This window comes from Schistocerca serialis, chromosome 5 (genome assembly GCF_023864345.2).
Source record: "Schistocerca serialis cubense isolate TAMUIC-IGC-003099 chromosome 5, iqSchSeri2.2, whole genome shotgun sequence".
Lineage (NCBI taxonomy): Eukaryota > Metazoa > Arthropoda > Insecta > Orthoptera > Acrididae > Schistocerca > Schistocerca serialis.
In genome coordinates this window covers 136,332,536-136,476,714 of record NC_064642.1, presented here as the reverse complement: position 1 = coordinate 136,476,714, position 144,179 = coordinate 136,332,536, and the positions used below count along the sequence as shown (strand labels likewise).

The 144,179-nt window shown below is 39.1% G+C and overlaps 1 protein-coding gene and 2 non-coding genes across 3 annotated transcripts; all 3 read left to right on the top strand.

Annotated features, from left to right (window-relative positions):
- The first annotated feature begins 2,473 nt into the window (after positions 1 to 2,473).
- Trnas-cga (transfer RNA serine (anticodon CGA)) lies at positions 2,474 to 2,548 on the top strand. The gene has a single exon. It is a non-coding gene; the product is annotated as a tRNA-Ser (tRNA).
- Positions 2,549 to 2,774: 226 nt separating this feature from the next.
- Trnas-cga (transfer RNA serine (anticodon CGA)) lies at positions 2,775 to 2,849 on the top strand. Its single transcript has one exon. It is a non-coding gene; the product is annotated as a tRNA-Ser (tRNA).
- Positions 2,850 to 81,221: 78,372 nt separating this feature from the next.
- On the top strand, positions 81,222 to 143,670 carry LOC126481517 (hydrocephalus-inducing protein-like). The gene is made up of 5 exons (XM_050105315.1): positions 81,222 to 81,240; positions 93,481 to 93,705; positions 128,108 to 128,253; positions 133,837 to 134,017; positions 143,468 to 143,670. The coding sequence occupies exons 2-5, from the start codon at positions 93,502 to 93,504 to the stop codon at positions 143,612 to 143,614; spliced, it is 678 nt and encodes a 225-aa protein (XP_049961272.1). The 5' UTR covers positions 81,222 to 81,240; positions 93,481 to 93,501; the 3' UTR covers positions 143,615 to 143,670.
- The last annotated feature ends 509 nt before the right edge of the window (positions 143,671 to 144,179 follow it).

Below are 144,179 nucleotides of genomic sequence, written 5' to 3'. Positions count from 1 at the left end.
TGACACATATTTACTGACTCACTCATTTAGCCACAATGTTCATCTTACATTGATTACTAATGCAATCTTAATTATGTTACATTGTGAACTTTTACCCTAATGGCATCAAGTTAACTCTCACCAAACTGGAAAAAGTGCAGCACCATTGCATTGGAATCTGTTACATGTAAACTCTCTAGCTTGTAAACTTGCTGTGAGTATACAGATCCTTATTGAATCTTTATTATATCTCACTCATGAAGATTACTTTCTGCAAGAGAAAAAGTAAGTTGAAGCACAAATTTCCCACTGGTATCAGTGCTACACTCACATAAAAAATGCAGTTTTTTTCAATATCGTCATGGACTTTTTAAGAGATTGTAAGCTCCACCTATTATAGTTTGCCCCTATAGAGACTTTCTGCAATATCCCATGAAATGCCTGTCAGGTGACAGTCCTACACACAAGTATTGTTTATGATGCACTTATGAAAAGTACCATATGAACAGGCTGTGTGAGAATTTCATTTCAGACCAAATGAGAGTATTTGTAAAACTGATTATCATTTTACTCTCAACATTCCAAAAGATTTGTATTTTCAGCCAGTTACCATGATTTGTTATTATGATATGTTATCATTCAATTATAGCTATGTATAACACTTTTTTAAGTAATCAGATCATTAGAAAAAGAGGAAGAGACAAGAGTCATGAAGATTGTTCTGCAGCAAACATGTGTAAAACAACTTTGGAAACTTTTTTATACATTGACACTGTAAGAAAGTAGATAGAAAAAAATCAATGATCATGCTGCATGCATTCAGATGAGTATAAAAAAATTGTACTTTGCATAAGACAGTCTCGTTTTCATAGCTCTGTGGTACTGATGCTACAAGGAAGAACCCACACTTAAGTTTCTCACTGTAGGTTCAAATTTCATAACTAGAGAGAAACCCCTGTCACAGGGAACTGTATGTTACCAGTTTAAAGAAAGGAAGATCAAGTTTAATGACCTATTAACAAGAATGTCATCGCAGACAGATCATGAAACCCTCTGTGTGTGACTGTCCATCCTTAACGACAGCTGAACAATGATCACAAATAAACTGGTTTTATCCCACTGCTGGCCCTCACTCTGTGTTGAAACATACTTTATCACTCTTGTGATCTTTGAGTATGTAATGGTATGAGAGCACATGAAACCGTGGGTGATGGCATGTGACCCCAATGGTGAAAATGGTTTGAGAATGGACAAAGAATCCAACCAGGATGTTTTGAAGATTACAATAAAATATAATTCTGTTCTGATTTGATATAAGTAAAATAGTGGGTACAGAGTGCTTTCTATCATGGTAATACTTAAAGATTTACCACATTCAGGAAATAGATGTAGTTTAAACCAGGATGATTCCCAAATCAGTTGTGTATTGTGTAATTACAATTAAATTATTTTTCCTCACATCTTGAAGTGTCAAAGATGTGCTCAACAACATTATGGGTAATGAACATAGATTGCTCATCATGCTAGTATCATGTCATCTGTTCAGCAGAATGAGATTTTCACTCTGCAGCGGAGTGTGCGCTGATATGAAACTTCCTGGCAGATTAAAACTGTGTGCCCGACCGAGACTCGAACTCGGGACCTTTGCCTTTCGCGGGCAAGTGCTCTACCAACTGAGCTACCAAAGCACGACTCACGCCCGGTACTCACAGCTTTACTTCTGCCAGTACCTCGTCTCCTACCTTCCAAACTTTACAGAAGCTCTCCTGCGAAACTTGCAGAACTAGCACTCCTGAAAGAAAGGATATTGCGGAGACATGGCTTAGCCACAGCCTAGGGGATGTTTCCAGAATGAGATTTTCACTCTGCAGCGGAGTGTGCACTGATATGAAACTTCCTGGCAGATTAAAACTGTGTGCCCGACCGAGACTCGAACTCGGGACCTTTGCCTTTCGCGGGCAAGTGCTCAGTTTTAATCTGCCAGGAAGTTTCATATCAGCGCACACTCCGCTGCAGAGTGAAAATCTCATTCTGGAAACATCCCCTAGGCTGTGGCTAAGCCATGTCTCCGCAATATCCTTTCTTTCAGGAGTGCTAGTTCTGCAAGTTTCGCAGGAGAGCTTCTGTAAAGTTTGGAAGGTAGGAGACGAGGTACTGGCAGAAGTAAAGCTGTGAGTACCGGGCGTGAGTCGTGCTTCGGTAGCTCAGTTGGTAGAGCACTTGCCCGCGAAAGGCAAAGGTCCCGAGTTCGAGTCTCGGTCGGGCACACAGTTTTAATCTGCCAGGAAGTTTCATATCTGCGCACACTCCGCTGCAGAGTGAAAATCTCATTCTGGAAACATCCCCTAGGCTGTGGCTAAGCCATGTCTCCGCAATATCCTTTCTTTCAGGAGTGCTAGTTCTGCAAGTTTCGCAGGAGAGCTTCTGTAAAGTTTGGAAGGTAGGAGACGAGGTACTGGCAGAAGTAAAGCTGTGAGTACCGGGCGTGAGTCGTGCTTCGGTAGCTCAGTTGGTAGAGCACTTGCCCGCGAAAGGCAAAGGTCCCGAGTTCGAGTCTCGGTCGGGCGCACAGTTTTAATCTGCCAGGAAGTTTCATATCAGCGCACACTCCGCTGCAGAGTGAAAATCTCATTCTGGAAACATCCCCTAGGCTGTGGCTAAGCCATGTCTCCGCAATATCCTTTCTTTCAGGAGTGCTAGTTCTGCAAGTTTCGCAGGAGAGCTTCTGTAAAGTTTGGAAGGTAGGAGACGAGGTACTGGCAGAAGTAAAGCTGTGAGTACCGGGCGTGAGTCGTGCTTCGGTAGCTCAGTTGGTAGAGCACTTGCCCGCGAAAGGCAAAGGTCCCGAGTTCGAGTCTCGGTCGGGCGCACAGTTTTAATCTGCCAGGAAGTTTCATATCAGCGCACACTCCGCTGCAGAGTGAAAATCTCATTCTGGAAACATCCCCTAGGCTGTGGCTAAGCCATGTCTCCGCAATATCCTTTCTTTCAGGAGTGCTAGTTCTGCAAGTTTCGCAGGAGAGCTTCTGTAAAGTTTGGAAGGTAGGAGACGAGGTACTGGCAGAAGTAAAGCTGTGAGTACCGGGCGTGAGTCGTGCTTCGGTAGCTCAGTTGGTAGAGCACTTGCCCGCGAAAGGCAAAGGTCCCGAGTTCGAGTCTCGGTCGGGCACACAGTTTTAATCTGCCAGGAAGTTTCATCTGTTCAGCAGGTTGCTGTGATACTCCAGGAGAAATTCAGTGTGGACAAACATGACTTCTAGCTGAAATACAAATGTAAATTAATATTTTTCAGTATTATTGTGGAACACAGCAATCATACTATTTACTATTAGTAAAAAGCAATTCAAATCACAACTACTTATTCATTTATATTGGAATCCATAAGATCCCATTGTGCAGTGACTTGTATTTTAAGGTAGAAAGAACAGCAATCAGTTATGAACAACCTAAATAACTATAGAATAGTCGTCATAAGAGAATAAAACACCTGATGTGGTCACATTGACATGAAGTTCATGTTAATGTGAACCACTATTTGAATACAGAAACACATATAGCAATCATTACAAAAGATACAATCAATGGAACAAAGGTGAGTGAAGTGTATAAAAATAATAATTGCAATACATAAAATTAAATAAAAGAAATGTATTAGACTTTGACCACTTTTGTTCCTCTGGCTGTATCTTTCGTAATGATTCCTATATGTTTCTCCGTATTCAAATTGTGGTCTACACGTACATGAACTACATGTCAATGTGACCACACCAAGTGTTTTATGCACCGATGATTATTATTATATAGCTAAAACAGATGCAATGAAATTCAAATTGTTCATGACTGATTACTGTTCTTCTTTACCGATAATGTATTCACTTTTGATTCAAACAACAGTTATTGATATACAACACCATATTCGGACCAGAGGCTCCAGATGACATGAGAAGCTGTATCATCTATCCATTGAGTAGTACCTACTAATATGCAAGCACCTGATACATCTTGCGAAGTGCACTAGTAGATGCTACTCAGCAGCTCTGTGAACTCTCTCTGGATGTCATCTGGATCCTTTAGTGTGGAGACAGTTACAAAGCAAAAGAGTTTACAAACTTTCTTGACAAAAGAAGAATCGTCACCAAGATATAACATTATTTTATAAATTAATCCAGAAATATATTTAATAATTAGTGTTAGACTATGCAAGTAATAATATGAATTTTAAGTATACCAAAAATTTTGTTATATCAAATATTTTTAAAAGAAGAGTAATTTTAACTGTGCGAACAGAGTACTAACAAATTAATTTCTTTTTATACATTTAAGCCTGAAATATAATACATCATATACAAAATCAAATGAGATTCTTTCAGTGAAACAGCCAAGAATGTTCACCTATATCAGATTCGGGATTAATCCTGGTATCGGCTACTTCTACATAAAAAAAAGGTTATGTGAGAAAAGGGAGCCCCATTACAATATCCCCATCACAAAATTTGGAAACAGGGTGTTTACAATATTTTGTGACAGACTACAAGATTTGCCAAATGGTGTATGTAATGATACCCAGGATAGCAGATAGATATAATAGAAGTACTGATACACAATATATTATAAAGGGCATAAGAAAAATATCTGCTATACAAAACATAATCTATACATAAGGATATGGCATTCAGATTTTCAGATCTGTGGAACATACTGTCATGAGACAAATAATACAAATCAGAACTATAACATTACACCACTAAACTATAGAAATGAATACAGAGACAATGTAAATTACTAGAATAGTAAATTGTAAGTTAACATCCATACAATCAAACTTTCAAAATCTTCTAAAGAGAAGAGAAAAAATTTTAGAGCCTAAGTGTACAATGAGTGAGTATACTCGAAAAACTCACAACGACAGGTACAGACTAGAAAAATATACTCAATCATCAGCAGGAATCAATCAGGCAGATAAACCAGAGTATTCAATTATATTTTGACTCATGAGAGAACAAAATAATGGAAAAATATTAGGGTTTAAGTTTACAATGTGACGATTGGCCCATGAATCCAAACCACACCGAGTATAAACCAGCTAAAACGTTCAGACACAACAAAATGAATAGAATTGATAGTCATATCAATAAATTCAATTATATGCAAAGAGTAACTACATTGCAATACTTAGGATAAATACAGGTAAACAGTCATAAGTTAGCTTTGAATGATGAAACAATGTAGTAGCTTGAGGACCAAAATCAGAGTATGAAAGCAAACATGTATACATCTTGTTATATTGTCTACACTAGTAAATGCCTTCGAAATTATTTGCTGATTGTCCATACAACTAACCTGCATATGCAAAGACCTAGAAGATTCCTTTACAATTGATAAAAAAATAATACTGATTTAAAGTTGCATAATGTATTGAAAAGTCAATCCCTCTACTTAAAAAAAATGCATTTATACTGAATAATGCTGACTTTAGCAGTCTTGGCTAACAATCCACAAATATCAGTCACAACACAGACCCAGTCAACAGATGCTTGAGTACGTTACCCAGCACCCACGATCTCTTGTAAGTTGACTGGTCCAGCAGGATACAACAATACAGCAGTGTGGGGAGTGGTTCTGCCCACATCTTTTAGCTTCCTCCCTAGAGTTCTCATCACACACTTCAGTGGATAGGTAACTTCCTGTCTAGCACTCACATCAAATCCTGAAACATTGTTTTGTATACTAAATATGCTGCTCAGTACCTCCTTCGCATCACACAAGATATGTTCTCCTTAGTAACTTTTCAAAGTCAATTATATGGGATTTAACTTAGATGAAATTAAAAAGTGTTCACATATGAAACATCAATAAACAGAGTTAAATGCAATGAAAGGAATGGACTAATAAAGTAATACCCACAGGTTTGCTAAGATTTTATTCTTAATTTTTTTTCAGTACAAATTATGAATATTGTCCCATTTCAAAACTGTAAAAAGATCTACTCATTTAGTCTCATTCATATATGTATCTAAAGTATGCATCTATTACAGAACACAACTATATAGTGGATCACAGATTTTTACTCAGTCAATAGGGAAAAGAACAAACAAACAAACAAAAATTAGATAATTATGGATCATGCCTATATGCTTTCAGTTCAGTGATATTGCATAATCCAAACAACTTCTTAGATTTAGGATACACTAGTCTGTATGCATTAGGATGTGGATTTTCAAGAATTTCAAATGGTCCAATACAAATATCAAAAAATTTCTTTATCTCAGATGTCAGCACTTTAGATTTCTCTTTGGCTTTCACCACCACAAGATCTACTTCAAACTTAGAAAATCTATCTTTACCATCATGTCTCTACTTTCTCTATCCCCCTCTTTTTTCATCGTCACCCTAACACACTCTTCCCTCTCTTGTGGAGACAGAATTTTACATGGTGGAAACACAACATTTTCAGGAATAAAGTTAGCTGGTCTGCAATTAAAGAATGTTGTAAGCAGTTCATAATATCCTCAAAATCACTGACATAATCTATCCAAGTTTTATGATTCTTATTACAATATGTTCTAAACAGTCTTCCAATCTCTCTCATATATCTTTCTATAGGGTTACTCAAAGGATGGTACACTGATCAGCAAAATCTTTCCAAGCTTGTGATGCAAACTGAGAACCATTATCAGATAAAATTGTCTTAGGACCCATCTGATGAAAATATGTGTTTCAAACTTAGAGATGGTTTCCTTATAGCAGCTTTCTTAAGAGGAAACGGCTTTAGGAACTTGAAAAATACATCAACCACCACAAAAACATAACAAAATCCATTCTTAGACTTAGGTACAGGTCCAAAGACATCCACAGACATGAGATCAAGGTTACTATTAGGAGGTATGTTTTGCATCTGGCCACTACTTCTTTGGTTACTTACCTTCACTCTTCGACATCTGTCAAAGCTGGCAATCTCCTTCTTTATTCTCCTTCCTATGTAATAAAAATAAATGTTTCCCTGAATCTTTTGTGTGCATTTGGTTGACCCACAGTGACCAAAACTCTCATGTGTATATGTAATTAAAGTATCAATACACTTTTCTGGCCAACATAATTTCCAGTCCTCTGAGATAGTCTTATGTCTCCTGAATAAAATACCCTTGCATACCTTTTAATACTGTTGTGTCATTTGTCCCTCTTTCTTACCCAAAATACTCTTAACCAATTTCCAATTTTGATCAAGATTTTGATACCCACAGATGTCTTTGTAAATTTTCAAGATCTCTGTTTCCTCTTTCACACCTCTCAAGTACATAATTTTAAACTCTTTTTTGGCTTCTACAAAGTTGTTAGATGATTCACTTCCTAAAGGTAGTCTAGACAAAGCATCAGCATCTCCATTATCTGTGCCCTTAATGTATTTGATTTCATAACTGAACTACTGTACAAACAAGGCCCAATGAGTAATTCTGTTATTGGACAACTTACACACCTGAAGATAACATAATGCTTTTTGATTAGTATAGATGATGAGTTTGTGATCTAGTAAATAATTTATAAATTTGTTGAATGTCCAATGTACAGCCAAAAGTTCTTCTCAGTTATAGTGTAAGTCTTTTCATGTTTCTGCACTCAACCACCAAATGCAAGAGGTCTATGTTCAATAACACCATTGACTTCAACCTCCTGAAATAAATGAGCACGCAATACAACATCACTATTGTCTATTGTAATACAAAAAGGAAGAGACAAATCTGGCCTGAACAATATCTGACTTTGACACAAGTGTAGTTTGATCTCATCAAAAGAATCCTTACAATCCTGATTACAATGCCAAACAGTGTTCTTCTTCAAAAGTTCACACTATCATGGAGCATTTAAAGCTTGGCTGCTACAAAATTTTCTATAAAACCCAGTTAAAAATGATCTAAGCTGTTTCTTGTTGCAAGGAGTAGGAAAATTAGAAATAGCATCATTTTCTCTTTATGAGGTGCAATTTCTGTTTCAGATATAATGTCTACCAAAAATTTAACTTCCTCCACACCAAACTTACACTTACCTGTTTTCAAAGTCACACCTCCTGATTCTAATTTTGAAAACACATTTAACTGATTCAAATGTTGTTCTTAAGTCTTTTCAGTGACCTGAATGTCATAAACATACACAATTAATTTTGAATTCACTTCACTTCCCAATATAGAATCCAGAGCTCATATGAATTCAGCTGGAGATACATTTAGCCCAAATGGCACCACACTATATTCAAAACACTTTCCTCCATACAAAAATGCTGTATACTTTCTAGAATTAATTTCAGTTGGGATCTGCTGAAATCCAGAAGTCACATCCAAACTTCTCATGTATTTTATATGATCAAATTAGTGTAACAGCTCCTCCATGTTCTCAGAATAGTCATTCTCTCCTATAAGAAATTTAATAAGATGTCTAGAGTCCAAAACAAATCTCCCGTCACCTTTTCTCTTACTTACCACACCTAAAGGATTATTGTAAACACTCCTACTTCTCCCAATTACTCCCCATGTTTCCATTTTCTGGATTTCTTTCTCTAAATCTTTCCTTTTTGAAAATCACATATTATACAGCTTGAGAAACAAAGGTTGATGATCTCTAAAGTAAAGTATGCACTGATAGCCTTTCAGCTTTCCCTGGTTTTTCACTAAACACATGTCTAAACTCAAATAACAAATTCCTAAGTTGTTCCTTTTGTATGTTCTTAAGAGTCATAGCTTCCCTTACTTTATAATCTACTACACTTTCAAAATCTTGATCCACAATCTCATCAAAATCTATATCATCATCAAAGAACTGGTACTCCATCTTGGTTCACAATGTTTTGCAACAGTTATAACTTTTCCCACAGTAAAATACCGAAATTATTTTTCACATAAGTATTACTTTTAGGATCCAAAATAAACAATTCCTTAGCATTTCATCCAAAACAAGCCTCAACTTTCAGTATTCAATCCATACTGAGAATTATATTTTCTTCCGGACTAGGGATTGCTAAGCATCCATGTTCCAAGGTTTTGCCGTCTTCACAAAATGTTAAAAGTACCAGAAATTTTACCAATTTGCTTTGCTCACCTGTAGCTCCTCTTATCTCATACCTACAATGGGCATTTCCACAAAATTCTTATTATACTGGATTTTGTCTCAAAATTGTTCAGATATACCACAAATCGGACCATGTGTATCAATCAATTAGTTCCCTTCCCACTCATCAATCTTAAACTTAATGTTTACCTGTAGCTCCTTATCTTTACACCTACAATGGGCATTTCCATAAAATTCTAACTATACTGGATTTTGTCTCGGAATTGTTCAGATATACCACAAATCAGACTACCTTTTCAATCTAACAGTTCCCTTCCCTCTGATCAGTCTTAATCTTAATGTAAGGACATCAAAAATCTGAATCATCATCTTTGTTATTGGGCACTTCATGTAAGAGACCACTTTCATATTCATCAAATGCTACAGCCACACCATTTTTCCAAAGTTTTATCAACTTTACTGGTACCATTGCATTACTTTGGTTACACATGTTGTCAGGTAAAAGTTGAATACACTGAATGGGTTCCATAGCACAATTAACATAACTTTGTGGTGCCAATGAGGTCGACACCAGCATCGATATACGTTTGTCTCTTGACTCCGAGCACCATCTTTGGACACTAAGCTAAGATTATCTTTGTTCTCTTCCGCCATGTCCAGTTCTTTGTAAGCCTTTGATGTGTTTAGGTGCATAAACGAACGACTGCAAAATCGGAGTGTTGTTTGGTGTAACCGAACCGAACTTCCACCTCACTGGTGACCCCGAGGTGTAATGTCTTCCATTTTTGCCATTTTACTGTGTCCGCGACCTCCGCATCGGTTATTTTGACGTGTATTACATGGACACAGCTTTCGAACAATGACTTCGGCCCAATGCCTAACGCCGGATATTGTGATCGACATGCATCATGTTGCGGGTGATGTACACCCACCAGGACTGCAACACGATGCCTCTCACTTGACGATTATGCCGATTTTGCAGGACATTTTCGAGCCTGCAACAATAAGTGAGGTTAGGAGTGTGCATGACTCCGGCTATCAAATGCCTTTGTTCCCACAACATGTGCCCTCCCTCACTGACAGTGCAGTTACCTCTTACGGATCTCCATGCAGTACGGGACAAATGCCGATTTTTGCAGATGCTTTCTTAGACAACCTCCCACCGCCACGACAACGATTTGCCACGCGGATACCTGCAATGTGCCCGGAACTGCTTCATTCACTGGTCAACCTACTCAGCATATGACCATGCCCGCACCTGCCATAATGCAGCATCAGCACTTGCCTTCCCACTTTGATATCTCGGCCTGCAACAGGAACAATAACTTGTTATCTGTGCCTGACCTCTACCTCCATCCCACTGCTACACCGCAGTGTTTTGTGCCACGACATTTACCTTATCCGCACACCATTTTGAGTGGAGTGATTATGAACAGTGAACTTTCACACATTCTGTCCAACATTCGACATCATTTCCCACACTGTGCTTCTGGACAGCCCGCACCTCCACAGCCTTCCTGCAACACAGGTGGTCCCGGCTCTGATCACACATCGAGCTTTCCGTGGACTAACATGCATTCTCAAACTTTGAACTTTTTCTCACCTGTCACCCAGTCACTCCAGTCGAGCTCCTGCTACCATTCTCGGCACATCTCAGTGCCTCATCCACATCAGTCTTCCACGACATGTCAATTCGAACATACCCACAACGTGTTGAGCTTCCGCAACCACAATTGACACATTACGGTGTCTCACCAGCGCCGGCCTTCCACGTGGCGACGGATCGCACTCAACCACAACGTGTCACCTTTACACTGCCTCCCGCACAGCCGTCGTTGCCACATCCCCTGGAGGCATACTCTCCTGGAATACTACAGCAACAACAGCTCGTCTCAGGCAGTGCCCCAACGAACTCAAATCAACCTGTTCTTCCAAACATTCTACATCGCTTACCGATGCTGCTGTCGTTTAATCTCGACAGAGCTACAACCTGGTTCAAAGACAAAGTGTTTGACCATTACAAACTCATCGAGTCAACCAGATTTCTGTGCCTCATCACCCACCTGCATGACCAGGAGGACTTGATTGCTGACCTGGTCAACGCCCCAGACTCATCTACCCGGTACAATCTAGCCAAAGAGACAGTTCTACGTTGGCTTGCTAGCTCAACTGAGGCAGCAATACAGGAAGTGCTCCATGTTGAGCAACTAGGCAATGACAAACCTTCCCAGCTCTGGAGATGGCTACGTGCCCTGGTCAGCGCCGATCTATTCTCTGACAAAGCTCTCCTTGCCATCTGGTCAGATAAATCCCTCACATCTGCTTTGCTCTGGCTCAAAGGCCTCCTGAACCTGTCGAGCAAAGAATGACGATTGCTGACAAGCTACACGATGCATCACTGTTCCACTTCGCCAGCCACTGCCCACCTGACAAGTGTCAGGCTCAGGCTCATCGCCCTGCGGCCGGACGCTGCCGGGACCGTACTGTGCCGACCATTCCACTCACTCCGGGAAGCAGTAAACAAGCAACTGGGATGTCACCGGCTCTTCCTGTGGTCATGGCCCCTCCTGCAACCAAACCTCCTGCGGCCACCGAACCTCAGCCACCGCCACTGGCAAGGAACTTTCCACAGGAAATGCAACCGCTCACAACATGACAGCCACCCCTGAGTGCTCCATTCTGTCTGGGAACGACCGGATAATTGTGGACGATTTTACATTAAAGATATTTTGTCAGGATACCTTTTCCTAGTGGACAGAGGCGCCGATGTTTCACTGCTGCCCACGTCCTTAGCACTGTCAAACATCTGCCCTCATCATACTTCACTGCAAGCTGTGAATTCAACTAAACTACAATGCTCGGGTTCAACTTCACACATCGTCTCACTCTCCACAAACTGCAAACTCGAGTGGACTTTTTTAGTGTGTGAAATTGACGAGCCTATACTAGGCATTGACTTCTTGTGACACCACAAACTTGCACTGGACCTAGTGCAAAACACCGTGTTTCACCATCCATCTGAGACTCACTTCCCCTGTGCTCCATCGAGCAACCCCTACGCATCAGTCTGGGCTCATCTCATCCGTACATGCTTGTCTCTGTCGACAACGTTACAAGAAACCACGTATAAGTGCCTACACAAGGAAAACTTTGAGCTCTCCCTCCGGCTCCACAAAACACAGCTCCAGCTCCGATGCAGCAAAGGAATTACAGACACTACAGCTAGGACAAAGCAAGGTCAGTAAGTGCGCCAAATCTGCTTGCAACCCCAGGAATCGAGCCTCCATGTGTTTACCTCCCACTACACCTCACAACTGTGCTATCAAGCCTGCCATAACATGTACTGACTGCTCCGCAGGGCCACACCCTCCTAACACGGTAGCGTTTGACACTCGGCCAGACACAAGTGCGCGTGTGCGACGAGCATCACCTGTCCCTGAACTGACGGCTTCTATCCCACCCCTCGCGGACAGCACCTCAAACTATGCAACTTTGGCTCCTGCGCACCACCGTGTGACTGCCACTGACAACACACACAGTGCACCCGCACCTAGCGCTTCGCCCCGATTGTGCTGCCACAGGCTGCATCCTCGGACAATGGACTCACTAACAGCTCACGAGCTCTACCGAGCTCACCTGACCTTGGTGCCACTGCTTCAGGCTGGCGGCCATCTTGTCGCATTGACTCCTGGGACACTTTGCCACCTCGGCTCCTGTGGGATCCGCCGAGTGGCTCCGAACACCACGACCAAGCCTCGCCCACCCCGCCCGCCACGCATTGTAAATAAACTGCCTCCTGCGCCGCCGACAACGTTTGCATCATCACCATCAGCACAGTTCACAAACTTCGCCTCATGCCAGGTCCCCTGATCTCCAGTAAACCACTTCGACTCTGTCCCGAGTGCCTCTCCGACCTTCAAAAGCAGATTTCTGAACTACTAAGCTCCGGTGTCATTGAACCCTCTGCCAGTAGCTGATCTACACCCATACATATGACACCCAAGAAAGATGGGTCCTGGCCCATGTGCAGAGACTACTGTCAACTAAATGCACAAACAATTATGGACACCTTCCCCATACCCAACATTGCCAACTTTACCAGTTCCCTCACAGGTGCGACCATGTTCTCTGTCACTGATTGCAAACGGGCCTACCACCAGATCCCCATGGCACCTGAAGACATCGAGAAGACAGAAATCACAACCCCGATCAGGTTATTTCAGTTTTGATTCATGCCCTTTGATCTGAAAAACCCAGTCCTGGCAATGCTTCATCAACGAAGTGCTATTCGACCTAAAATTCTGCTTTGCATATCTTGATGACATTCTTGTGTTCAGCTCCTCCGTCGAGGACAACATTCGACATGTGCAAACTGTTATGAACACTCATGGCAGCAGGCATCGAGACCAACCAGGACAAATTGCAGCTACATCAACCCGCTGTCACTTTTCTTGGTTTTCGGGTCTCTGCCGACGGCATTTCACTTCCTCCTGAGAAAGTACAAACAATACTAAACTTACCCAGACCTGCGTCATTCAAAGAGCTCCGGCACTTTCTGGGGACGGTTAATTATTATTGCCGACATCTATCTCGGGCTGCCGAGTTTCAGGCTCCACTGATGGACGCCTTGGCAGGCACCAACACTTCTGGATCTCAGCCCATTTCATGGACCCCTGCTATGACTGACTCTTTCACTGCCCTCAAAAATCTTCTTGCTGAGGCCTGCACCATCGCACATCCTCGTCCCAATGCACAGCTTTTCATCACCACAGATGTGAGCGATACTGCCATCAGCACTGTCCTTAGCCAGGCAATCGACGGCCAGACTTCACCTCTGCAGTTCTTCTCGTGCAAGTTCACCAATGCACAATGGAAATATTCCGCATTTGACAGGGAGTTGCTCGTGGTCTACGAAGTGATCAAGCATTTTAAGACTGACCTTGAGGGACGCCCTTTCTATGTTTTCATGGATCACAATCCCCTGGCTGTGGGCATTACAAACCCGCCAGCTGACCCGCCTCCTTGCCGCTTCAGATACATGGAGATCATATCTCAGTTCACCACCGTGTCAGACACATGAAGGGTGCTGACAATGTAGTTGCTGATTTCCTTTCACGAGTTGGCGCTGTTCATTCGCTGTTAGACCTCTCTGAACTGCCTAACCTCTAACCTGCCAACGAGGACACACAAAACCTGATTTCAGACTCTACCTCTTCATCACATTTTGTCTGCACCACCTTCCCTGGCATCATTTTGGTGAGATCTGGTGCGATGACAGTACGGGCACGTTACGCCCCCTCATCCCAACCATGCTCCATCAAGCTGTCTTCAACGCATTGCATAATTTAGCCCACCTCTGTGTTTGTGCATCCGCCCACCTCGTTGCGGAGGTACTCTCAAGAGTACTCCATACTGAGGGGGGGGGGGGGGGGGGGGGGGGGGGGGGGGACATTTGTGTCTAGACTCCGAGCACCATCTTTGGATGCTAAGCTAAGATCATCTTTGCTTTCTTCCGCCATGTCCAGCTCTTTGTAAGCCTTTGATGTGTTTAGGTGAATAAATGAACTACTGCAAAATGTTGTTTGGTGTAACCAACCCGAACTTCCTCCTCAACTTGTTACAGAAGAAACACAAAATATATTACCGTCAAAATTGCATTTCTTACTTAGATCTTCTTTCCCTTCATCACCACTAACCTCATCTCTATTCATTTTCCTAGCAAAACAAAGTTACCTTCACAAATAGTTTGTACTTATGTTTTTTTTTTTTTTTTTTTTTTTTTTTTTTTTATGTCAATCGTCATTGTAAAGTGCTTATATTATCTCATCACTGTTGATTGGGCTTTGTCTTATATATATATATATATATATATATAGTTGTCAGTCAAAAGCACATCACTGTTAAAATCCTTCTTAGTCTCTTCATTATTTTCTGTAGCTTCAAGAGGCGTAAGATATAAAACAGAAAAACTTTTTACTTATCTTTATTTTCTCTTGTTGTTGGTCCAAGTCTTGGATTTAGGAGCACATTCGTGTGGCTGAAATTTTGATTTAACATTGTGGGTTCCTGATGACTAAATAACTGATGAAGATTTGCCTGCATATTTCTTGAATTTTATTCTTTATCCCATTATTAAATATCACACTGTTTTTATGATTTCCACATAATATTCCAAATTACATTGTTAGTGTTGATCATATACATACATCTGTCTCCATCAGAGGCATGCCCACTACTAACTTACATTCTGCAGTACTCACAATATTTCAAAGAGTTTACAAAGCAGAAGAGTTTACAAACTTTCTTGACAAGAGAAGAATTATCACCAAGATATAAGATTATTTTATAAATGAATCCAGAAATAAATTTAATAATTAGCATTAGATAGTGCAATTAATAATATGAATTTAAAGTGTACCATAAATTTCATAATTTCAAATATTTTTAAAAGAAGAGTAATTTTAACTGTACGTACAGAGTACTAACAAATTAATTTCTTTTTATAAATTTAATCCTGAAAGATAATACATTGTCTACAAAATCAAATGAAATTCTTTCAGTGAGACAGCCGAGAATTTTCACCTATACCAGATTTGGGATTAGTCCTGGTATTGGCTACTTCTATAAGAAAAAGGATATGTTAGGAAAGACCGCCCCATTAATCTTTTATTTTAAAATAAGATTTCTTCTACATATCTGCAAATATCTACAATATTTCTAATTAAATCTGCTATTTCTGATCTTGTTGAATGTATCTACAAAATATATATTCCTTGCATTTTATATAAGCTCCTTCATACAATTGTAGACATAACAACCAATCTCTTTTGACATTATAGTCTTCTCTCTATAATAGACACTTGACACTAAATATTTTTTTCCTCTTACTTTTCTATGCCACTCAAGCGCTAGTGACTTTGTGGCAGATTTATGCATCAAGTAACATGAAACATCTCTACTAAGATCTTTGGCTTATAAAAAGGATTCAGGCAGTCCCTTGTTTACTGTTTAACAGTGTCGTTGACTTATGTAAATGTGTTACTTATAATAAAGCATTATTCATTTAATGTGCTGCACTCACTTCAAGGACACCCGTTACTACAGAACATGTTGTGCAGCCAAATCCCTCAGCTACATTCATGGCCATTGCTGAGAAGGTTCACATTGAAATGGCATCTGGCTCACATTGTGAACAACCTTCTTCCTCCACAACAGAGAGCTTCAGTGACATCCACCACGAAGGCAGACAATGCCCCCTCCACAACAACCAAGCCAGCGAGGTACACAGCTACCTCTACTGCTCCCACTGAACCTGTACAAGCCTGTACCTCCACACCCACAGCTGACATGGACCAAGCTCCCCTTGCCAAGTCACTGTGCCCCACAGCAGCCAATCTGGTGTCCGCATCCACATCTGACACTGACCTCACCCATACCACACTCAACAGAAGGCAGCCTTTGCAGCCTTCACTGCCTATATTTTGGGTCAGTCCTTCTCTGTTTAACAGTGCTGCATGTGACTTTGTCTCCTGCCCAGTAGTGCCTACTGCTTGTGTTACTTTAAATCTGTTCAGGGCATTCATAGTACAAATGTTACTTGTCATAGGCTACATACCATCAAAGGACCTCCCGTCCATGTGAAAGCATGCTGTCTCTCAGCTAAGAAACTTCGCACTGCCAAAGAGTGCATTCAGGAATTGTTAAGCTTAGGTATTGTATATCCTTCCAACAGCAATTGGTCATTACCTATTCATCTCATCCCCAGAAAAGGCATAATTTTAAGACTTTGCAGGGATTATGATGGCTCAATGGTTGCACCAATTTAGACAGTTATCCCATCCCTCACATTCAAGATTTTACATTGCAATTTCATGGCGCTCAGCATTTCAGTGTCATTGTTGTAAGGCAGATAACTAGATTACAATGTATAAAGATGACATTCCTAAAACTGCCATTATAACTCCCTTTGGCTTGTTCAAATATTGGTTTATGCCTTACATAGTCAAAAATGCAACTCAGGTGTAGCAACATTTTGTTGACTCCTTATGTCTCCAGTTTCCATTTTATTATGCTTATTTTGATGAAATTTAAAGTTCTCTTCCTCTGCTGGAGAATAAGAGCAGCACCTTTCCCAGGTACCCCATGTACTCTCAGATAACAGCATAGAGACAAACGACGAAACATTGCCGTGTCTGACAGAAGTTACTTTCCTAGGACACCCCATGAAATCTAAAGCATCTAAAGCAAACATCTGAAAGCATCACTCAAACTACAAGCTTACCACTGCCCGTCACTTTTCATGATCTGTGACTTTTCTTGGGCATGATCAGTTTTTTCAGCTGCCACATCCCTCATACCACCTCTCTTCAGGTGACCCTAACTGACACCTTACGAGGCAAGCATACCGAGGGCAATCCCAAAGTCACATGGTCCCAATACATGACTCAAGCCTTTAGCAACCTGAAAATGGCTCTAGCTAATGCAGTAATGCTAGCTCATTTCACTGCCAACAACCCAATTTCAATCACTACTGACACTAGTGATACCACAATCAGCACTGTGCTGCAACAACCTGTAGGCAAAGCCCCTCATTCACTGCATTTCTTTTCCAAAGAAGTATTTGCTTCTTGGCAGAAGTGATCCACCTTTGATAGGTAACTTCTTGCTATCTATGAAGCCATACACTATTTTTGAGAGGATATCGAAGCGCGTGGCATCACTCTTTACATAGACCACTGTCCCCTCAGCAACACACTATGTTATCCTACCAGTGATCTCCCTCCATGCCGCTTTTGGCACATGGACTTTGTAGGGAAGCAGCCTACTCACGCCGTAGTAAATTCACAGCAGTTTTTCCATTGTGTGCCAGCCAGTCCACTGTAACTAGCTCTGACGTCACAAATGTTGCGCAATACTTTAAAAATCAAATAAATAATCTAAAATGTTTCTAGCATGTCAGGAGTAATACTAAATTAATATGTGCTGAATATCAGTTCGATAACTTTAACCATTTTCGAAATTTGGATGTTTTTCTGTAAAAATCATTGGCGCAACAGAAAAGAGCTAGAGACTTCAAAAGTTATAATTAGATTCCTCTTTCATAATAATTTAATAAAAACAGTACTCTGGATCTCACAATTTAAGATTTTAGTTGAAATTCAATATTTTCTGGTTTTTGTCTTAAAACTTAAGGAAGCAAGATAGATTAACTAGGCTAATAAATAAGGCTAGGATGTTTATATTTAAGTACGTTGGAGATCCACTATAACTATGAAGATGTGAGAAGTTTCATTTGAATACCTATAAAACTATAGCGATAGCGTATCTCCAAAGGGCCAGTTCAGAGCTCGTCTACTGCGTGCAGTGTAATTAAATTAATTCTCTCGCCCAAAATATTTAACTTAGCCACGTCAAAATTTTATTATCAATACTTACGTGTGTGTTGAATGCACATTTAAATTAAGAGCTTCATCAGCCATCAGCAAGAGAAGCTATGACTTATTAGGTAACTTAAAGTGGTGCATTACTAGCCCAGCAGCTAGTCGGGAGAGCCGATTTGATCAGGCGTTCCCTTAGCTGTCCGCACCGCAGCTTTATATATAAGAACGCTGCGTGAGGAAGCAAGGCCCCAGTTCTCTCCAGATGCTGAATAGCACGTCATCTGTGTTGGGAGTCGTGTCGCGTCGGTATCATTGCTACAATCAGCCTCAGATGCCGTATTAAGTTACTCGAGATACGCGTAACCATGAAATCATTTGCGAGTGAAGTGTTAATTCTGGGTTGACTTTAATTATCGATCTTCAGTTTGCGTATTGTCGTATTTTCACGCGCCGTTGCGGGACAAACATTCTACCATTATTTAGCGTGGCGTTTGATGAACCTAATCATCAAATTATGGCGAGCATTCATTTAAACATTTAATTTGGACATTTATAGTTGCATCAGCGCATTAGACTCTGAACTGCTCTGTTAGTTAGGTTGTGTGGATTCTTTTGTTTTTCATCTGTGACTTTCAGAATATACTCGACTATTTTAGAAAATCGTTTTTGATTATAAATCCCGGACAATCTCCTAATTCCTCAGAGCTATGAGCTGTAACTATAAGTGTATTCTCAGATGAAGTGGGCACTAGGAATTCTAATTACAGGCTTCACGTTTTGCTAATTACTTTCTGGTTGCCAATATTGTAGTTAGAGAGCCAGTGTTGAGAATGGCGAAAGACAGCATAAATAACATTCTAAATAACGGGAAATGCAGTGCTTCTCCATTCAAACAAACATTTATGCAACAGTTAAACAATTAATTCTATCTGCCGCCCCACAACTTCATTAGCCAATATATGATGGACATCCATTTTATCAAAGGCTCGGATAACACTGTAGCAGACTACATGTTCCACTTTCATACTACTACAAGCCTCTTCAGCTCGGCAAAACTCATGAAATTACAAACTATAGATAATGGGGTGCAGTCACTAACTACAAACAACTCCACCTCCCTGCGCATCCAACCATGTTCTTTTCCTGTCACCACGCAACTGATCTTTTGTGATACATTGACAAACACACTGCGACCACTTATACCTTTTCACCAGACCATCTTTTCTTCACTACATGGACTAGCTCACCTGAACATTATGTGTCGATGGGAAGAGGAGTGGCTGGCAGTCGGTGAAAATAAGCTGTGTCTGGTCAAGGCCACCACGCAGCCATGGCGTACGTCCTACCAGTCATGCAGGTGGGATGAGGTTCTCCTCACTCGCCTCCGCATCGGGCACAGTCCCTTAAGGCATGGTTTTTTACTCCGGCGGGAGGACCCCCCAATCTGCAGCGCTTGTGGTGTCCAGATTACTGTCCGCCACATTTTACTTGACTGTCCTTTATTCTCTGACCAGAGGGCAGTGGTTTCCTTGCCACTGGATTTGCCCTCTATTTTGCAAGATGACACAACGACTGTAGTTAAGGTCTTTTGGTTTTGTGTCCTGTCCAATTTGTTGCCTCGGATTTTAGAGAGAGGATTTTAATGTGCTGCTGGGTGACTGGGTCACCCAGGTTTTAGGTAAGATTACCTATTTGTTTCACTTCAATTTCTGTTCTCTTTTTGTTGTGCTTCCTTTCCTTTTTTAGGGCATTTCTTCTCCTCTTGTTTTGCCTCTGTATGTGAGAATTTGGAACTGCGTCAGGTCTGTGTCTTTTAGCCGTTCTCCTTGTTCGCTGCCTGTCTACATCCCTTCACCACATGTGTTCCTGTTTCTATGCGTTTGGGCACTGATGACCAAGCTGTTTAGTGCCCAAAAACCTCAAACCACACACACACACACACACACACACACACACACCTGAACATTAGAGTGACATTTCACTGAAGTGAATGTTTCATCTGGCTGAACATTAAGAAAGACTACCATGAGGGGGCTGAGCACAAGTAGCATGCCAAAGTTGGTTGCCATGCTCAGCCACATCTTAGACATTTTGAGATTCTGAAGGGACATCGTAAACATGTACATACTGACTTCATTGGTCCCCTAACATCATCTAATGGTCACCCTTCATTCTATCAGACACTGGCCGCATAACAAGGAAGGTAGAGGTGGTCCCTCTGAATGACAACTTAGTAAATACTGCTGAGCATTCATTACCTGCTGGCTCTCCCATTTCAGCTGCCCTTCATCCATCACCATGGGTCAGGGTAAACAGTTTGAATCTTCGCTCTTTGACCACTTGTGCATTCCATGTGGTGCCAAGCAATTTCATATGACAGCTTATCGCCCACAAAGTAACAGATTGGTCGAATGCTAGCACCAAATGCTGAAAGCAGCTTTCATGTGTGACTCAGTCTCTTTTCCAACACACTCCTATGGGCTCTATTGGGCATAGGCACAGCCTATAAAGATGATTTGAAAGCCTTGGTGGTAGAAATCCTTCACAGCAAGCCCCACGTACTACCTGCTGAATTTGTTGAGGGTTCAAATACTACCAATGAATATGTACTGCCTTCTCTAGTGAAGCAAGTTCTCTCTCTTACCATGCACATGTGCATACTGCAACTCCAGGCACACATACATGAAGACCTTGCAGGTCATTACTTTATTAAGTTACAAGATGACTCCATTCATCTAGCCCCAACTCTGCCATATTCAGGGCCTCATCGGGTTCTCATTCAATCAGAAAATACAATGACAATCATTCTAATGACAAACCACAAACAATCTCCCCACAACAGGTTAAATTGGATACACATGTAAGGATAAATAGTGATTTCAGAGAACGTTTTACAATGCATGGTCTTCACAGTAACATGAAAGGAAAAGAAGCCATCAATGCTGAAATATGAATGCTATCAATGACTCTAAAGTCTGTCTGATAAAGAAGTTACTACAGTATCAGCATGACAGGAATGAGAAAGAGCCTATGTCCCTCAATCATTGGTAACAATAAATGAATCTTCTACAGTAAATGAAGTAAAACAATCTGTGTTTGCATCTGAAGTGTCTCCCAGTACAGCAGTCACAACAGACAACTCAACAGTAGTGTCAGAACCATCAATAACAGCTGTAGACTTATCAATCTCTCCAGAAGCTTCAACAGAAAGACTAGCATCAGTTACTAGACCAGCAGTCAGAAAAACAGACCCAAGTCCAGTGCTACAAACTGCCACACAGACATAAACCACAGCAGTAGCCAAATCAATATCATCAGAGCATCAATTATCAACTTCAACTGCAGCACAACCATCCTTTGAAACTCCAGTGGCATCTACAATCCAAGCTTTCAATGAAACTACAGAGTCAACAAAAGTTCCAACATCCACCAAATCACTAGCTGCAATAACAGATTCAGCACTAAAACTGGCAGCTTCCCCAGCATTGACTGAAACATCAGATTCAGAAGCAATTTCATCATCCACTGAAACATTAGCTACATCTTTAGACGCAACATCAAGAATGGCAGCACCTCCAGAGATAAGAGATACAAGGAGCAGGATACATGTAATTATTAAGGGTTTTTGGTACTCAGCCTCAACAAGGAACAGCCGGTAACATCAGAGTACAAACTCCTCTCAAGCTATTTTTAATCATTTAAAAGTAATGATCCTGAATGTAGCAATGCCAAAGAAGGAAAGTTGCTACTCACCATATAGCGGAGATGCTGAGTCATGACAGGCACAATAAAAAGATTCACACACCCACAGCTTTTGGCCATTGAGGCCTTTGTCAGCAGTAGACACACATACACACACACACACACACACACACACACACACACACACACACACACAAATGCAACTTGTACACATGTCTGCAGTCTCAGAGAGCTGAAACTACACTTTCTTAAAAATTTACAGTTGTTAGATCCAAAATATTATAATTCTGAAGAAGTATCAGATGATGATAATAAATATGGTAACATTTGAGAAGTTGATTCAAAATGTCCAAATAAATTAGATGATATGCACATGGATTTAACATAGGCCATAGAAAGATGAAATAAATTGTTAACAACAGTAAATAGTTAAGAAAAGCATGTCTTACATTACAGAAATCTTAAAAAATGTTTAAATTTTGGTTTAAAATTAACAAAAAAATTCACAGATTCCAATCGTTTGAACAATCAGATTGGTTGAAAAAAAAAATCTATATTAAAAAAGACAAAGTAATTTTGAACAATGTATGTATAAACTGATGAATAATTTGGTATTTGGCAAAAGAATGAAAAACATTAGAAATAGACAAAACATTACAATAATAGCATCCAGGAAAATATATAAAATAGATTTCAAAACCAGGTTATTAGCGTACTATTGTACTTTCAGAAAATCTAATTGCAGTTCATGCGGTTCAACAGTAGTAAAATTCAGTCAACCAATTTATATTGGAAAGAGTATTGTAGATTTTCAAAAATAAAAATGTGTGATTATCATTCTAATTTAATGAAACGAAAATATGTCAAAAATTTTGATGTATGTTATATGGATAAAGATTCTTTTATTTATGATATTAGAACCGAAAACTTTTATAAAGATATGAAATTGATGATAAACGAATTTGACACAAGCAATTATCCATAATATAATATATATAAAATTTCACAAATAAACAAAAAGTTTTAAGAAATATGGTTGGTTAACATTGTGGAAAAGTTGTGTTAGAGCATCTTACTTCATGAGCAAAAATGTATGCTGATAAAGTGGAACATAAGAATTTAAAAATGTAAAGGAGTTAAAAAATCAGTTGCAAAAATGAAATTACTTTTGATGATCACAGAAACTGTTTAGTTGACAAAATAAAACAACATTGAAAAATGAATTTAATTAGATCATTTAAACACGAATTATATACAGTTGAATGAAATAATATTGTTTCTAGTACTAGTATTATATTACAAGTTGGAATTAATACCTTATCACATGGACATTATAAAATAAAAGAAAGAAATTCACAACACACAAAAAGTGTAAAATATAAAATTTAATTCGATGTCTAATAAGTTTTTCAAATTGTTCATATTTTTTATGTGTTTTCGGGTATACCTTATGAACAAATTTTCCACAAAGACATTCAAATTTTTGATAAAATCTTTCTTTAGGTTTTTGATAATCAACAAGGATTTTTCTTTTTTTTTAGTTACAACTATGAACATATTTATAAAAATTTGTAGTTTCTCTTTTACAATTATCACAAGTAAATGTTTTTTTTATTCCAGTTATTAATAAGTTATTTTATATGTTCTGACTTATTATCTCAATATTCTTCTACACTGTATTCTAAAGTGTACCTATTTTATGTAAACCAATTTACATCGATACAGTAGTTTATGTAGAAATATATGTTCTTGACTTTGTGTATTGTTGTAACAGCAGAATGACAATATTATTACTATTATTATTATTATTATTTCTTTCCTTTCTCAGACGTTATGTCTGGTTAAAAATGGAAAGTGACGTGGACCTTGATCAAGCGTGACTTCCTTTTAACTGTACGGTATATGTTACATTGCATTTAGGAACTTTCGGGTAATTGAACATGTATCAATAATTACAGATTTCTGTAGTTGTATGTATATGTTTGGATGTAGCTGTATTGCGTTGATGTACTGGTGGATATTGTGTGGTATGACTCCTGTAGTTGACAGTATAATTGGTATAATGTCAACTTTATCCTGATGCCACATGTCCTTGACTTCCTCAGCTAGTTGGATGTATTTTTCAAGTTTTCCTCCTGTTTTCTTCTGCATATTTGTTGTATTGAGTATGGATATTTCGATTAGTTGTGTTAATTTCTTCTTTTTATTGGTGAGTATGATGTCAGGTTTGTTACGTGGTGTTGTTTTATCTGTTTAATGGATCTTTTCCAGTATAATTTGTATTCATGATTCTCCAGTACATTTTGTGGTGCATACTTGTATGTGGGAATGTGTTGTTTTATTAGTTTATGTTGTATGGCAAGTTGTTGATGTATTATTTTTGCTACATTGTCATGTCTTCTGGGGTATTCTGTATTTGCTAGTATTGTACATCCGCTTGTGATGTGATCTACTGTTTCTATTTGTTGTTTGCAAAGTCGACATTTATCTGTTGTGGTATTGGGATCTTTAATAATATGCTTGCTGTAATATCTGGTGTTTATTGTTTGATCCTGTATTGCAATCATGAATCCTTCCGTCTCACTGTATACATTGCCTTTTCTTAGCCATGTGTTGGATGCGTCTTGATTGATGTGTGGCTGTGCTAGATGATACGGGTGCTTGCCATATAGTGTTTTCTTTTTCCAATTTACTTTCTTCATATCTGTTGATGTTATGTGATCTAAAGGGTTGTAGAAGTGGTTATGAAATTGCAATGGTGTAGCCAATTAGCCAATGTATTTATATGAGTGATTGCTTTGTGTATTTTGCTAGTTTCTGCTTGTTCTATAAAGAATTTTCTTAAATTGTCTACCTGTCTGTAATGTAGGTTTTTTATGTCAATAAATCCCCTTCCTCCTTCCTTTCTGCTTAATGTGAATCTTTCTGTTGCTGAATGTATGTGATGTATTCTATATTTGTGGCATTGTGATCGTGTAAGTGTATTGAGTGCTTCTAGGTCTGTGTTACTCCATTTCACTACTCCAAATGAGTAAGTCAATATTGGTATAGCATAAGTATTTATAGCTTTTGTCTTGTTTCTTGCTGTCAATTCTGCTTTCAGTATTTTTGTTAGTCTTTGTCTATATTTTTATTTTAGTTCTTTTTTAATATTTGTATCATCTATTCCTATTTTTTTGTCTGTGTCCTAGATATTTATAGGCATCTGTTTTTTCCATCGCTTCTATGCAGTTGGTGTGGTTATCCAATATGTAATCTTCTTGTTTAGTGTGTTTTCCCTTGACTATGCTATTTTTCTTACATTTGTCTGTTCCAAACGCCATAATCATATCATTGCTGAATACTCCTGTTATCTTTAGTAATTGGTTGAGTTGTTGATTTGTTGCTGCCAGTAGTTTTAGATCATCCATGTATAGCAAATGTGTTATCTTGTGTGGGTATGTTCCAGTAATATGATATCCATAATTTGTATTATTTAGCATGTTGGATAGTGGGTTCAGAGCAAGGCAGAACCAGAAAGGACTTAATGAGTCTCCTTGGTATACTCCACACTTAATCTGTATTGGCTGTGATGTGATATTATTTGAATTTGTTTGGATATTAAGTGTGGTTTTTCCAATTTTTCATTACTATGTTTAGGAACTGTATTAATTTAGGATCTACTTTGTATATTTCCAATATCTGTAGTAACCATGAGTGGGGTACACTATCAAAAGCTTTTTGGTAATCAATGTATGCATAGTGCAGCGACCTTTGTTTAGTTTTAGCTTGATATGTCACCTCTGCATCTATTATCAGTTGCTCTTTACATCCTCATGCTCCTTTGCAGCAGCTTTTTTGTTCTTCATTTATAATTTTGTTCTGTGTTGTATGTGTCATTAATTTCTGTATAATGACTGAAGTTAATATTTTGTATATTGTTGGTAGTCACGTTGTGGGGCAATATTTTGCTGTGTTTGCTGTGTTTGCTTGATCTTTAGGTTTCAGATAAGTTATTCCTTGTGTAAGTGTATCAGGGACTGTGTATGGGTCTGCAATGTAATTGTTAAATAATTTAGTTAGATGTGAATGTGTTGACGTGAACTTCTTTAGCCAGAAATTTGCTATTTTATCATTTCCAGGAGATTTCCAATTGTGCGTAGAATTAATTGCTCGGGTGACTTCATGTTGCAAAATTATCACTTCAGGCATTTGTGGTATCATCTTGTATGAGTCTGTTTCTGCTTGTATCCACCGTGCGTGTCTGTTATGTCGTACCGGGTTTGACCATATGTTGCTCCATAAGTGTTCCATGTCTGTTATGTTTGGTGGATTGTCTATTTTAATGTGTGTGTTATCTATTGTCTGGTAACATTTCTTTGGGTTTGTGTTGAATGTTTGGTTTTGTTTCCTTCTATTTTCACTTTTTTTGTATCTTCTAAGTCATTTGGCCAATGCTTGTAATTTCTGTTTCTTTTCATCTAATTGCTCTATCGCTTCTTGTTGTGAGATTTTACCTAACCTTTTTCGTTTTTTGTCAGATATTTCATTTCTTATAAATTGTGTTAGCTGTCCAATGTCTTTTCTCAGTTTTTCTATTCTGACCTGTTGCCTGTGTTGCCATGCTGGTTTTGTGAGTTTCTTCTGTGTGTTGGTTGGTTCTGATCTCTGCCTAGTGTGTATATTTAGTGTAGTGAGTGGTCCTACATAAACCAGTAGTTGTAACTCTTCCGTAGTTGTATTTTCATTTATTTTGTTGTGTATGATTGTGTTGATAGTTGTTATTGTTGTTTCGACTTGTGGGTTATTTGGTGGTCTATGCAAGAATGGTCTAATGTCTGTATTTGTGTCTTTGTATTCTATATATGTCAACTGAAATTTTTCTTCTGTATCTAACATGTGTGTTACTTCATGTTCTATTTGTGCTTGTTCTGGTGGCTGTCTTCAGATTTTGTTTTCCTCTGATTGTTTAATTGATGCATGTTGTTCTTTGTTTGTTTGCTCTGGGATGTTTGTGTCCATTACTGTATTTTCTTCTTCTTCTGATTGCACATTATTTTGTTCCAGTATTTGTTGTACTTGTTGTTTGATGTTTTCTAATTCTGTTATTTTTGATTATTACATGATTCTGATCAGCTAGTCATTGTTCAGTTAAAAATTTTAATTCTGGGTATCTGGTAATAAATGTTGTGTATACTTGTGATCTGAATCCAGTTGTGTTGGTTCCTAAGTTTGTTGCTTGATAATAACAGAAGATGAGGTGTCGGTTAACTTCATCTGACCATCTCATCCTCTGTCTTTGTTTTCCTTCTAGAGTAGTTGCAGGAAGCATGTCCTGCAAAACACCTCTATTTGGATTTAAATCATTTTTCGTGTGGCTAGCAGTGTTGTTACCATTGTGGACGGGCATAGGGTTCAAGCGTCGTCCCCAACCATGACAGCGCTTGTCCAAGGCTTCATTAGTTCTGTCCTGAACCAAATTATTATTATTATTATTATTATTTATGTTTCTCTTTCAAACAATCAGTACAACACTTTTTGGATGGGTATTATTATAAGTAATTTTTATTTCATCATGAATTCCTTTTCCATGTTTTCACAATGGACAAAAGATGTTATTTTCACATTTCATTTGTAAAGAGCAAAATTTATTATAATTTAAAAAATTATTTCTTCATTAACTCTATTTGATTAACTTCATCTCTATAAAATGAAATAACTATGGAAGGACATATTCTTAGAATAATGTGATTTCTTTTTTTAGAATTTTAAAGAAATAGTTTTGGATGGAGATTTGACAGTAATTTTCACTTGGAATTCAAGAAAAGATCAAAAATATTTAACACTTCAGTGGAATTACTAGTAATGATAATACTACACTTCAAGAAGAAGATACAATTGTTGTAAAATGTATGGAAATTCATGTTCCTGTTAAATGTGAACCAGAATATTCTCTTGAACTAGAATAAGAAATATTAATAAATCCAAAAACTCTAATTTCTTTCATTGAATTACACACAATTGAATTTGCTGGATAAAATGGAAAACATAATTATGGACTAGATATTACTAATTATTGTAATCCTGTTGCATTTGTTAGGCCTCACGGTATTTACATTTCTTTCCAAACCAATTGAAGAAATAGTTCAATAATTATTCTTTATATCATCAAGTTAAATTACAAAATATCTAAAAAATGGAAGAAATGAAGTTTTTCCACAAAAATATAGAATCTTGGTCTGCAGAATAATTTTATAAATCTTATGATGCTTTTAGGAACTTCAGTAGAATAATGCAGTTAAATAATGATGTAAATGTAAATCCATTCAATTTTGTTCAAAATTATCCTATCTACTTAATAAATATATCTAGAAGAATGAATGTATTGAATACATAAAAGACAACAATGAAATTATGTGCATTTGTAAATGAAAATATACCATATGATGCAGTTGTATATGTAATTATATATGGTAGAAAGAATTTAACTTATGATTCACAACATACAGTTTCAACTGAAAATATTTAATCAAATATATAAAAAATTAGAAGAAGTTATAGGAGTTTCAACTTCATGCTTACATTGCCTTTTGAAGCATTTCCAGAAAGACAGAGAAAATAAAACTGAAAAATTTAGATATTGAAAGATTAACTTATATTTTGTTTGTTTCTTGCAAAGTATTTAAAAATAATATATAGCCGCAAATGTAATCTTTTAATGGCTTTGTAATTTATGAAAATCATAACTCTCCTCTATATCTGTTATTAATAATAATAATCAGGTATATTTCTTGCAGCAATAGATAAGAGAGTTTTATTTTTGAATTTCTTTCAAAATATTGATATTTTCCATCATAATAATTTGCTATTTTTTCAGTTATGTAAAATGCACAGTTTAATTTTTTAATTTCTTCCAAAATATCTATATCTGTTTTCTCTTATCATAAAATGATCATATATGTCATTCTTCAGAATAAAGTGCTTTTAAACGATCAATAGCTTTATTATATGCTTCATTTCTCAGATGTTCTGTAATTAATGATGGTTTAAATTTGTTAGCAAGCTTTACATTTCATTTTTCCTCTCTTGGTTTATCAAAAATATCTTCACCAAATTTAAATTCATCCCACACATTAGCCATTTTTCCTTTTAACTGATGAAGAACAACATTTTATTAATTTTTTTATGCTTTTAAAATAAAAAATTCTGTCATGGGAATAGATAAAATTTTGACTGTGAGATCTAGAAAAAATAAAATCTTATTTTTAAAATGAGAAATTTTAAGAAAATATGCTCTTTGGTCCAGAATTCTCATGAATATACTACTTGATTTCATACAACAGCAGGAGAACTCACATGGTTATCCCATGCACCTTGACTGCAAAATTGTATGTCAGTCTGGTGACTGAACCTGATGTGCTGCCGTTCATGAACAGCATTCCAGGGGATGTTTCCAACAGGATAACATCCGTTCACAAACAGTTGCTGCAACTCAACATATTCTACATAGTGTCAACACGTTGCCTTGGCCTGCTCAATCACCAGATCTGTCTCCAATCAAACACATATCACACATCATTTGGCGACAACTCCAGCGTCATCTATAAACATCATTAACCATCCCTGTAATGACCAACCAAATATAACAGATTGGGACACCAATGCACAAACTGACATCCATTACCTTTGCAACACAATGCTTGCACATTCTGGCAGTTATTAATGTACCAGCATTTCACATTTGTAATGGCTTATCTCGTTCTTACATTAATCTGTGATCTCACAATGTTAATCACTTGAATATGTTACCTAGACAAAAGTATTCTAGAAATTTCATTAATTTGCATGAATTATTCTTTAGTGTCTTGATTTTTTCCATAAGTGTATTTAGCTATCATGAACTGACGGTCTGTAACATTTTAAGTTAAGAATATGTTACTGTTCATTTGGATAATAACAAAATTGAGTCATGTATTAATGAAGGAGTTACAGTGCAATATTGAAAGAAAATTAAATGGCTGTTATCAAAATTTATGATCCCTTAACTGATGTTAAAAACAAAAGAACATGTTTTACACACACAGCTGCAATCAAAACATATCAGATTAATTAATATTAATAAAATATAAATCAAAGAGTTAAATTCCCCATAATTTTGAAAATATTGCCGTTTTGCAAAATCTAACACCAGTTCTGGAATCAGCACAAAAATTTCTTTAAGGTGATATATTTTCACATAATTTTACAGTAATTTTAAATACTGGGTAAATCTTACATTTATTTTATTTTCCTAAGATGGCAGAACAAGTTTAAGGGGGCATATCTCATACAATATTGTTGGTACCACATAATTAATTATGTTTAATTTAATATATGATTCCTTTTAATCACGACATTATTTAATATAGGATTAAAATACAGAGGACTAATTCTTTTATGTTAAACTCATAAAATTAAAGTGGTACTAGGCCTCAGGTGGCTTAATTTTACCGTGAAGTACATGTTTCTACTCTGTAACCTCACATATCCTAAATTAGTAGTGAGAAACATGTTTATATATAGATTCTGAAGAGATGTCACATGCATTTTAGTGGGAGTTGATGTGAGATAGACCATTCTGATCAACAATGCCTGTATTTTTATGAAAGCCTGTGAAAATTAACTTGACAACAGTCCAAAAATGTGGCCGATCGCCATTATTACTGACAGCAATATTTGCAAGCGGTGGTTACATAAAAAATGTCATACTATAAATAAATGGTTCTGATTCACTTATGTGTGAGTAGTGAGATGAACACTGGGACTGAACTCCTGGAATGGACAGCAGACAGTGTAACTCATCATGGTTTTTCAATGAAATCCATAAAAATATTTTTGTGGCATAATAAAACTGGGACTCAGAATGTAACTGCTTATTGATCGGAAGTTTAGAAAACATCATGAAGAAAAAAACTTGGTTTTTAATCAAGTAAAGAAATGAGATGGCTTTAGAAGTGAATACAGCATAATGGATCATTTTCATGTCATGAGCAAACTTAAAGAAAAGGGGCAAGGAACAAGACTTGCCACTTGGCCCCAAATTCATAAATTTTTTAGAAAGAAACAAAAACCATTATTGACAGTTCCTGAGTTAGAAAAATTGATTAATTACTGTATTAAAGAGGTATATGATTGGAGTTACTTGCAGAAACAGAAAAAAATGGATGAGTGAACATACTGTAGAACAAGAGATAATTATGATTACAATGCTAATTAAACTGATTTGAGAAGTGCATATAGTGAGATAAATTGATGGTAGATGGGTGAAGGATGTACTGCGCTGCGCTGCATTCCAAAGGGCTATAAAAGACATATGCATAACAGAAGCAGGTAGATGACATTGTGACAAGAGAAACATGGGTGCACATGGATGAAGATCGTAAAGCATGGATGTCAAACACTTGATGCTGTTGCTGATAATGGTGATGATTCTGAACACTATAAATACAACTCCTATTTATTTCAAACCACTAGCAGAATGTGATGGTATGCTATGTTTAAACAAGAATTTACATTCAACATATGGCTAGTTTCTTACTTCTGCATAAAAAAATCTCCATTTTGTCATTACCACACACTAGTGCATACCCAGGATTTACTAAATGAATGTGCTTGAAAACTGTAAAATAAAAGCATGCTGTAGGTTTGTGTACAAGGATATTGTGAGATGTTCTGAATTCTTTCATGTAGCTGTTTTGAATTTAGGTAAACAGGGCTTCAGTTAGTTATCATTTCTTATTTATTTTAATTCCAACATTTTCTGTTCAGTGAGTCATCTTACATTGGCAATTAATCTTAACAGTAAGCCTAAGTTGTCTATGATATCATGATATCAATAAAATATACATTTCACAAGCACCACCACTTTACTTGCCATTACCATTCATTTACAGACTGAATGAAGGAAGATATATTAGAATTTGAAATAACCATACTCCTAGAAAAGGTTGGGGTGGGAGGGGGAGGGGGGGGGGGGGGAGGGGCGGGGATAGGTTAAAAAATTCAACACATTTGGCTAAATGTCTTTTGAACCACACAGTGCAAATATCAAGATTCTGTTCACCACCAGTGACATACCAAAAGAGACAAACAGACAGACTGAAAAGTCACTTCTCACTTTTACGGTTGTTGTCTATTATATATGCCATTTTTCTTTTTCTCATAGGGGACAGCTGTGTTTCGATTACCAGAAAGTGGAGTTATTTTATATGAGCTCAGTGGAACATCACAGCCACCACCAGCAACTTCTAACCTAGAAATAGAAGTTCCCTGCAAGACTGACTATACTGGCAGTATTACTGCAAGAAACTGGTTGACTAAAACACAGAGATTTAGTGTATTTAATGAACTGATTAAACCTGACAAGTATGATCCAGTATTCACTATGTCAGGAGCTGAATACATTGATATACCAGCCAACAGCAGTCGGGAATATCAGTTTCATTTCTTTGTGTATAAGGAATGCACACTTACATTCAAGGTAATATATGTATTGATCACCTCACTATTTGTGTTTTCCTTGCTATATTTATAGAACAGAAAGTACATCAACCTTAATATAATTTGTATACAGGCAACAGAACAGAAATCTATAGAATGTACTCAACTTATATAAGTCACAATGGCTTTCTGAAATTTGCTGTACTTTGTAACTTTTTCATTACATTTCAGTGTAAAAATTTGTTGTCCAAAGCTACCAACTACTTCTGGCTGAACAATTGTCTCTCATTGGTGGCACATAATGTCAGTTCATACTCTGTCAACATATGTGCTAGTACAACCATCCAGTAGTAATTGAGATGAACCACATATTTACTCTGCTATGAAATCTTTACAGGTTATCAGCTGAGTGGCATCATCTTCTCGTACCAATGTTTCAATGGACTGTGTATCCACTTTGCCTGAAGATGACTGATTTGCAACCCATCGAAATGTTGCAACTAGAAGACAATGCCACTCAGCTGATAACCCATGAAGATTTCATAGCTGAAATAAGCCAAAAAAGCCTGCAATCACATATAACACATATTTACTGTATATAAAACATTTCTTGAGTAAGTTGTAACAATGTTTTTATAGAGTCATTTCCTTGTCAGCTTCAAACATTTTTATATTTTAAGTGAACAGGCCCATAGGACCACTCACAGCTGCAAGGCTCCTCTTCTAATGAATTCTGTTTGCTGCTTTGTGTTGCCAGACACCCTTTCTACCAATCAGCAGCAAAATCTTGTGGATTCCACCTCTCCAGCTTTTCTTTGGTTTACATAATGTTCTTCTTCACTGGGAATAAAATCCATGAATTTTAAATACCATTGATGACATCACCTGTCCATATCAAAAATTTGTTTTTCATCAGGCCTGCTATATCTGGTCTGTTGTAGATCTTAACTACCTCACAATTATGCCATATCCTCTATTCCCCATTGATCTCATCTTTTACTGGACTGTAGAACTTCCTTAAGGCTTTTGGGTTGAAAATGAGAAGATTATTTGAATATTTTTTCTGAACTCTCAAATATGCAGTGCTGTGGATTAGATCAGTGTTTTGTACTGTTGGAGTCTGAAATGCCTTGAGAGACTGTATGATTTAAAAGGCTGACCTAGACTGATATCTTCACATAATGTGTCTTCCGTACAGGTCACTTCCACAAATCTAAAATTATGAATTCTTTCGTAGGATTGAGTTCTGCTTACCAATGCCTGAGATGGGTCTCTTGAATAGGCATGAGTCCTGCTCAGCATCAAATATTTGCTCTTCAGTTCATTCACAAGGTCACTGATCTTGCTCTCTGCTAACTCTATGCTGTTGCCCACCCACATCAGTTCTTGCTTGGATCTAGACAATAGGGCCACATCATCAGTAAATACAAAATGTGTGAATTTCTCATTGTGGAATGTTATCTTGGTTTTTCCCATGTTAATTTCCATTTTGTTCTCCTGCGCCCACTTCTCAAGTTGGTTGGATGCTCTTTGCAGGTTGAGTCTGGAGTTCGATCTGATGACCATGTCGTTTGCATATATATATATATATTTTGACGTCCTCCATTTCTTGTCTTATCATCTGTACAACATTGTATGTGGCAATATTGAAACGTAAAAGGTTTAGTGGGTCTCCCAGCAATACACCATTGGTTTGTGTTATCGTTTTCAACATGCTTATGTCATCTGTGATCTGAATGAAGTTGGCCGTCAGCATGTTATGGATCAACAATGTAAGTTTATCTTTCCCTGTTATTGATTCTAGTTTTGAGATCAGTATGTGCCTGTTTAGTTTATCAAAGGCCTTGGTATAATCTATGAAGACTGCATGCAATTTTCCTTGGGGATGTCTTAAAGTGTCATCTATTAAGTTGCTAATGGCATGTAGCGTGCTCCTGCCTTTCTGGAATCTGAATTGTTCTTCTGGATCCTCTGGTCTACTTCTTCAGAAACTTGCTTCATGGTAATGCTTGTTATAAGGGACATTCAAAAATAAATGAGCAAGAGCCTGGAATGTGCAAACCAGTGACAGAAGGGTAATATTGTGGTGTGTGTAACGAGGTGTGGTCTGACCAGGGCGTGGAATTCCGCACCCCGTCGCTAGAGAGCACGTGTGCACATCACCTAACTATACAGAGCTAGCAGCAGCATGCAACAATCGTCCAACGCTGACAGTCTAATTTCAAAACGTGACATGGAGGCATCAGCACAAGAGTAAAGAGGTGTTGTTCATTTCCTGACAGTGGAAGGAGTAGGAGGAATGGACATTCATCGAAAAATGTCACAAGTGTATGTCAAACATTGCATGTCCCTTGCAAAGGGTCAAAGCATGGTACAAGCGCTTCAGGGAAGGATTGGTGTTGTTAGCCAATGATGCATGGTCTGGAGCACCACACTGCATTACCCGTGACATCACCCAGCTGGTGGATGCATTAATTACCCAGGACCACCGAGTGACAGTGAAAGCCAAGCTGCCGTGGTGGGATTGAGTGCCAGAAGTGTTCACACCATCATGAAGGAACGACTGCACATGCACAAAGTGTGTGCCCAGTGGGTGCCCCACAGTCTTCAACCACACCAGGAAGCATGTCAGATAGTCCAGCATCTTGCTCATCTGCAGCATTATGCGCAGGAAGGGAATGCATTCCTGGCACGAGTGGTGGCTGGAGATGAGTCATGGTTCATCACATCTAACCAAAATCAGAAAAACAAAGTCTCCAGTGAAGCATCCAGGATCACCACCACCAAAAACGGCAAGGTCATCCACAAGAGTGCAGAAAAGATTATTTTGACATTCTTCTATGACCAAGATGGCCCACTTCTGATTCACTTCCTGCAGCAGGGGACAACTGTGAACGCCCAGCATTACACACAAACCTGGACCACCAGTAGGGTCATTCTGCTCCACAACAATGCAAAGCCTCATATGGCCAAAACAGTCACAGCACTCCTGCAGAAATTCAAATGGGAGGTTCTCAGCCACTACCCATACAGTCCAGATCTCTCTCCCTGTGATTACGCCATTTTTGGTCCCCTTAAAAAGGCTCTGAGGGGGAAACGATTCACCTCGGACCATGATGTCCAGCTGTACATGTGGAACTGGTTAACATCACAGCCCCAGGAATTTTGTGAGACAGTCATTCACTGCCCCGTGTCACCGTGGGACAAATGTCTCAACAGCCAGGGTCAATACTTCTAACATACAGGTATTGATGTCTGTAATTATGCTGCTGGCTCATTTCTTTTTAACGCCCCTTATAGTATCTTTAATGTGCATTTTCCAGGGCAATTCCTCTGTAGGAGTTTGGATCCATTTGGTTGCCTTTCCCATTAAATAGCAACTTAATTGTCGACATCCCCCATATTACAGGTATGTTGCCCTCTTGCAGACATAAGTTTAATATATCTGTTATTGGTTGGAGTAGTAGGCTAGTACAACCTTTTATATGTTCATTATATATCCTGTCAGGGACTGGAGCCTTATTGTGTTTTAGAGACGTTATTATCTTGTGCACCTCTTCTGTCATGAAGGGCTTAGTTTCCGCTAGGTCTGTCTCCACAGTGATCGGTTCATATCTATGTTGAGAATGTTACTGAAATGTTTTTCGCAAACTGTCATATCTATTTGTCCACTGCTTTGAGCTTTTCATGGCCTCGGTGCTAAGTATGGGTCCTTTCTGGCTTCCTCCACCATATTGATTGCTTCCTCTTCCATGTAATCCTTTCGTTTAGTCTTCAGAAGATTTTTGTATTCTTTTCTGATTTGGCTGTAGGATCTTATATCCTCTGGGCTCTGGCTGGATTTTGAAATATGTAGTGTCTGGAGGGTGAGCTTTCTTTTTCCATAACATTCTTCTTTGAACTGTTTCTGTGCTCTCCTTTTGGAATTGTACATTAGGGAGACTGAATCGTTTTTATCATGGTTATGGTGCCCAATTCAATGCCATTTCCCTTTATGTGTTTCTCAGATTCTTTCCATTCTTCTGCCTTCTGACTTAGTACATGGCTATTTAGCTGCTGTGAGGCTTTAATTGTTGTGGCTTATACTCTGCTCTTCATGTTTGGGACGCAAAAGTTGGCCACAACAGCATAGTGTTTCATCTGCTGAGTAACATACTTTATAATTATTTAACGTGATGTTGGATCCCTTGAAGAATATTAAGTCTATGGTGCTACATCCTGAGTGTGCAAAGTATGTCCATTTGTCTGCCTTGTTGACCAGGGTCATTTGTGACTGAGTAAAAAAATTGGTACTTTGAACATGAGTGTCCTTAGGAAACTACTTTCAACTGTCCACTAGTCTTTTTACAATCATCACAGACATTAAAGAGCACAGAATACTACATATACTTCTCTTGTTCTTATTTGCCCATACATGAAACTCTATGGACTATACAGCAAGTACTTGTCTGCAGCCGTTCGGTCACCATGTCCATCTTTTTTTCTCGTGGCTGTTCTTTTTTGACCTGCACATACAAATAAACTATGCACACTTGGCTGGTCCATTTCTCCTATTCATCTCTAAAATATTGGGTGTTCGATATGGAAGGCCGAGTGATTATAGAATTTCCTCCAAAATTCTCGAAGCACTACATATTCCCCCCCTTAAATCGAAAATGCAATATTTTATAAAATCATTGTTGTTGTGGTCTTCAGTCCTGAGACTGGTTTGATGCAGCTATCCATGCTACCCTATCCTGTGCAAGCTTCTTCATCTCCCAGTACTTACTACAACCTACATCCTTCTGAATCTGCTTAGTGTATTCATCTCTTGGTCTCCCTCTACGATTTTTACCCTCCACGCTGCCCTCCAATGCTAAATTGGTGATCCCTTGATGCCTCAGAACATGTCCTACTAACCGGTCCCTTCTTTTTGTCAAGTTGTGCCACATACTCCTCTTCTCCCCAATTCTATTCAATATTTCATCATTAGTTATGTTATCTACCCATCTAATCTTCAGCATTCTTCTGTAGCACCACACTTCGAAAGCTTCTATTCTCTTCTTGTCTAAACTATTTATTGTCCATGTTTCACTTCCATACATGGCTACACTCCATACAAATACTTTCAGAAACTACTTCCTGACACTTAAATCTATACCTGATGTTAACAAATTTCTCTTCTTCAGAAACGCTTTCCTTCCCATTGCCAGTCTGCATTTTATATCCTCTCTATTTCAACCATCATCAGTTATTTTGCTCCCTAAATTGCAAAACTCATTTACTACTTTAAGTGTCTCATTTCCTAATCTAATTCCCTGAGCATCACCCGACTTTAATTCAACTACATTCCATTATCCTTGTTTTGCTTTTGTTGATGTTCATCTTATATCCTCCTTTCAAGATGCTGTCCATTCTGTTCAACTGCTCTTCCAAGTCCTTTGCTGTCACTGATAGAATTACAATGTCATCGGCGAACCTCAAAGTTTTTATTTCTTCTCCATGGATTTTAAGACCTACTCCAAATTTTTCTTTTGTTTCTTTTACTGCTTGCTCAATGTACAGATTGAATAACATCGGGAGAGGCTACAACCCTGTCTCACTCCCTTCCCAACCACTGCTTCCCTTTCATGCCCCTTGACTCTTATAACTGCCGTTTGGTTTCTGTACAAATTGTAAATAGCCTTTCGCTCCCTGTATTTAACCCCTTCCACCTTTGGAATTTGAAATAGAGTATTCCAGTCAACATTGTCAAAAGCTTTCTCTAAGTCTACAAATGCTAGAAACATAGGTTTGCCTTTCCTTAATCTTTCTTCTAACATAAGTAATAAGGTCAGTATTGCCTCACGTGTTCCAACATTTCTACAGAATCCAAACCGATCTTCCCCGAGGTCGGCTTCTACCAGTTTTTTCATTTGACTGTAAAGAATTCGCGTTAGTATTTTGCAGCTGTGACTTATTAAACTGATAGTTCGGTAATTTTCACATCTGTCAACACCTGCTTTCTTTGGGATTGGAATTATTATATTCTTCTTGAAGTCTGAGGGTATTTTGCCTGACTCATACATCTTGCTCACCAGATGGTAGTTTTGTCAGGACTGGCTCTCCCAAGGCCGTCAGTAGTTTTAATGGAATGTTGTCTACTCCCGGGGCTTTGTTTCGACTCAAGTCTTTCAGTGCTCTGTCAAACTCTTCACACAATATCATAGCTCCCATTTCATCTTCATCTACATCCTCTTCCATTTCCATAATATTGTCCTCAAGTACATCGCCCTTGAATAGACCCTTTATATACTCCTTCCACCTTTTTGCTTTCCCTTCTTTGCTTAGAACTGGGTTTCCATCTGAGCTCTTGATACTCATACAAGTGGTTCTCTTTTCTCCAAAGGTCTCTTTAATTTTCCTGTAGGCAGTATCTATCTTACCCCTAGTGAGATAAGCCTCTACATCCTTACATTTGTCCTCTAGCCATCCCTGCTTAGCCATTTTGCACTTCCTGTCAATCTCATTTTTGAGACCTCTGTATTCCTTTTTGCCTGCTTCATTTACTGCATTTTTATATTTTCTCCTTTCATCAATTAAGTTCAATATTTCTTCTGTTACCCAAGGAGTTCTACTAGCCCTCGTCTTTTTACCTACTTGATCCTCTGCTGCCTTCACTACTTCATCCCTCAGAGCTACCCATTCTTCTTCTACTGTACTTCTTTCCTCCATTCCTGTCAATTGTTCCCTTATGCTCTCCCTGAAACTCTGTACAACCTCTGGTTTAGACTGTTTATCCAGGTCCCATCTCCTTAAATTCCCACCTTTCCCACCCTAAAATCATTAGGTAAACTTATACCACATACAATTCTAACATTATACATTGCAACACAGCTCTTTGTACTTATTTATAGTAAATTTTAACTAAGTTTTCCTTCATTTTACTCTTACGCTAAGTTGACATCAAACTCGAATATTTCATGGTTCTCTGATAAGTTTTCCTAATATTTAGGATTCATTAGGACTCTGTCTCCATTTCCAATCATAAACTCCAGGTGTCACTGACCCTTTGTTATGGTTGCTCTTTAACTACGATTCTGTACTGTTTTTCTTTTCCTTTTTTTAGTACTTATCTATTTCATTATCTACAGTTTCTCATAGTCTGGAGGAACTCTGGGCAAATAAAATTATTCTTTCAGACATTCTTAAACATACAACATGACACTGCTAGTAAAATAAAGAATTCAGACTTACCAGAATAATTTCTGCAAAATGTGTGACTTTTGTCTTGATACTGCCCTTTTACTTTTAGGCACAGACTTATATCTTACCTATGCGTTGATTCTATGAATGCTCTTCCTCCTTCTGTTTTGGTAGATATGCCCCTTTTAACTTCCTAATCTATGGTACAGGTCAATCCCCTTGTTGGAGCTCCTGCCTGGACAGTATAGGTCAGCCTCTCTTGGGTCCGTCTATCTGCCCTTTTCATCCAATAAATGCTGGGTCCACCCTCCTCCTCCTTCCTGAGGAGGCATCTTAGTTCATTGCCCCAGTATACATCTTTATGTACACCATAATTAAATATTATCTGGTAAAATCAAAATCTACTTCATACTTTGTACTCGCTCTTTAATACCTCACTTCATATCCTAGATTCCTCCTTTATACAAGAACTTCTACACTTCTAGCCTACATCATGCCTACATCCGTATTCAATACATTTTATGCTTACTTGGGTTATAAGAGTCCCACTATCCTACACATCATCAGACTATTTAATAGACTGATCCTCCTTAATAATTTCTCCTCTGGCTTACATCCCCTTTCCTTATCCCCATATCCTCCTGATGCATACTTGATGTAGAATTATCCTAGCTTTCTATGCTTCTGTACATATGTGATATGGGGTCATTATTAAGACAATGTAGAACCGTCACCAATAAGAACAATAGTCATAACATTTCTTCCACATCTAAACATTTTTTGGTACTTGCGCATATGTGATGTAGAACCATCACCACAAATAGAAATGTGTGTATATTCTTCTATGTGCACATACTTTCCCCCTACAACACTTGACAGTTCTCACAATATTTCAATCTGTACTTCCCCTGTTTGCATCTTTGTGTTATGTTGTGTGTATGCTTAAGTGTGTTTGTGTACCCTGATTCTTCAGCCAACTTATGTGAAATAAGTTCAAGGTTATGATGCACCACGGAAATTGAGAAGTACTTCAGTGATAGAATTATATGCATGTGGAAAGAGGGAATGATAGATAGGTACTCAATAGAGAAGTAAGAAAGGAAAAAATAGAGACGGTTGCTAAGATCAAAGAAGTGAAAGAATATAGCCCCAAATACAGGAAACCCTTCCCACCCCCCTATCCCAGGATCCCTACTTCTTCAGTACTTGAGTGAGACACCAGAGGAGGTATGATGTTAAACGTCTCCTACAGAATGGACATTCTCACCTTAACCTTTGAAGCCCCCAAAGAAAAATCTTAGCAACCCCTACGGAACAGCAGATGTTGAAGAATCAGTCACACTTGTGTGCAAGGGTTGTCTGAAAGGTGTGATGTGTGTGTAGTGTTAGTCATTCTTTTACCTACACTACCCACCCCTTTCAAAATCGATACAAACCCTCTCATTTACACCACATTACATAAAAGGTATAAAATATTGTATAAAAAAGAAAATTATAGACTACAATTAAATATTTGTCTAGTTACTCAATTTATATTATACTTTTATACTCATAAAAAATCCTCTACTCAGTTCATGTCACCTTGACATCACTATGTTTAAATAGTACCATCATATTATACTGTCCACTCTCTTGATATGTGGATGGCAGAAGAAACTGGCTGGTGAACCACATTTATATTAGATCTTACAAAAGGTAAAAAAAATTATCTGTTACGTAATGTTTCATACAAATTTCCATCTTCTATTAATCTAATATTTCTTGGTAACTCTCAAAGAACAGCTTAGGCAAAACTAAGACCTAACTGTATTTTGGTACTGGGAGTCAAGTTGCTCGCTGACTAGAGCAGAGCAATGGGTTACTTAAATACTCAAGAACTTTTTCTAACTTTACCTTGATGATTTAATGCTAACTACAGCAGAATGCATGGGTAACCTAAATACTCAAGAGTGTCTTCTAACTCTACGCTGATGTCGTGATTTAACACAGAACATGCAGTTGACTTACATCTACATCAGGCACTAATTGTTATGGATGTAGCTGTGTATATATTAAATCAGAATCCATCTGCATTTAGAGAGCATATTATGAGACAACTAATAGATTCTTCAGTCTTGACTTGGTATAACAACACAATTTATTCTGATGATTACATAATGTGGACCAGAAGCAAAATCAGCCCCTTTGAGACTACAAGAACCAGTATACCCTTCATATTAGTGATTTGCAGTAGCCATTGCTTGTCAGTTAAGTAAAAATAAGGATGGAGTAGCAATAGGACCATAGGATAGTATAAGAATGGTAGTATAATTTGAGATTTGAAGGGAATTCGGTGCACGAAAAGTAGTTTCAGAAGGAACACCGAAAACAACTTGGGAGCCATCACTAGTCACTCCATCCATTAACACAGAATGTTAACATCCCTGGGGGGACATATGTGACTCTGTGACTCTGCCCAGATCCCACGGATCTGACATTAACCTCACTCGATTGCTTACAGACCAATACTTCTCATTAAATTTTATGTGAAGGACTCCCCACCACAAAACAATTACCATTTTACTACAAAGCATGACATTAAGTAAAGTTATTCTATGTTCTAATCTGTCCTGGACAAGTTTGAATTCTTTCTTTGAGTTGTCTCTAACATTGTTATTATCGTTATGTTTGGAAAAAGCAAGAGTCGAAACGTTTCCGGAGATTATACTCTCAGTAATTTCTCGATCTATAATTATCTCAAAAGGTTCCACCAGACTACTTACATTTATCATGTCAAAGTTGTCCACTTTTTCTCTGACATTCTGTTCTACATTATTTACCCACAAACCAACAGCTCGTGTAGTAATAACTTCTATGCTAACACCTGGAATTTTCGATTGAATAATCGATATTACATCCTTAGGTCGATCTGTTTTCTCTTTCACAATATTCATTACCTGTCTTACAGAATTAAATGTAACATTACATACATTTTCACAAGATTCTAATATTTCACCAAATTCAGACTCTATATTGTTATACTTGGCTTCAATGTCAAATTCTAATTTACGGGTCAACTTCTGAAATTGGTCATCCTGCTTTTGGCTCAGGTCAATAAACATTTGATTCATCTGGACAGTTAAGGAACTGCAAATTTTCCACTTTAACATTTAATACGTCAAACTTAGAATCTAAAGCTTCACCCAGTGCTTATAACTTTCACTTAAAGTAGTATTTATTTCATTCCTCAAAGAGGCAATTTGAGCAGTTGAAGTTGCACTTTGTGCTTCTAATTTAGCATCTAATCTACTTATAGCTTCGCTCTGGGCTTTAATTAAATTTACTAATTCAGACAAGCCAGGCCCTTCATTAACAATTCTCATAGCCATGGCTGGTTCTGACGTCTCTCCAACTGATTGTATACTGTCCATGCTTCTATGGACTTTAGCACTTGTGAGCATATAAGACTAATTTCAATTATACCAATTACACAGTAAAAGTCCCCCTGCACAGTATTTTGTAACACTTCTTACTAGAGTAATAAAGTTTTTTTCCACACTCACCCGGCGTAGAATTCTCACTGCGTAGATGAGTGAATGTGTAACCAGCGACCACGGACAGCACTAGCACCGGTGGCATCGAATGTTGGTTTCAGTGTCGTCATTGGTGAGCGGACGCAAAGTCAACACCAGTGAGCAGCAACTGGTGCAGTCAGCATCGGTGGTTTATTACTGAGTCAGTGTCGGAACGATGTATGTGTGCGAAGACTGCTTACTCTCCACACCCAATCTTCTTAGTCGAAAAATTGAGGTCTTCTCTCCAGTTTTCTTCACTATCACTTTCTCAAGTATTTTACTGCATTATACTCAGAACTTTCTTCCACTGGTTTATTGGACTCAACACAACTATTGGAAACAGTTCTTATGTCTTTTTACAATCATCACAGACTTTATAGAACACAGAATACTACATGAACTTTTCTTGTTCTTCTTTGCCCATACACAAAACTCTGTGGACCATACAGCAAGTACTTGTCTGCAACTGTTTGGCCCCCATGTTTATCTTTTTCCTCATGGTTGTTCTTTTTTGACCTGCACATACAAATAAACTACGCACAGTCAGCTGATTCGTTTCTCCTACTCATATCTAAAATATTGCGTGTTTGAAATGTTGGAAGGCCGAGTGATTCTAGAATTTCCTCCAAAATTCTTGAAGCACTACAGTGTGCTTAGTAATCTTCCCATTTTTGTCTTGAAGAAGCAGGAAATACCTTGTTTCGGCCATCCTCTTGGTCCTTGTGTAGCTGATATATGTTGTGAGTAGAATCTGTTTATTTCTAAGGCTTTAGTTGTCAGAGTTTCTACAAGGATTATTATGTCATATGCATGCAGAAAATTGTTGTTTGTTAGTGCTAGTGTGCTCTTTAGCCCTTTCACATTCCACAGAAGCAGTCTAAGCTGGGAATCTGTCTCCCATCCCCTGGGAGTGAAAAAGACGGTAATGTCTTACGACTCCCTATGGCCATGCTTCTGCTGTGTTGATTTTTATTTGCTCCTGCATTGGAATCACCACTTTGAAGGCCTTCAATGTGCCTCTTGATTGAAGTTCTATTATAATGGTTACATGAATGCTGGTGAGGTGTTTTCTAACTGCTTCTTCAGTTGTGCTGCAGTGTAATTTTCCTATATATAACCAAACTTTGTGCTCTGAGGCTTGTAGTTGCCCTGTTGGTGGTTTGTCATGTCCATTTTCTAGTTTCCTTGTACCCATGATTGTTGTGGTCTTTGTTTGAGCATTGGCCCTGTGATTCAATGTTGAGGGATTGGCAGATATAACTGACCATTGCTTGTTCTCTTCCCTTGAATGTTCTTGGGGTATTGGTTCCTGGGTGATTTGATGCTCTGCCACAGATTTTGGCTTTGTTGTGGTTTTAACTCCCTCTCTTAGCATATTTCTTATATTATTGGAGAAACTTTCCATCATAATTTATAATTTTGTGTTAAATTTTTTGTGATCTTGTCCTCCATTTCGACAGCGGTAAGCCTACATGTGATCTGTATTTGCTTGACAGTTCTGTCATGTGGGGATTCACTGTCAGTCTCCCAGCTGTTGTGGTTCCATTGCTGTCTGCTAGATGCCAGCAGTGGCTGGTTGCCACTAGCAGCTTCCTGTGCCAGGCTGGTAGATGCCGCCACTTGTCCTGTAGATTGACTGCTGTCTCTCTCCATAAACTCTGTTTCCTCTTTTCCAACCTCACTTTCAGATTCCTTTTTTGCCTTAATTGTATCATCCACGGTAAGTTGCAGTTCCTTAAAAAATTTATAATGTCACTTACCATTTTATGAATGCTTTATTTTGCCTGCTTCTTCAGATATCGACCTTCTTGAGCAATATTCACTAAACATTCCAGAGCACATTCGAGACATGTCCTAATCTCGTCTGCCATCTTGCTAAAGTTTTTATCATTTCTGAGCTCAAGTAAAGTGTATCTCTCAGTTGTAGAATGGAATACTTCCTCTCTTCCTACTGTAGCCCTCAATGTGGTTTTACAACTGCTATTCGTAACGGCATCCACTACCACCTCCAATTCTGCATAGAATTGATTCTTTGATTGGGTGTGCTTTCTTCTGTGGGTGCATAACAGTACATCTCCCCAAGTCTATTGTTGATACTGCTATTATAAGGGTCACTGACAAAGACCAAGAGAAGCAGATAGAGCTTTACTCAGGTAAAATCCCATATGTAATTTGTCTCTGGAATCACAATTTTCATAGAAGATTGTATAATTTTCAACATTGAAGGTACCAATAACCTGTCAGCAAACTTCCTGTAAAGTTACTAAATCCATCCTATATCTTTTTATTCCCATGACTAAAATAATTCACACCTGGGTTGTGGTAATCTACAAATATTCCACATTCCTAATCACAAGCATTCATGTATTTTGTATTATAAAATTTGAAGGTTTCCTGGTAGTCTGTTTACCATTACTAAGTTTTCAGTTACAGGGTGGTAACCTATAACTAACCCCCAACCTGGAGGACCAGGTTTTTTGATTCTTAGGTAACTTCCTCATAGATGAATTGTTTTCCCCACAGCTGTCAAGGTTCATCTCCCCTTTCCTTAAACATTAGAAAGGATGAAGGACAGGTAGTGAGAAGATAGAGCACTGTGCGACACACTTCATCTAGTTCATCAACTAAGACCTGGTGGGCATGGGAGATCCCATCAGAAGCTAAGCTATCACTGGCATAACTCTTAGTGTCATATCACAACCCTCTCCACCCTCGTGGGCAGTGCTACTTAAAGACAGTGTCTCTGGGAGAGGCTTCGAACAATATGAACACAGGGTGGGTCAGGAGGAAAGGTACAGGCTTTGAGGGGTGTTAGTATTAGTGATTCTGATCAAAAAATGTCTTATGAACATATCTCCTGTTCTCAACAGTGTCTGAGGAAACTAATGAAAACAATGGGGAACAGTACAAATGCAGGTGATAGTAAATGAAATATTGTGATCTAATGGTCTGTTTAACTGTGTACATTTCCTCACAACAGATATTCAGAAAGTTGACCTTCAACTGCAATGCATTTTGAAGCTCTTGTAGACAGCTACTGTGTCGCTGATCTGAGCTCATTCATACAGCCCCTTACATGAGCACACACATGTAAAATATGAGCATGAAGTTACATATAGTAAGGAAGACTTCACTGTTGTTTCTATTGAAATGAACATAACTGGAATAGCATCAGCCAAGCTGATGTACAGGCTAATTGTCATTAAGACATATTGGAAAGCTACTGCTAGAAGCAGTGGGATAACTAAGTCAATGCATATTATTTGGTCTCTCACTGAGCAGGTTTGTTTAGTATTAATTTGACCACAAGCCTGAATAACATTTGTGAATAACAACTTTCTATTGTCATCTGGTTTTCATAGAACAACAGTGAAATAAGAATTGTAAAACTCAATGTCATCCTGAATATTATCTTTGAAAAGTTACTTAAAATCACTTCTACCTTTTACAGGACCTCACCAGATGAGATCTGGTTGAGATTTGCAAACCTCATTGGGTGCAATCCCAACAATCAATCTTTCCATCTCTTCATGTCCAGAAGTATCCCCTGACCCAGGGTTCTGGGTGAATTTCCTGAACTCTAGCTCTTTTCATAAACCTCACCAGTCCTCTTCCTTCACCCCTCTTCCTTCTCCTTCAACTCATCTGCCAGAAGAAAGAGCTAGTGGCTGTGACAGCTTGCAAACTGTAATATATTATTTTTGTTGATATGACAAATGACATTGTAACATGTTTTGGAAAATGTGACCACACTCTGTGAACAAGATTTAGACAAGTTTTCAATGTTTAATTTGCATTTCTGTTTAGTACATCAGATACTTGCATCATTTTGCCCCAATTCAAACTATGTCATAGTTACAAAAATTTGGATAACACCAGCAGAAAGAGCATCAGAATGGTGTTTCAAAAATTTGGGGCAGGTTCCTTACACCAAAACAAGTAAAAAAATTCAGTAAACTTGGGCTCTAAAATCCATGCCTGAGCTATGAGAACTTTTTCAGTGGATGAGATGTGTTTTGCTGTATCAAAGATGAACAAGTGCCAGTAACACGTAAGGTACTCATTTTAGAGCCCATTTTTACTGGACATTTTTTTCTTGAGGAACCTGTTTCCAAATTTTTAAATTGTTGTTCTGAAACACACTGTATGTATGTATTAAACGTTCAAGGCACAGTTCATAAACATTAAATATAATCCTAATTATATGAAAATTGCTTTCACTTTAATTACAATTGTGAGTGAACTATTCATCCTATGATTTGTTATGACATATCATTTTACTCAGCATTTTGGCACATATCTTTTGGTATTCTCAGTGTTAAACTGGTGAAGAATAATATGAGTTATTTATCACAATTAAGGAGAAACTGGCTGCCAGCTATAAAGCCTCACTGACCTCTGGACAGTGGGACAGTGTGCTACAAGCATCCGAAGAGGCAATATCTGCCTCACTCTGGATGACAGTTTTGGATTTTTGTGTCTTTTGATATGTGTTATCTTTCATGAATGCTGTGAGTCAGTAACTCTGGTAGGACAATGCATTCACTTGGGAATGTGCTTCTTCCTCCCCCCACCCCCCACCCCTCCCCCACCCCCAAGTGGAAGAGCAAATCTGCACTTTGAATTATTTCACAGTTCATGCAATTAGAGCTTTACCACAGCTAAGAACAATTTTGGACCTTGCACTGTAAAATCTGACAGACACACTTCCATTTTTCAAGCATTTTAATTTGGTGATTTCAAGCATGGGTTAGGAGAGCTTTCAATTTTAAAGACCAATTCAGGCAGTTTTATTTCAAATTATAGTAATTTTGAAACACTATATGAGGGCTCAAATCATGTTCCAGTTTGGATTATGACAGAAGTTAGGTCAGTCTTCACCACTCCACTTCTGATTGTGTGAAAGTGATTTAATAAATATGTGCGGTTTTTAACTGTTAATCACATTGTCAGGTGGTATTATTTATTTTTCATACATCCAGCCTGCCAAACTGCTTTTCTGATTATACATATAAGTGATATTTAATTGAAGACTGAGTTTGGTGATTTCAAGCATGGTTTAGGAGAGCTTTCAATTTTAAAGACCAATTCAGGCAGTTTTATTTCAAATTATAGTAATTTTGAAACACTATATGAGGGCTCAAATCATGTTCAAGTTGGGATTATGACAGAAGTTAGGTCAGTCTTCACCACTCCACTTCTGATTGTGTGAAAGTGATTTAATAAATATGTGCGGTTTTTAACTGTTAATCACATTGTCAGGTGGTATTATTTATTTTTCATACATCCAGCCTGCCAAACTGCTTTTCTGATTATACATATAAGTGATATTTAATTGAAGACTGAGTTGGCTGTAAACATTGGTAAGTGACAGTCAGTGGAAAACGGAGTCATTGCATGTAAAACATGGTATGTGACACACTTTATTCACGTTACTTGTTAGTTCCACAATAAATAAAGATGTGGGATCTCTATCTGTAATTTGAGAGTCTTGCTAACGGCAGGTTTGTCAAGGTTTGTGCATGCAAACAATGATAAGTTCCAAACATATGGCTCTCATTAGTAGTAATAACTGTACATGCCAGGAAAATGCGTTTTAGAAACATTTTGTACAAATCTGGGAACTACAACTCAAATAAAGTTCCTAAATAAATTCCTAAAGGCAAATGTGCTTCAAAAGTTGTTCCTAATCAGATTAATGTGAATAATTATACAGAAAAGTAAACAATGTTAAGTTGTGTCTCTTACCACTGTATAGGTCCGCCCCGGTAGCTGAGTGGTCAGCGTGACAGACTGTCAATCCTAAGGGCCCGGGTTCGATTCCCGGCTGGGTCGGAGATTTTCTCCGCTCAGGGACTGGGTGTTGTGTTGTCCTAATCATCATCATTTCATCCCCATCGACGCGCAGGTCGCTGAAGTGGCGTCAAATCGAAAGACCTGCACCAGGCGAACGGTCTACCCGACGGGAGGCCCTAGCCACACGACATTTCCATTTTTTTATACCACTGTATACAGAAATTTATGTGTCAAAACCATGGGAAAAATGTTAAGGGCCACCATTGGCATTGTTTACATGCTGCAGAAAGGTGATGATAAAATTAATTTTATATTGTGCTGAATCACAGATCAATTTTTTGTTCTTATATTTAATTATTGCAAAAAATGGTAATTTCTACTTAACATTATAAAACAAAACAATCTGGACCACTCAGATTTGTATTTTTGAGAGGTTTCGTATTAATGTTTTGTTAACTAACCCAGCAAGTAGGCAGTGATATGTGAATCCCAATCCACGTTAAGTGCACTCAATTTGCAAGTGAACAATCCCAAGCACCCCTTGATATACTTTTAAAAACAAAATCTCGGATAGACTTTATGGTTTTAAAAATATGTTTTTGCTCTAGAAACATTTGAAAAAAAGATTCATCTAAATTAAAAATCACAATGGATGTGATTGAAATATCTTATTTGTGAGATTTTGTTGAAACTTTACTGTGAAACTTCTCAGATCAACCAAATTGTCGCATAGCACTGTACACAGCTGAGGTTTCAATTTAATTTTTATTCATAGGAACAGGTGTTGAGTTACGTGACCATGGCCACTTTGATGTTGATAAGTCAGAGCTTGATTCGTGGGCTGCATTGGTGGGAATATTGCATAAAATTATTCCGAAATTTCACAAGAGAAAAAAATGACTGTAGACCAAAGAATCTATTATGATGATGATTTACAAATGCTTTCTGAAGTTTATTTTTAATAAATCCTTAAATCTTTTGGGAGTATTTCCTCAAGTCATACTTTTGGACAGTAACCAAGATTTACGCTGTTGCACCTATAAAGTATGTCGATTTGGATTAAGGACAGTGCAGTGGCCCTTTGATATAGTTTTTCCTCTATAGGAACTTTAGTGTTTTACACTTATTAGTAAGTATATTTCTGAAAAAAAAATAAAAATAGACAGAAAAGATGTCAATGACAAATAAATATCAAATTGAACTTATCTGCTTCACAAATAAATGTGAACATGTACTTAGTCTGTTTTAATTGCTATCTTGTGGTCTAACATTCCAATGACATAAAGTGTGAAAGTAGACATACAAATTTACACTTCTTTACGAGATGACTTACTTGGGGTTTGCACCCACTCTTCTTTACTGGATATCTGGCTGCTGGAAACTCTCTTGACTTCTTCTCCATAGAATTATGATAGGTACAGGAACTTCAAAGCCTCTTTCTACTCATGAAATAAGTAGCCATACAAACTTTACTTCTCATCAATCAATGATGTATTTGACTTTCAAGCGCATTAACAAATTCTCACTTTCAACAAATTATGTAAGTTCCAGCAAGTCTCTCATACAGTCATATGTTAGAAACAACTTGTTTTACATTCAAAAGAAAGTCTGCTTAGACACCATGACTTCCAGAAAAAGAGTCTGAAAATATGTCTTGCCTCTAATAAGGTTGAGTCAAAAGTTCACACTAGTACTTTTATTTCAACAGTTTTTCTTATAATTAACAATACTCAGTGACACAATAAGCACAGAGTGGCATGTAAACTCCATGGCTCTTTATTACACACTCACTAACACATCTACGGCCGGCCGAAGTGGCCGTGCGGTTAAAGGCGCTGCAGTCTGGAACCGCAAGACCGCTACGGTCGCAGGTTCGAATCCTGCCTCGGGCATGGATGTTTGTGATGTCCTTAGGTTAGTTAGGTTTAACTAGTTCTAAGTTCTAGGGGACTAATGACCTCAGCAGTTGAGTCCCATAGTGCTCAGAGCCATTTTTGAACACATCTACGGATTGCCCAACAGGTACTTGTCGGTGCCGTACGACCGCTGCGTCTACTTTCTTCCCGTGACTGATTTTAAACTGCAAACACAAACATGTGATGTGCAGTAGGTAGGATTTTACCATCCCACACTCATACCTAGAATATCAAGTGTTTGAAATGGTAGAAGGCTGAGAGGTTCTAGAATTTACACAGAAATTCTCAAATCCGAACATGCAATATTTTACACATAATCATTATGCAAGTAATATCACTCATAACAGTAATTTCAAATCGTAATAGCATACATCTCATACACATGTTTATAGACATATCTCTTCTTTCAGTAACAATTCTTTGTTCTTTCTTGAATATCTTATTTGTGAGTTGTTGAAACTTTACTGTGAAACTTCTCAGATCAACCAAATTGTCACATAGCACTGTACACAGCTGAGGTTTTCAATTTAATTTTTATTCATAGGAACAGGTGTTGAGTGACGTGACCATGACCACTTTGATGTTGATAAGTCAGAGCTTGATATGTTGGCTGCATTGGTGGGAATATTGCATAAAATTATTCCGAAAATTCACAAGAGAATAAAATGACCGTAGACCAAAGAATCAATTATGATGATGATTTATAAATGCTTTCTGAAATTTATTTTTAATAAATCCTTAAATCTTTTGGGAGTATTTCCTCAAGTCATACTTTTGGACAGTAACCAAGATTTACACTGTTGCACCTTAGGGAGAAAAAAGGATGGGTATACACTCGCACATGCACACATATCCATCCACACATATACAGACACAAGCAGACATATACAGAGGCAAAGAGTTTGGGCAGAGATGTCAGTCGAGGCGGAAGTGCAGAGGCAAAGATGTTGTTGAATGACAGGTGAGGTATGAGTGGCGGCAACTTGAAATTAGTGGAGATTGAGGGCTGGTGGGTAACAGGAAGCGAGGATATATTGAAGAGCAAGTTTCCATCTCCGGAGTTCGGATAGGTTGTTGTTGGTGGGAAGTATCCAGATAACCCGGACGGTGTAACACTGTGCCAAGATGTGCTGGCCGTGCACCAAGGCATGTTTAGCCACAGGGTGATCCTCATTGCCAACAAACACTGTCTGCCTGTGTCCATTCATATGAATGGACAGTCTGCTGCTGGTCATTCCCACATAGAATGCATCACAGTGTAGGCAGGTCAGTTGGTAAATCACGTGGGTGCTTTCACACGTGGCTCTGCCTTTGATCGTGTACACCTTCCGGGTTACAGGACTGGAGTAGGTGGTGGTGGGAGGGTGCATGGGACAGGTTTTACACTGGGGGCGGTTACAAGGATAGGAGCCAGAGGGTAGGGAAGGTGGTCTGGGGATTTCATAGGGATGAACTAACAGGTTACGAAGGTTAGGCGGACGGTGGAAATACACTCTTGGTGGAGTGGGGAGGATTTCATGAAGGACGGATCTTATTTCAAGGCAGGATTTGAGGAAGTTGTATCCCTGCTGGAGAGCCACATTCAGAGTCTGGTCTAGTCCCGGAAAGTATCCTGTCACAAGTGGGACACTTTAGTGGTTCTTCTGTGGGAGGTTCTGGGTTTGAGGGGATGAGGAAGTGCCTCTGGTTATTTGCTTCTGTACCAGGTCGGGAGTGTATTTACGGGATGCGAAAGCTGTTGTCAGGTTGTTGGTGTAATGGTTCAGGGATTCCGGACTGGAGCAGATTCGTTTGCCATGAAGACCTAGGCTGTAGGGAAGGGACCGTTTAATGTGGAATGGGTGGCAGCTGTCATAATGCAGGTACTGTTGCTTGTTGGTGGGTTTGATGTGGACGGACGTGTGAAGCTGGCCATTGGACAGATGGAGGTCAACGTCAAGGAAAGTGGCGTGGGATTTGGAGTAGGACCAGGTGAATCTGATGGAACCAAAGGAGTTGAGGTTGGAGAGGAAATTCTGGAGTTCTTCTTCACTGTGAGTCCAGATCATGAAGATGTCATCAATAAATCTGTACCAAACTTTGGGTTGACAGGCCTGGGTAACCAAGAAGGCTTCCGCTAGGCAACCCATGAATAGGTTGGCGTACGAGGGGGCCATCCTGGTACCCATGGCTGTTCCCTTTAATTGTTGGTATGTCTGGCCTTCGAAAGTGAAGAAGTTGTGGGTCAGGTAATGAGGAAAGAGTTTTTAGGTAGGGTGGCAGGTGATCGGCGTGAAAGGAAATGCTCCATCGCAGCGAGGCCCTGGATGTGCGGAATATTTGTGTATAAGGAAGTGGCATTGATGGTTACATGGATGGTTTCCGGGTGTAACAGACTGGGTAAAGATTCCAGGCATTCGAGAAAGTGGTTGGTGTCTTTGATGAAGGATGGGAGACTGCATGTAATGGGTTGAAGATGTTGATCTACGTAGGCAGAGATACATTCTGTGGGGGCTTGGTAACCAGCTACAATGGGGCGGCCGGGATGATTGGGTTTGAGAATTTTAGGAAGAAGTTAGAAGGTAAGGGTGCGGGGTGTCGGTGGGGTCAGGAGGTTGATGGAGTCAGGTGAAAGGTTTTGCAGGGGGCCTAAGGCTCTGAGGATTCCTTGAAGCTCCGCCTGGACATCGGGAATGGGATTACCTTGGCAAACTTTGTATGTGGTGTTGTCTGAAAGCTGACGCAGTCCCTCAGCCACATACTCCCGATGATCAAGTACCACGGTCGTCGAACCCTCGTCCGTTGGAAGAATGACCATGGATCGGTCAGCCTTCAGATCACGGATAGCCTGGGCTTCAGCAGTGGTGATATTGGGAGTAGGATTAAGGTTTTTTAAGAAGGATTGAGATGCAAGGCTGGAAGTCAGAAATTCCTGGAAGGTTTGGAGAGGGTGATTTTGAGGAAGAGGAGGTGGGTCCCGCTGTGACAGAGGACGGAAATGTTCCAGGCAGGGTTCAATTTGGATAGTGTCTTGGGGAGTTGGACCATTAGGAGTAGGATTAGGACCATTTTTCTTTGTGGCAAAGTGAGGTTTCCAGCAGAGAGTACGGGTGTAGGACAGTAAATCCTTGACAAGGGCTGTTTGATTGAATCTGGGAGTGGGGCTGAAGGTGAGGCCTTTGGATAGGACAGAGGTTTCGGATTGGGAGAGAGGTTTGGAGGAAAGGTTAACTATTGAATTAGGGTGTTGTGGTTCCAGATTGTGTTGATTGAAATTTTGAGGTTTTGGGGGGGAGTGGAGCTGGAAGTGGGAAATTGAGTAGATGGGAGAGACTGGGTCTGTGTGCAATGAGAGGAGGTTGAGGTTTGCTGGAAAGGTTGTGAAGGATGAGTGAGTTGTCTTTCTGGAGGTGGGAAACCAGGAGATTGGATAGTTTTTTGAGGTGGAGGGTGGCATGCTGTTCTAATTTGCGATTGGCCTGTAGGAGGAAGCTCTGAACAGCCAGTGTGGATGTGGGAGAGGAAAGATTGAGGACTTTTATTAAGGATAGGAGTTGATGGGTGTGTTCATTGGCTGAGTTGATGTGTAGGTGAAGGATTAGGTGGGTGAGGGCAATGTATTGTTCAGTTTGGAACTGGTATAGGAACTGATGGAAAGAAGGATTACAGGCAGAGATGGGAACTTTAAGTGTGAGGCCTTTGGGGGTAATGCCAAATGTCAGACAAGCCTGAGAAAATAAATCATGGGAGTGTAATCTGGCTAGGGCGAAGGCATGTTTGTGGAGGGAATGTAAATAAAACTTAATGGGATTGTTGTGGAGATTTTGTGAGGGTGACATGGTATTAGAAGGTGGAAAGTGTAACATGAGGCTGAAATGAAAATGAAAATAAAAATATATGGCGAGAGATAAGGTGAACTAGAAAGCAAATGGAGATCTGGTGTGAAAAAGGCGAAAAGGTGTTGGTTATAGCTGGGCTATGTTGATCCTGTGGTGAACCTGGGTTGGTAGACAATGATGTGCACAAAGGTTATGTGGTTGTGCGGCCGCCAAAACACGTTAAACGGTGGAGCAATTCGGGAAAATTTCGAAAAAACTGCGTGTAAATGTATTAAAAGGAGTGGTTTTGTGGTGGCAGATTGTGAAAATGAGGCTAACAATTGTCTGACGAAGAAATAATGACATTAAAACCTGTGGGAAACGGCTAAAAAAGATCAGTGATGTGGGAAAAATGGAAATGGAAAAAAAGCGAAAAAAAGCGAAAGTTGTTGGAACTCGCCGAAATGGCTGTTTAATAGCTGAAAGGAACTATTTGTGAACTGGAAACGGTGGGTTTTGTAGCAGCAGTATTGTTGAAAGTGGAAAAAAAATAATTTTTTTGGTTAATGTTTTGGAGGTGGGTTACATATTATTGAGTATATATAGGTGGGATAAAATTGTATGGTAGATTCGGTAAAGAGGAGAAGGTGAATACAAAGTGAAACTACTTGCAAAAACAGAAATAGAAAATAAGATGACAGGAAAGATTTCGAAATGATACGAATATAACAGAGGGAAACATTCCACGTGGGGAAAATATATCTAAAAACACAGATGATGTGACTTACCAAACGAAAGTGCTGGCAGGTCGATATACACACAAACAAACAAACACAAACATACACACGAAATTCAAGCTTTCGCAACAAACTGTTGCCTCATCAGGAAAGAGGGAAAGACGAAAGGATGTGGGTTTTAAGGGAGAGGGTAAGGAGTCATTCCAATCCCGGGAGCAGAAAGACTTACCTTAGGGGGAAAAAAGGACAGGTATACACTCGCACATACACACATATCCCAACACATATATATGATATGTGTGTATGTCGAGTGTATACCTGTCCTTTGTTCCCCCTAATGTAAGTCTTTCATAGTATTGTCATTTGAGATATATATAGAACACAGCATTTTGTCACATATTGTTCTAATGCCTGTTTTTAACCAACCTTTCCTTCCACTACAGTCTGATTTGATGTATTCTGTCTTTGAGGAGAGAAGGCTTCAGTATCTTTGAGAAATAAGTACAAACATGAGTTGAATTTATCATTCACTGTGGCTGCGTGGTATACTTTATCCCACAGTTCCTGATGTAAACTATTTCAGACCAATAGATTCAGCATTTATTGATCTAAAATGTTTAACCATTTACTATTTTCCTCCATACAACTGTTATGGATCTCATTTGACCATTGTGATCAGACAAACCAGTTATTACAGCCTGTGTTTTCATGTCACTGTAATCTGTGGGGTCCAGGATCAGATTGTCAGTCATAGTCTGGCTGTGACCATTTACTCTTGTTGGGTATGGGATTCTAGGAAGTGGGTTGAAAGTGCACAATAATGATTCAGCTGTTTTCTGTTCTTGATTATTATTTGAAAGAAAATTAATATTAAATCACCACATTTTACAATCTTACTATTATTTCTACAGAGTCTGATACTAACTGAGAAAGGAACTTCTGAATATTTCCCACTGGTGCTCTGTAAGCTGTTATTATTATGAGGGAGCATGTTTCCAGTGCTCATTTGACAACAGGGCACTTGAAATGTTGTTCAATACAGTACTGAGTTATATCTGTGACTTATGGCCTGAAAGTATAGAGCACCTAGATTTCCACCCCACTTTGTCTTATGATTGTCCCTCACTAATGACAACCAAATCTGTAAGTGTTCAAAAGTATCTGATTAATTTCTATAGCTTCTAGGTGATGTTCAGTAAAATAGAGAGCAAAAGCAACAGTTTCACTTGTCCAAATATTTGGGAGAAACTAAGGTCTCACACTTGCATCTGTGTCTGCTATTTCTTAAAGAGCTCCAACTTTTTCATTTGAGAGACTTCTTATATTTTGATAAAATATTTCTCAGTAGTACAGATTAGTTTTTGTATTTCTGATCGGTTACTTAATGCTATGTTTGGTGTGATCTAAATCATTGTAAATGATTCAAATGGCTCTAAGCACTATGAGACTTAACATCTGAGGTCATCAGTACCCTAGACTTAGAACTACTTAAACCTAACTAACCTAAAGGCATCACACACATCCATGCCTGAGGCAGGATTCGAACCTGCAACCATAGCAGCAGCGCAGTTCCGGACTGAAGCATCTAGAACTGCTTGGACACAGCAGCCAGCTAAATCATTGTAAAAAGATATATCATTTACTCCATAACTTTCTTTTTTCTTTAAACTAAAGATGGTCTTCAAATGTTAAGTATTTCTAAGATTGGACAGGTGCTGTCCTGTCTGCATGTAGTGTTTTTGGGAATGAGCTTCTCAAGCAATCTATTACCTGATGAATTTCAATGCAAGACACAGCAAGTGGGATGTTTCCAATTTAGTGGCAGTTCATCAGCAAGTTAAATGTGAAAATCATCTGCTTGCTGCAGTGATCGTTGAAGCTCAGTATTCACATGCTGCACTTAGCAGTTCATCTGGGGCTGATAAAAGCATTGCAAGATCAACACAATGTTTATATTGAAGCATGATGCTGTTTTGGCAATATTTACAGTGTAATTGATTGATTGATTTTTATTTGGTCCCATTTGGTAACAGTGGATACAGAGTAAATACTTATAATATAGACAGGCCAACTTAGCCTAATATATTATGATATTTAGCCTACATATTTACAATATAAAACAACATCCCTCAAGTTATTTACACACATCAGACTACAGTATCTTCAACTGTTTACAGTAATGCTTACAACTAATAACAGCACTACTCATTCTTTACACACATACTCCTCTACAAAACACACTTTTCACTAATCAATAGTTGTCACAGAGCCCCCTCCACCCCATCCCCCACTCCGCACCCCAACCCTCACCAGGGAGTGCAGAGCACAGTGGAGAGGTTGTCCAGAGGTTCTGTGGCAGTGCATAGAAGACCGACTGCAGCAAGACATAGTAATCTTCATGCCAGCAGGATGGCTGAATACAGCATCTGGCTCTAGAGACCAGAGGCACATCAGCTTGCATCGATTCAGCAGGAACATTGTTTTTGTCTTTATCCACTGAGGGGAGACCCAAGGGGACATCATCTTGGGACAAAGGGGGAGCCAGTGTCTTGAGGGAGTCTTAGAGGGTCCAAGTGGATTTTACGCACTGCACTGATACTGTTTGAGTTTTGCTGTTGAGCATGATGTGCGTAGTATTGGTGTCACACATGAGCACTTTATGTGACTCCAAGTACTGGGGTTGAAGAATCATCCTGTATCATGATGACGTGGCATGCTTCCAAGTTCTTACAGAGAACACATCTGCAGAGGTGTGAGGCTTAGGTGGTGGTGTCCGAAGAATACAGATGTGTGCACAGACATGCTCAACCAGGGCAGGTAGTGTGTCTTGAGACAGAGGTGGTACATCACTAACTCAGGAGGCAGGATTAGTGGCTCACCATACAGGATTTCTATGAGTTATGCACCCAGATCCTCCTTGTGTGCTGCACATATGTCTAGAATTATCCAGGGATGTGCCTTGGACCAGAGCCCTCCCTGGCACAAGTGTCCTGTCCCAGAATTCTACTAAGCTGTTGCTCTGCAGCTGGTAGGGCATGGTGTGGAACTTCAACACAGCACACAGAGCACACAGCCGGTCAAATAGGTTAGACTCGAACTGGTGGCCCTGGTCCATAGTCAGGGATGAAGGGCAGCCCAGTTGGGAGATCCACATGTTGATAAACACATAGGAAATGATATCAGCCATGATATCCTTCAGGGGAACTGCCTCCTGATACCCCGATCAGTCACAGACAGTATGTATTTGAAACATTGGACAGAGGATTCAGACCCAACTGCCTCAGCCTGCCAGGGAGGGGGTATGGTGAAGGTGCCAATGGGGGCGAGGTGTGCCTGCCAACATTGCTATATTGGCAGGGGGTGCATGTCCTCCTCCACATGCAGCAGTCATGCTTGACTCCCAGCTAGATATAACGTTTGATTACCAGTGTGGTAGTTGCTCTTACACCTGGTGGGCCAAGGTGTGTAAGGCATCAAAGATATCATGTCACAGTTCAGTCAGGATGACTGGTTGGACCATCCCTGTCAATGTGTTGCAGAGCACTGGTCTCATCACTCCAGGAAGGTGGTGCTTTTCAAGTGTGCGTGAACTTGATCAGACAGTGTGTAGCTATTGGTTTGATGTGTTGACAGCCTGCCGGCATGCCAGGTCTTTGGGGGTCGATAGGCATGGCAATGATATTGACCCATGAGAGGTAGTCTGCCACCATATTCTCTGCCCTGTATGTATCTCGCATCTGTGGGATAGTGGTGGAAGAGGTCAAGGTGAAAAACCTGCGGGGAGGGAGATCTTGAGACAGGTTGCAAATGGCATCAGAAAGAGGTTTATGGTCCATACATATAGTGAAAGGATGCCCTTTTAAATCTTATGGAAGTATCTGATCACCTCATAAACCACTAAAAGTTCTCAATCAAAAGCCGATCAATCACACTGAGACACTGTCAGCTTCTTTGAGAAGAAGTGGAGTGGTTCCGTAGTTCATCCATGTGCTGTTGTAGCATGAAGCTGATGGCCGTGTTGCTAGCATCTGCTTTGAGGGGCACATGTACTTCCAGGATAGGGAGGACAAGGGTAACAGTCTTGGAAAGCATGGTCTTCAGATTGTTAAATGCATCAATCATGTCATTTGTCCAAGGGAGACTCCATTTGTCTGATGCGTTCTTCATGGACAATTCATCAGTCAAGGATATTTGTATAGAAGCTCTGTGGGGGCAGTGTTGGTGATAAAAATTGACCATGCCTAGAAGCACCTCAGCTCAGAATAATCTTCTGGAAGAGGCAGGCTGAGAATGAGTTTGACCCAGACCAAAATGGTCGCATGCCATCAGACAAAATAGTATGACCCAGAAAAGTGATAGTGGTGCCACTAAGCTGTGAGTTTTCATGATTCATTTAGATGATGTTTGATTCCATGGCCACTTGAACTTGTTTAAGGTGCTGCTGATGCTCAATGGCAGATGATGAGAACAAGAGAATATAGTCAAGGTACACCTAGGCAAAGGGAAAGTTAGGCAACACTGAGTCGATAAAATGTTGCCATGTTTGGGTGGCATTTTTAAGACTGTAAGGCATGAATTACTACTCAAAGAGTCCAAATGGTGTAATGATATGAGTGTTTGGTATGTCGGTTGAGTGCATGGGAATTTGATGGTGCATCTTATGACAGCTGAGTACTGTAAACACTTGGGCACAATATAGCAACTGTGTGACGTCCTGGATGTGGGGAATAGGTTGGTACCAATGATCGTGCAAGAATTTAAGGTGCTGTAATCACCACACATACAGAATGTACATCTTTCTTTAACACAAGATGTACTGGTGAGGACCAGTTGCTGTCTGAGGGCCATAGGATACCTATATTGAGTGAGTCTTTGACAATGTCTTTAGCACAGCATAGCTTGAATCCTTTAAGGCACCAAGCCTTGTGTCAAACCAGAGCCCCTCTGTGGTATTAATTTCATGACAGGTACCACTACTGATGGTACCTGAGCAGCAGGTGAGGTGGGAGAGTGGTGGTGGGGTCATGTGGGGTGAGCTGTGTGCCACTGGTAGCTGATGAAACATAACATTGACAGGAGACAGATTGTTGGTGTGTGGGAGGTGCAGTTGGTTCCACCTGCAGTATGAGGAGGTCCCAGGTGAGGACCACTGTGATGGTGGGCTGGGTAGTGTGGCAAGCATGCTAACAGCAAGGACAATGTTGCAATCAATATGCACATCACACAGAAGTGTGTGCGGTTGCTGGGCATCATGCAGTGGTGTCCATGTAGTAGCAGTGGATGGAAGGAGCAGGTTGTCAGCCCAGGTTGTAACTGTCAGGTCAAGATCGCACTCAGAAGCCCAGACATTTGTAGAGAGGTAATGGAAATCAGCCGGTACACATGACAGTTTGTGAGACATCACCCTGATGCATGATATCGGATCCGAATTTTGTGCGTGAGGAGCTGCTGTCTGAGAGCCATTGAGCAAGAACTCAGACAGCGTGATCACAGTCTGGGAGGCCAGTGATGCACATTCCATGAGGATTACCAATTGCGGGGCATAGAGTGTGGCACATGGCTGTCATTACAGGAGATCAAAGCATCTAAAGAGTGGCGAAGTGTTGCAACTTGAAGGTCAGGTGAGAGGTCGTAGTGGTGGAGGAAGTCCAACCCTATAACAGGTTCATGGATTTCTGCCACATAAAAAGTTCATAGAAAAAGTGTATCGTGTGAAAGATGGAGTGATAACCTTATAGAGCCCTGAACGGCAATATGTGACCTGTTTGCAGTGAAGAGAGGTAATGAAACTGGAGAGGGATCAACAGGCATCACAGTGGCATGGATGACATTGACATCTGTTTCTGTGTCCATGAGGAAGTGGAGACAGGACACAATGTCATGTTTGTAGGGGCAGTGGGACTGTGCCGGAAGCAGATGCTGCATGACCTGGGCTGGTAAGCACTGTGTAGAATTGAGGCAGGATGTGGTGCCTAAACGCCTAAACGTGCCCGCCATTGGCATTTGGGTGACTGCACAGAGGTCTGCAGTTGCAAGTAGCGGCACTAAATATTGCGTGATACCAACAGTGCGGGTAGGTAGGGATGGGGCGGGGGGGGGGGGGGGGGGGGGGGGGGGGCAGGGGGGGGCGGTGTTGGCAGATGGGCCAGGTCATTGCTGAGTGCTCAAGAGCAGGTCAGGCATGGCTTCAGCTGAAGTCGGTGGGCATCAGGCTATTGATACTGGCAGTGTAGGGTGCAGGCCACCAGGCGGAAACAATGTAGCAATGGCAGACTGTCCCAGGCAGGTGTGGCTGTGGTCGCACGTGGGAGTGAGTAACAGGAAGGGTGCTGCCCCCACCACCACGGTCAGTGACAGTGCTCAAGGCATGCACTGGTGGTGGCAAACAATAGCGAATGCTTGGTCAGCAAAATGGAGGCATGACTCCAGAGGGGCCATGACATGTGAAATCAATTGCAGCTATAGCTCATAAGGAAGTCTGACAAGGGAAAGGGTCCAGAGAGTAATGTAAGGCATATCTTCACTGTCAATTTGTGGGGTGAAGGTGCCACCAGAGCTGTGATACCATGCACTCTCCTAACAGTTTATTGTGAAGAATGTGGCGTAAGGCCCTAGCAGGAGGGAGGTGACAAAGGTAGTAGTTCACTGATGGGGTCGATGTGGTCATGCAGATGACTGATTAAGCTAATAAACCTCGTGCTATTGTCCAAGACGCTATGGAAATTAATGGTATTGTCCACTAGAGCAAACCATGTCTTAGGACTGTCTTTTTGCAGGGCTCGCAGCTTGGGAAGACTTGGAGGAGTAATATCATAAGTGGGCAAGGAAGCAGCTGATGTGCGCTGAGGCTGGGAGCCATACCAGCCTGTGGTGTGGAGTCATGACTGAGTGGCACGTGGGTCATTACCAGAAGCAGCAGAAGCCTGGCCTGTAGTGAGATGCTTGTTAAAGTCTGCTATTGTCCAGAATTGGCATAGTCTAAACAGATGTGCCAGCAACAGGAGCAACGGAGGATTGCAGAGCAGGAGTAGGTGTAGGCAGAGGGGGAAGGGGGGGGGGGGGGTGGCATAGTCAATAACAGCATGAACGACACAGGCGAGAATAAGGAAGGGATGCTGCGGCCCATAGCAGCAGCAGTGATCATGAGTGAGGTGGGCATGAAGCATGCTGCGGTGCTGTGGGCCAGTGCTTTTGAAGTGGGTGCAAGTAGAGTATGTGCATTGCAGAGGCAACAGGAAATGGCGAGGAAGGTGCAAAAATGAAGGCTGCATCATGGCAGAAGCAACTGGCATCACCAAAAATCTGTGCAGTTGGGAGGGGAGATGCACAGGAGGTATGGGAGCAAAGGTGTCTGGTGTGGCAGAAGGAACCAACATCATTGAAAATCTGTGTAGGTGGAAGGCAAGATGTACAGAGGTGTGCCCATCTGATGTGGTGGAGGTGAATGATGTCGCTTCTAAAGCAGGCAGTGGAGCCGACTCAGAAGAGGTGAAATGGGATACCTGGTGGGTATGAAGGCAAACCAATGCAGCAGAGGTGACCGGCATCGCAGAATAACCATATGAAAACAAAATCATGTGAGTGGGGTCTGTTGTGGCAGAGGGGGTGAGTGTTGCTGATGCAAATTATGAGAACACTGCAGAAATAGGTAGCATGCTGCAGACATATTGAATGAGCCACATAGCTACAAGCTTGTCTCTGGGCCAGTGATGTGGTGTGGAATGGTGTGGCGACATTCTTTACAGGGATGGAGTTGGCAAACCTGCTGCTCGGCATGTTGTGCTTGGCATGCAGAGCAACAGGCAAGGTCAGCCATATTGTGCCTGGTGAGGCTGGCTCAGTGGCATCAGAAACCCATGAAACAGTCACACAGTTTCACCTTAGCTGTGAATGCTGAGGTAGATACAACAGCAGATTCACAGTCAAACTTCACTAAAAGCCTGGAGAAGTCCGAATGCAAAGGAATGATAAGGTCCATGTAGGTGGTGAACAGTAGGAACTGAAACACATGAAACAAAGGTGTTAACCACTCACAGTTTTTTAATGTTACTAACAGTTATTGGGGTCATCAATGTGGTTATTAACCCTGTGGCAGATGCATGGCAGCATATAGTATCACCAATTCACTTTTCTTTCCGTAGATAAGTTACTGCACCAAGCACACAGCAGTGGTGCTAGACATGCTTCAATGATATTGTCACATGATGACATTGTCAGGCAACAAGTTTCACTGTTGTCACACTATAAGATCCTTCATAATAGCTGTGACTGACCTGTGAAGTAGACAATGACACTGAAGTGGCACAGTGTACTGCAAGTGCCCAGTGATGTAAGTAAATGTAGCATAATTGCTGCTGAATGATTTGAAGATCAGAAGCTATATTCTACAGAAACACTTCAAGTAAATGATTATTTAGTTACTGAAGATTAGTATTATATTTCTCCTATTGTCTTGAAGTTTCACCCAAAGAAAAGAATTGACATTAGATGAAATTGAATGGCTTCTTCTGGAATCATCTGACAAAGAGGATTATGCTATTATCTTTGACAGTGATGACGAAGCACAAATAATCAAGGCTGCAGATTATTCCAGTGAATCTGAACAATCATACAAAGGAAGCAATGAAGGGAATGAATTATCAAATATGAGAGCCTTTTCCATATTGGTAAGGACCAGGAAACTCTATGGATAAATAACCCATTAGTGGTGCCATATCAAACAACACATAAAAATATAATAAAGTCTTACCTGGCCTAAAACATAATGCAACAGGGACTAAAACTAAAATTGAAAGATTTTTTTAATTATTTTGATCCTGAGATAATTGATTGTGTTTTTGCGAATACCAATAGCAATATATGAATAACAAGAGATCATCTGTGAATTATGTGAGGGATAGAGACGGAAGAAACGCTTCTGCTTCTGAAATAATAGCTCTGTTTCTCAGTGGTGTATAAAAAAGAGGATGAACAAAGGTGTTATAGCCGTGGACATTAAATGGCACAGGAATGATTATTCTGAGGGCAGCATTTAGCTACAAGCGCTTTCTGTTCTTACTCCGGTCACTGAGGTAAGATGATACTTCAACAATAAAAGAGCAACTTGCAATTGACAAAATTGCCATATGTGATCTCCATGATCTCCATTGTGCATTTTTGAACAACTTCAGAAATAACTGCAGCCCAGGGGAGTTCACAACAATAGACAAAATTCTTGTTCATTTTCATGGACACTGCGGTTTTGTACAGCACGTGCCCAATAAGACTGACAAGTATGGTTTGAAGTTGTATGCAGTGTGCGATAGCAAGACATTTTACACTTGTAACTCTGGAGTATACTGTGGCAGAAAGAATCCTGGACCATATCTTGCATCTAACCAGCCTATGGATATTGTGAAGAGATTAGTTGAACCAATTAAGGGCACTTACAGAAATGTAGCTACAGACAACTATTATAGAAGTTATTCCTTACGACAGTATGTTCTAGAAAATGGGATAACCTTCATAGGGGCACTGAAAAGAACAAGAAGGAAATTCCTCCAGAATTCTTACCAAACAGGATTCAAGAAACTGGAAACTGTCTTTTCTGATGACTAGATGACTTCTGTCTTGTTTCATGCCAAATGAAAAGAAACAAGGCTGTGCTTTCTCTGACATGCATGAAACGGATGAAACAGACACTTCTATAGTAAAGTATGTTGTAAATCTGGACTACAATGCAACCAAAGGTGGCGTAGATACTGTTGATTACATGTGTACATCATATTCCACTCAGAGGGCAACAAGAATATGGCTCTTGGTCTTGTTCTTCTGATATCTGGGTATTACTGGAATTAACTCTCAAGTGCTGTTCTTTGCAAATAATCCAGATAAAAGGTTCAGAAGAAGAACATACCTCACAAATCTGGCCTTGGCTGTAATGGAGAGCCAGTTGAAAGAAAGGACTCAACTCTTTACTTTACCAAGGGACATCAAAGGATTTCCGTCACCCTACTGATCAAATCCCCATAGATAACAAAGAGGTTTTTAGAAGGTGTCAAAGGTGCTATCTTTGTGGTGGTAAAAAATAACAAAACTACTGTGACTTGCAACAGTTACAAAAGATTTGATTGCAAGCAACACAGCCACAACACTGTGACTTGCAATGACCACAGAGCTTCTCCAGATGAACAAGTGTGTGATTCTTGATATATATTCACAATTTTTTTTCTTAATGGGATGTCTCTTTCTTTATTATGACTATACAGTATTTCTGTTCCTTTCACTATACATTTTTGTAAGACTTGCTTTAATAAGGGCCTGTAATAGCACTGAAATCTGTGGTTATAACAATCTTACATGAGCTCAAAACCCCTTCTACAAATACTACCAGAAAATTAAAAAAAAGTTAAATGGTATTTGATGTTAGGCAGCACTGAGTGCCGCATTAGCCCATTAGCATAATTATCTTCAGTGTGCCTGCCATAGAGTTAATGCAGTTAAGGTAATGTACATCACTAATAATGCATGTTCCAATGGCAATACCTTTATTAAACAATGAATAACTAGACACCATGCAGCAGAAAACATGAGTATTACAGCATGTGAGAAAGATGGCACTGAACTCCTCCTAAGAAAGTTGTTCACAGATAAAGTAGTAAGTAAAGGAAGAATAAAGGAGGATAATATTAGGCCTAATGAAGAGTTAGAGTTTGAGAGTGGCAATGAGGAAAAGGATCATGCTATCTGTCATTTGTCAATGTCTGATAATTTTTTTGGTAAGCAGGATGATAGTTTTTCCAGGGAAAGGATTAATGAGGATTTGTTGTATGAAGAAGATCACATGGTAAGTTAAAATTGAAGTGTGGTACCCTGTAATAACAGCAAGTGTACAAGGTACACATGTGAAGTGCTTACTGGACAGTGGTAGTGATTTGAATGGCATTTCACAGGCATTTTTTGAATCTATTAAGAACACAGAGGGTATAGCAGTGATGCATGTTTCCAGAATAAAAATTATTGGTGCTACTGGTAAGCTATCAAAGAGTGTGAATCAAGAGGAACTATTAACTGTGGAATTGGCAGGTGATTCAAAACCTCAGCATTGATGTAATATTTGGGACTAATTTCTTGTGCAAAGAGCAGGTAGGGGGTTCAACTTTCTGTGCTGGATTCATTATGTGGTGATAATGCTTACCCCAGCTGTCTGTCTCATTTGTCATGCTTCCTGAGACAGTCAGACTCTTCTCCTATCCTATCTGTAGTTATAAGTGAATCAGAAACAGTCTATCTTTGACTTTGATGTGATTTCGTACAGCAGGATACTTTGGTACAATGATATTTTAGAAAAGGTTTCTCCAGTACTATTTATATATATTATTGTATGTTAGTGATAAGTAATGGAATCATAAAAGGATGGAAGAATGAAATGAAGAAAGTATGTTGGTGTCATGGTTAAAGAATTTCTATCAAACAAAGAGATAAGATAAATAGAAAATGAAAGGTGTCAGTGTAATGTGGAGGATAAGGTGCAGATTATTTGTAAACTATAATTAACATCTGAAGTAATCAGGTCATTGGTGCAGCAGCAGAGGCAATATACAGTAAAAACCATCTTGAATACTGGGTTTTAATATTAACTGTGGTATAACAGAAGTGTTTGTGTTCAGTGCAGTCAGTATATGGAGATAACTATCTACCCATAGAAGTGTCATGATACAGTCTCTTCTAACATTGAGGACATAGAACTTTAACCATAGTTGCCTGGAGTAATGTGTGTGGAAAGAATGAGCAAGATTTGTATGTATCTCACCCTTCTGGCTAGAATCTCAAACAATTTGATGGAATACAACAAAATAATAGTTTTTCTAAGTGATAATTTTGTCTTATTGGTAATGAGAGTTAAGTTTGCTGTAGCATATGGATCTGTTACTGTGGAGTGTTTTTCAGTAGAATCAGTTTTGCATTGGATAAGCAGAGCAGGTGCTAGGGAGCCTGTCTCTGCAGTAGGGATGTTTTTTGAGAATGCACTCCACTAGCTAATGAGGTAAGAAAGGTAAGTAAAATAATGAGCTGACACACATGATTGAGTAATGAAAAAGATAACTGTGTACAAGCAAATGTGGTGTAACTGTATTGAGGATCTAAATTTTGAACTAGGCAACATTGGATACTGTGTATATTGTGAAATTCATGACACTGCAGCTAGAAATGACAGCTTACCATAAAGATCAATATTTTACTGAGGTACAAGTCACATAATGCTGCATTATCAGATCTGTAGGTTATCTGTAAACTTCTGTTTGTGTTCTGAGGAATTATGAGCTTAAAGTGGTAAAACTGGAACCATGAAAAGTAATTTTGCTGATTAACTGGTAACTGTGGTGCTAGAATTATGTGAGTATTTCTGACAGGTCAACTAACTGGTAACTTTTTTTTTTTAATTTTGTAAGGACTTAATTTTCTGGTTGAATGAGAGCAGTGCTCAGAGTTGAGTGGAGAAGTGGGGAAATGATTTGGTACAACTTCCATCCCTTTAATTTTGAGCTGAGTAGTAATTAAGTTATGTGATGGTGACTATCCTTTTTTCATAATGTAATGATTAGTAAAGCTATCCTACTGCACATCTTGAGTTTTTGCTATTTTGCAAATGGAAAAGAGACCCAAATCTTTCAAGTTTAGTTAGTTTCAGACAGTTATGACTTAGAGTAATGCTTTGTAGTGTAATGAGCACTTGATTTTAAAAATTTTACTAATCCCCACCTTTCATACTATAGTCAATTTTAGTGCTAATTATTGTGATGTTATGAGAACTGTGTAATGTAATGACTGTCATTTTTGGTGTGAAACACTTTTCTTTATACTTAAGTTGGAAGTAAAAGTAAATGTACTAAAGTAGAGTATTTTGTCTAATTTTTTCATGTACTGTGCTGGAGGAGAACCACCTCCTAGGGAACTGACAGCAGTGCATTTCCTTGCTAACTGCCACTTGGACCTGCTGAAGAGGTGTGGCCAACTTGATGAGAAAGTGTGTAAAAGCTCATTAAAAGTGTGAAAGGACTTGTGAAAAATACTAAACATTGAGCAAGTGAAATTTTCTCTCTAAAACGTGAACTGCAATGTGCACTGTAATTTAACTTTTTGTAACCCATGAGGATTTATTGTTTTAAGCAAGACAGGACTTGTATAAAGTGATATGTATCTTTGAAAGTAATCCTTGTTTACCCAAAAAAGGGCATCACTTACAATGAAGATGCCTAAATTTTTTTACTAGTATAATGTGTGGATATTTTGTGACATTGTACAATACACTGTACGTAAATATTTTGTATGGGGATTTTCATATGGCCAGTTCATATAAGTATAAATTTGAAAAAGCAAATGTACTGTAGTTTTGACAAGATTTCGTATGTAATATTTTTTTGTGTGTAGATTGTTGAACCCAATTTCTGGGATCACTTAAGGTCACTGACTTGCCCAGTTAGCTATTTCAATATCTATCAGGTCAATCCAATGAGGGGATAATGTGATGAAGAGAGCTGGGATCTTTTCATTTCCTCTCTTGTTTTGCCATCTGCCTCCTTAAATTTGTTTGTTTCATTTTTGACTCATTATCATTAACATGTGTGAGTATAATCGGCATTTTCATAAAAGAGGAAGGTTGGCCCACAGTTTTAAATAATGTACCATGAGATCTAATTTGTGTTTAGTTTTGTGTATGTCATCAATTTCCTAATTTATTTTGACTATTCCTAGTTAATATCTTTCATTATACGGTGAAATCAGTAACTGTTCCATGACTTAAATTCTATTGTTGACTTACAAACAAATATAAATTCTGTTATAATGATAAACATTTGGAAAAAGAATCACTAGGATTCTTAAAGTATTTATTTGGCTCTATTCGAAAACATGTTAGCAAAGCCAGCAGTTAATTAATTCAAAAGTAATTACCAGTCTACTCCAAAGTATTGATTTCATAACTATATCTGTTAATTTTATCATTTAAATAAATAATTTGGCTTAACGCTCATGGTAGAAAAAACTGTTAAAAAGAACCAAGTTTTGATGTCTTCACTTAATTTAATGAGTTATGTTTTAATTGTAAATTCTGTAAATTAAACATCAAACCATGTATAGTTTCAGTACCTATTATTGTGATGATATGTAAAGGTCTGATTTTTGGTCCCAAGACAGTCAGTCCACAGCTGATTTTCAGACGAGAAACCCGTATTGGTTAGGTCAACAACAATGCATCAACTTAACTGTGAAATAAGTGTAAGAGAAATAGGCCATGTGTTAAAACAATGACAGTGCCTGTTCAGTACATACCGTATTATTCTGCAAGAACTATGAGATGTGTGATTGGGTTTTTACTGCTCATAGATATTCCACAGTAAACTATTGTAGCAGTATGCTGATGTTTGCCTGCAACCTATTAATGAGGCTCGTAATTGTTAACCAGACCACTGGACTGGCTATATTAACTGTGTATATTGGGGAGTTGTGAACAGTGAAAGTAAAGAACTGTGAAACACAACTGTGCACCTGTCGGCTACACCATTTACAGTAGTCAATATTGAACTTCCACACTCTCAGTTTTTCAGCCAGTATCATAACACAGTACATCGACACTGAGGACCATCAACAAAGAAATAAAGCAGATGAACGTCACATGCTCTCCTCCATGCTGTCACTCTGCCACACCCAGTACCTGACGCCCTCATCTCCATCACTGTCAATGCAAGCAATACATCAATAGGTGCAGTTTTGTAACAGCACATTGGTGATACTACTGAAACCCTCCAATCTTTCTCCAAAAACTCTTTTTTGCACAGTGCAAGTGATCTACATTTGACTATGTACTCCTTATTTTCTACAAGGTGGTCAGACATTTTCACAATGACATTGATGGGCATGAGTTTACTATCTTTACCAACCATTGCCACTTGCAGATACCATACTCAATTTGGGCAAAGATGTCCCTGCCTGACATGTGCAGGATATGGACCTAATCAGCCAATATTCGACAGACGTACACTATATGCATTGTTCTGACAACATTGTCACCTATAACCTGTCCTGGATGAACTTGTATCATGTCCACCAGTGACATGAGCAAGTTGGCCTGCCTGCAAACCAATGACACTGAGTTAGCAGACATGCTATAGGACACAAAATGTTCTCTGACTCTTGAGTCACGTCAACTGTTTGGCTCCACCACCCCCATTGTGTACAGCACTTCAATGGGTACTCTCCGACCAGTGGTACCCTCCCCACTCTGACAAGTGGTTTTCAACCCCCTACACTCACCAAGGCATCAAGGCCACAACTAATCTGGTTACTGAATGATTAATCTGGCTGGGCTTAAGAACAATTGTGATTGTGTGGGAACCTGTGTACCTTTCCAGAGAAGTAAAGATGCACAACATGCACAGCCTCCTCTAGGACAGTTCAGCATCCCCAAATGGTTCCTCCATCATGTACATATCAATACTGTTGGTTCCCTCCCTCCCTCCCAGTGTTTTCAGTATATACTCTCACTCAACAACCAGGTCATAAGGTGGGTTGAAGCCGTCCCTCTATCTGGTATTACAGCAGACTCAGGTGCTCATGCCTTTGTCAACTCCTGGTATCATTTTGGTTGCCTTTCATCTGTAACCACCAACAATGGCGAGCAATTTGAATCCTCACTGTTCTACAAATTGTCAGCTGTGCAGTTCCACATCATCTCCTATACCCACAGAGCAACAGTCTCATGGTGTGTTGGCACCACACCCTAAGGCAGCACTCATGTGTCACAGCAGTTGCTGGTCAAACACACTACCATGGATGCTCTTGGCAATATGCACCACTGACAAACAGTGCTTACGAGTTTCATTTGCTGACAACCTCTACAGTGAACCACTAATGGTCCCAGCCAAGTTCATCACACACACCCACTTCCCTTCCCACTCTAGTCAATAACGTACGTGAACATATTACACATGATCATACTCCTCCATCAAAATTGGATTTAATATCATGAGTCTTCATTCATAAAGCTCTCACATCCTACAGTTATCAATTATGTTATCCTTTGATACCTCTGTCCGTGCATCACCCCCCCCCCCATTTCCCCCATCTTCCATACCCAGGTCCTAGATCCTCACAAAGTCCTTGACTGTGAACAGAACACATTGGACATCCTACTAAATTGCAAACACCAAGCAGTCTCAATAAATTGAGTAAAGCCAGCTTGACCAGGGGTAGATGATCTACAGCTCTCTGTTCCCACAGCTTTGCTGGCTACAGTAGATGCTGCTCCTCCATGAGACACACTTGGAGTGCACAATGACACCACCTCCCAGTGTAATACCCCTCACCCCTCTCCAGACTTGTTTGCCCCCTCTTGATACGGCGTTTAGTGTAGAAGTCACAGATTTCAATCTGGATAACCTCTCCATGTAGGTTTGAGACAGAAATGTCTTCGTTTTCACTGGCCTTCTGCCAACACAATCCAATTCCTCAACAACACACATACACCTGTTGAAATACTTTGAGTTCCCACCATATGCCATGCAGGACCTCACAGTGGCCAGAATCTCAGACCATGGCATCCTCTACATTGTTGTGCCTCTCCATCCACAAATCATGGACCTATCTCACTTAACAAACATCACTGCTCCCTGCTTGGGATGACAACTCCGCCCACCTATATGGCTTCAAGATTTCACTGTGGACAGCATCTCTGTTCCTTCTCCATGCTCTTCACTATTTGGAGAGGGCTCTGTGGTGACTATTGACCAAAAGACACATCGTGTTTGAGTTTGACTTGAAGAATCTTTGGCTGAGGATCTTTGATATGTTTGTCTTTGTGCGGTTGTGCTTTTAATGTCATGCTTTGTGTGTATGTGTTACAGTTACTTAATAAAAGTGTTCTTCAATGTATGTTGTGTTGGTGATTGTTATTCGTTTGCCATAAAACTCAAGGAACAGAACTGCCACATGTCCATTACAAATCTTCATAAAATGTAAATCATCTGGTGTTTTAGTATGATAAGGCTGAAGTATAATGCAGTGTTTTTTATTATTAACACTTTTTATTTTATTGTTCACTCGTCACAAACTTCACATATTTCGAAGGATCTATTAGTCAAATTAATTGATGAAATGATTTTCACTTTTAATAATAGAGACAAATTTAAATGAAATTATGTTCTTTATGAATGAAAAATTCCTAGAAATTTAATAGGAACAAAAGACATTTATATAGCTATGAAATAAATTAAATAATTATCAAAATATTTCATGTTGCAAGCTTTACAGAAATTAAATTTTTAAACTAATCATATATAAGTGGCAATATCATGGAAGAAGAGTTGCTACTCACCATATAGCAGAGAAGCTGAATCACAGATAGGCACAAAAAAAGACTTTCAATCAATGCTTTCAGCCAAACAGGCTTCATCAGGACAGACAACATGCACACACAAACACACATACTCAAGTAAACGCAACTCACACACACATTATCACAGCCTCTGGGTACCAAGGCTAGACTGTGAGCAGCCATGCATGATGAGAGAAGCAAACTGGGTGGTGGGTGTAAAGAGGAGGCTGTGGTGGGGAAGGTAGGAATAACAGGGCAGGGGTATGAGGCAGTAAAGTGCTGTTTGTGGAAGCATACAGGGACAAGGTGGGGATAGGAAAGGGCAGCTTGGTACAACCAGGAGTCTAGATGAGGGTAGGGGTCAGGAAATGGGGGCACGGTGGGAGGAGGGCGGGGGCGGGGGTGGGGGGGGGGGGAGGATAGCAGGAAAGAAGAGAGGCAAAAAGACAGAGTATGTTAGTGGAACAGAGGGCTCCATAGTGCTGGAATGGGTACAGGGAAGGTGATAGGTGGGCTACCTATCCCTTTCCCTGTTCCCATTCCAGTGCTACACAGCCCTCTATTCCACTAATGCTCCAACAGTCTTTTTACATCTCCCCCCCCCCCCCCCTTACTGTCCGACTAACCTCCCGACTGCACCTGGCTGCCCTATCCTCTCCCCACATTGTCCCTGTATGCTCCTTCAAGAAGCACTTTACCATCCCCCACCCTCACCCTGCTACTCATCTATCCCTTCCACTCCACTCACGAGTCTCCTCATTACCCCCAACACCCTGACTGCTTCTCCCATCAAGCACTGCTGCTTGCAGTTTGGCCTTGGCAGCCTGACACTGTGCTCATGTGTGTGAGAGTTGTGTTTGCTTGAAAGTGTGTTATTTTTGTGTGTGTGTGTGTGTGTGTGTGTGTGTGTGTGTGTGTGTGTGTGTGTGTGTGTGTGTGTGTTTTTTGTCTTTTATGATGACAGTCTTTTTGTAGTTGCTATCTGCAACTCAGGGTCTCCATTATATGGTGAGTAGTAGTTTTCCTTTTCATAATATTGTCATTATTCCATCCTGTATTTTCCATATATTAGTGGCATTTGTTATAATTATAGCACATCAATCTCAAGAAGAGAAAACAAAATCAAGATTGTGTTTTGTACTTTACTCTGAACGTCATAAGATAATTAATTTTCATGACACAACAATTATTACAAAGAATGAAAATATTATTATGTAATAGGCAAACTTTGAAACACACAGAACTCTGACAACATACCACTATATTGTGTTGTTGTTGTTGTTGTTGTTGTTGTCTTCAGTCCTGAGACTGGTTTGATGCAGCTCTCCATGCTATCCTATCCTGTGCAAGCTTCTTCATCTCCCAGTATTTACTGCAACCTACATCCTTCTGAATCTGCTTAGCGTATTCGTCTCTTGGTCTGCCTCTACGATTTTTACCCTCCACGCTGCCCTCCAGTGCTAAATTTGTGATCCTGTCATGCCTCAGAACATGTCCTACCAACCGGTCCCTTCTTCTTGTCAAGTTGTGCCACAAACTCCTCTTCTCCCCAATGCTATTCAGTACCTCCTCATTAGTTATGTGATCTACCCATCTAATCTTCAGCATTCTTCTGTAGCACCACATTTCGGAAGCTTCTATTCTCTTCTTGTCCAAACTAGTTATCGTCCATGTCTCACTTCCATACATGGCTACACTCCATACAAATACTTTCAGAAACGACTTCCTGACACTTAAATCTATACTCGATGTTAACAAATTTCTCTTCTTCAGAAACGCTTTCCTTGCCTTCCCAGTCTACATTTTATATCCTGTCTACTTCGACCATCATCAGTTGTTTTGCTCCCCAAATAACAAAACTCCTTTACTACTTTAAGTGTCTGATTTCCTAATCTAATTCCCTCAGTATCACCCAACTTATTTCGACTACATTCCATTATCCTCGATTTTCTTTTGTTGATGTTCATCAAAATATCCTCCTTTCAAGACACTGTCCATTCCGTTCAACTGCTCTTCCAAGTTCTTTATGTCCCTGACAGAATTACAATGTCATCAGCAAACCTCAAAATTTTTATTTCTTCTCCACGGATTTTAATACCTACTCCGAAATTTTCTTTTGTTTCCTTTACTTCTTGCTCAATATACAGATTGAAAAACATTGGGGACAGGCTACAACCCTGTCTCACTCCCTTCCCAACCGCTGTGTCCCTTTCATGCTCCTCGACTCTTATAACTGCCATCTGGTTTCTGTACAAATTGTAAATAGCATTTCGCTCCCTGTATTTTACCCCTGCCATCTTTAGTATTCCAGTCAACATTGTTGAAAGCTTTCTCTAAGTCTACAAATGCTAGAAACATAGGTTTGCCCTTCCTTAATCTATATTCTAAGATAAGTCATAGGGTCAGTATTGCCTCACGTGTTCCAACATTTCTACGGAATCCAAACTGATCTTCCCCAAGGTTGGCTTCTACCAGTTTTTCCATTCCTCTGTAAAGAATTCGCATTAGTACTTTGCAGCTGTGACTTATTAAACTGATAGTTCGGTAATTTTCACATCTGTCAACACATGCTTTCTTTGGGATTGGAATTATTATATTCTCCTTGAAGTCTGAGGGTATTTCACCTGTCTCATACATCTTGCTCACCAGATGGTAGACTTTTGTCAGGACTGGCTCACTCAAGGCCGTCAGTAGTTCCAATGGAATGTTGTCTACTCCTAGGGCCTTGTTTTTACTCAGGTCTTTCAGTGCTCTGTCAAACTCTTCACGCAGTATCGTATCTCCCATTTCATCTTCATCTACATCCTCTTTAATTTCCATAATATTGTGTAACTAAAGAAAAACATGAATCTCGTATTTTATGGCCAAAAATCAAAATAAACATTACTAAAAATATAGAAGCTACCATAATACTTGGTTTCTTATAACTGTTTAATTTGAGGCTTTTCTCCAATACCCATTTCCTTGATATTCTTTATACATGCATGTTTTAATTATTATTCTTTCTGCCAATTTGTGCTGTATTGGTCGTTTTGGAGATGGTTTCAGCTATTGTGTCACTGTTTTATATTGTTTTAATTTTGCAGTTATTGATAGGTTTTTGTGTTGTATATGATTCAGTAAGCCTAATTTTATTTGCTTTGTTCAGATTCTTAATTGTATTTTCCTATTTCACAGTTTTATAAATACAGTCAACTTTTTATTTTCATTTGAAATCATAAAAGAATTCTGCTAAATGGCGATAGAACATTCACTTGTTGCATTCACATTGTGCTTCAACATTCTTCTTTACTCTTCAATCTTTCTTTTTCTTCTTGATCTTACCCTTTTTCTGTTCTTTGTTTTATCTTTTTCCTCTTGTCTTTCATCCAGCACTTTTTTCATTTCTTAGCAACAATTTTTAATTGATGCTGTTTTTAATGTGACTGCAACCACTGTAAATGTGTGCTTGCATATCTACTGTCTGTCAGGTGTATCCTCTGTCTGTCAGTTTAGATAGGGGTGTGTGTGTGTGTGTGTGTGTGTGTGTGTGTGTGTGTGTGTGTGTGTGTGTGTGTGTGCACGCGCGCGCGCCTGCAAGGGGAGGGGGAGAATGGTGAAAGAGAGAGATTATTTTCTACTAGGAAATGAACAGAAATTTAAAATCACATTATGATGTGCCACACTTGATACATCTGCATAAGAGTAGTTGCCTATCCTCAGTTTTGTCCATTTCTTAGTTACTGTATTTTGTTACGTGAATTTGCTTTATGTATTCCACGTTATGTTAATGTGCTATTTTATTCACTTATTGGAATTTAATTTGTACCTAAAATGCGTTGATGTAATTGTTTAAATGAAATGTATTCTAATATTGCAAATGTTTTAAAGGTGACATTCATCAATGAAGACACTGAAGAATATGAATTTCATGAGCTACTTATTCGTGCTGTTAGATGTGGACCTTTGCAATGTATAAATATGACGACCTGTGTTCGTCAATCTACAACTAACCACATCATGCTACAAAATCCAACCACAAACAACATAACATATACAGCTTCTTGCACTGCATCTGATGTGTTCTTCACTTCACCATGTATTGTACCAAGCAACTCTGAGGTATAACTTGTAGTTCCTTCAAAATGATGTATACATTTCTCATTATTGCTTCACATAGTATGAGATAGTAGTAGTAGTAGTAGTAGTAGTAGTAGTAGTAGCTTTATTCATCCATAGATCTCTTTTTACAAGGATATAGGACATGTCAAAGTATTTACAAGTTTATGAATATAATAGAGGGAAACATTCCACGTGGGAAAAATATATCTAAAAACAAAGAAGATGTGACTTACCAAACGAAAGCGCTGGCAGGTTGATAGACACACAAACAAACACAAACATACACACAAAATTCAAGCTTTCGCAACCAACGGTTGCTTCATCAGGAAAGAGGGAAGGAGAGGGAAAGACGAAAGGATGTGGGTTTTAAGGGAGAGGGTAAGGAGTCATTCCAATCCCGGGAGCAGGAAGACTTACCTTAGGGGGAAAACAGGACAGGTATACACTTGCATACACACACATATCCATCCGCACATACAACACACAAGCAGACATTTGTAATGGCAAAGAGTTTGGGCAGAGATGTCCAAACTCTTCTTTTATATGAATAATATGTAACTAAAAGACACTGCATGTTACACACTAATGTTAGGATTCTAAGGGCATAACATGCTGATGACATTCTGTTTGCAAGTACCTTTGCATGTTCACACAACTTCAACTGAGAATCAGTATTCATTCCTAGAAATTTTGCATTTGTTGCACAGTTTATGGAGGTACCATCTTCATTTAATTTAACATTGTCATTTTTCTTCTTCAGACTGAAATTCATGGCATTAGTTTTCTTTATGTTCAGTGTCGCTTTGTTGCTTATTGTGCAATCATTAACTTCCCTGAGAGTTTCATTTGCTTTCTTGGCAAGGAGTTCTGTTGTTTTCTCAGTGACTTTAAATATGTCTGCTTGTGTCTGTATGTGTGGATGGATATGTGTGTGTGTGCGAGTGTATACCTGTCCTTTTTTCCCCCTAAGGTAAGTCTTTCCGCTCCCGGGATTGGAATGACTCCTTACCCTCTCCCTTAAAACCCACTTCCTTTCGTCTTCCCCTCTCCTTCCCTCTTTCCTGATGAGGCAACAGTTTGTTGCGAAAGCTTGAATTTTGTGTGTATGTTTGTGTTTGTTTGTGTGTCTATCGACCTGCCAGCGCTTTTGTTCGGTAAGTCGCCTCATCTTTGTTTTTATATATAATTTTTCCCACGTGGAATGTTTCCTTCCATTATATTGACTATAATATTGCTGTCATCAGCGAAGAGAATTTTTTCACCATGAGTAACACTACGGGGAAAGTCATTGATGTATATCAGGAACAGTATTGTTCCTAAAAGGGTACCTTTCAGAACTCCTATATTAATGTATTTTGATTCTCATAAGTGTTTAACTAAATATTTAGATCTATTTGAAGTATGTGCTGTCTCTACTCTTTGTGCCCTATCTGTTAAGTATGATCGAAACCAGTCATTAGCTACCCCTCTTATTCCTAATGCTTCTAATTTATTTCATAGAATCTTGTTGTCGACTGTATCAAACACCTTAGAAAGATCCAAAAATATGCCTGTGACACGCTCATCTTTATCAAGAGCATCAAGTACAATGTTTGTAAATTCTACTGTGGCTGACTCCGTATTTTTGACACTTCGGAAACCAAACTGTAATTTGCTTAAAAGATTGTATTTATTCAGATAATTCATTAATCTGTCTTTCATAATTGCTTCTATTATTTTTGAGAATGCTGACAGCAGGGAAATGGGCCAGTAATTTTCTATGTCATCTGCATTACCTTTCTTAAGCAAAGGTACAACTCTTGCCTGTTTTAACTCTTCTGGAAATGACCCTGATGTGAGTGATTCATATATTTTATTTGTTAAGAGGCCTTTACGTTTTTTTTTCAGTACACCCATTGGTACTTTATCTAAGCCTACTGACAGTTTTATTGACTTCATTCTCTGTGGTTGGAAGTAACATCGTTGTATTTAGTGCAACATTATTTAAAGGTGTTATATTTGTTTTGGGGAATTTTTGCTGTAACTTCTCTGCAATATTTGAAAAATGCTCATTTACATAGTTTGCTAAGTGTTGTGGATCATTTATTACCACATCCCCATCCCTCAGCAGTATGTTGTTCTGTGTTTGTTTCTCTCTCCCCATTTCCTTTTTTATAACATCTCAGACTGCTTTGCTTTTATTCTCTGCATTATATATTATTTTGTCATTAAATGACTTTTTTGCAGCAATCAGCACCTTCCTATAGATCTTTTTGTATGTATTATAGAAATTTAAGAATTGTGGATCACTGCAAATCTTTTTCGTGGAACTGAGGTGTTTAAGTGTTTGGGACGACTTCTTAATACCTACTGTTATCCATCTATTTTTGTGAGATGTTGATACAGACATGCATACTTTTGGAAATACCTTTTCAAGGTTTAATTTAAACAATGTGGAGAATTTAGAGAATTTCATATTCACATTGGTTTCCTTGTACACTTCATCCCAGCTTTGTTTTTCTAGTTCTTTTGAAAAATCTTATGTTTTGATTTCTGATAGATGTCATTTGTAGGCTTTTAGTTTAGGAATAATTCAATGCCTGATTTTACCATTGTTATTTGGCAGAGATGGTTGAATAGTCCAAGATCTTTTACAGGCACATCACATTTTTCCCTGTCCATATTTGTGGCCACATGGTCAATTACTGTTGCACTATTGACCAATAGGGACATGCAAAAACTTTGAATGATGTTTATGAAGGTGCTCCTGGATTCATTTATGATATTAGTGGTGATATTAATGTACCCACACAGAATTATGTTAACCTTTGTACTTGAGACTTTATATAGAACTTCTGTTAATTTATTGAAAAAAGTGTCCACACAGCCACTGGAAGATCTATACACAAACAAAATGATTGATTTCTTGGTGATATCAAGCCCTGTTAATTCAATAGCTGATATTTCAAAGTGTTTGTCTTCACTTACTGTACTGAGGTCATGTCTCGATTTGAACTGTGTTCCTTTTATGATATAAATGCATGATCCTCCACCCCATGAAGAAGCCTACAGTAAGAGTTTGCCTTTTCATACAATGATGATACTACATGTTGGATTTCTTGTCTCTACACCAGTGCTCCGTAATACAAACTACTGTGCAGTTCAAAGATTAGAGCTCAACTTCTAATAGTTGTATTTTATTTTTTATTGATTTCATGTTATGATGGAGGATTGTTAAGTCTGTGAAATGCTTCATGTTACTCTTTCCAATGGTTCGTTTTTCTTTGTGACATCTTGTATATGTGATATTTGAAGTGTTAAAATCTGTTTTGTGAGTGATTGTTTCAGTATTTTTTAAACTGCTGGAGATACTCTTTAGGCAGAGGAACCTGTTGTCTCTATTTGTCCTAAAAATGATCTAGTTATCCTACCTATTGTACTGTTACCTTTATTATCTTCTCCTCATTAGCTATTGAAACAACCTCGCTTTGTAATGTAATTTTAATTTTCACCCAAAGCACATTTAACCATCGCCGAAAAATACACGTCTTTCGTATCAAGACAAAAGAGAGAGAGAGAGAGAGAGAGAGAGAGAGAGAGAGAGAGAGACCTCCATTAGTTCTTAAAAACAAAAACCTACGCAAAAGTAAAAAAAAAAAGAACAAAATTATTTATAAAATCGGTCGCTGGCGCAGCGCTCTTCTGCGTGCGCGATCGTAAATTATAACTTTGTATTGGCAGAGGCGCGGAAGTCAAAGTACCATTACAATGCCTCCTCTACTGACACGCTCCGCAAGCGAGCGTGGCAGTATAGAAAATTTACATAGATACATATATATATGAGAAAATAAGAAATTTACATATTACAAAAAATATTTCTGAGCACAATGCTCTTTGCATATCAGTCTTTGTATACAGTCTTTTTGGTGTGTATCTTCTTTAGGAGTCGTAACATTAATGTCTTTGAATTGCAGCGTATTATCGTTGCTTAGCACAGCGTTTGAATTCAGTTCACATGATTCGTGTTTACAATGGAATTAATTCGAACAATAAATGTTTCTATTATATTGCTCCAATGTCTTTAAACGTAGTATCAGATTCTGAGTGTGTGTGTACTGCCTGGTTCTCTTGTGTGTGACTTGAAGAAAATCCAAAGTTTGTTCAATGTGTCAACACGAAATTGTGATCTCCAGCAGTCGAATTTTGGTGGCGTCTATCGGGGTATAAATGGTCAATGAGGGCACAGGAAACACCTCACTGCCTACGACAGGTGATGAGCTTGTCTTTTACACCAACCTGAAGACCTGCCGGCTTCCACAACACCATACACTTCAAAGCATATTGACACTACGTAAATATTGCTTGACCAGTGTTCCATCACGTTGGTTTCTTCTTTGCATTTTCAGTTCCATTTATATGAATCATGTGCTACATGCACAAGTCCTTTGCAGCTCATTAACATCTCCTTAAAATACATTTCTTGATATAGTAAGTACATAAATATACTAATATTTACAATTAATCATTTCATGAGATAGTTACATTGTTGTCACATAGTACGATAACAGTCGCGACACTCACTGCTGTAAAAGTTGTTGCCGTTTGACAGATGGAGCGACACTAGCGCTCAGAGCGGCAGGTAAGGTGAACGTCAGACGCGTCGTAAGCATAATGTTTGTTTGCATCCATTTCCTACGTAATTTCCGAATTATTAGAGTTAGTTTCTTGCCTCCAAGAGTTTGTGTAGCATCAGAAGGCATATATGTTTCTAAAAATGATTCTAAAATAAGCGCAAGTATAGACAAAAACCATGAATAGAGTGGCAAGCTACAGCACATTCGTGAAGAAACACTTATGACATTGGACAGAATTGCAGCTTACCACGTTGATATCAAAAGAATATAAACACACAGATTCACATGTAAGAAGCACAGACATGTACTTCTACATGCAAAAGTGTTGGACAGCTCGTTTATCGTTCTGTAGGCCTACTGTGTTTGTCATTGTCACTTGTTTCCACGACCTTCATCTTTATATTATTCTAAGTGGGACAAGCAACTGACAAATAGTGGGAGAAATATGCTGAAAACATAATGAGCTGATTACATTTCACGAAAAACCAAATATTTGAATAATTTTCAAACAATCTGCCTGTAGGCACTTTCTTTGTCCCATAATAGTTTCGCTCGAAGTCTAGCGATCTGCACATTCTGACACTTAACACGCTTTTGTAAGACACGAACAGCTGCACTTAATCTAACCACTTCATCGTCAAAGCAGGTCTTGTGTTGATGATTCTCACAAATCTGGCACTAATAAATGGAGAGTTGAACTAGCTGCTTCTGTGTCATAGGACTGTTTTACAGATTTAGATTGACTGTCAAATCTTTGTGGCAGTTTCTTCTTCATCGTCAGTTGAGGTGGCTTATTTGGAATGTCAAACAGTGTAGATACTGCATTCCACACGAGTTTGTTATTGTCTGCGTTCATGAACTGGTTTTGTTCGAAACGTAGCGAACAAAACCTAATATTATTATACAGGTAAACCGGGTCTTTCTTCATAAGGTCTTCTCGTCTGCTATTAACTAGTCATTTTTTCCTCCTAAAACGAAACATTCATGATTTATACACATACATTTGCAAATGAATCCTGACGATACAGTTTGGTAACATGATGGTATATACCTCTCAGGATCCTTAGGAAACCTAAAAAAGACAGCTGTGGTGTCTTCTTCCTCTTGCTGCTGCAATTTATTGCGCTACAAACGCTCCCGATCGTAAAAACCATTGTATAAATCAAAATAAACAATCACTATTCGCTTTCACGATCGCGCCGAACTCACAGTTCAACCTTCCGGCCGCTTGGAGCGCTGCTGGCGCTGAAGGCAACAAAATCGAGGCGAAATGTCGCGACTGTTATGTTAGACTGTGGTACATATACAGAATTAAATGAAAAATATAATCAATTTTTTATGTTACATTCAATATCATTGTGCTGACATGTGAATTACATTACATTCAGATTGAAATATACGTTTTATTTGTTAGCTCATTCTTTTTTCTTTTCTTTCCTTTTTTTTTTTTTTTTCGTTACACTTGCAAGATTTGAAGATAATTGTGGCAACTCGCTTGAATATTCAACTTAAAATTCATCTTGCCTCCTGGAATAAAATTTACATATATTTCAAGCTTCAAGACAGCCCTCTGTAGGAGGATAGGTTCATGGGATGGTTGCTAACTACTTCATAAATACTAGTAAAGTCATCTCCTACAGTTGACTATACAAAATAAAATATGATAAATAAAATACATGTTAACTTAATATAACGTAAAAGTCCCTATACCTAATACCGTTCCTAAGTGTGGTGTCCCCACTATTGCTGTTTCTAAGAGTGGTACCTCTCTATTACCGTTTCTAAGAGCGGTGCCCCTCTAAATATCTTAGGATCCTACAAGTATGTACATCAGTGTGATAAGTATATATATATATAAAGTCAATCATGTTCCTATAAAGTTTGTGTAGTTCATCTCCTTCCTTTCATGAGTATCAAGCAATTTAAATAAATGTTTTACTTAATAAATAAATAAATCTTCTTAGATAATTGCTGCTGCGTTCCATGCTGTATATCCATTCTGTATTTACCTTGTGGTACCTGTAAAATTCTATTCATAAATAAATATTTGTGTATGTGTCTCCATACTGTCAGATAATCATGGATTATATAATGTCAAATATTTCATTAACATGTATAAATTTTCCTAAGGGAAGGATGAGAGTATGAGCCGCAACAGAGGACTGACGTTTTGTTTTCTCCTTATTCTCCTTTCTATTTAATGGTGCATCAGTTCAGTTCAGTAGATGAGCTTTAATTATGTCATTAGATGACTGCTAAATATGTTCTCTTAAATAATTCTCCCAATCTGAAGTGTCAAGCCTACATAACTCCAAAAATTTCGCTACAAGTTCCCATTATATTAGTGTTAAAGTGTTATAGATTTAAATCTTCTGGTATATTTCCAACAGTGGCTGCTGTAAATAATTCTTTCCACATAAATCGATACTTTCACCTTTAGTTATAAGAATATATAAAGCACCACATAAGTTATTATCTCAGGCATACCAATCTTTCAATAAATAATATTCTTTCCACTACTTTCATTCTGTATTCCATGAGTACATGTGATATAGCGTTCAAATCTAGTTTCTCTCCTCCCAACATATTCTCAATTACTCATAACATTCTCACCTATCCATTATTCATTCTTCACAAAATAACATATACTTATTCCTCAGCATTATATATATTTTCCTCTTATTCATCACCATTTACTTTTTACTTCAACAACAATAATAATAATAATAATACCCTTTTCCCATCTTGTATTCCATTTACCTCTCTCCGTATTATCCTCTTATTAAACTAAAATTACATTCACTCATCTCATTCAGTCACTCACATCACTCATATCAACATTACTATTATCACATGTCTCCTAAAGAAAATAATTCTGTTCAGTTCTCTGCCTCCTCTAATGTGTATATGCCTCCTCTAATGTGTATACGCCTCAATAGCAACTCCTCTTATAACCAAATATCTTATTAGCTATTGGATGGTTCACATTGCTTTCTAGACTTACATGCATTCATTAGATTGTAAGTATCTGTATAACTTAAATGTAGGCTAATCATAACTGTATATCATATTAATTATCTTCTTCTCATTAGCTAACATTTTACTGTATGTATTTTTTCAAATGTCTGTGTGGATGTAGACCTCTGGGTTTATGTGTTAATGGATATTCTAATGAATAACAGCCAGGGTGTGGAATATTTGCAATTCGGTATGGTCCAGAGTATAAGATCTGCCATTTCCTGTTTAAATGTTTCAGTTTTGTGGGTTTAGGATGTGTTCTTAGTAAAACTAACTTATCAACTAGAAATGTTTGTGCTTTCCTGACACCTCTGTCATATTTCTGCTATCTTTCCTTAGCTTTGTCACATAATGTTGTGTAAGCTTGTCTTACCTTTTCTTCTAAACTAACATGATTTGTTGTTGCTGAAAATTTAGGTAGAGGGTCTGTCCATTCATTTCTTTCTGTTTTATCCATAATAAATTCAGTTGGTGTGTATCCAGTAGAAATGTGAGTTAAATTGTTCACTATTTGTTCAAATGGTGCTAGGTATTCTACCCATTTTGTGTGCTTCTCTGGTGTGTGTGTTCTCATAAACTGTCCAAATTCTCGAAATGTTCTTTCTACTGGGTTTCCTGCTGCATGAAATCTTGAAATTAAAATATGTTTAACATTCTGTTCTTCAATAAATGTCTTCCATTTTAAACTCGTAAAATATGCTGCATTATCCGTGATCATAACTTCAGGTTTTCCTATTCTTACAAAAAATCTGTTAATAGACATCTGGTAATAGCAGTGGTAGAAACTGAACGTAAAGCATATAATTTTAAATACATTGTGAAAACATCAAACACAGCTAGGATGTATTTCATTCCTCCACGTGCTTGTGGATAGGGTCCTGCAATATCTAAATAAATTAACTGTAATGGCCTCTTAGGTATGATTGTGCGATTAGAATATTTGGCTTTCTGACATATGATGCATTTCCTAATATTACTCAATACTCTTCGCCTTAAATTTGGAAAGTAGCAGTATTGTATAATTTTATCTGTACATTTGGTTACACCATAGTGTCCCCAAGTTCTGTGTGTAAATAAAATAAAATCATCAACATGAGCTTCAGGTAAGCAAACACACCAGTGCTGCGATTCAGGGTTTCGTCGGTGAAATAATTCTTCTTTGTGTAACGTGTAATATTTTTCAAGATGTGGGTCTGTTCCTGCACGTAATTTATTCTTTATCTGGATCCACCTGGGATCATTGTCCTGCAATATGGCTAACTTCCTGCACATGTTTTTGTAGTAAGGTGCAAATGTACCGCCATACATGAGTAAAATTTTGATATCTGATGTTTGTTCTGTCACATCTGAAAATTCTTGTAGGCCTTGTGGCAAACGAGATAAAGCATCGGCTATAATGTTGGATTCTCCCTTTATATATATAATATCAAAATCATATTCTTGTAGTGATGCACACCAGCGTGCAAGACGTGGATGTAATAACTTGCATGATAGCAGGAAAGAAAGAGCTTGATGATCAGTATAAAGCTTAGTACATTTTCCCCATAGAAAGTAGCGAAACTTGCGAAATGCCCATACTATGGCAAGTGTTTCGCGCTCGGTCACTGAATATGACTTTTCGCATTCAGTGAGCGAGCGGCTAGCAAAACTTATAGGTTTGATGACTGTTTGTTCATCTTCTACATGAATTTGGAATAAAAATGCTCCGAGCCCATAGGAACTTGCATCTGTTACTAGGCAAAAGTCTGACGTCTTGTCAGGATGACATAACAACAATGCATTAACTAAAGCATTCTTAATCGCTTCAAAATCTGTCTGACAGAACTCTGTCCATTTCCAAATATTATTTCTTTTGAGTAAAGATAGAAGATGTGGACTGTTAAGAAGGTGGTAGGGTACAAATTTCCTGAAGAATGAAGATAGACCAAGAAAGGCTTTGATATGTTTACGATTCTGTGGGGATGGAAAATTCTTTATTGCATCAATTTTTCTTGAGTCTGGATAAATGCCTTCAGTTGATATGATGTGACCAAGGAATTTGATTTCTCTCCTCCCTAATTTCGTCTTAGATAAATTGATAGTGACACCTGCATCAGAAAACTTTGTCAGAAGTTGCTTCAAAAGATTTACATGTTCTTCCCAAGTAGTGGTGGCAATGACAATGTCGTCAACATAAACTGTGATTTGCGATAACAATTGTGGTCCAAGAACAGCATCTAAGGCTTCAATAAATACTCCAGCACTCACTCATAGACCAAAGGGTAGAACACAAAATTGATAACTACGTCCCTCACATAGAAGTGCAGTGTATTTACGACTGTTTTTATGGAGGTTCACCTGCCAAAATGAGGAGCAGAGGTCAATATTGGTTAAATACTGTACATTATGAAATTTTAAAAGTTGTTCCTCCAAATTAATAGGTCGTGTGTTGATTGGGATTATAACTTTGTTAATTTCTCATGCGTCCAGCACTAACCTTACACTACCATCCTCTTTATTAACTGCTAGTATCGGACTGCAATATGGTGAATGTGACCTTTCAATGATACCCCAAGCTTGCCTTTTTTCAATCTCTTTCAAAACTGCGGGTTTCTTTGACCAAGGAATATTATAATATGTTCTACAGTATGTTTTGGGTGGCTTAACATCCATCTCATAAGTATAGCCTCTAATAATTCCAGGTTTCTCCACAAATACCTCAGCAAATTGCTGCAAAACTTCAAGTAATTCAAGTTGTTGTTCCTTCGTCAGATATTCAGATTCTGTGCATTTCTCATATAAATCATTAGGTTTAATTCCCTGAGATACAGCTTCATTAAAAGTTAAATCACATATTTTTTGTTGCTGGTGGATACACAAAATGTATCTGTTCAAATTTACCTTGTTTACTGTTTAAGTTTTTACCCTGTGTTAACTCTATTGTCAGTTGTTGTTGGTTTACGGTTAAATGACATTTCCTTTTTCCTAAATCTACGATTGCTTGATATTCATTCAAAAAGTCAATTCCTAATATGCAATGCATAACTAATTTGTCTACTACCAGAAAACTGTAATTGAGTGGTATATCTGAAAATGTGAAGTTAATTAGCACTTGAAATTTCACATTCTTTGATTTGTTATCAGTGACCCTTATAATGTGACAATTCTGTACCGGCAATGTTTGTATGTTCATTATTTGTTTGAGTTCATTATATAAGGACATTGAAATGACACTTGCTGCTGCTCTTGTATCTAACATTACTTCCACTTCATAACTACCAATCATAACTCGTGTTATAGCCTGAATAATCTTCCTTGTTTTACTGGTACTATTAAAATCTACATCCTGATATAATTCTTTTTCTATTTTCTTACTGTCATCATATCGGAGAAAACAAATCGTCGGTTCCGTTGCGCTCTGCTCCCTATTGACCGTAACTCGAGCGCTTAGCTCGGTCATCGTTCGTTTTCCGGCAAATTCGGTTGTTGCTGCGGATTGGGTTCATTGCCCAACTCAATAATATTTACATTTCTGTCGCGCGTCACCCAAGTATCAGCTGTTTGGTTGTTGACATTACCTCGCGTCGCATTGGGAGTTCCGTTAGGTACGAATTGAGGGTTGCTGTATTGCATGTGTCGTGGCGGTGGTCCATTGTGATTTCCCCATACATTATTTCGCCCACGACTGTAACTGCTATTGTCATTGCTGTTATTCCTGCAATACATGTTTGGATGTTGTTGGATGTTGTTTCTCTGAAAATATCCTGGATGGTACCTGTCTCTTCTTTGATCTGTATAATTTCGGTTCCTTCTTCTGTTGTTAGTTTGAATATAACTGTTATTGTTCTGATTGTAATTACTGTTCGGATAACCATTATAGTAATAATTACTGTTTCCTTGCCAATGCTGCGAGTTGTTTCTCCTAATATTGAATGGATTTGTCCCAGTGTAGTGCGAATTGTTTCTTTGAGTGTTTTGTTGTGGTGTCGGAGGCAGATTCCAATAGCCTCTGTCATTTCTGTTGTGCGTACGCAAATTGCTTGGATGGATCGGATACAATTGATTGAAATTCCTGATCTCATCTCTGTAAACAACATCTATCTCATCAACGTAACTAAAAAAATTCTTTATGTTGTCCTCGGACACTCCTATTAATTTATCACGGTAAGGAAATGGTAAGTGGCTTTTAAGTGTTCTAATTACGTCGGGTAAATCTGCTGGTTTTGTCCAATATAATGTTTTGTCTAGGTAGCGTTCAAAGTATTGTCGTAAAGTCTCTTTCTTCGGGTTGTAAATTTCTGGATTGTATACTTCTCATTTTAAACTTTGCTGTTCTGTGATCGACCAGAATTCCTCAAGAAATGCTTGTTCAAACTGTTCAAATGTTAAACATCGTCTTTTCATTGCTGCTCCCCACTTAGCTGCTCTTCCACATAACAAATTTGTAACATATCGAATTTTATCGGCTTCTAACCAATGTCTCGGGAAAATACCATCAAAAGAGCGGACGAAAACAATCGGATGCACTTTGTCTTTCTCATCACATGAAAATGTCTGAAAGTATCCATGTCGTACTAATGTTTCATCAGCTACTCCCGATGGTATTATGGGTCCTGCATTTTGTGTCAAACTGTGCATAGTATGTGGTGATGTCTGATAGTAATTTTGATCTTGTGGTAGCATTGAAAATGGTTCATTGGGATTTGTATCACTCATTGATTATTCTATTTTCGGCTGCGTGCTGGGTCTAGCATTATTATGATTCTCATTTATGTTTTGGTTGCCTGTTATGGGTTTTGGTATCACTGACGAACTTGGTATTACATTTTCTTTAAGTTTACGTACCACTTTCTGAATATTATCTGTTTCTCCCTTTACTTGTTCCTTTGTCTTATCTAAAATGATCTGTGTCATTGTCTCAAACTTCTCATCTAAATAATCATCACATAATTTGCATTCATGTACAAGTTTTTCTGCTAGAGTTGTGTCATTCTTTAAAGAATCTACATCTGCTCTGTCTTCAAGCTTTTCTAACTTTTCCTGTAAGGATTTCTGCTCCAATGTTACATCATTTAATCTGTCTGAAAGGTCTGTAATCGTCAGGTCTAAGTGTTCTTGGTTTGTTTTTACGGAATTGTGTGAATGTCGTAATTCGTCAACTTGGGTACTGGTTTTCTGTTGTTCAAAAACTACTGTTAACAATTTCTCATTACATCGTTGTAAGTCAGTTTTTGTCTCGTCACTGAATTCCACAAATACCTTTTCTTGTCTCGTAACCTTGTCTGTTAAGTCAGTAAATTTCCTTCCAAGACTACTGGTGGTTTCTGTCAAGTCGGCAATTTGTCTCGATTGTTTTTCAAAATTTTGTTTTATGTCCCGTGTCAGTTCATCGAATTTAGTGTCAAATTTCCCAGTGTCACGTTTTAAATTGTCGTGTAAAGTGTCAAATCTTTTGTCTAAAGTGTCAAATTTTCTGTTTTGGTCACCAAGTAACTTCAGAATCTGGTTGAGCATGTCAGAGTCCTGTGTCTTAGTTTCGTCATTTTTTCATGTCTGATTGATGTCTGGTTCTGAAGTTCACGTTGTCAATGTCACGTTTTGTCGCGTAGTACTCACTCTCATTCGCCTGTATATCTGTTTAAATATAGGGGTTGTTGTCTTAATCGATCCGGTAAAATTATGTCTTGAACATCCTCACTATTAAGTTCAGTATTCATTTGACTGTCGGACATGTTTTGCAATGTGTCACTTTCACTAAGCTCGTCCGCGGAAACAATTTCTACGCGTCTAGCGTCCATCTTGCGATTTTCGTAATTAATTGCAAATAAAATTTTCCAATGGTAAAAAAATTTTTTAAATATGATATGTTGAAATCTGAAATTTCTCTTATGGAAATGGATATTTCTATATGATTTCTAATTAGAAATTGAATTATTAAATTGGCACTGAAATTTCCCTCTCACAAATAAATGACTGTGAATATGCTCTTCACTTATCATTTGCAATAATAGTAGTAAATCAGTTTTAACTACAATTTGAAAAAATAATTTCGAAATAAATGGATCGGAATAAAGGAAGTACAGATGGCTGCTTGAAACTGGAAAAAATGTGAATTTCTGTACTCACCAATTTTTTTTTTTTTTTTTTCATTCTTATGTTGCAAATGTAGCGTCAAATATACAGTTTTCAATCCAAAATTTTTCTTTCGCGTCCATGCAAATTATTTTATGGAACATTATCTTTTTTCCCTTTTTTTTACCAAATTAATTTCCTCAACATGAAAATTAAAATTAACACGAATTAATAACAGGGAAAACAATATTGTTGTAAATTTCATGCACTTAACATTACAGTTGAAATGAATGAGACTTAGTCCAAATTCATTTTCTGATGCTATTAAGTGGTTAAAATTAGATAAAATGTCCAAAATTTATAATAACTGCACTTGTATCAAATCCAAACTGCACTTGTATCAAATCCGAAGATTGCAAGTCCTGTCACCAGAACGCCAATTGTACTGTTACCTTTTATTATCTTCTCCTCATTAGCTATTGAAACAACCTCACTTTGTAATGTAATTTTAATTTTCACCCAAAGCACATTCAACCATCGCCGAAAAATACACGTCTTTCGTATCAAAACAAGAGAGAGAGAGAGAGAGAGAGAGAGAGTCCTCCATTAGTTCTTAAAAACAAAAACCTACGCAAAAGTAAAAAAAAAAAAAAGAACAAAATTATTTATAAAATCGGTCGCTGGCGCAGCGCTCTTCTGCGTGCGCAATCGTAAATTATAACTTTGTATTGGCGGAGGCGCGGAAGTCAAAGTACCATTACACTATGACAACAGGTATTTGACCATGTGTGGCCCGAGATCCACCCCCTATATTTTCAAGAATCAGTCCCAGTCCTGTTTTGGTATAGGCCATGCTTAGTGAAACCCCATCTGTTGATAGTCCCGATGGGCACCAGAGAAACATGAGCAAAGTTGGCTGTCCTCAGGGCCATCCCTAACCCCACATTGATTCGCCTCACAGCTCCATCAAGGTGTGGTCGATCATGACACCAGAACAGCTCAACAAAGTGTATGCTGGCTTCCTCTTCATTTCATGAATTATCTTGCCTAATAGATATGAAGCATAAACCATGATTTTTCTCAATGGCAATTCATGTTTTCCTCATTATTGGTTCCTTTAATTTGAAATGGTGTAATATTTTTTAGTTAAATTTATTCCTGCGATGTATTTTGGCTATGTAAATGATGCAACACTTACATTTTGAGCTTCAAATAAATAAATAAATAAGTAAATAAAGTCTGAACTTTTGTTCTGAAATTAGTTTAATAGCACTACTTCAGATATGCATATTCAATATCTTCAATAGACCTGTAGCTAAGGAGATACTGAATAAAAAGTGTATGTCAATTTTTCATTTAGAACTCATAAACAGAAATGAAAATTATTAAATACAGTTCATTATACATCAATCCAATTTTAAAGGGAGAAATATGATTAAGCCAGATTTAAATTAGACATTATGTATGATATGCATCATTCTTTGTGTATTTTGAAGTAACTAATTTCCAATCTAGTGTTTACAGTACTGTATTTGTATTCATCTCATAACATACATTTTACAGATCTTGTGATCATATTGTACAGCAAGAGATAATGCTTTTGGCCTATAATATATATAGTTACATAATTAGTAACATAATTTTTAATGCTCATTTTATCAGAAAGGTTTATGTTGAACACATTATTAACTGAAATGAGATTTTCACTCTGCAGAGGAGTGTGCGCTGATATGAAACTTCCTGGCAGATTAAAACTGTGTGGCCGACCGAGACTCGAACTCGCAGGAGAGCTTCTGTAAAGTTTGGAAGGTAGGAGACGAGATACTGGCAGAAGTAAAGCTGTGAGTACCAGCCGTGAGTCATGCTTCGGTAGCTCAGATGGTAGAGCACTTGCCCGCGAAAGGCAAAGGCCCCGAGTTCGAGTCTCGGTCGGGCACACAGTTTTAATTTGCCAGGAAGTTTCACATTATTAACTGTTTTTCTCATGATGTACAGTATCTAATGTTTGAATTTTCAGTCATTATTTTATACAAACATAAAAGTGTGATATTAAGGATCTTTTCAAATGATCATCTCATTGTGTATAAATCTGTCAGTTGAATGGCAGCATTTTTCACTGTAGTGAACCTATCTCCATGCTCAGTACATCTCTGCTCTTGAGTTTATAGTAGACTTTCATTCTCATATTCTTGGGACAGTGTTATAATCTACCACTTTAAAAATTTTTAAGGAGAGACATTACTTCTTTGTGTGCTTTATGTTATTCATCAATAAATGTCATACAACTTAACAATGAAATGATTAGGTACTGCTGGAAAATAAACATCTGTTTTTCTTTCAATATTATGAGAAGGAAAGTTGCTACTCACCATACAGCAGAAATGCTGAGTTGCAGATAGGCACAATACAAAAATTTTCACACTTAAAGCTTTTGGCCAGTGGCCTTTGTCCACAATAGACATACATATGTACACACACATCCAAATGCAACTCACAAGCATGACTGCAGTCTCAGGCAACTGAAACCACACTCTGTGTGGTGAGTAGCAACTTTCCTTCTCATAATACTATTGCATTCGATCCTGGATTTTCCATTGTCTCTTTTTCTTTCAATTCTTTTTTTTATAAACCTATTCTCTACTCATCACTAGTTTTTTTCCATCCCAAACTTTCAATCATCATATACATGATTCATAGATACACAGATACTATTATTTTTCATTAGCACTGATATACAGATATTATTATTTATCATTAGTACTGCTTTGTCATAGGTAGAACGATTAATGATTAATTCACATTTTCAGATTGAATTCAGCATTACATATATGCCACTGTTTCCTGGTGAATTCAGGGAAAAGCTTGAAGTAATCTGTACAGAACTTGGTTCATTTCCCTATGAATTATTGCTCACAGCTATTCCAGCTCTGCCTGAGAGACCAATGAACCTGAACTGCACACTTGGCTGCAATGTTACTGCACTTGCTTCTATTGAAAACAAAGCAAGTGTTAAGGCATCATTTAACTGTGAAGTGAGTAAACATAGTAGCTAGCTATTTAAACATGCTTTACCTGAAATAAAACAAGGGGAGGTAACCTATAAAATATTACATTATTAGGCAAAGTTTTGACATATTTTTTGCAAATATTTAATCATGAGGTAATATTAGTAATGCTGCTGTACACAATGAGCACAACATAAATATATCTAAAAACTGTGTAACAAAATTCCAGTAGTTGATTTAATTTCTGCTGGGTGCTAAATCAGACCAAAATGCGTATCTAAATACTGTCTCAGTGGGGGAGGATGAAATGCAAGTGCTTTCAAAATGTAGCTTCTTCATGGGTGCAAACTTTTATTAGCAAGATGCAAGTGACAGTAAAATGAAAACATACCGATGGAACTATATTGAACATTTATGTTGATTTAGAACAATAACAACAACACATTGCTTGAAATTAATGATAACACACAGGCAACAGAAGCTGACTGTGAGAAACTCAGGGCATCTTCACTGCTTGTGTAGGCATGATTGTGGGATACTGGGGGCCTTGAAGTACAAGGATTCTAATTTAAAACATGTGTCCCATGGGGATGGGGAAAGGTGGGTGGGTGGGGGGGGGGGGGGGGGGGTGGAAGGGGGGTGCAATGCATTTGAATGGCATACCACTGAATTGAATTCCAAATATTGATAATATGTTGGGAACCTATCACCTCCAAGTGCTGCTAGGCTTGTCCAAGAAAGATAGACCTTTGTATGAATGAAATTTATTTTGCTACCTTCTGACAAGATGAAGAATGAGTCTTCAAACTCTTCCCTTCAACTCCCAGCCTACTAAGAGAGTGTGAGACGGCAGTCTTCCTGAGCAGTCATTTAATTAGAAAAAGCACACACATTGCAACAGGACACTCAAGTGTCAAATTCACTTCATCATCATTGCAAGGAAGTGTGAGGTTACCTACCTGTAAACCCTTACACTGGTTACAGGAAATATTCCAATAATGTACACTACACAAATCTTAATTAATATGGCTTTTCCTACATTTGTTGTCATTATAGGCACTATGAGCACAAATTCAGCTCACATGCAACTGCCTCACACAGGAAAGCATCTTCACATTACTGCTCAACAGTATGGCAGTGACAGAATAATAACAATACACAATCAAAATTGAATTCCAATACAATAAACACTTTGCTATAGTGGCTTCAGTTTAAGTGGGTGATGCACTGTGTCTTTTAATCAATGAAACAAATAGATGAGTGTCCATAGAGACACAATACATAGTCAGGGTCCAAATTATTCAAAGGAAGATTTTGTAAAAATTAATACCAATCAGTATTCGGATTTGATATATTAAGTAGGTGACACAGACACACTGATAAGTGATGGTGCAAATGCTGGTGACAGACATGTACTTTATACAGTTCGCTTATATAAAATTGTTATGTAGACGTTAACGTGACATTGACTACAGGCAGAGTTTACTATGCAAACATGCTACATAATGTTGTTGCTGTGATTTCTGAGCTCAGACTGAAGATTTTGGAGTAGGGTTACCATTATAAAGACTTGCATATGAACATTTATGTATTTCCGAAACTACATAATGATTTGAAAAACTGGTTGATGAAATTTTTCTAATTTACATGAGCTATATGTTACAACAGTAATTTGGTAGGGGTTAGTAAACCGCAAAAGATTTGGGACCATTTTGTATATCTATGTTGGGAATAACTCATTTACCGCTGTATAGAAAATTGTATTTAAATGTATTGAAGAAAAAAAACAGCTGTATTGAAAATTATGATAAATTATGCAAATTCTTAATTAATAGCTTAATTAACTAGTGTAGATTGTAACTCAATCTTAAAAAATTAGAGCAACAAAAGTATAGCAGTAGAAACTGAAATTTAACAACAACGGCTAAATCTGCAATAGAAATTTTGAGTATGGATGAACTTTAATATGAATTATCTTTTAAGTTAATGAGTTTCAGAAAAATCACAGCATGATACTGTAAACTCGTTATGTTGGTCTTTATAGTGAGTAATGTCAATATTTTTAGGACTACCCATTAGCTTCGTTCAAATTAGCATTCACTACAGTAACAATTTCAAGTCTCAATTATTTTTAATTAATATGGATTCCAGAAAAACTAAATGCACCATTGGGAGCTGCATATTGAAAACTATAGTCTGACTAATAAATTTACATGAACACAACCCATTTCTTGTTTTGAAAGGTTCAACAACATATTATACATATGTGCACTAGCAGACTACTAGATGAAAGGAACAATGAGATGAAAAAAAATTAATTATTAACAGGGTGTAATTACAGAATGAATATTGGTTCCAGCTTGCTGTGTTATGGAGGGAGATTAGTTTCCACAAAGCTTCATCTTTTTATGTTAAGAAGAGATCATCTACAACTACATCTGTATGGCAGGGGTACCTCGTTGTGGGATGTGTCCTAAAATGACATACCATAAGGGAAAAACTGTTATTTGGTTGCATTGTTTGAATTACCAGGTTCGTTTCTTGTGATAGCAGAAAAAAACTATGTTGTACACAATATGATTATTACAATGTCCTATTAGAGAACTTGCACAATGTCATGTCATGAGAGTGTTTGAGTAAAATGGTGTACTTACATGTCTTCTATACATACTGACTGGATATTCATTTTTATTTACAAACATAATATGTAAACATCACAAAAGTGTCAGTTATGAAATGATAGGGAGGCTAATGAACACTTATTGTTTATTCCATGTCTGCTAGCTGAATTTATTGCCTGTTTCATTCCTCTTGGGTAACTCAAATACTAGTTACTTACATGATTCAATGTAAGTCCAAATAGCTCAGATTCAAGGTCTTTAATGAGTTGTAACAGCTCAATTTCTAGATGCATTAAAATCATTCGATGAAACTGACCTAAACTTTTATCAGCTGCTACAACTTGCTTATTCTTGCCTTGTACTCTCCTTCTTAAAGTAGCTTGAAACATGACAAACATTTTTGAGGCATGCCGCCAGACCATTTGCTTGTTAATAACACCATCAACAGGGTTCTGCGTACTCACTGAATAATAATAATAATAATAATAATAACAACAACAACAATAACAATACTGACCTATATGTTATGGTCCATAACCAGAAATGAATGACAAGACATAAACTGTGATTGTGGATAAAATGACATATCTATAGCAAAGTATTTTCACATCCTTTTTGTAAAAAATATTATAAATCAATGATCCACATGTAGTATGTCACAGAAGAAAAATTGTCACAACTTGTACAACCCAGTGTGCACAGATTCTTCACATAACACTTAAGCATCTATGGAAACGGGGCTTGTCATTTCTTGTGTAATAGTGTTGCCAACATGAGAACATGATCTTATGCCAAAAAGTTATACCTCTTGTGGAAGTAACAAGAAACATGAGGTACGTCATTTTAGCAGACTACCATTGCTAGTCCTTATGTTTCCTGTTCCACTTCCAAAATGGAATGAGAGAAAAAGTACTGTTTTCTACATGCCTCCATACAAGATCCAATGTCCCTTATATTGTCTTCATGTTGCATACACATGTAGTCAGTTGCAAATGCCCATTCTCTGAAACTTTTTAACAGCATTTTGTGACAAGAATGTTGTCTTCTTTCCAAGGATTTTCATTGCATTCACTAACCAACTTTGTAATGCTCACATGTTGATCAAACCTATCAGTAACAAATTCTAGCAGCATACCTCTGAATTTCTTCATTGTCTTTTTTTAATCTTACCTGGGGGGTGATCCCAAACTGTTGAGCAGTACTCAAAACTTGGTCACACATGTGTTCTGTACAAGGCCTCCTTCATTGTGAACTAAATTTTCCTAAAATTCCCCCAGTAAACCAAAGATGACCATTCACCTTACCTACTACCATCTTTACACACGTATTACACTTCATACTGCTTTGCAAAGTGATCCCTTCTAATGGTTTTGGTGACAAGAGAAGTGGTGCAAAACTGGACTGCGAACTTCACACTTCTCTTACCACAGTTGACTTACCTGAAACTTTTAGCCGACCCTCTTCTCAAGATATGCGACTGCGTCAATCTCCGCAACTTCTTCTCCAAAGAAATAATGCTGGTTAGAGGAACTAAAAATGCTCTCTCTCTCTCTCTCACTAGAAATAACTCGGTACCCTCATACTTTCAGTTCAGTTCAGGTATATTTTCATCTCCACAAGTTTCACATAAACATACAAATTCTTGCAAGTCAACTACGATGATAACTTTTAGATACTACTAAATATAATTACAATGTGGTAGGTTGAATAACCCCCAGATATTCAAAAACAGGTCTTGCTTCTAGCAAGTCTAACACCAAGATTAAGCAAGATTCTCAGACAAATCATGTTTCAATTGTATACAACAATTACAATTATTCGACCACCAAGGAGTAATATGTAGTTATTCTTTGCACCCTCCATACGGGTTCTATGGTGTGAGCGGCAAACACTTGTCAGCAGCGCTCATCTGAAGCAGCTCCTGTCCTCCAAGAACCAATGTCCATCCTGCAAACACAGACATGTGTTGCACAGTAAATAGGCTCTCTCACTTATCTTTAAAACATCGGGTGTTCGAGGCAGCAGAAGGTCGAGTGGTTCCAGAGTTTACATGGAAATTCTCAAATCACTACACCGTATATATTTAATTGATGTGAGTGTGTCAAGCAGCACATCAATAATACTACAATCAAATATTACAAGATTGTTTTACCTAACCATTCGCAGTACCTTACATTTTTCTACATTTAGAGGAATCTACCATTCATCACCCAAACAGCACTTTTACCAATGAGTTTGCTACATCACAACACACAACAAAAGTTCTAATGTCAGATATGTTGGATGAATTGTGCAACAGTCCCAATTTTTGTACATACAAGGTCTGTTTAAAAAATTCCAGCACTCTGTCCACAAAATTTTTCAATGCTTACGTTTTACTTACTGTGCATGGTCTCCTTCAAATACTATCCTCCACATTTGATATACCACTCTCAATGCTGTTTCCACTTCTGGAAGCAGTCTTGGTATGCCTTGTGTGAAGCACCATCTGAAAATTTTCTTTTATCTCATCTATCATTGCAAATATAGGAATGACTCAGTTCACTCCTACATCCAACCACGATCCACCCCCACTGCCCCTAAATTTTCCCCTGTTAACGTTCCAGAATTTCTTAACATCAAACCTTGCCTCACTCTCATTCCCCAAATCCCTCAAACTGCAAACTAACCATACATCCACAAAAAAAAAAAAAAAAACACAGTCCACCACCTAAAAACTGATCCTGACCTTCTAATTCTACCTGCTGACAAAGGCTTCACCACTGTAGCTTTGAACAGCATGGATTACCTGGCAGAAGGACTCTGCCAGCTGTCAGATAGACTCTGCCAGCTGTCAGATATATCTACCGACAAACGCTGTCACAGTGACCCCATTTCAGAAAGCCAACAGGATCTCCAGCCTCTCGTCAAATCCTTAGGCCTATCCTGCAACCTCTCCCCAGGTGGATCTCTCTCCTCACCCCTATCACACCCCACCCTCCTACCTTCTACATGTTCTTAAAACCCATAAACCCAACCTCACTGGTAGCCCCATTGTGACCGTTTAATGAGCCTCCACTGAGAGAATTTCTGCTGTTGTAGACCAACACCTGCAACCTATTAATCGAAACCTACCCTCCTATATAAAAGCTACCGACCATTTCCTCTAGAGATTCTCGACAATTCCTTTTCCTTTACCACAGGGTATCCTGCTCATCACTATTGATGCCATCTCCCTTTACACTAACATTCCTAATGTCCATGGCTTTACCGCTATTGAACACTGTCTTTCATAATACCAGATGGATTCCAAACCAACAGCCTCCTTCCAAGTCAACATGACCAACTATATCCTCACCCACAATTACTTTTCCTTTGAAAGTATTACCTACAAACAAATCTGGGGCATGGCTATGAGCTCACACATGGTACCATCCTATCTCACCCTATTCATGGGCCATCTAGAGGAATCCTTCCTAAAAACCCAGAATCCGGGTCATGCACATTCGCAGTTCTCGTAAAGATAAGTGTTTAATTGCATAGCAACAATTAATTAAGGCAATATTACATCATAATTAGCAAATTAATACCTATTGTAAGCTATCAATTGATGGATTCACATTTTTTGTGTATTTTTCTGAAAAAAGAAAACATTTCCTAGGCACGAGTTTTGGACTAGGATTTGTTTACGTTGTTATATACTGTAAAGTTACGTCATTATTTCAATAAAGTAAAGTTGTGTTTTTAATGTATTCTTATATGATATCCATTTGATTCTCTAGTAGGTAGTCAAAGTGAAAAGTACCAAAATAAGTGGAAACTTTATACAGTTTAGGCTCAATTCTTTGTTTACTTTTTGTTTCATTACATAAATAATACACGTTACATAAATTTTGTTTCTCCAGAAGTTTTGAATTAGTATCTGAACTTAATGCCTAAACTTTCTAAGAAATTTAATATATTAATTGAGTAGTCTACAAAGTTATTCTTGTTGTAACTCAGACTAAAGATAATATTTGTTTGCCATGAGTGATTGTTGCAGTTTCTTCCATGTGGGCGACTACAGCAGCGTGGGAATTGGGGAAATGAACAAGGCTCATTGGTTGTGCAGGATTTGCTGTAGAGATAGGAAGATAGTGGAACAGGAGCAGAAGATTGCTGCCCTTCAGGTGGAACTAGACAAAGTGAAATTAGATCTGGAAAGGTTAAGGGGGAAGAAGGGAAAAGAGAGGTGGGAAGTGACAACAGGTTACAGAAAAAATAGGAAGAGGATGTTTTCAGACAGTGTGCTTGTGAATATGGAAAACAGGTTTGATCTGCTGTCACAGTTGGAAACTGATGACCCACAAATAGATATAGGAGTAGACAGGACACAACAAACTTTCAAAAAGTGTTTGAAAAGTAAGAAGACAGAAAAATCTGCGAAGAAGAAGGAAGTTTTGTTGTTAGGTAGTTCACATGGTAGAGGTGTTGGCAACTGTTGCAGGATGAACTAGGGTCAGATTGCCAGGTCACAAGCTTTTTTAAACCTAGTTCAAGTCTGGGACAGGTGATAGAGGATGTAGTTTCACTTTGTAAAGACTTCACAAAGGAAGACACCGTGGTAGTAGCGGGTTGGGCGGGCAACAGCATAGGTAGAAACCAAAATTATTCAATTGAGAGTGACCTGATAAAGATAGCTTCAGCAATGAGACATACTGATGTTGGGCTTGTGTCTGTTCTGAGTCACCATGACCGGCCTCATTTAAACTCTTCTGTTAGGAGAGTTAATTTAGAGGTGGAACGGCTGCTTGGATCAGGCATGGGGTCTCATATCGGTGTGGTTCCTGTTGACTCTATCAGTAGGTGGGACTATACTAGGCATAGCCTTCACCTCAACAGGACGGGGAAGGGAAAACTGTCTGGGCTAATAGCAAATAACTTAAGGGGGGGCATTGTCACAAGTGGTAAAGTACCAGTGGTTACAAGTGACAGATCAGCAGTTTTTTTAGGGTAGGAAGGGCAGTGTGGGGCGGCGGATGAGTTTGTAAAAATAAATGCTTGCGTGTTGAATCAGTTTCTGGCTTTTAGAATGTTGTTAATGCTGTCTTTCGCCGTTCTCAACCCTGGCTCTCTATTTACTTCTTGGCACCCAGAAAGTGATTTAATAAAACATGGAGCCAGTATTTAGAGATCCTAGTGCCCACTTCAATTGAGATACCATTATAGCTGCAGCTTATAGCTCTGAGGAATTAGGAGATTGTGCGGGATTTCTAATCAAAAACGGTTTTCCAAAATAGTTGAGTATATTCTGAAATTCACTGATAAAAAAACACAAGTATCCCTACAACCTAACTAACAGAGCAGTTCAGAGTCTAATGCGCTGATGCAATTATAAATGTCCGAATTAAATGTTAAAAAGAATGCTCGCCATAATTTGATGAAAATATTTCATCAAACGCCACGCAAAATTTTTGGTAGAATGTCTGTCCCGCGACGGCACGTGAAAATACGACAATACGCAAACTGAAGCTAGATAATGAAAATCATTCCAGAATTAACACTTCACATGAAATGTTTTCATGGTTCCGCATATCTCTAGTAACTTAATACGGCACCCGAGGCTGTTTGTAGCAGATACACTGATGCGACGCGACTACCGACACAGATGGCGTGTCATTCAGCGTCTGGAGAGAACTGGGGCCTTGCTTCCTCGCGTAGCGTCCTTATATATAAAGCCGCGGTGCGGACGGCGAAGGGAACGCCTGATCTTTTCGGCTCTCTCGACTAGCCGCTGGGCTAGTAACGCACCACTTCAAGTTACATAATAATTTATAGCTTCTTTTGCTTATGGCCGATGAAGCTTTTAATTTAAACGTGCATTCAGCACGCAGGTAAGTATTGATAATAAAATTTTGACGTGGCTAAGTTAAATATTTTGGGCGAGAGAATTAATTAAATTACACTGCACGCAGTAGATGAGCTCTGAACTGGCCCTTTTGAGATCCGCTATCGCTATAATTTTATAGGTATTCAAAAGAAACTTTACACATCTTCATAGTCATAGCGGACCTCCAACCTATTTAAATCTAAACATCCTAGCCTTATTTATTAGCCTACTTAATCTATCTTGCTTCCTTCAGTTTTGAGACGAAAACCACAAAATCATGAATTTCCACTAAAATCTTAATTTGTGAAATCCAAAGTACTGTTTTTATTAAATCATTATGAAAGATGAATCTATATATAAATTTTGAAGTCTCTAGCTCTTTTCTGTTGCGCCAATGATTTTTTCAGAAAAACGTCCAAATTTCGAAAATGACTTAATTTATCGAACTGATATTCAACACACATTAATTTAGTATTATTCCTGACATGCTAGAAAAGTTTTAGTTCATTTGCTTGATTTTTAAGGTATTGCGCAACATTTATGACGTCAGAGCTAGTTACAGCAGACTGGTTGGCACACAATGGAAACTGATGTGAATTTACTACAGTGTGAGTAGGCTGCTTCCCTACATCACCCTCTACTTAAATTTTTTTTTTGTTTATGAATGTTAATGAATGAAAAAAAAATTTAATTACAAAAAGGGAAGCAAGAGTACAGTTTAACTCCCTATGAAAATCAAAATTGAAATATAAACCTGTAGAAACATTAAAGTAAACTGATTACCTACATTAATTATTTAAATTATGGGCATGTTCACTGCCTTTTAAACAATGTCATTACTCAAAATTTTAAGCAAAGTCAGTGAAATATTTTGGCATACATATTGCCTTAGACAAACACATACAAACTGAAAAATTATGAAAATCTTAAATCCATTAAATACATGAGATACATTTTTACATACACAAATTCAAAGAAAATAACATGACACATAAACAGATGATTATCTCTTAGCAGTCTTTTCTAAACCTGAAAGAAAAAGTTCACAAATAATTTTTACACACGTGGTTGTAGCCGCTTTGGCTGGCGTCCTACACTTCCATTCACAAGGGTAGAGGAGGGGAAGTTGCTATGGTGTGCGTCCTTCATGTTCTCTCTAAATTACATGGGGGAAAGGGGAGGGGTCACTGTGAGTTGTGTCCAAGTCACTCCACGCTTTCATGCAGCTACCAGGCTGCCATTATCTGGTTTGTCCTGTAGAACAAACAAAAAGAGTGCCTCAGACTCTGTTCACTTAACATCTAAGGGTGGGTCACAATGAAATGGGGATATATACATTTTATCCTTCAGTATGTTGCTGGAACAAAGTTAACAGAACCTTTCTCAATTTTACTCATACAGTTACTTAATTGTCATAAAATCGTTAAACAAATGGCTCAAAACGCCTTTAGTCATGTATTAGAGAAAATTTATGCTCCTAAGGCATACAATCATAAATCATATTTAATCTGAATTTATTATTTCTGGGCCGGAACACTGAACCAATGCTCGGTACATTCCTGACAAATCTGCATCTTATTTACTTAACTGACTCATCTTTGATTACTTTATTCTTAGAGATAGTATGAGTATGATTAGTGGTTGTTTTCTCGGCTTCCATGTACATGTGAGTAACTTTTGGTAATAGTACAGTTGTGAGTGCTCAAAACACACTACGTTTAGTTGACTACTAAATCCACTTATTGGTCCTCTGCTGTTGTCAGTTCCACATCTGCAATTAGGTACTTACTTACTTTGAAGTGTATTTATGCTGAGCTAAAATAATGTTTTACGTCTGTCAGTATGTTATTTATTTATTTTGCTAGTGTATGTACTTATTTAACACTCACTCTATTAATATTTAATGCATAGGATAGCACATTTATTTCATATTCATAGTGTATTGCAGCTGATTAGTTTGCTCACGTGGCAATCCATTTCCACTCGATCGGACGCTGAAACCTCAGGTAGTCTCTCTCAGACCTATCACTAAAGTGCATCAAGTAATTATGGACGAGCGTAATGCTAAATTCCTTAAACCTATAGGACACCATGAGCTGCTCTGTCTCATCTAACATAAGGGTACCTATGGTCGCATTCACGCCTCCAACTCATAACCTCAATATGTGTAGGTGTATCCTGTCACACACTACACTAAAATAATGGCCAGCTCCAACCTTATAAATACTTCACGGACATGTCCTTCACGTCTCAACCACAAACACTGCTCAATTCTATTACACTGCCTTTCCTTGCTACACCAGGTGAGTTTAATCTTACAACTTATCTGCATATTTTTCCTAACACTAAGCAATCTCTTTTACTATTTCTTAGTTAGCTCTAATGCATACACTAGGTTTCACTACCACTTCAGATACTGCTTGTACATGAATTCATATATCTCTTTAAATTACTGTTGGTGGACCATTTCCAATAAAACAACACTTTGTACTTACTATATTACCAGGGTACTATACATAATTGTTACTCAAATACATTTGTATCTTAATTACGTCATACTTCTCTATTGTTTGTCACTATTAGGTCTGTCACATTAGGTATTTTTCTTCACTAATCGGTAGATAGAATAGTTACATAACTCATGGCTTGATAGCCATGACAGAAAATTTTCATGTCTGGAAAGAAAAGGTCGAAATTTTTGTGGATAGGAAAGATGAAGAGTGAGTGAGACCTGAAATGGGAAAGAAGATCTCACACAGCTGGGACTGCACAGCTGCCACACTGTGTAGAGGTTACAGAACAACCTCCTCCCTACATCATTCATTGGTTTAATGCTGTAAAGAAGAGTTAGAAATTTTAGGTGGATAGAAAAGATGAAGAGTGAGTGAGACCTGAAATGGAAAGAAGATCTCACACAGCTGGGACTGCACAGCTGCCACACTGTGTAGAGGTTACAGAACAACCTCCTCCCTACAGCATTCATTCATAACCTTTGACCACGCCACGTCGATCTGAAAATACTTTATGATGCCTTTTTAGAACCTGTCTCAGTTCTTCCTTCTGATTGGCGGAAATGTTATCGATTTCCTGCAATTTAGCATCTATTTTGTCCAAAATAATTGCTTCTTCTTCTTCTGTGTTCAGCTTACTTGTACTAAGATTAACACCTTCGTCCCAATACCTCCTATTTTTCAGAACTCGTATAGGCAGCTCCCAAGTTTCATAATCAGTTACTACATGCTTATCACTAAAAGGGACTGTAATTACTCCGGTTATTGGCAAGACCATTTTTAACTGGCTTCTTTCAAAGTCAACAACACTCTGATATTTTGACAAGAAATCTATGCCAATTAAAACCTCAATACTGAGATTGTTTACAATTAAACATGGATGATCAACTAAATTACCATTAATGCTAAAGGGCAGCAAAGCTTCTTGCTTTACCATTTTTGACACCTTGCCAGTAGCACCAATTATTCTTAGTCCTGATACCCTCATGACTGTAAGCTTGTCTTTACCAGGTAATGCATCAAAGAAGGACTGAGATATTGCACTCACCTCACTTCCACTGTCTAAGAGGCAACGTACATTGATACCCAATATATTCACTATTATTATAGGGTGGCTTATTCTAGGTTGTACAGGTGGTTCCTCAAATTCATCTAGTAGTTCCTTTTGGATTTGTCTCCAACTAAAGTGATCGACATCTGTCTTCATTACATTTAGGTCACAGTGTGTAGGGGTTTCCTGAATTACATTTTCAGCTGCCTTTTCCAGTCGGTCTATTAATTTTAAATCGAAACACCGCACGACTTCATTACATTTAGTTTGCTGAACATGACCCAAATTACTGTAGTCTGAGCTATTCTGCGCCTCCAGACCGGGCATAACATTAGTTACAGCTAAACCACTTTCACCATTATTGTCGGTTTCCTTCTCAAGTGACAACTGGTTACAGCTACTGGGTTCATCGACCCTCAACAGCCTACCCTCTACATTCTCACTTACCTCCTGTCCTAAATCTATTAGTACATTATCAATATCTTGCACAGGCACTTTAGATAAGAGCACATCATCTTCATCGTAAATATAAGCATGAATTTCTTCTGCTTCTTCACCTGTCAATTCAGTATTTTGTAGCTCGTCCCTATCGTTACACTGCTGCGCCTTCTCTTTCTCTTCCCACTTAGAAAGCGTCTCTAATACAGTATCTATCAAATACTGTGAGTGATCTAATATTTCTGTTGTATCCTTGGATGCTACCGACTCTTCATCCGCATGTTCGGTTTGAGTATTCTGATCTGTCTTACCAATTCCCTTAACTACTGGCTTAGGAAAAGTAACCGCCTGGTGAGCGCCAGTGTCCTCATAGACGGGAACTAGTTTTCCTGCCTCGGCCTACTACTGTTTCCTTTATTTTCATTATAGTTAGCTGGCATAGCATTACTTTGCGTACTGTTGTTTACCTGCATATTTCTGTTTGGAACAAAATTATTATCCCTTGGACGCCATTGTTGGTTCTGATAATTATTTCCCCAATTCCTACCTCTCTTAGAATGGCGAACACCTACTGTTCTGATGTTTACATTGCCATTTTGCTCGTTCCTAAAATTACTACCATTATTATTAGCATTTCGGTTATTACGTGCTTGCTCCTCATTGGCAGCAACACGCTCTACACGTTCCAAATGCTCAATGAAACGATCCAGATTGTCTCTAGGGGCAGATATAATTCTAGTTTGCCAATACCATGGCAGTTTGGCTTCAAGACCTAGTATAATCATTTCAGGTTTCAGCTTTTCCGCCAAATGTGACAAACGTGAAATCCATGACCTAGCAAACTCTTTAATTGATTCCTTGCCTGCATTGAAGTGTTTCCCACTCCAAAATTCTCTCAACACTTCATTTTGCTTATTGCTAGACCAATACTCATTAATAAAAGCTGTTTTAAATTCCGCCAATGTTTTACATTTCAACATAACATCAGCTGACCAACGCATGGCGTCACCTGCTAAATGGCTTTTAACAAACGAGATTTTCTCTCGTTCAGACCAAGTTGGTGGAATCACATCTTCAAAATCGTTCCAGAAATCTAGCGGGTGGATATTTTTATCTGGATCGAACCGCAAGAACTGCCGACACCCGATAAAAGCGGCGTTTGCAGCTACAACTTGTTGTACATTACCATTACCAGAAGTTACTGAAGCTACTGTACTCTCAATGTTAGCAATGTTAGTACTGATATTTTCTACTTTCATTTCAACATTATCTACTCTTTGCACAATATGAGTAGTGTCAGTTTTAATTGCATCTACATCTGCTTGACATATGTTTACTTTAATATTAACATCTTTAAATCTATCTGAGCACAGTTCAGATTCCGCCTCAATCTTTTCTGTTAACTTGTGCTCCAGCTTCGCATCTTCCATTTGGAAGTCTTTGCGAACCTCAGCAACTTCGGATTTAACTGTTTTATACATTTCAGAAAACTGTTGAGCAACCTTTTTCTTAATATCCTCATGGTTGTAATCAATTTTATAATTCAAACTGTCTAGATCCTCTTTCAACTTATTGCAACCAGCCTTGAAGGTATCGTCCATTACCTCCAATCGTTTATTAAAATTTGTTTGGCTGGCCAAAATTTCAGACTTTAATTCAGCGTTCATTCTAGCATTACTGGCTGACATTTCAGCATTACTGCTTTTGACCTGTTCACTTATTTCAGCCTTTAATTCAGCATTATTGGATTCTAACTTATTGCCCATTGCCTCAAACCGCATATTAAAATTTGTTTGACTGGCATCTATTGCTTGTAATATAACATTTAGATCAACAGCCCCAGCATCTTTGGGTTGCTCACGAGCTGGCTTTTTATCACACTCAGGTGACAAAAAACTAGCTCCAATACCAGAATCATCACAACTACATGAAACTTCTGATTGATTAGTCATATCTAACTGCTCCTTCTTAAACTCTACCATCTCTGATGACTGTTTCATTTTTAATTCATCAGAGAAACTATAATCCAATAAATTTACCATTTCTACTTTCCGCTTTACTACAGGAGTCTCTATTATTGAATCATTGCCCCTTCCCACACTACTGTCAGGAGACAATACTTCATATTTCACTTTAACATTACTACTTTCATGCATATTTACACTCGAACCGTTGTCTGGATTTACAGTTCCCTCAACAGACATAGGTTCTGATTTAAGTTTAACCTCAGTTTCTTTTGGCGGTTCCATCGCCGACAGTCTTTTAGTGCAGGTTAGTAAAATTTTTAACAGCTTTTCACTTAACTTAGTTCCTTCTGCACGACGTATGGCGTTGCCGGCGCGGCGTACCAGGATTCCTGATGCGACGTAGCACGTTGAACTGCAGACGGCTCTCCGACGGCTGTTGTGTGTTTGCGTGGCCCGCAATTGCAGGCGCTGCGCCGGCTGCTCCAGCGAACGACTGCGGTGCGGCGAGACTGGCTTCTCGCGATGCCGGCAGCACCGCTAGACTCAGTGCCAGCTCCGTCAATCCAGATGTGTTGTTAATCCAATTGCGTCGTCCACATGCACACGTAACACATTCACTGTTCTATTACTCAGCTGCGTGTCGCATTCCACTCGCGAATCCGAATAGTTAAAAATCACTTTCACTTAATTGATTTCCTTTCCCGGCCGATACACCATATGTGGGGCGGCGGATGAGTTTGTAAAAATAAATGCTTGCGTGTTGAATCAGTTTCTGGCTTTTAGAATGTTGTTAATGCTGTCTTTCGCCGTTCTCAACACTGGCTCTCTATTTACTTCTTGGCACTTGGCACCCAGAAAGTGATTTAATAAAACATGGAGCCAGTATTTAGAGATCCTAGTGCCCACTTCAATTGAGATACCATTATAGCTGCAGCTTATAGCTCTGAGGAATTAGGAGATTGTGCGGGATTTCTAATCAAAAACGGTTTTCCAAAATAGTTGAGTATATTCTGAAATTCACTGATAAAAAAACACAAGTATCCCTACAACCTAACTAACAGAGCAGTTCAGAGTCTAATGCGCTGATGCAATTATAAATGTCCGAATTAAATGTTAAAAAGAATGCTCGCCATAATTTGATGAAAATATTTCATCAAACGCCACGCAAAATTTTTGGTAGAATGTCTGTCCCGCGACGGCACGTGAAAATACGACAATACGCAAACTGAAGCTAGATAATGAAAATCATTCCAGAATTAACACTTCACATGAAATGTTTTCATGGTTCCGCATATCTCTAGTAACTTAATACAGCACCCGAGGCTGTTTGTAGCAGATACACTGATGCGACGCGACTACCGACACAGATGGCGTGTCATTCAGCGTCTGGAGAGAACTGGGGCCTTGCTTCCTCGCGTAGCGTCCTTATATATAAAGCCGCGGTGCGGACGGCGAAGGGAACGCCTGATCTTTTCGGCTCTCTCGACTAGCCGCTGGGCTAGTAACGCACCACTTCAAGTTACATAATAATTTATAGCTTCTTTTGCTTATGGCCGATGAAGCTTTTAATTTAAACGTGCATTCAGCACGCAGGTAAGTATTGATAATAAAATTTTGACGTGGCTAAGTTAAATATTTTGGGCGAGAGAATTAATTAAATTACACTGCACGCAGTAGATGAGCTCTGAACTGGCCCTTTTGAGATCCGCTATCGCTATAATTTTATAGGTATTCAAAAGAAACTTTACACATCTTCATAGTCATAGCGGACCTCCAACCTATTTAAATCTAAACATCCTAGCCTTATTTATTAGCCTACTTAATCTATCTTGCTTCCTTCAGTTTTGAGACGAAAACCACAAAATCATGAATTTCCACTAAAATCTTAATTTGTGAAATCCAAAGTACTGTTTTTATTAAATCATTATGAAAGATGAATCTATATATAAATTTTGAAGTCTCTAGCTCTTTTCTGTTGCGCCAATGATTTTTTCAGAAAAACGTCCAAATTTCGAAAATGACTTAAGTTATCGAACTGATATTCAACACACATTAATTTAGTATTATTCCTGACATGCTAGAAAAGTTTTAGTTCATTTGCTTGATTTTTAAGGTATTGCGCAACATTTGTGACGTCAGAGCTAGTTACAGCAGACTGGTTGGCACACAATGGAAACTGATGTGAATTTACTACAGTGTGAGTAGGCTGCTTCCCTACAGCAGAAACAAAAGTTGTTCAGAGACAGGCTGAAAATGACATTCACATTAATAAAACAGGCAGCCAGAAAGCAAATTTTAATGTACACAATTCATGCAGACAGCCTCTGATTGAAACTAAAGATACTCAAAAATTGGCAGGAAAATTAGGTTCATCCAGTTGTAATTCAGCCAGTGCACAAAATCAGCTATCACTATTGCATCAGAATATCCAAGGACTAAGGGGTAAGTTTAATGAGTTGCTTATTTGTGTTCAAGAATTAGAGTTGAGCAAACCAGTTGATATAATCTGTCTCTCTGAACATCATGTGACCACTGGTATATATATATAGATTCCAAACTGAACAATCCATTGCCCTCACCCACCTAATCCTTCACCTACACATCAACTCAGCCAATTAACACACCCGTCAACTCCTATCCTTAATAAAAGTCCTCAATCTTTCCACTCCCACATCCACGCCGGCTGTTCAGAGCATCCTCCTACAGACCAATCGCAAATTAGAACAGCATGCCACCCTCCACCTCAAAAAACTATCCAATCTCCTGGTTTCCCACTTCCGGAAAGGCAACTCACTCACCCTTCACAACCTTTCCAGCAAACCTCAACCTCCTCTCATTGCACACAGACCCAGTCTCTCCCATCTACACGATCTCCCACTAACAGCTCCACTCCCCCCAAAACCTCAAAATTCCAATCAACACAATCTGGAACCACAACACCCTAATTCAGAAGTTAACCTCTCCTCCAAACCTCTCTCCCAATCCGAAACCTCTGTCCTATCCAAAGGCCTCACCTTCAGCCCCACTCCCAGATTCAACCAAACAGCCCTAGTCAAAGATTTACTGTCCTACACCCGTACTCTCTGCTGGAAATATCACTTTGCCACGAAGAAAAATGATCCTAATCCTACTCCTAATGGTCCAACTCCCCAAGACACTATCCAAATTGAACCCTGCCTGGAACAGTTCCATCCTCCGTCACAGCGGGACCCACCTCCTCTTCCTCAAAATCACCCTCTCCAAACTTTCCAGGAATTTCTGACTTCCAGCCTTGCCTCTCAATCCTTCTTAAAAAACCTTAATCCTACTCCTAACATCACCACTGCTGAAGCCCAGGCTATCCGTGATCTGAAGGCTGACCGATCCATCGTCATTCTTCCGGCAGACAAGGGGTCCACAACCGTGGTACATGATCGTCGGGAGTGTGTGACTGAGGGACTGCATCAGCTTTCAGATAACACTACATACAAAGTTTGCCAAGGTAATCCCATTCCTGATGTCCAGGTGGAGCTTCAAGGAATCCTCAGAACCTTAGGCCCCCTACAAAACCTTTCACCTGACTCCATCAACCTCCTGACCCCACCTACATCCCGCACCCCTACCTTCTACCTTCTTCCTAAAATTCACAAACCCAATCATCCCGGCCATCCCATTGTAGCCGGCTACCAAGCCCCCACAGAACATATCTCTGCCTACGTAGATCAACACCTTCAACCCATCACATGTGGTCTCCCATCCTTCATCAAGGACACCAACCACTTTCTTGAACGCCTGGAATCCCTACCCAGTCTGTTACCCCCGGAAACCATCCTTGTAACCATTGATGCCACTTCCTTTACACAAATATTCCGCACGTCTAGGGCCTCGCTGCGATGGAGCACTTCCTTTCACACCGATCACCTGCCACCCTACCTAAAACCTCTTTCCTCATTACCTTAGCCAGCTTCATCCTGACCCACAACTTCTTCACTTTCAAAGGCCAGACATACCAACAATTAAAGGGAACAGCCATGGGCACCAGGATGGCCCCCTCTTACGCCAACCTATTCATCTTTTGCTTAGAGGAAGCCTTCTTGGTTACCCAGGCCTGCCAACCCAAAGTTTGGTACAGATTTATTGATGACATCTTCATGATCTGGACTCACAGTGAAGAAGAACTCCAGAATTTCCTCTCCAACCTCAACTCCTTTGGTTCCATCAGATTCACCCGGTCCTACTCAAAATCCCATGCCACTTTCCTTGACGTTGACTTCCACCTGTCCAATGGCCAGCTTCACACGACCGTCCACATCAAACCCACCAACAAGCAACAGTACCTCCATTATGACTGCTGCCACCCATTCCACATTAAACGGTCCCTTCCCTACAGCCTAGGTCTTCATGGCAAACGAATCTGCTCCAGTCCGGAATCCCTGAACCATTACACCAACAACCTAAAAACAGCTTTCGCATCCCGCAACTACCCTCCCGACCTGGTACAGAAGCAAATAACCAGAGCCACTTCCTCATCTCCTCACACCCAGAACCTCACACAGAAGAACCCCAAAAGTGCCCCACTTGTGACAGGATACTTTCCGGGACTGGATCAGACTCTGAATGTGGCTTTCCAGCAGGGATAAGACTTCCTCAAATCCTGCCCTGAAATTAGATCCATCCTTCATGAAATCCTCCCCACCCCACCAAAAGTGTCTTTCCACCATCCACCTAACCTGCGTAACCTGTTAGTTCATCCCTATGAAATCCCCAAACCACGTTCCCTACCCTCTGGCTCCTACCCTTGTAACTGCCCCCAATGTAAAACCTGTCCCATGCACCCTCCCACCACCACCTACTCCAGTCCTGTAACCCGGAAGGTGTACATGATCAAAGGCAGAGCCACGTGTGAAAGCACCCACGTGATTTACCAACTGACCTGCCTACACTGTGAGGCTTTCTATGTGGGAATGACCAGCAACAAACTGTCCATTCGCATGAATGGACACAGGCAGACAGTGTTTGTTGGTAATGAGGATCACCCTGTGGCTAAACATGCCTTGGTGCACGGCCAGCACATCTTGGCACAGTGTTACACCGTCCGGGTTATCTGGATACTTCCCACTAACACCAACCTGTCAGAACTCCGGAGATGGGAACTTGCCCTTCAGTATATCCTCTCTTCTCGTTATCCGCCAGGCCTCAATCTCCGCTAATTTCAATTTGCCGCCGCTCATACCTCACCTGTCTTTCAACAACATCTTTGCCTCTTTACTTCCGCCCGACTGACATCTCTGCCCAAACTCTTTGCCTTTACAAATGTCTGCTTGTGTCTGTGTGTGTGCGGATGGATTTGTGTGTGTGTGTGCGAGTGTATACCTGACCCTTTTTTCCCCCTAAGGTAAGTCTTTCCGCTCCCGGGATTGGAATGACTCCTTACCCTCTCCCTTAAAACCCACATCCTTTCGTCTTTCCCTCTCCTTCCTTCTTTCCTGATGAGGCAACAGTTTGTTGCGAAAGCTTGAATTTTGTGTGTATGTTTGTGTTTGTTTGTGTGTCTGTCGACCTGCCAGCACTTTCATTTGGTAAGTCACATCATCTTTGTTTTTAGATATATTTTTCCTACGTGGAATGTTTCCCTCTATTATAACCATATATATATATATATATATATATATATATATATATATATATATATATATATATATATATATATATAGAGAGAGAGAGAGAGAGAGAGAGAGAGAGAGAGAGAGAGAGGGAGGAAATATGGAGAAAGGAGGAGTTGCCATATTTGTCAGAAACGGTTTTGATTTCAAGAATATTGATATTAATAAATTTTGCTCAGAGCAGCACTGAGAAGCTTGTGCAACAGAAGTAGTATTTCATATTAAGTCATTTATAATAGCAGGTACATACAGATAACCTTCAGGAAATTTTAACCTCTTCATAAAAAATCTGAAAGCTCTGCTGTCCCACCTCATAGCAAAAAACAAGGAAATAGTGGATGCTGGAGATTTTAATGTGGATTAATTGGAAAGCTCTGTCAGTGAACAATTGTTGCAGTCAGTAACACTATCATTCAATTTAGTTCTACTGTGAACTTTGCTACTAGGATATGTAAATGCTCTGAGACTGCTGTTGATAATATCTTTGTAGATAAATCTACGGAAAAAAGTCATATCACAAAACCAATAGTAAATGGGCTATCTGATCATGATATGCAGCATCTTGTGTTAAAAATGTTGAAACTTATCAGGATAAAAAAATCTATTAAATCTGGGTACAGGAGGTTAATAAATAAGTCAAAAATTAAGAAATTCAGGAAATTGCTCAAAGACATGGACAGAATAGTTGTTTACAACACATCTGACTCAAATGGAAAATGCAAAGCATTCGTTAATAAAGTTGCCTCCACTTTTGAGAATTGTTTTCCCCTAAACATAATTCAACTCACACACAAGTCAAAAACTAAACTGTGGATTACATAAAGAATAGAGATATCATGTGGGGCATCAAGGAGACTCTATCTACTATCTAAGAACAGCTCTGAGGTTAGAATTGTAATGCATTACAAAGAATACTGCAAAATATTGTAGCAAGTAATCCAGAAATCGAAGCAGCTTTATTGTGAGAAAAAGATAATTACATAAGGTAACAAAATAAAACCTGTACGGGATATTGTGCAGACAGAGACAGGTGGGGCCAACAGATAGCTCTAAAAATAAATGAAACTTTGGTAACAAGTACAGGTAGTGCTGCAAACCTCTTAAACAACTACTTCATTTCTGTTACTGACAGCTTGGGGCTATCTGGTTATGTGAACAGTGCAATGGAATATCTGATACCAGTCTTTAAAAATAACTTCAGTAAAATGGAAATGACACATCTCCCAAAGAAGTAGCATCCATCATAAAATCCTTAAAATCTAAGTATTCCAGTGGGTATTATAACATATCAACAAAGTTAATCAAAGAGTGCTTATGCGAGTTTAAGTTCCATCTTAAGTTATTTGTGTAATCAATCTCTTATCAGCAGAACATTTCCAGGCTGGCTAATATATGTTGAAGCTAAGCCTCTTTACAAGAAGGGGGATAAAGAGATACCATCAAACTACCGACCAATTTTCACTTTTGCCAGCTTCCTCAAAAATATTTGAAAAGGTTTTGTTCAAGCTCTCATTAAGCATCTGACAGCAAATGATACATTGTCCAAGTCACAGTGTGGATTTCTGAAGGGTTCTGATACAGAGAAAGGTATTTACACTTACAGTGAGGATGTACTTAATTCATTAGATAATAAATTACAGGCTACTGGCAATTCTGTGACCTGCCAAAAGCCTTTGACTGTGTGAACCACAGCATTCTCCTAAGTAAATCAGAGTATTATGATGTCACCGGCAATGCTGCAAAATGGTTTGAGGCTTATCTATCTTGTGAAATATCTGTGCAGTAAGTAGTCAGTCTTCATGTGACTCGGAATTAATTACATGTGGTGTTCCTCAAGGTTTCATTTTAGGTCCATTGCTTTTTATGACCTCTCATCTGTTACATTGCCAGGTGCTAAGTTTTTGTTTTGTTTTCAGATGATACAAACATTGCAATAAGTAGCAAATCAAATACAGATTTAGAAATAGCTGCTAATCAAATTTTCACTGACATTAAAAAGTGGTTTAAAGCTAATTTTTTGTCATTAAACTTTGAGAAGACCCACCATATGCAGTTCAGAACCTGTAAGAGATTTCCTTCCAGCATGAGTATAACATATGAAGACATGCAGATCAAAGAGGTTGACTGTTAAACTTCTGGGATTACAACTCGATAATAAATTCAGTTGCGAAGGGCATACCACAGAATTGCTTAAGCACCTAAACAAATCTGTATTTGCCATGAGAATGATGTCAGATGTAGGAGATATAAATATAAAAAACCTTGCATACTTTGCTTACTTTCATTTTATTATGTCATATGGGATCATATTCTGGAGCAACTTGTCAAACCGAGCAAAAGTTTTTAGGGTGCAAAAGCATGTGATAAGAATCATTTGTGGCGTAAATTCAAGAACATCTTGTAGAAACCTGTTCAAGGAACTTTGTATTCTGACCACTGCTTCTCAGTATATTTATTCCTTAATGAAATTTGTTGCAACTAATACATCTCTATTTCCAACCAATCACTCAGTACACAGTATCAATACTAGGAAGAAGAAGAATCTACATAAAGGCCTAAAATCACTTACCTTGGTCCAAAAAGGGGTCCAATATTCAGGAACACATATTTTTAATAAATTACCAGCAACCATTAAAAACTTGGTTTCAGATAAAGCACGGTTTAAACAGAGTTTGAAAGACTTTTTGATAGGCAACTCCTTCTACTCCATAGATGAATATCTTAACAGAGACTGTTAAGTCAGCTTAAGTAAAAATATCTGTTAGATTTCAGTTTTGACAACACTTCACCACAACAGTCAAGATTAGGCATTTTGCATATGATAAATTTGTTAATAGTGGATAACAGTGTTTCATTCTGACAGTGTGTTAATTCTGTAAATATTAGCTGTCCCAGTTTACTGCATTGTATTAGCTTATTTTCGACTATCTCCTGACAAATAATCAGGGTAGTAAGTATTATATTCAAATTTTTCATGTTTTTATGTCATACTTTCTGACGTGTTCCACACCCACGAAAATCATCTCATTTTTTGGGTCTATGGAACGAAAACTGAATCTAATCTAATCTAATCATCTTTGTGATGTGGGTCAATGGTGAGAATACCCTATCCTCATTCCTCCAGAACCTCCACACCTTCTCCCTGTTCTGTTTGCCTTGTCCTACTAAACCCAACAAACCATCTTCCTAGATGTTGATCTCCTCCTGAAAGATGGCTACATCAGCATCTCTGACCATATCAAACTTGCTAATCACCAGCAATATCTCCACTTTGACAGCTGGCGCCCATTCCATACAAAGAACCCCCTCCCATACAGCCTAGCCACCCATGTTCATTGCACCTGCAGTGATGAGCGGTCCCTATCAAAATATGCCAAGGGACTCACTGAGGCTTTTACGGACCATAATTATCCTTCCAGCCTTGTACAAAAACATATCTCCCATGCCTTATCTATCCAGTCACCCACCACCTCCCAAAGTTTCACCGTCCAGCCACAGAGGAGTATTCCCTTCAGAACTCAGTATCACCCAGGACTGGAGCAACTGAATTATGTTCTCTGCCAGGGTTCTGACTACCTCTTGTCATGCCCTGATATGAGCAATGTCCTCCACTATCCTTCCCAGCCCACCCCCCTCTCCCACCGCCCACCACAGTAGTATTCCACCATCCACCGAGCCTACACAATATCCTTGTCCATCCCTAAACAACTCCAGCTCTCAATGACTTGCGTCGTGGATCATATCCCTGTCATAGATCTAGATGCAAGACCTGTCCCATACATCCCACCACCACCTACTCCGGTCCAGTCACAAACATCACCTATCCCATCAAGGCAGGGTTGCCTGTGAAACCAGTCATGTAAACTACACGCTATTTGCAACCACTGTGCTGCATTCTATGTAGGCATGACAACCAGCAAGCTGGCTGTCCACATGAATGGCCACCAACAAACTGTGACCGAGAAACAAAGGGACCAATCTATCGCTGAGCACACTACCCAACATGACATTCTTCATTTCAGTGACTGCTTCACAGCCTGCGCCATTTGGATTCTTCCCACTAACACACACTTGTCAGAACTGTGCAGGTAGTAACTAGCCCAGTAATATATCCTACTTTCCCATAATCCTTCTAACCTCAACCCTTGTTAGTCATTGTCGTCACCCATCTAGCCCCTTCCCTGTTCCCATTTCAGCACTACACAGCCCTCTACTCCATCAACGCACTCAGTTTTTTAATTCTCTCCTTTTCTGCTAACCCCCTCCCTCCCCCCCCCCCCCTACCCTCACCCCCCATTGCCCTGCCCTCCATCTAACCTCCCAACTGCACCTAGCTGCCCTAATCTTTCTCCACCCATACCCTGCTATCCCTCTCCCTCATTACCCCAGCTTCCTCCTTACCCTCTCCGCACCTGACCAGTCGTTGTTGCCTAGGGTGCAGGAGATTGATCCAGCCACCGCAAGTTTGATTATTCCATTTTCTGGCAAGGCATCTGAGGATGTGCGTTCGTTTGTGGAGGACTCGGAGACTGCAGTGGTGATGAATGGCTGGTCTGATGAGCAGTTGCTACATATAGCCAAGATTAGATTAAAGGGTGAAATGAAAACATATGTAAGGTGTTCTGAGGCCTTAAGGAAGGCAAGACAGTTTAAGCAGTTAAAGGAAGGGCTTTTACAAAGGTACAAAAAAACAGAAAGTGCTCGGTACTTTAGAGAGACGTTGAGTACAATGACGAAGAGACAGGGGGAGATGGTGGAGAAATTTGCGGACAGGATAAGGGAAGTTAATGACTATACTTATGAGTTGTGTCAGAGTGATGAAGTGAATAGTGTTCTGTGCAGGAGTCATTGTCATCACCCATCTAGCCCCTTCCCTGTTCCCATTTCAGCACTACACAGCCCTCTACTCCATCAACGCACCCAGTTTTTTAATTCTCTCCTTTTCTGCTAACCCCCTCCCTCCCCCCCCCCTCTACCCCCACCCCCCATTGCCCTGCCCTCCATCTAACCTCCCAACTGCACCTAGCTGCCCTAATCTTTCTCCACCCATACCCTGCTATCCCTCTCCCTCATTACCCCAGCTTCCTCCTTACCCCTCTCCGCATCTGACCAGTCGTTGTTGCCTAGGGTGCAGGAGATTGATCCAGCCACCGCAAGTTTGATTATTCCATTTTTTGGCAAGGCATCTAAGGACCTAGTAGATAGTGTCGGAAGTTCCATGCGGCATTTTGCGGATGATGCCGTAGTATACAGAGAAGTTGCAGCATTAGAAAATTTTAGCGAAATGCAGGAAGATCTGCAGCGGATAGGCACTTGGTGCAGGGAGTGGCAACTGTCCCTTAACATAGACAAATGTAATGTATTGCGAATACATAGAAAGAAGGATCCTTTATTGTATGATTATATGATAGCGGAACAAACACTGGTAGCAGTTACTTCTGTAAAATATCTGGGAGTATGCGTGCGGAACGATTTGAAGTGGAATGATCATATAAAATTAATTGTTGGTAAGGCGGGTACCAGGTTGAGATTCATTGGGAGAGTGCTTAGAAAATGTAGTCCATCAACAAAGGAGGTGACTTACAAAACACTCGTTCGACCTATACTTGAGTATTGCTCATCAGTGTGGGATCCGTACCAGATCGGTTTGACGGAGGAGATAGAGAAGATCCAAAGAAGAGCGGCGCATTTCGTCACAGGGTTATTTGGTAACCGTGATAGCGTTACGGAGATGTTTAATAAACTCAAGTGGCAGACTCTGCAAGAGAGGCGCTCTGCATCGCAGTGTAGATTGCTCGCCAGGTTTCGAGAGGGTGCGTTTCTGGATAAGGTATCGAATATATTGCTTCCCCCTACTTATACCTCCCGAGGAGATCACGAATGTAAAATTAGAGAGATTAGAGCGCGCACGGAGGCTTTCAGACAGTCGTTCTTCCCGCGAACCATACGCGACTGGAACAGGAAAGGGAGGTAATGACAGTGGCACGTAAAGTGCCCTCCGCCACACACCGTTGGGTGGCTTGCGGAGTATAAATGTAGATGTAGACGTAGATGTAGGCCAAGCAAAGGGCACTTGATGTGCATTTTGACACATATGTCATGGAAAGTGCGTGAAGGGACTCTGAAAGATTTGTATTTGGCCATTCAGCTGGCAATTCAATGTGAGGAAATAGATGTGGCAACAGGGGTACGCGAGGGGTAAACAGTGTTTATGGCAGATGTGAAATATTTTAAGTGTGGTCATATGGGACATGTGCAGAAGCAATGTACCCAGTCACCTAGAAATAGAGGAAGGGGTGGAAATCAGCAGGGTGGAGGATGGAGAAGTGGAGATAGGAGAGGTGGATAATCTTTAAACAACAGAGGGGGCCCAAGACCCACCTAAGGGAGTTCCTGTTTAATTTCAGCACTACGAATATGTATGCAGAGGTGGAATGTTCAGTGGTACGATCTGTAGGAACTAAAAAGTTTAAGATTTTGTTGGACACAGGGGCACAAGTGTCAGTGGGTACTAAGAAGTTAATGGGACGAAGGAAGCTAGACCCACCAAGTGTTAGGTTGTGTGGAGGGGAGGATAAGGAGGTCATGCCTTTGGGGTTGGTGACAGTTGACTTTCGCGTAGGGAAAGTCCGATTTAATGGATGCATGGAGGTAGTACCATGGGTAAGTGAGGGCTACAACATGATCCTAGGAGTAGATTTCTTGCATCAACATCGTGCCAAATTTGACCTTGGACAACGAACTGTGGAACTTGGTGGAATGTTATTTCTGCTAGGGGAAACTGTTGTCAATGCAGAGCTGTCATGAAGGGAGTTCAATGTAATGAACAAACCAATTGAACCATGTAAATTAACATTAAGGCTTAATTCGCATGAGTGTGTGTCTACTGGCACCGGGAAGTCGCTTTGGGTAAGTGTGGAGTCAAATCTACCTGTGGGTACAGTATGTGTTATTGAACCATTGGAGGATAATGAAGATTTGGGTTCAATGGGTTGTTTTGTGAAATGTAGTGTTGTACACGTACAGGAGGGGAACGATGGGCAAGTAGTTCCCATGAACGTGGATAATTTTAGTGTTGTAGATGCGAATTTGAGGAAAGAACTTTTAGTAGCATATTTAAATGTACCAGATGATGAAGACTGGTGTTCAAGAGGTAGGCGAAGCGATCAATCACTAACTGCTGATAGAACTGCATTGCGTGACAAAATTAAACATTTGAAAGGAGAAGAAAGAGAGCATATGGAAGAATTATTGTGGGAATTTAAGGATTTCTTTTTTCCACAAGGGGCGTTGCCAGCAACTGCATGGTTCAACATAGGATACCAACAGGGAATGAAGCACCTGTTTACCATAAACCATACAAAATACCAAGGTATTTTCAGCCAATTGTGGAGGATTTCATTGATCAGCAGCTAGCAAACAGTATAGAGCATAGTAATAGTTGCTGAGGAGAGAGCCTTGTCATTGTGCCTAAAAAATCTACGGATGGAACTAAGAAATACAGGTTCTGTTGTGACTACTGATACCTCAGTAATAAGACAGTAACAGACGCATACCCCATTCCAAACATATCGGAGACTTTAGATCATTTAGGACAGTGCCAGTACTTTTCTATGATGGATTTGATAAGTGGTTATCATCAGTTAGAGGTGACTCCAGAGGATCATCCAAAAACTGCTTTCTCTACACCTGGAGGCCATTGCCAGTACATTAGGATGCCATTCAGCTGAAAAATGCTCCGGCAATGTTTCAGAGGTTGCTAGACAGTGTCTTGAGGGGTTTGAAACCACGGCAGTGTCTTGTCTATTTGGATGACATTATAGTGTTTCCAAGTAGTGTGGAGCAACATAGCGGTTAATGGAAGTCTTTATGAGTTTAAGAGCAGCTCTTTTGATGTTGAGCCTGGAGAAGTGTCATTTCGTATTAGAAGAAGTAAAATATTTGGGTCATATTATCTGTAAGGATGGAGTGCGAATAGATCCGAGGTTGGTACAGGCTGTAAAGGATTTTTAGGAACCAAAAATAGTTAAGGAAGTGCAGTTATTTATCAAACTTTCCAACTTCTATCAAAATTTCATGAAGGGTTTTGCAGATTTAGCACAGCCGTTGATGCGATTGTTATGGAAGGGTGTGAAATTTGAGTAGACAGAAGAGCGTCAGAAAGTATTTGACAAACTGAAAGAAGTGTTAACATCAAGTCCAGTTCTTGTGTTTCCAGATTTTAAAAAGTTGCCTATACTAGCATGCAATGCATTGAATCAAGCATTAGGGTGTGTTCTTAGTCAGGAAATTGGTGAGAAAGAACATCCTGTAGCCTATGTGTCTAGGCGGTTGAATGCAGCAGAAAGGAATTACTCAACAACTGAGAGGGAGATGCTTAGTGTAATCTATGGAATCACATATTTGAAATGTTATTTATATGGGAGAAGATTTCAGGTAGTGACAGGTCATACTGTGTTTAAGTGGTTGTTGGGGTTGAAGGATCCATCCACTAGACTTGTTAGATGGGCTGTGAGGCTTAGTGAATTGGACTACGAGCTGGTGCACAAGCCTGGGAAGAAGCAAGGTAATGTGGATGCACTAATTAGGAAGGTGTCAAAAGTAGAAGTCAAAGGGTATGACATAGCAGTATGGCAAGAATTACAGGACGCGGACAATGATTGTAAACAGTATCAGACACAGACACAATTTAATATGTACGACGGTCTTCTGCGCAGGGAATCGAAGTTAGGACCAAGGGTAGTAGTGCCAGTCAAGCTGAGGGATGAGGTTTTAAAGGAAGCACATGATCACATGATATCTGCTCATGGAGGGTGGAGAGCGACAAACAGGTGAGTGGTGAAGAGGTATTGGTGGAGAGGTAGGAAAGTAGATGTGGACCAGTATGTCAAGAATTGTATACTGTGAGCGCAGAGAGTAGATGTGAGTCGGAAACAGATACAGCTACAATGATTACTGGAAGCAACATGTCCATTCTCTTTGCTGGGGATTGACATCTTGGAACCTTTCAGGCGAACACCATCAGGGAACAGATTTGTTCTGACAATAATAGACCATTTTTCAAGGTATGTGGAGGTGGTGGCTATCCCAAATCAAAAGGCAGCAATGGTTATGCAAGCATTAGTAAACAACTGGATTTTGAAGTTTGGTGTACCAGAGACAATAATTACTGATCAAGGATCCAACCTTATGTCAGGTTTAATGAAGAAACTATGTAAACTGTTGAGCATAATGAAGTTGAGGATGAGCGCACTGCATGCACAGGCCAATAGAAGGACAGAACGAGTACACAGAACAGTCGGGAAGATGCTGAGTTTTTATGTGGATTCTCATCACCATCAGTGGGATGAGTATTTGAAGCATATTGTATGTGCATACAATGCAAAAGTCCATACAAATATTGGTTTGTCTCCACATGAGGAAGTGTATGGGTGAAAATGCCATCACCATTTGATTTAGTGAAGCTACAGAAAGGAAGGACCGGTGAATCTGTACGTCAATTCGCAAGGATAATTCAGGATGTTTGGAAATGGGTACAAAAGGCGAATGCGAAGGCTTTGGAAAAGCAGGAAGATGCAGTAAAGTGGAAAGGAAGTTTACCAAAGTATAGAGTGGGGCAATGGGTAATGCTCTCCAGCACCTATACGCAAAAAGGGAAAACGAAGAAGTTCCTCTCAAGGTGTCAAGGGCCATACCAAGTTGTTGAAACCACATCTCCCATTAATGTTAAGCTTCAGCTGCCAACTAGAATGACGATAGTACACATTGGGTGGTTACGGCCATTTAAGGGTTGCCCAGATGTGATTCCAGGCATGTCAAAGGAAGGAAAGAAGAAGAAAGATAGAGTGAAGAGAGGTGCTAAGCACAGAGAAAACCAGGAAGATAGAGTACAGCATGAAGTACCGTATGCTTTGTGATCTAGAAAGTAGTAGAGTATTAGTAAATTTTTTGTTTTGTTTTTGTTTTCTTGTTATGTATCATTGGGTTTGCATATATTAACTAGGCATTGTATTTTCTTATTTGTGTTTTCAACTATTGTGAGCCTGCTCGGGCAGCAGTCTTTTGAAGAGGGATGAAGTGTGATGGTGATCCCTGTCCTCAGGTCACTGAAAAAGGAAGTGTAGCATCTGACGTATGTGGAGTGTTGCTGGAGGAGAAATCAATTGCAGTTCTGGAGAAATAAATGAGTCGGAGGTAATTTTGTGGCAAATCCATAATAAAAATGTGTGGTCGATGTCAGAAGCATACGATTTCCTGTTTAAATTTTTAGTTATCGACAGTGCTCAGTCAGTGAAGTTGTGTGTATTGCACCAGTTCATATAATGTAAATTTAAGAATGAAAGTAGTCACACAATTGGTGTTGAGTGTGAATCAAAAACAGCGAATGTTGGAGTAAAATCTGTGAAGCTACAAATATAAGACACGTGCATGGTGCAGTTATTTTTAGCCAGGGGAAAAGGAACAGACTGTGCAAGGGACATTGTGGAGACAAAATTGAGTTTTCAATGGGTTGGGATGCATTGGATCTTCTCCACCCACGAGAATATGGTAGTAGTAGCAAGTTGTTTTGAGTGGGGGGTATTTGCAGAAGAGAAACATATAGAGCTCGATGGAAGCAGAATTTTAATCAATGGAACTAAGTGTAACATAATAGGACCAACCTTCCATCTGCCAGCACCAATTTCAGGAGTGTCGCAATTGGATGTTACACAGCCACAGTTGTACTGGCCAGAAGCCCCTTTAGAGTTTTTGCCAAGGCAGAATCTGACCTTGTTAAATCAAACTCTGGAACCAGGTCTGTTGAGATCCATAAACCAGTTAATTTTAGAGCAAGAGGGATGCATATCAACTGAACAGCTTGTTCAACATGTCGCGCTTGTTCAGCATGTCCCTCTGTATAGGGAAAGGCAATGGCAAATAACGATTATTTTGAGCACCTCTGTGCCAAGTGTCATCACAGACTTAACTTTATGTGTTGCCTGCTTTCTGATCAGGCAGAGAGCTAATTCCAAAAGGGAACAGGCTCTTGGCCTTATTTTGTCAAACAGTGATGGTATGTGCTTTGATACAGTGACAGTCCTGTAATGGTATGGACTTATGAATTATATGCACTGACAATGAAAGATAAATACAGGGTGATTCACAAAGATACTCCAATATTTTAATATGTTATTCTACAAGTGAAACTAAAGAAAAAAGTTCATATAAACTTAGGTCCACAAATGTTTAGTTATGGAATTATAGCTAATAAGAGATTCTGCCTGAAATGTAGCAACTTTGCTAATATGAAGCCATTGCAAAACTGTATGAGGTTAAAGTAAAGCACAATTTCTATTTATTTTGTTGTTACTGATCTGCTCCCAGACATGTGTCTACAACAGTTACTATGTGGTTTTACTTAAACACACTCTTGTTATTATTTTCTTTCACTGAACAATACAGGAAACTACCTCACTTCAAGGTTAGGAAATGACTGAAACAACTCACTACAATGACATAAATGTTTCTACATTCTTAATTGAAAGTAAACAAATTTACTTGTATAATAGTGTTTGCTTCTCTGGATGTTCTCAAAACTACTGGAGATACATGCCTGGGACGTGTTTCATTAGATTCACCAGACCAATAACAACAAAATAAATTAAAATCATGCTTTATTGTAACCTCATACTGTGTTGCAGTTGCTTCATATTAGCAAAGTTGCTAAATTTCAGGCAAAATCTTTTATTGGCCATAACTCCATAACTAAACTATTGTGGACCTATGTTTATATTAACCTTTTCCTTCAGTTTTACTTGTAGAATAACATATTAAAAATTTGCATATCTTCATGAATCACCCTGTATGTGTTCAATTGTTATGACGTGAGCCTCAGGGTGCAGTGGATTTGTCCTTAACTTCCTAACCTTTAGCAAATTACAAGGGTGCTTTAACAAGTGTACATAAAGTTTGTTCCTTATCTGTAAGCCTGATTTCTAGCACTCAGAATTTGACCAGCTGGCTGTTGACCAATGCTTGCACTACTGTTGCTGCCTGTCAGTTAGGCATTGCAACCATTTCCACATACCTCTAAAAATGCTAATAATAATCAGCACAAATTGATTCCCAGCTGCAGTCCTTTTGAATGGTCTGAGGACATCCAACCCACTCAGTTTAAATGGTTCCATCACTTCTTGTAACCTCTGCAAGTGCATTAACTTATGGCTCATACTTGCCCACTGCATGCATTGTACACATCCCCTCACATACCAGGCTACATGTTCTTTCCTTGACTTCCACAAGTAGCATTTGACTACTCACTAAACTGTTGTTCTACAACCACCAGTCCTGACATATGTGGTCATGCGCTTCTTTCGACACTTCCTCTGTTAGCTCTGCTGGCACTACTAACTGTGCCCCCAACCTCATTGTCTTACACAACAACCTATCACACACAGTGAATTGTGACTGCAACATGTACTGTCTAGATTCTATGTAAACCTGCTGTGCAAGGTCATGACACAGTGTTTGTATCACTGACACTTTTCAGCTTAATCCACATGTTCCTTACCAGGCTTTGTATCAATTCATACTTGAACTCACTTAATCTCAATGCCCATCTACTCAGGCTATTAGAAGGGTGTTTAAAGCCCCAATAATGGTTTCAGAGCAGCATTGTCTGTTACCACTAGACACTTTTTTCCATACAAATAACATGAAAATACCTGAGTCGACCTACTACAGTAAGTGTCTCTTTTTTACTGCTTAGAAGCATACACTGCCAGATGTTCCTCTCCATTTAATACTTGACTGAGAACACATCTTGTGTAGCTTAATTGGAAGTGCCAGTTGACAAGATAATCTCTGTCTTGTAGTCCAGAAAAATTATTACTAGAATTGATATTGATGCAATCCTCAACATACCTTCAAGTGACTGAACTTTAAGCCCTTTTTTAACTGTCGTGTATATGGTCCTGCTACATCTGCAATTCTTTTTATGAATTTTTACAGTTATTCCCTAATCCTAGGAAAGACTGTAATTCCTTGGCATTGATAGAAATCAGAAATTCCTGTGCTGCTTGCATCAACCTCAGATCTGTATCAACCTCTTCACTGCTAATGACATGCCCTAAATATGTATCTTCTTCCAATACAAAGTGAAATTTTTCTGTACTTAATGTTAAATTCACTGCCTACATCCATCCAAAAGTTTATTGGAGTAACACGTAAAAATTTGAAGTAAATTGGTCAGGAATTTTTACTAACAACATTTATTCCTTATAAAGTATACACATATATTTATATACCATATACATTTGGTTACATGATAAATCACAGAAATCTAAAGGCCATAAATTCAACTAAATACTTAGGGATTACAGCTATGAACATTTTCAATTGGAAAAATCACAGAGATAGTGTTGTATGGAAAGAAAACCAAAGACTGCATAGGAAGTGCAACAAGTCTACTAATGAGAGTGGTTACACCCCACTTGTCCACTCTCTTCTGAGTATTATTGTGCTGTGGGTGATCTGCAACAGGTGAGCTGCCTGAGGCTATCAAAAAAATTAAAAGAAAGGCAGCTCATTTTGTATTATCTCAAAGTAGGGGAGAAAGAGCTATGGACATGATATGTGAATTGGGGTGGCAGTCATTAAAATAAAGACATTTTTTGTTATGGCAGGATTTTCTCATGGAATTTCAGTCACCAACTTTCTCCTCCTATTGTAAAAATATTCTGCTGACATCCATCACCTCATACACAAAAATGATCAGCATAATAAAATAACAGAAACCAGAGGTCAGATAGAAAGATTTAAGTGCTCATTTTTCTCATGTGAGAATGGAACAGTAGAGAAATAGCTTGAAGATGGGTCAATGAACACTCTGCCAAGCACTTAACTGTGAGTTGCAGGGTTAACATGTATATGTGAAAATCTGAAGTAAATTGGTCATGCACTTTTGTAGATATTTGATAACAACGTTAAAGAATGACTTGTCTTTGTGTAGTAGTATAGCTTTTATTTATATCATGATTTACCATAAATATTAAAAAATTATGTAGCGTATGTCTTTTCAAACATTTATTAGAGTATCATGAAAAAATTGGAAGTAAATCAATCAAGAACTTTTCAAGCTTTTTGGCAACTACTTTAAACAACTTGTCTTTACATAGAAATATTGATGTAGCTTACAATATGATTCACATTGATATAAAGTAAGCAGAATTTTTTCTATAGCTCTCTATTATTATTTACACTCTATTTCCATGTAATGTGTCATTTGTGTGTGTCTGTTTCTTTTTTTCTCTTTAATAACTATATGAATTGACAAAAGAGTTTCATTACCTTTCATTTGACTATCAATTTCAGATTGATAACAGTGATTTCAAAGTAGAGAAGGTTGTCACACTTGAGTCTGGTGAGAGAAGAGATGTTCCCATTGTTTTTGAGCCAACCAGTCTAGGAACAGTAAGTGCTACACTTGCCATAACATCTCCTGTTGCTGGTAATTTCAGGTAAGAGGATGTTATGTTAATAAAGCACTCATAAAATATCAACACCAATTTGCTTACTACATCACAAACCATAGTTATGGATGTTTTCCACAATGAGATTGTGGTGCCTTGTATTGTACAGATAAATTCATTAATGCTATTAATAAATGAAATGGGTAACAAACAGCACAGTTCACAGCATTCTCCCTACTCTGGAGAAACAGTGACCCACTCTTTCGGAAGTTCTCAGTGGAGCTGATTACAGCACCCTGGACCCAGATCTTGTCAGTTATCCTCTGTATAGCGGCATTGTCCTGTGTATGGATACTAATGGTCTGGTCATGTTGTCAAAGTCTCCTAGAAGCAGTACATTCATCAAGCAGGTCTTAATTAGACACTCAGGACTGTAGCAGGGCTTTATATGGAGGATATGGACAATGTCTCTGCACTTTGGTCTTTTTTAGGAAGATTCATTCATAATCCTGAACTTTGTGTGTGATGTCCAACAAGTGACAAAGGATACTAAATGACCCAAAGAGGCAGTTTAGTAACTTATCCAATAGTCCCACTTTCTGCAGGCATAAAAAGCCATATCAAGTCTCGTGGGTTGTATGTCACTTGTCAGTGCATGGAGTTATAGCACTCTTGGTCCTTCTCCTAGGCATCCAGGATTCATATGTGAGCATGTTATCTTGCTTCTTTGGTCCTGGTTATGAGGTGTTTCATGTAGTCATCTTGAGTATCATCTGGTTGAAACTGGAACAATGTATCATTGTCATTTTGGCCTTGTGACCATGAAACAAAAGGAATATTGTGAATCTTGTAGTGTCTAGCTTTTCTGTGTTTTATGTGACTGTCATGATGGCAGTATTTATGTTGTTCCAGGTGGTTGTAGATGGCTAGTTTGCTCATGTGCTGTAATTTCAAGATATGAATTCCCTCACTGTGTTACTTCTTCATGACTTTCAAACTTAGACATTTCTGACTTTGTTTTCCAGATTCTTCAGTTGTAACGAAAGGGTGTGTCTTCAATAAGACACAAGAACACCACCCAAATAAATCCAAAGAAGCAGAAGCAGTAGGAACCGTAAAGATCCTCCTATAGAATATAGAAGGTCTCAAAAGTGCAATGAACATGGTTGCAAGAGAATTAATACAGGGATAAGATACAGCAAATACAGAGGTATAGCACTAGAAAACTAATTTTCAAGACATTCACAAAAATAACAACAGAAAGAACAAAAGAAACAATCAATGAATACCTCCCCCTGAAAGCCAAATAAGATCCAGGGAAAAAGCATCTACTCTGAGCACAAAGGAACTCCTGTTAAAGAATGTATGGGAAGCCCTTGCAGAGAGAGAGAAAAGTTTTATGTAGTATTTATAGACTTCATAAAAGCCTTTTACTTTGCAAACAGTATGTCCATTCTTCCAATACATATACAAATTGTCACTACACCAGTGGCTATCCAAAACATTTGCCTCCTTATCTCTATGATCAATAGAACAGGAGATATGACCCCCTGGAAAATGGGATTTTCACACATGGCTTTTTGGAACATTGTGGTACTGTGCACTGTTGGGCATGAACCGATGTGTACAATAGCAATAATGTAGCATAAATAGGGAAATAAGCAAGGGCATAAGCTTAAAGTCTGAAGTAACGATCACATACTTGTGGTTGCGAGGGGGGGGGGGGGGGGGGGGGACTGTTTCTGCTTGGAATCTCATTGAAATCTGTGGTGCAGTTTTTTCACTTGCACACATTGTAACTGAATTACTTTCATACTTTCAAGCTCTTGAGATGCTTTGGGTGATGCTTCATCATATGGCACTGATGTTTGCACGGATGGAATTTGTGACGAAATTATATCACTATTGTCACCTTTTGAAAAAGACTTTACCATGAATCCAGATGGCAATCAATTTTCTCTTGCTTTGGCATTGTTAAGCTGAGACATAGGTATATTTGTATCTCTTACATTCATATTTGTTCACTTGATTCTCGGTATGGATGATGAAAGGAAAATGCCTATACCAGTGCCCAATCATATCCCTCATTACTTGAAAGTCTTTTATAATGAATTTCTGTCTCCTATCAACAGAAATTTCTTCACTGCTCATTCTGTCTGTCCATGAGTTCTTTAAGACTCTCCTCCATTGTTATGTCTCTAACATTAGCAGCCTCTCCTACTGTGCATTTTTCAGAGTCATGGGGTGCAAATTTACAAGAGTTTTTGTTTTGTCAGCTGGTTATTTATTGATTTGATTTCATCTTGTTACACACCATGATTTGATGGTTATTTATTTTATTTATATGTTCCAGCAAATACCACATTCATACCTTCTATAGCCGGTTACAGACTGTATTCAAATTCATGAAAAAATCTAAGCAAAATTTATGTTTTCCTCATCCGTAGCTATTTCCTCACACAAGAAAATTAAAATAATCTCTTACTTTCTAAGTCGAAAAATTTAGTTTACATAGCGATACTTCAGATATGCACATTCAATATCTTCAGTAGATCCATAACTAACAAGATACTTAATAAAAAGTATATGCTAATTTTTCATTTAGAGCTCATAAACAGAAATCCAAGTTATTAAATACAGTTCATTATACACTACTTACCTTCAGAAGCAAAATTCCAGTACATCCTCAGGAAGGAAATCTGTCACAGTATTCTCACTTTTAAATGTGTTAATCAGCAGTGGTGGAATTTTGCCTCCCGAAGGTAATTCATAGGCAACATTTCTTTCTACTGAAATTTTATAGTTTTCACTACTTAATTTCCTTTTGAAATAAGAATATTTTTTCTTCACATTCTAAATTGTTATTTTTATTTCTTTGTGCACCATGGCAAGATCCCCCTACAAATAGCCACCTGCTCCTTCATGGCACTTCCCTCACACTAGCATTTAGTTCCCCATAATCCTTATAATATTGCTTAATTATAAAAGTTCTGAGAGAATGCAAATACTGTACAATAGGTGTAAAGGAGACCATTCCTAAGTATCAAATCGTCAAGAAGCACACTCAAAAAAAGAATGAAAACTTACTATCTTTTGCTGTAAAACCTTTCTCAAGCTAGTCCACACACACACACACACACACACACACACACACACAGAGAGAGAGAGAGAGAGAGAGAGAGAGAGAGAGAGAGAGAGAGAGAGAGAGAGAGGGGGGGGGGGGGGGGGGGGGGGGAGGAGAGAGAGTCACTCGTAAGCCCCTAAATGGCATCATCTAGACAAACAATGCCAGTGCTCCAATTCGGCAGGAGTATTAGATTAGGGGGGGGGGGGGGGTGTTTGAAGGGGTGGGTGGAGGGGGAGAGAGATGGTAGGCAGGAAGAGGGGCTGAGTATGGCTGGTTAATGGAGGGAAGCAGCTGGTTTGCTGCCTAGGAATGCTGGGAGGAGGAGTCACAGGTGCACAGATTAGGCCTGTTATGAACAGTTGGAGGGTTTGGTGGCAAAGAAGTGTTCCCACTGCAGGGGTCAGGAGAAGGAGAGCAGGTCTTTGACAAGTCTAACACTATTAAATTTGGGTGTGAGGCCTTTGGATAGGAATGAAAGTTCTGTGGCATTGAGATTTTTCATAGAAAGGTTAACAACTGTGTTTCGGGTTTCTTTGGGTTCTGGTTTTTGTGAAGTGTTAGCAAGATTTGGAGGATGCAGTCAATTGAGAAGGTCAGATAAGCACGGTCTGGCTTCTGTGAGGGGTTGTGAAGAGTGTCATTGTGGGCTGGATAAATGTGGATGGGTAGTGGGTCTCAAGGCATGAGCAGGACATCAACAGGTTGGACAGATTATGGAGTTGGTGCCTGCAATGCTCTTCCACGTGCTGGAAGAGCAATGGTTTCAATTTCAGAGATGTGGTGTATATAGTAAAGATTGCACATAGATCATATCCCTGTGGAAGATGCTGGTGCACGAACTGTCCAAACCACTCATCCTGCACTTCCTGCTCCTGTCCTGTCACAGGCTTATCTTAGCCCATCAGAGGCTGGGCCACCTTCGAAAGCAGCCATTTCACATACCAACTCTGCTGCAAACACTGTACAGATTTTTATGTTGGTATGACTACCAACCACCTGTACAGCAGGATGAATTTCCACCATCAAACAGTTGCCAAGAAGAAAGTTGACAACCTGGTGTTGCAATATGCAGCCAAGCACAACATACTCAATTTCAATGGCTCTTTCACATCCCAGACCATCTAGATCCTCCTCTCCACTGCCAACTTCTCTAAACTGTGCAGACAGGAGTTATCTTTGCAACACAATCTTTGCCACTGTAATCATCCTGACCTCACACCTTCTACTCAACAGTTCCTCCTTCCTGTCCAATCACCACCTCCCCATTCAAGTCCACATCAGCATGCACCGTTCCCCACCGATTTCAACACTCTTGCATCACATGCCCAACCCATGTGTCTGCCACCATCTCTCCTGCATTCCTGGCTGACAAACCAGCTACCTCCCTCTGACCCCTCTTCCTCCCTCCCATCTCTCTTTCACTTTACCCATCCCACCTGACACACCACCACCCCAGCCTACTCCACCTGCTGAACTGCAACACTGGCACTGTGTGTCCAGTGGTGCCGTGTAGAGGCACCATGTATATGTATCCATGTGAATGTGTGTGTTTTCTGTTTGTATCTTACTCTAGCTGAGAAATAATTTATTGAAAGAGCTACCAAGTTTTCTTTTTATGTGTGCTTGTTGATGAATCTGTGCTTCTGGTTTTTGGTGAGTGATCTCCTTCACTCCAAAAGTAATCTTACTGACATTAATAACCATTTTGCTGGGTATTTAAGGTCCCATTCTGTTTGTATGTAAGCCTTACTGTGTTAAACAACCTGTGCTTATAAATATATTGGGCTCTATGGATATTACTCTTTACTCTGTTTCTCTGTTCTGTGACACTACAGTTTATTCTTTCTATATATATTTATCATTTTCTATTTTCTAGACTTTTGTGTGTGATGGCACTTATTACAAGTTTTGATGCTGTTATTATAAGTTTTGATGCTGGTAACCTGTTTCTAGCTGTTCAGATGACATTTGATGTTTCACTGATGACATCCTCTTTGATGTAGCTTTAATTTTTTTTCCCCCCACATCAACAAAAATAGTTTTGTAGTTTGTATTATAATTTATACCTTCCACCGAGATATACTTTGTCAAGACTGAAGGATCAATCAATATTTCTTTGTCATATCACTTCAATTGAAAAAAGAAAATTTTATTTAATCTACAGCCACTCAAAACTAAAGCCAATAAACTGCACATCAAAGCACCTTAGGAACAAGCATATTCAACAGAAATTTACTAAGGAACAGTTGTATTATGACAAATTGTGCACATCAGCATACAGTAAATAAGAAAGAAAGAAATTGGAAGAATAATATAAAGACCAAAACATGGACCCCTATTATGCAAACGCAATAAGAGTACTTTCCTTTAACTATTCCTCAAGCATACAAAACATTGTTACAGTATAAATATCCTATCAGAAGTACCCTATTTTCAGTACATGTTTTAAGTAAAATGACCCATTATCACATGGTAGTAATTAATTTATCCTTTGACTTTTACAGTTTTCCAATTATTGGAAAGTGTGGTTTTCCAAAACCCCAAGGACCCTTCATACTGACGCCAGGAGGCAGTGTTAACATCAACTTCAAAAATATATTCCGTGTAACAAAAAAGTTTAGTGTTACAGTGAATCTGCCAGTATTTACTGTAAAGAAAACTGCTGATACTGTTCAACCCAAAAAGGTATAGTTTTCTGGTAAGCGTAAAGTGGTATGGTACGAATGGCTGGGAGGCCGCAAAGGGCAGGTTTTCCCTGTCCTTCGTGCCTGGAGGTCTCTTTCCTTCATGAAGTATGAGAACTGTGTGTGTGTATGTGTATCTGTTAAGTGTAGGTGACTTAAGGGGTCTGTGTGTAGTGTCCTGTCATGTTCATTATGAAGATGATGAGAGAAGGGATAGTGTGAAACCCAGTCCCAATGCACAGCCTGCTCCTCCCGAAGAGCACCAAGGGCCCACCGTGCTTAATGTCACCAACATCAAATATATATTCCGCGCCTGATATCAGCACACCAAATTGCTTCACAAAGCATAGTGGAGGGTGTGATGTACCACTATTAATCACTCCCCCTCTTGTTCCATTGATATGTAAAATGAGGAACACATGAATGTATTTTATTTTTCCTTAGGTTTTGTGGAGCTATCTTAGTCAAAGCTATTCAATAATGGAACAAGTAATTACAGTTGCAAAACTGTTAAGGCTTTCATGCCCACTTGTTGACAGATTGCCTGTTGGCTTCTACCTTGGGTTCTTCGGCCAACATGTGTTTGATGACTTTTCTATCATTTTGTCAGCACAAGTGGTGCATTGTCAAAGGTCCATCCTCCATTGCTGGTGGTGTCATCAGGAATGGAGGTTGAAGCTTTGACAATGGCAGTAACTCATGCACATGAAACATCACAAAATTCATCAAACGAATGTTGGCCGAAGAATCTGAGGCAGAAGCTGATGGGCAATTTATGCCCTACAGTTACTTAAATATTTTGATAAATTGGGACTTGTTTCCATGTTCCATGGATCTTGTTCCTGACACCTTACTATGATGTGAAAAGTGTCAATTAGTTTACAGTGGCACAGTTTTTGAGTGATAAGCCCTTATCCTTTCTCACTTTCCCAAAACGCATCCCCCTTTCCTCCAAAGGAAGGGAAATAATATTTCAAAAATTTGGGACACCTTGCACTTTTATACATGTCTGTCATCAGTACCAAAAATTTTCACCTGCTGGAGGTGATTGCTGAGCAGCCAGTCTGTCTCATGATTTTATAGTTATTAATCTCTGTTTCAAGTAATTACTCAACAATGTAATAGGAGCTGTCACACAAGAAATATTTCACAGTAAATTTGTTCTTTTTATATATCAATATCTTTAATTTATTAATACAACTGAATACATCCATCATTGTATAATTTGTTTCTTTCTATATCAGATACAGGTCAAGTTATAAATACTGGATGTCATATTTACTTCTACTGATGTATGCCTATATGCATGAATACTTCTTCTTCTTCTTCTTCTTCTTCTTCTTCTTGTTCACTTTTTCTCGTTTCTCTACAAGACCAGCATTGGTACATGGGCTTTCACAATGTTCGTCATAGCTGGTGGCCAGATGCCCTTCCTGACACTAGTGATGGGAACAACCAAATGAAAACGATTAATTCATCTGGTTGTTGGAAAACAATCAACTCATTCAGTTGTAGTTATTCATATTGATTGAATTATTCATTTATTCTTTTGAATGAAACCAGGTTGTGGGAGCAACTGAGTGTCAGTCATAGTTTTACTTGTCGGTTGGATTATTATACATTTATTTTTTTCGAATGAAAGCAGTCAGTGGGAACAATCAAATGAAAAAATTTGAACTATTGTAGCTTTGCATATAGACTGAATTACTCATTCTTTCTTTTCAAGTGAAAACAATCAGTAGTTTTTCTCTTGGTTGAACCATGTGTTCACTCTTTCAACCGAAACTGCTCTTTAGTGTTTTAGCTGACCAAGCTATCCATTCTTTCTTCTGAATGAAACCAGCATGCAGTACTTTATTTAAGTGAACTAAAGCAATGCTACATTATACTGACAGAGGGTGGTCCTAAGTGAAAATGTATCTTTGGGGTATGCCAAAGATAACATAAGCAGGAAATGTTTCATTTAAATATGAACTGAATGGAGTAATTTTTCTTTTCAGCATTTAAAACTGATTCATATACTATTGTGGATTGTATTGTTACAGGTGCCATTAAAATGTATCTAATTAACCTGACATATCACTGGTGTCAGCCGGCCATCACTCAAATTGCCAAACCCAGACAAAACCTTTGAAAACTCTACACGTGGGAAACACACAGTCTGTAGACGATAAGTTGGCCGATGGCCACGATGTTCAGTGGGGAGTGGGGACATGAGAGGGGGAATGTTTCCTCACTTGCAGTTTCTGTGCTAACAATGCCAGTGGGCACATCCCTCCTACTAGTCAGCAGATATAAATTACACATGAGAGTAACAAGCACATTATACAGACTGAGCCGCAGGCGGCTCGCTTTCTTGCCGTTCATTACTTGACATCATGTAATAGCGGTAGTGGTGTCTCGATTCCTTCTTGTGTTAATGGTGTCACTGAGTTGCTAGTACTGCTTGTCCATGAAAGGCAGCAGCAGTGGTTATCAACAGCCAGTACTGTGGTACTGTCTTTGGTTCCATGACTAGTATTTCTAGATCGTCGTGTGTGTCAGGCAGCTGGGGGCTTTGGACAGAGTAGCGAGGATGTCTCCAGCGTGGGGGCAGGCTAGGACCTCTGGCGGCATGCAGGCACTGTCGGAATGAGGTGCTGTAACTGGCACCTGAACCCAGGACGTTTGAAGTTGAGTGAACCGTATCCAGTACTGAAACCTCCACTGTTTGAGATCTCGCTGTTGTTTGCATGTTGCTCTTCCCAGGGTCGGTGAGACCAACTGCTACAAGTGGAGACTGGCAGGTTGGCGGAAGCTATTAGCCACCTTCTACTCCTTGATGTTTGGATTTAGTATCATTCTTATTAATGAAGTGCAACCGGTGGTATTTCCTGCCTTGTGACCGCTAACATCCCAGTTACCTGCCCTAGAGGTTACCATACTTTTCCGGCAGTGTACCTTTCCTTGTCGTGTTGATGCTGTCCAACACGGTGTGTAGTTCGACAGCCTCTTGAATTGTGCTGTGCATATGTTTTTGGGAGGTCTACCTTGGTCTAGTGTTTCTTTTGGCCTTGGGTGTTTTTCTGAAGACATAGTGCTGTCCATCTCTTTGCCCTTGCCTAAAAATATTCCATCGTTGTACCAGTGATCGGACGTTAGGCGGATTGGTTAGTCGGTCAGTCGGCGTTTAAGCTACCCCTAGTGTGAGCTGCCATTCTGTTAGGTGAATACAACTCTTGGCTGCCTGTTTCACCAATTACACAGCTGTGGTCACCTTCCTCATGTTGATCCAGGGAGCATTGTCTGTGGATCACTCCATCTTATTTGGACAAGTTGTCATAATTGTTTAAAATTTACCCTAATGTTTTAACATGTTATTGCCTTCCCCACTTGTAATTCCAGCCTTCAGCCATTAATTGTTTGTAACACAGCTTGTGGCCTTCAGCCGACAAATTATTTTCAATTTTCTCTTAATAAGGCCTGCAGCCATCACTATAGCCTGTTACAGTTGGTTAAGATTGTTTTAAAAAGGTTTCAGTATTTTAACATGCACCTGCCTTCCTTACTTGTAATTCAGGCCTTCAGCTGTTGGGTATTCTGAAAATTGCTTGTGGCCTTCAGCCCCCAATAATTTTGAATCCTTTCTTAATCAGGCCTTCTGCCATTAATTGTTTGTAACATTGCTTGTGGCCTTCAGCCGACAAATAATTTTCAATCCTATTTTAGTGAGGCCTTCAGCCATCACTATAGCTTGTTACAAGTTATTAAGATTGTTAGAAAGGGTTTTAGTATTTTTAAGGTGTAATTGTCCACCTTATTTGTAATTCAGGCCTTCAGCCCTTGTGTATTCAGAAATTGCTTGTGGCCTTCAGCCCACGAATAAATTTCAACCTTCTTAACCAGGACTTCAGCCATTGATTGTTTGTAACATTGTTTGTGGCCTTCAGCCGACCAATAATTTGCAATTTTCTCAATAAAGCCTTCAGCCGTTACTATAGCTTGTTACCATTTTGATTGTTAAGAAGAAAATATCTTAGTATTTGTTAATGTGTAACTGCCTTTCTCACTTGAGATTCAGGCCTTCAGCCATTGTGTATTCTGAAGTTGCTGTTGGCCTTCAGCCGTTAATTGTTTGTAGCATTGCTTGTACCTTTCAGCCAACACATAGTTTCAGTTCTGTCTTGATAAGTCCTTCAGTCGTCACTATAACTTGTTACAGTCATTAAGATTGTTAAAAGGGTTTTTGGTATTTTAACCTGTAGTTGTCCACCTTATTGGTAATTCAAATAATGGAAAATCCAGGATGGAATGTAACAATATGAGAGAAGGAAAGTTGCTACTCACCATGTGCCGGAGATGCTGAGTTGCGATAGGCAAAATACAAAGATTCACACAATCATAGCTTTCGGCCATTAGGGCCTTTGTCAGCAGTAGACACACACACACACACACACACACACACACACAAGCAAACCTCATGTGAGCAGCAGCACCAGTACATGATGGGAGTGGCAACTGGGTGGGGATAAGGAGGAGGCTGGGGTGGGGAGGGGAAGGGATAGCATGGTGGGAGTGACGGACAGTGAAGTGTTGTAGTTTAGACAGAGGGTAGGAGAGAAAGGGGGGGGGGGGGGGAGGTAAGTAGCAAAAAGAAGAGAAATAAAAATAAAAGAAATTAAAAGACTGGGTGTGGCGGTGAAATGACGGCTGCGTAGTGCTGGAATGGGAACAGGGAGGGGGCTGGATGGGTGAGGACAGTAACTAACAAAGGTTGAGGCCAGGAGGATTATGGGAACATAGGATGTATTGCAGGGAAAGTTCCCACCTGCGCAATTCAGAAAAGCTGGTGTTGGTGGGAATAATTCATATGGCACAGGCTTCGAAGCAGTCACTGAGATGAGGGGTATCATGTTTGGCAGCATGTTCAGCTATAGGGTGGTCTACTTGTTTTTTGGCCACAGTTTGTTGGTGGCCATTTGTACGGACAGACAGCTTGTTGGTTGTCATGCCTACATAGAATGCAGCACAGTGGTTGCAGCTTAGCTTGTACATCACATGACTGGTTTCACAGGTAGCCCTGTCTTTGATGTGATAGGTAATGTTAGTGACCGGACTGGAGTAGGTGGTGGTAGGAGAATGTATGGGACTGGTCTTGCATCTAAGTCTATTACAGGGGTATGAGCCATGAGGTAAGGGACTGGGAGCAGGGGTTGTGTAAGGATGGACAAGTATACTGTGTAGGTTCGGTGGACGGCAGAATACCACGGTAGGAGGGGTGGGAAGAATAGTGGGTAGGACATTTCTCATTTCAGGGCACGACGAGAGGTAATCAAAACCCTGGCGGAGAATGTAATTCAGTTGCTCCAGTCCCGGATGGTACTGAGTTACAAGGGGAATGCTCCTCTGTGGCCAGACTGTGGGACTTTGGGAGGTGGTGGGAGACTGGAAGGATAAGGTACAGGAGATTTGTTTAGTGTACAAGGATGGGAGGGTAATTACGATCAGTGATGGCTTCAGTGAGACCCTCGGTATATTTAGAGAGGGACTGCTCGTCACTGCATATGTGATGACCATGGGTGGCTAGGCTGTATGGAAGAGACTTCTTGGTATGAAACGGGTGGCAGCTGTCGAAGTGGAGGTATTGATGGTGGTTAGTAGGTTTGATATGGACGGAGGTACTGATATAGCCATCTCTGAGGTGGAGGTCAACATCTAGGAAGGTGGCTTGTTGGGTTGAGTAGGACCAGGTGAAGCAAATGGGGGAGACATTGTTCAGGTTCTGGAGGAATCATGCAGCTAGCAGAAGGGAGGCAGGACACAGGGAAGAGTCAGGGTGTTACAAAAATCCCTGCACTCAACAAGTTTGAGCTGTTACCTTCCACTGAAGCCAAAACTGAAACAGTGTGACTCACTTCACCTGTTGTGAAACCTTCAGAGTTTGCATCAAAGATAGAGAGACACAAAAGGATAGGAATCTATCAATCATCATCGGGTCAAATGCATAGTAAGTGTACCCTCCTTTAGGGAAATGGCAGCAAGGGTTGGGAATTAGTATCAGGTGCACACAGTGTGTATGCCTGAGAGCCTCATTCGACATCTTGAAGAGGCTATTTTGGCAGCCACTGAAGCACCAGAGTGCAATCACCTGCAGACTGGCACACAGTGGAACAAATGATGCTGTCATCTGAGCTGCAAGGTCATACTTGGATCATTCCTGTGACTGGAAGAGAAGAATAGCCTTGTTTCAATGAAGCACACAATCTGCAGCATTGCCCCACAACTGACTGTGGCCCCCATTTCTATGTAGAGTGGAAGGCTGAACCAGAAACTCCGAAAGTTCTATATCAAGGTAAGCTGTGACGACCTATACTTTCGCCATAGGATAGACACTTGTGAGCATCCCGTACATGGGCCAAGTGGCTTACGAGTACTATGTGTGGAGCACACAAGGAGTGTTTCATTTAGGTGACTCTCCATCCAGTTCAGATAAAGATTTTTGTAGAAGAGCTGGAAGTGTATCCAAAGAAATGCTCTCCCATAGGTGAGAATATAAAAATTCTATTGATTAACTACCAAAGCACTCACAAAAAAAGGTCAGATTTGAAGCATTCCTAAAAATCAGTGGAACTCAAATAATGCTAGGTACAAAATGTTCGTCAAAACCCAAAATTGATAGCAGTGAAATTTATGGGGAAAATTTATGATTATTTCAAAATAGTAGGTTAATGGGAAGTGAAGGTGGCATATGTGTCACAGTAAATGAGAAACGTAAATCCATTACAATATTAATTGAAACAACATGCACAATTTGGGCAAGACTCAGTACAAGGGTAGGTATAAACTTTACTTCTGTATCCTTCTACCACTCAACAGACTCATCTCCAGATGTAAACAACAACTTTAGACAAAGCCTCAGTTCCCCAGTCATACTGCCATTTTAATCATCCCACAATCAAATGGGAAAATTACAGTTCTGTAAAGGGTGGGCATGACAAGATGTCTTATGACACATTAATAAATGCCTTGACTATCCACCACAGTGGATGAGGGGGTGCAGCCTTGTTAGATAAGTAACTATAAATAAAATAGCCTCTGACTGCAAGGATGATTGTATAACATTTAAGTACGCATCTAATTATATGTCAGGCAACATTTTATTTTCTAGATCACAGCTGGTTCTGGAAAGGAGAGGGGGGGGGGGGGGGGGGGGAGCGGGGGGACATCAAACAGAGAATTCCAGTATGCTTTGTAGACAACAAAGGCAAAATATTCTGGGTAGTGGGCACTGATATGTTCCCCAAACACATCCAGTGTGAGAAAGGAAACATCAAATTAATTGTGACAGACATTGTCAGGGGGTTGGTATTCAGACACAGGAACATTACTGACAAGCTTCAGACACAGAGGTGAGCATTCAGCCACAAAATATCTTTCTGTTGTTCTATGATTCCAAAACATTGGTACAAACATGGTGTGAATTGGCATCTGGCATAATAATATAAAGCATGGCTAATGGCAGCTGCATAGCTGTTCACATCAAGTTTTTACACCTTTACGTAGAACAGCTATGGTGGTGGAGATGGATACCTCTACCCTGAAATTACTTGCAGAGAATGACTTGACTGACAATTTCAATTTCACCTGAAATATATTTTTTGAACTGAATTATCTCTGAGGGTCACAAAGAGTAATTGATTATCCAGTTAAATTTGGACTATGATGTGATGTTTTGTCATGTTTCAATGTTCAAAACAGTTCATCTTAACATTTTGGAGAATGAATGTTCAGTTACAACAACTACGACATCTACTTAAAGTCAGACACAACTGAAAAACTCCCTGTTTCTGTTATATAAATAACACATGTTTATAGTATTGGTGGTCCATCCCATGGATCTTTCATACCACAGCATAAATAAGAAATCTTAAGGGAAGTTGCTACTCAGCATATAGCAGAGATGCTGAGTCACAGAAAGGAACAACAAAAAGACTGTCAGAAAGTTAGCTTTGACCAACAAGACCTTTGTCAAAAAAAGACAAAAACACACACACACACACACACACACACAGGCACATGCGCACCCACCCACAAATGGAACTCATACACACATGACCACAGCCTCTGGCAGCTGGAATCTGGCTCCAGCTAACAGAGACTGTGGTCATGTGTTTGTGTGAGATTCGTTTGCATGAGTGTGAAAGTGTGTGTGTGTGTGTGTGTGTGTGTGTGTGTGTGTGTGTGTGTGTGTGTGTATTTGATGAAGGCCTTGTTGGTCAAAAGCTAACTTTCTGATGGTTTTTTTGTTGTGCCTTTCTGTGACCTAGCACCTCTGCTGTATGGTGAGTAGCAACTGTCCTTTCCATTAAATCATTACATTCCATGCTGGAGTCTCCATTGTTTGCAATCTTAAGAGAAATTTGCCAAGTATTTCCACTACATAGTTTCAAAGTAAAGCAGCAATATCCTGGATTTTGTAGTAACATATAGGCCAATAATGTAATAGCATTAGAATATAGAATCTGATATAGTACAGGGTGGGGCAAATAAAAGTGGCCCATACAAGTGAATATAATTAGTCATAAATTTGTGGTAGCATTAAACAGAGACGGAAAAGACCTACAGTCACTTCCAACAAGATGGAACAATGCCCATACAACCAGTTGAATCTTGGAGCACATTTACAAAATCTTCATTCCTAACAGAGTTGCTAGCAGATAACAGTCTGGTTGTGGGCCCAGCTGGCCACCCAGGTCACCAGATCTGTCTGTGTGTCATTACTTTGTGTGCGGAGCCCTCAAGTCTGACCCTCAAGTCTAACCCTCATAGCCTTCAAGAACAGCAGCAGATCATTTCAGATGAGACTGCAACACTTCCAACTGTCCACCTACAGCAACTTGCTGACCAGAGATCAATGGTGAATTCTTTCATCATCCACTATAGTGTGGTCAGAGCTTTATTTTCTTTTCCCTACTGTATTTTTTTGTACCCTGTAATTTGTTCTCCAGTCCACTTTTATTTGCCCCATTCAGTACATTGTTTATTTGCTCAACAAATCAGTTTCATACATATTAACAATCTGTACATTAAAAATCTATCCTGCATACACTTTTGGAAATGAAATGAGGTTGAAGGGTCATGAGTCTTTACTACAAATGATTTAAAATACTTGATAACACAATCCAGTAACACTGTCTAGTTGAAAATGTCTCTTTCAGTGTTATCACTTGTCGACTCACATTTCTATTCAAACTTTCCCTTGATGTTAGGATTATATTAATTAACATTACTCTGTAAATTGCTCTTTCAGATTGTTTCTCTAATCTGCTGTCAAAAGTCAATCATATATTGAAATCTAATTAGTATTTAAGGTATCTTAAATAATTATTCAATGTTGATTAAGTGCTATAGTTATAATCGTGACTATCGGTTCATGTGTGAGTCCTTCAGGAAGTAACTTATCTTTTTACAGGAGCTAGCTATAAAGGTAACACTGGCAGCAGCTGGCAAGAAGACCATGACGTTTCCTATTTATGGAAAGCTTGTAGTTTCTTGTGATGACATGGAAATGAAAAATATTCAGTGGACATATTTTCTTAAAGGTGTCATTGAATCTTGAACAACTTGATTTAAAAATATCACACATTTTTCTCTATTGCTGATGTAAATATCTGTTTAATGTACGTAAATAAAAGTTAATGAATATCAGTGTAGTTTACCCTACATGAATTTGGCCACTCGTCACTTTGCCTAATCAAGTCTTTGTTTAGCTGCGTGCTGCTTGTAAAATGGTTCCTCTATTTTCTCGTCGCTTATCCACTCAACTACTGTTGCACTCTATCACATTACAGTGAAACAGTTTGTATTTATTTGAGCCAATGCTCAGTCCGCTGTAAGATAGTGGTATTTAAACAACAACAACGAACATGTGTTCGAGGCTTTCCCTTCTCAACACAAACACCAACTACTACCAAACCACTTCAACAAAATGGCTAACAACCCAATTACCTCTGGGTGAGCTGCAACCACTAATTGTACTACACGGACAGGATATCGGTTCCACCGAGTCCCAAAAACTCAGCATCTACAATCTACTTCTCTCTCAAACCAGGCTCATGCTGGATTTTCCTACAGCAAACTTTATGACTGAAACTTGTCCACAAGACGACAATCAATCAATAGCT

Excerpts from the sequence above, each read along its gene's own strand:
- LOC126481517 (XM_050105315.1), top strand. The coding sequence starts at position 93,502 with ATGCCACTGTTTCCTGGTGAATTCAGGGAAAAGCTTGAAGTAATCTGT. Across the intron at positions 93,706-128,107 it reads AGGCATCATTTAACTGTGAA|ATTGATAACAGTGATTTCAA; the intron begins GTGAGTAAACAT and ends TATCAATTTCAG. Across the intron at positions 128,254-133,836 it reads CCTGTTGCTGGTAATTTCAG|TTTTCCAATTATTGGAAAGT; the intron begins GTAAGAGGATGT and ends TGACTTTTACAG.